This window comes from Taudactylus pleione, unplaced genomic scaffold (genome assembly GCF_031769625.1).
Source record: "Taudactylus pleione unplaced genomic scaffold, aTauple2 ptg000927l, whole genome shotgun sequence".
NCBI lineage: Eukaryota > Metazoa > Chordata > Amphibia > Anura > Myobatrachidae > Taudactylus > Taudactylus pleione.
In genome coordinates this window covers 1663483-1807661 of record NW_028285328.1, presented here as the reverse complement: position 1 = coordinate 1807661, position 144179 = coordinate 1663483, and the positions used below count along the sequence as shown (strand labels likewise).

General features: G+C 47.1%; 2 protein-coding genes across 3 annotated transcripts; one reads left to right on the top strand and one right to left on the bottom strand.

Moving 5' to 3' along the window:
• Positions 1-44787: 44787 nt before the first annotated feature.
• LOC148473373 (beta-1,4-galactosyltransferase galt-1-like) lies at positions 44788-46077 on the top strand. Its single transcript, XM_088459688.1, has one exon. It carries the CDS (start codon positions 44788-44790, stop codon positions 46075-46077), a length of 1290 nt encoding a protein of 429 aa, XP_088315814.1.
• Positions 46078-84769: 38692 nt separating this feature from the next.
• LOC148473372 (uncharacterized) lies at positions 84770-136595 on the bottom strand. Of its 2 annotated transcripts, XM_088459692.1 has the most exons (3): positions 136520-136595; positions 124781-124909; positions 84770-86627 (listed from the first exon to the last, which is right to left on the bottom strand). In XM_088459692.1, exon 3 carries the CDS (start codon positions 86567-86569, stop codon positions 85196-85198), a length of 1374 nt encoding a protein of 457 aa, XP_088315818.1. In that variant the 5' UTR covers positions 86570-86627; positions 124781-124909; positions 136520-136595; the 3' UTR covers positions 84770-85195. The 2 variants fall into 2 exon arrangements, with proteins under 2 accessions (XP_088315818.1, XP_088315819.1); XM_088459693.1 differs by lacking the exon at positions 124781-124909 and having other exon boundaries at positions 136520-136594.
• Positions 136596-144179: the final 7584 nt, after the last annotated feature.

Here is a 144179-nt window from a genome sequence, read left to right as displayed (position 1 = left end):
CCCGGGTCCTGTATATGCTGGAATTATGACACACAATACACTATGTATGACACACAATACACTATGTATGACACATATAATGGTTACTGTTATCACTGGTCCTGTATATGCTGGAATTATGACACACAATACACTATGTATTGCACATATAATGGGTTACTGTGATCGCTGGTCCTGTATATGCTGGAATTATGACACACAATACACTATATATGACACATATAATGGGTTACTGTGATCACTGGTCCTGTATATGCTGGAATTATGATACACAATACACTATGTATGACACATATAATGGGTTACTGTGATCATTGGTCCTGTATATGCTGGAATTATGACACATAATACACTATCTATGACACATATAATGGGTTACTGTGATCACTGGTCCTGTATATGCTGGAATTATGACACACAATACACTATGTATGACACATATAATAGGTTACTGTGATCCCGGGTCCTGTATATGCTGGAATTATGACACACAATACACTATGTATGACACACAATACACTATGTATGACACATATAATGGTTACTGTGATCACTGGTCCTGTATATGCTGGAATTATGACACACAATACACTATGTATGACACATATAATGGGTTACTGTGATCGCTGGTCCTGTATATGCTGGAATTATTACACACAATACACTATGTATGACACATATAATGGGTTACTGTGATCACTGGTCCTGTATATGCTGGAATTATGACACACAATACACTATGTATGACACATATAATGGGTTACTGTGATCACTGGTCCTGTATATGCTGGAATTATGACACACAATACACTATGTATGACACATATAATGGGTTACTGTGATCACTGGTCCTGTATATGCTGGAATTATGACATATAATACACTATGTATGACACATATAATGGTTACTGTGATCACTGGTCCTGTATATGCTGGGATTATGACATATAATACACTTTGTATGATGCTTTCTCCCTGCCCACCCCATTCTGTGTCTCTCCTGTTTGTCTTCCCCTCCCTTAAAGAATGTAAGCTCTTTCGAGCAGGGCCCTCTACCGTCTTGTGCTTCTCCCTACTGTAATTTAATTTATCTCTTATTCCCCACTAGGGCAACTAATACTTGGCTGCTTATGCGGGCGTTAAGGTCGCTAATATAGCAAAGTTTATCCATGTCCTGTATTGTATTGTATTGTAAGTCAATGGTTACTTTTTTGTCTATGTACTTTGTAAGGCGCTGCGGAACACTTGTGGCGCCATATAAATAAATTATAATTATAATAATAATAATAATAATAATAATAATAATGCATATTATAGCTGGATAAGTGCCAATTATGCCCTCTTTATGGACTGACCACACTCACTCTAAAATCCAGCATTTGGAACCCCCCCCCCCCCTAGAAATCCTGCATTTGCCACTGTCAGTTAGAAATATCATTCTTCATCTTCCAAATGAATAGACAGAAATAGATGTTAATCAGAGAAAAGGAGTGTCGCTATTATATTCATTGAGGCCTTTAGGATGTAAACTATCCATCAGGAAGATCATATTTGTTTCTGCTTTGAGAAGCTCTTCATAAAATATTCTCCACATATCCCCATTTGGATGTCTCATTCCAAAAGCCTGCAGAGTATTAGGAATACTATTATGATGTTTGTAAAAATGCCTGGCTACTGATGTGAGGGTTTTTAAATTTGCCAGATCTCTACTTCGGTTTCTTATTGTTCCAACATGTTCTAGAATTCTTGTCTTTAAAGGTCTTGAGGATTTACCTATATATTTCTTGCCACAGGGACCTTCCAGATGATGTACTGTGCCTACTGTGGTGCATGTAATATAATTCTGTATGGTCCATTTTTTGTTGTATTTATCGTAAAACCATTTCTTCGAGACCATATATTTACAAGCCTTGCATTGCCCGCATTGTTCGTCAATCTTCTTCAACTGGTTTGAATTTTGGGAGGTAAGATTATAGCCAGGTCAGTATCTGTTCGCAGGATTGGCCAATGTTTTTGGAGAATGTCATTGATTTTTCTCCAATGTACGTTGAAGGTCCCAATATACCTGATTGTTTCTTCCTCATTATGTTTCAATGTAGGTGTCAGCAATAACTCTCTTGAGTATTCATCAGTCTCCCTAATTGCTTTCTTAATTCGTTGGTGGCTATACCCTCTATCTGAGAGTCTCTCACTTAGTTGTTTTCAAATGATTCAGGAGTGGAACAGTTTCTTTTGGTGCAAAGTAATTCACCTTTTGGTGTAGCTTTAATAGTTGCAGGTTAAGTGGGAACTCTCCGAGTGCAGAATACTATTCGTGGCTGTATTTTTTTTGAACATATCCATTGTGATTTGGCCCTCTTCTCCAATTTTAATTGTCAGATCCAACAAATTTATAGATTTTACATATGACAATTTATAGGTTATGGTCATTGTTGTTCAGAACAGAAATACATTCCTCCAGATCTCTTTTATTGCCTTCCCATAGCATCAGGATATCATCAATGTATCTAAGGTACATTAAGATGTTCTCTCTGTATTTTTCATGACGTTCATTAAAGACCACCTCCTTCTCCCAACACCCCAGGTAGAGGTTGGCATAAGTGGTCGCACTGCTGTCCCCATTGCCGTACCTCTAACCTGGAGGTAGTGGTGCTCATTACATAGGAATCAATTTCTAGTCAATACAAAATGTAGAAGGTTGATCAGAAAGTTGTTGAGGTCATTTGGTATTCCCATATTCAGGCAAAACTTCACCACTTGGACTCCATTGTCATGATTGATACTGGTGTAAAGACTTTCTACATCACATGATATTGACCATACGCCCAGATTCACATTCAGATCTTGAAGTTTGATCAAAACATCCATCGAATCTCTCACATACGATGGTAATGCAAGTACATGTTTCCGTAAGCGTTGATCCATGTAAATACTAGCCTTTTCTGATAGATTGCCTACACCCGATACTATGGGCCTACCAGGGGGTACCTTCTCGTTCTTATGTAATTTGGGTAGAAAGTACAATGTAAATGTTTTAGGGTTATTGGTTATTAAGAATTCCAAATCCCTTTTATCGATAGTCCCATTATGATTTGCTGTGGTAATTAGGTTGTTGTACTGTCTGAGGAAGTTTTGTGTCGGATTAAATATTAGTTGTTTATAACAACTACTGTCACTTAGTTGTTTATTAAGTTCTTCAATGTACATTTGTCTGGGCCACAGGACAATTTTACCCCCCTTATCGGAGGGTTTTATCACAACATCGTTCCATTTGGAAATCTGTTCTAAGGCTCTTCTTTCACCTTTCATGATATTGTCCCTGTATGTTTTTTTATATAGAAACAATTTATCTACAGTAGGTCTTTGGAGACCAAGGAGTAAATTTATCAAAGGTCGATTTGATTGTCGATTTGAAGTTCAATTTAGCTCACCTCAAACCGACTCAAATCGACTTTGGAAAACCCTGTGAATATTCCAGATTTACTATTGTTTGATTTTGAGTTCAATTTGCAATTCAAATTTGATTTGGTTCGGTTTTGAACAGTGATTTGCTGCTTGATTTGACATGTTCATGTACATGTACCACTTCAAACCAAACTGCAAATCCCCAACAGCATAGGACTGCTTCATGCTTTCACTTTCAGCATGATCAGTTCATTTTCACACAGATACATGTAGACATCAGTGAGATGCCTGCATGTATCTGACTGTAAAAACCAAATAAAGAGTTAAATTTAAAAAAAAAATTACGTGAGGTCCCCCTCCCCCCCCCCCCCAAAATACAACCAGCCCTGGACTTTTGAAAACCAGTCCTGGTGGACTAAGTACAGGGAAAAAATTGCGTAGGGTTCCCCTGTACTTAGTACAACCAGCACTGGGCTCTGGGAACCAGTCCTGGTTCTGGAATTACAGGGAAAAAATTGCGTAGGTCTCCCTGTAAGTCACAGAACCAGCACTGGACCCATTCTAGTGGGGGACTGATGCCACAGCCAGGGGAGCCCTATCACCGGGCCCCCCAGCCACAGCATCAGCCCTGACTGCTAGCAGCCCAGGCCAGGGATCCCTGGGGAGTTGGGGACCCCTCCAATAAAGGGGTCCCCCTCTCCAGGGCACCCGTAGCCTAGGCTGATAGCCTGGGGCTATCCCCGCCACATCTGGGCGGTGGGTGGCGGGTTGATTGTGTAAGTGTAGTGTAAAAATGTAATATGTAAAACATTGTCTTTATAGTAGATCTGCAGGTCCAAGCAAGCCTGCCCCGCATGCTGGTACATGGAGAACCACAAGTACCAGCATGTGGGGCATTAAGGGCCCAATTGTACGTGTAGTTCACCTGTAATGAAATGTTGAAAAAAACACACACACACTGTACACAGTATCATTTTAATAAACATACATGCACTCACACATGTACCCACACATACACACACATGTACACATACTCACCTATGTATCCCTGTAGCATCGGTCCCCTTCTCCAGTAGAAATTCCATAGGGTACCTGTGGAAAAAAACATACGCACCATCTCCTATGCGTGTTTCGGTCCTCTTTGGTCCAAAGTATGCATCCATGGTCTTCTTAAAATAATAAAATGAAAAACGCGAACCATGAACTAAGTAATAACCATCCTTAACAAGGATGGTTATTACTTCCCGAACGCGCTCAGACGCGGCTTCCTCCTTTGAAGGTCTGTGTCTGAGCGTTCATTGGCTGAGAGAGGTCAGCCCCCGCCTCTCTCAGCCAATGAATGGCTCCCTCAATGGTGCTGCGTGTCTGTCAAATCAATATGGTCAATACTAACTAAGAAGAATGTGAAGATATCAATGAGCTATGTGGGAAATGGTCCTAGTTACAGGGACAAGTTAGACTATCAAATCTACAAACTGGGATTGAATAGAATGTTACATACTGTTACAATGTTTCCTCTTTGAATACCGACAATGGACCAGATTCACACCCAGTCGCTAAGTTGCGCTCTCTCGCTCTGAGCGATTTTCGCCCATCTGCGCAAGTGTATAATTCGCATTGCGCATGCGCAAGCCAGTCTTTGCGATCTGATTTTGGTTGCTCGTTAGCCACTGTCAGGTCGCTGCTTTGAGTGACAGAATGAGCCGTTTGTGGGTGGTAACAGGGGAAGGTGCTTGTGAACTGGGGAGTGGATGTGCGAACGTAAGCGTGTCAGGCCGCCAAAACGCTGTTTAAAGGGCGTGCATAATTAGCAACGTAGCGTCATTGTATACGTCACCTGCATGTATTTTAGGCCGCACTGATCGCAGTGCTTGCGGCGGGGAAAGGCAACCTCAAGGGCTGCGAGCAGCTCCGATGGCTCTCGATGTTACCGATTAATCCTACAATTCTCGGAGATGACGTGTGTTGCGAGTGGAAAGGGGTCGTCTTTAAACACTAGCGAGCGCTCATTGCCATAGCTCGCTAACACATAGTCCTTTAGCGATGCAGTGCGAGCACTTAATTTAAATATCCGGCCCCTTTTTGCCTGCGAGCGACCGCATCTTGCGAGCGGGTCTGAATGAGCTCCAATAGTTAATGGAGAAAGCACATGCACATTGAGAAACTCTTAAAAACTTTGTAGGGACAATATGAAATAATTTAGTGGATATTAGTTTGCTTAAAGGGACTTTGATACAAATGAGCCCTTTAACAATATCTTCCCAAATTAATAATTTTTGGTAATAGTGCAACAATGTATCTCTTCCGAATGCTTAGATAGTGGTAATGGGGAAAATGAACACAATCTGCAGTGAGATATAACATTAATATACACCAATTTGGAATAATAATTATAAACTGATCTCGGACTGTAAATGTAATATACATATATACCATTAGAGGTAAAGGCAGGATAGGAGATCCTCAACAGAATTTAAAACCCTGAATTGTATATAACAATATTATGTGGTCAGAGGAGGAAGACCAATGAATCCACTGAATTTTAACAAATGCTAAATTCAATAGCAATAACATAATAAATAAGTGGAACATATATCCAGACTGATTACAATAAATATTATATCATACTGGAATAAGTGGAATATATGTTATCAATATATTGATTGGAGGAGTCAGGATATCTGTGTAGAGCCCTATATACTAAGCTTTACTTTACCTGTCAAGATTGGATATTGTATATGTACTAGTTTCCGTATGATCAACTTAAAGAAAATAATATAATTCCCACTTTCTCATTAACTGTGTGACCTAGAGTCTAACCGTAATATCCTTCTATATACCACGTAGCAATAATAATACAGACACACAGCAGGGTCAACTTTATTTTATTGCATATCCTTTATTACATTTCTTATCACTACTTTTTTAACCTTTATTTCGCTGGCTTATGTTCTAAAGATAAAGGACATTTTTACAGTATACCCAATAAATGTTACATTTTTATTATAGAGAATAAGATAATATTTATGTGTACCGCCTAAAGTACAAAACCATTTTCTCTTTTTGTATCTTATTGTTATTATTCTTACTTGTAGCTTCCTCTTCTTTTTTTCCCCAGCATCTCCTGATCTCCCCTATCTCTTCCCTGGCCCTTCCCCATGAGGCCATGGTCCTCTCTCAGCTGCAGTATATTATGTCCCTATTTATCCCCAGCATCTCCTGGCCTCCCCTATCTCTTCCCTGACCCTTCCCCATGAGGCCATGGCCCTCTCTCAGGTGCACTATATTATGTCCCTATTTATCCCCAGCATCTCCTGGCCTCTACTATCTCTTCCCTGGCCCTTCCCCATGAGGCCATGGCCCTCTCTCAGGTGCACTATATTATGTCCCTATTTATCCCCAGCATCTCCTGGCCTCCCCTATCTCTTCCCTGACCCTTCCCCATGAGGCCATGGCCCTCTCTCAGGTGCACTATATTATGTCCCTATTTATCCCCAGCATCTCCTGGCCTCCCCTATCTCTTCCCTGGCTCTTCCCCATGAGGCCATGGCCCTCTCTCAGGTGCACTATATTATGTCCCTATTTATCCCCAGCATCTCCTGGCCTCTCCTATCTCTTCTCTGGCCCTTCCCCATGAGGCCATGGTCCTCTCTCAGGTGCACTATATTATGTCCCTATTTATCCCCAGCATCTCCTGGCCTCCCCTATCTCTTCCCTGGCCCTTCCCCATGAGGCCATAGCCCTCTCTCAGGTGCACTATATTATATCCTTATTTATCCCCAGCATCTCCTGGCCTCCCCTATCTCTTCCCTGGCTCTTCCCCATGAGGCCATGGCCCTCTCTCAGGTGCACTATATTATGTCCCTATTTATCCCCAGCATCTCCTGGCCTCTCCTATCTCTTCCCTGGCCCTTCCCCATGAGGCCATGGTCCTCTCTCAGGTGCACTATATTATGTCCCTATTTATCCCCAGCATCTCTTGGCCTCCCCTATCTCTTCCCTGGCCCTTCCCCATGAGGCCATAGCCCTCTCTCAGGTGCACTATATTATATCCTTATTTATCCCCAGCATCTCCTGGCCGCCACTATCTCTTCCCTGGCCCTTCCACATGAGGCCATGGCCCTCTCTCAGGTGAACTATATTATGTCCCTATTTATCCCCAGCATCTCCTGGCCTCCCCTTTCTCTTCCCTGGCCCTTCCCCATGAGGCCATGGCCCTCTTTCAGGTGCACTATATTATGTCCCTATTTATGCCCAGCATCTCCTGGTCTCTCCTATCTCTTCCCTGGCCCTTCCCCATGAGGCCATGGCCCTCTGTCATGTGCACTATATTATGTCCCTATTTATCCCCAGCATCTCCTGGCCTCCCCTATCTCTTCCCTGACCCTTCCCCATGAGGCCATGGTCCTCTCTCAGGTGCACTATATTATGTCCCTATTTATCCCCAGCATCTCCTGGTCTCCGCTATCTCTTCCCTGGCCCTTCCCCATGAGGCCATGGCCCGCTCTCAGGTGCACTATATTATATCCCTATTTATCCCCAGCATCTCCTGGCCGCCCCTATCTCTTCCCTGGCCCTTCCCCATGAGGCCAAGGCCCTCTTTCAGGTGTACTATATTATGTCCCTATTTATCCCCAGCATCTCCTGGCCTCCCCTATCTCTTCCCAGGCCCTTCCCAATGAGGCCATGGCCCTCTCTCAGGTGCACTATATTATGTCCCTATTTATCCCCAGCATCTCATGGCCTCTACTATCTCTTCCCTGGCCCTTCCCCATGAGGCCATGGCCCTCTCTCAGGTGCACTATATTATGTCCCTATTTATCCGCAGCATCTACTGGCCTCCCCTATCTCTTCCCTGGCCCTTCCCCATGAGGCCATGGCCCTCTCTCAGGTGCACTATATTATGTCCTTATTTATCCCCAGCATCTCCTGGCCTCCCCTATCTCTTCCCTGGCCCTTCCCCATGAGGCCATGGCCCTCTCTCAGGTGCACTATATTATGTCCCTATTTATCACCAGCATCTCCTGTCCTCCCCTATCTCTTCCCAGGCCCTTCCCCATGAGACCATGGCCCTCTCTCAGGTGCACTATATTATGTCCCTATTTATCGCCAGCATCTCCTGGTCTCCCCTATCTCTTCCCAGGCCCTTCCCCATGAGGCCAATGCCCTCTCTCAGGTGCACTATATTATGTCCCTATTTATCCCCAGCATCTCCTGGCCTCTCCTATCTCTTCCCTGACCCTTCCCCATGAGGCCATGGCCCTCTCTCAGGTGCACTATATTATGTCCCTATTTATCCCCAGCATCTCCTGGCCTCCCCTATCTCTTCCCTGGCCCTTCCCCATGAGGCCAATGCCCTCTCTCAGGTGCACTATATTATGTCCCTATTTATCCCCAGCATCTCCTGGCCTCTCCTATCTCTTCCCTGACCCTTCCCCATGAGGCCATGGCCCTCTCTCAGGTGCACTATATTATGTCCCTATTTATCCCCAGCATCTCCTGGCCTCCCCGATCTCTTCCCTGGCTCTTCCCCATGAGGCCATGGCCCTCTCTCAGGTGCACTATATTATGTCCCTATTTATCCCCAGCATCTCCTGGCCTCTCCCATCTCTTCTCTGGCCCTTCCCCATGAGGCCATGGTCCTCTCTCAGGTGCACTATATTATGTCCCTATTTATCCCCAGCATCTCCTGGCCTCCCCTATCTCTTCCCTGGCCCTTCCCCATGAGGCCATAGCCCTCTCTCAGGTGCACTATATTATATCCTTATTTATCCCCAGCATCTCCTGGCCTCCCCTATCTCTTCCCTGGCCCTTCCCCATGAGGCCATGGCCCTCTCTCAGGTGAACTATATTATGTCCCTATTTATCCCCAGCATCTCCTGGCCTCCCCTTTCTCTTCCCTGGCCCTTCCCCATGAGGTCATGGCCCTCTCTCAGGTGCACTATATTATGTCCCTATTTATCCCCAGCATCTCCTGGTCTCCCCTATCTCTTCCCTGGCCCTTCCCCATGAGGCCATGGCCCTCTGTCATGTGCACTATATTATGTCCCTATTTATCCCCAGCATCTCCTGGCCTCCCCTATCTCTTCCCTGGCCCTTCCCAATGAGGCCATGGCCCTCTCTCAGGTGCACTATATTATGTCCCTATTTATCCCCAGCATCTCCTGGCCTCTACTATCTCTTCCCTGGCCCTTCCCCATGAGGCCATGGTCCTCTCTCAGGTGCACTATATTATGTCCCTATTTATCCCCAGCATCTCCTGGTCTCCCCTATCTCTTCCCTGGCCCTTCCCCATGAGGCCATGTCCCGCTCTCAGGTGCACTATATTATGTCCCTATTTATCCCCAGCATCTCCTGGCCTCCCCTATCTCTTCCCTGGCCCTTCCCCATGAGGCCATGGCCCTCTCTCAGGTGCACTATTTTATGTCCTTATTTATCCCCAGCATCTCCTGGCCTCCCCTATCTCTTCCCTGGCCCTTCCCCATGAGGCCATGGCCCTCTCTCAGGTGCACTATATTATGTCCCTATTTATCACCAGCATCTCCTGTCCTCCCCTATCTCTTCCCAGGCCCTTCCCCATGAGGCCATGGCCCTCTCTCAGGTGCACTATATTATGTCCCTATTTATCGCCAGCATCTCCTGGTCTCCCCTATCTCTTCCCAGGCCCTTCCCCATGAGGCCATGGCCCTCTCTCAGGTGCACTATATTATATCCCTATTTATCCCCAGCATCTCCTGGCCGCCCCTATCTCTTCCCTGGCCCTTCCCCATGAGGCCATGGCCCTCTTTCAGGTGTACTATATTATGTCCCTATTTATCCCCAGCATCTACTGGCCTCCCTTATCTCTTCCCTGACCCTTCCCCATGAGGTCATGGCCCTCTCTCAGGTGCACTGTATTATGTCCCTATTTGTCCCCAGCATCTCCTGGCCTCCCCTATCTCTTCCCTGGTCCTTCCCCATGAGGCCATGGCCCTCTCTCAGGTGCGCTATATTATGTCCCTATTTATCCCCAGCATCTCCTGTCCTCCCCTATCTCTTCCCTGACCCTTCCCCATGAGGCCATGGGCCTCTCTAAGGTGTACTGTATTATGTCCCTATTTATCCCCAGCATCTCCTGGCCTCCCCTATCTCTTCCCTGGTCCTTCCCCATGAGGCCATGGCCCTCTCTAAGGTGTACTGTATTATGTCCCTATTTATCCCCAGCATCTCCTGGCCTCCCCTATCTCTTCCCTGGCCCTTCCCCATGAGGCCATGGCCCTCTCTCAGGTGCACTATATTATGTCCTTATTTATCCCCAGCATCTCCTGGCCTCCCCTATCTCTTCCCTGGCCCTTCCCCATGAGGCCATGGCCCTCTCTCAGGTGCACTATATTATGTCCCTATTTATCACCAGCATCTCCTGTCCTCCCCTATCTCTTCCCAGGCCCTTCCCCATGAGGCCATGGCCCTCTCTCAGGTGCACTATATTATGTCCCTATTTATCGCCAGCATCTCCTGGTCTCCCCTATCTCTTCCCAGGCCCTTCCCCATGAGGCCATGGCCCTCTCTCAGGTGCACTATATTATATCCCTATTTATCCCCAGCATCTCCTGGCCGCCCCTATCTCTTCCCTGGCCCTTCCCCATGAGGCCATGGCCCTCTTTCAGGTGTACTATATTATGTCCCTATTTATCCCCAGCATCTACTGGCCTCCCTTATCTCTTCCCTGACCCTTCCCCATGAGGTCATGGCCCTCTCTCAGGTGCACTGTATTATGTCCCTATTTGTCCCCAGCATCTCCTGGCCTCCCCTATCTCTTCCCTGGTCCTTCCCCATGAGGCCATGGCCCTCTCTCAGGTGCGCTATATTATGTCCCTATTTATCCCCAGCATCTCCTGTCCTCCCCTATCTCTTCCCTGACCCTTCCCCATGAGGCCATGGGCCTCTCTAAGGTGTACTGTATTATGTCCCTATTTATCCCCAGCATCTCCTGGCCTCCCCTATCTCTTCCCTGGTCCTTCCCCATGAGGCCATGGCCCTCTCTAAGGTGTACTGTATTATGTCCCTATTTATCCCCAACATCTCCTGGCCTCCCCTATCTCTTCCCTGACCCTTCCCCATGATGCCATAGCCTTCTCTCAGGTGCCCTATATTATGTCCCTATTTATCCCCAGCATCTCCTGGCCTCCCCTATCTCTTGCCTGGTCCTTCCCCATGAGGCCATGGCCCTCTCTCAGGTGCACTATATTATGTCCCTATTTATCCCCTGCATCTCCTGAACCTCCCCTATCTCTTCCCTGGTCCTTCCCCATGAGGCCATGGCCCTCTCTCAGGTGCTCTATATTATGTCCCTATTTATCCCCAGCATCTCCTGGCCTCCCCTATCTCTTCCCTGGCTCTTCCCCATGAGGCCATGGCCCTCTCTCAGGTGCACTATATTATGTCCCTATTTATCCCCAGCATCTCCTGGCCTCTCCTATCTCTTCCCTGGCCCTTCCCCATGAGGCCATGGCCCTCTCTCAGGTGAACTATATTATGTCCCTATTTATCCCCAGCATCTCCTGTCCTCCCCTGTATCTTCCCTGGCCCTTCCCCATGAGGTCATGGCCCTCTCTCAGGTGAACTATATTATGTCCCTATTTATCCCCAGCATCTCCTGTCCTCCCCTATCTCTTCCCTGGCTCTTCCCCATGAGGCCATGGCCCTCTCTAAGGTGTACTGTATTATGTCCCTATTTATCCCCAACATCTCCTGGCCTCCCCTATCTCTTCCCTGACCCTTCCCCATGATGCCATAGCCTTCTCTCAGGTGCCCTATATTATGTCCCTATTTATCCCCAGCATCTCCTGGCCTCCCCTATCTCTTGCCTGGTCCTTCCCCATGAGGCCATGGCCCTCTCTCAGGTGCACTATATTATGTCCCTATTTATCCCCTGCATCTCCTGAACCTCCCCTATCTCTTCCCTGGTCCTTCCCCATGAGGCCATGGCCCTCTCTCAGGTGCTCTATATTATGTCCCTATTTATCCCCAGCATCTCCTGGCCTCCCCTATCTCTTCCCTGGCTCTTCCCCATGAGGCCATGGCCCTCTCTCAGGTGCACTATATTATGTCCCTATTTATCCCCAGCATCTCCTGGCCTCTCCTATCTCTTCCCTGGCCCTTCCCCATGAGGCCATGGCCCTCTCTCAGGTGAACTATATTATGTCCCTATTTATCCCCAGCATCTCCTGTCCTCCCCTGTATCTTCCCTGGCCCTTCCCCATGAGGTCATGGCCCTCTCTCAGGTGAACTATATTATGTCCCTATTTATCCCCAGCATCTCCTGTCCTCCCCTATCTCTTCCCTGGCTCTTCCCCATGAGGCCATGGCCCTCTCTCAGGTGAACTATATTATGTCCCTATTTATCCCCAGCATCTCCTGGCCTCCCCTATCTCTTCCCTGGCCCTTCCCCATGAGGCCATGACCCTCTCTCAGGTGCGCTATATTATGTCTCTATTTATCCCCAGCATCTCCCTATTAAAAAACTGGAGGAGGAGTAGGGGGGCACCAATGCTCTCTCTGGCACAGGGCACCAAAGAGTCTAGTTACGGCTCTGGGTACGGGTATGCCGGCCGGCAGACTCCTCTACACACTGCCATAGTGGCACTCAGCACCCAGCGAATCGCACCAGACTGCCTGCTCATGACAGCGCAGCAGCCGGGAATAAGGAGACCATCTTTACATGGAACCCAGGGCACATCAAGGCATGGGAACCAGTCAGGCTTAGGAGGTGTGACAGAAGTTTTGTCAAGGTACAATCCTTATGCTTAACTTTAAGAAGTGAACTAAATTTGAGCACACATTGGGGTTAGTAAAACGCAGAGGGCGTATCACTACCAAGGTTATTTACATATTTACCACGGACGGTTTTCTATGATTGAGACTTGTATAACCTGCAGCATACAGCCAACGTTTCAAGGTCCTAAGACCTTTTCATCAGGACTCATAAGTGTGAAAATTACTTTTATGAGTCTATGAAAAGGTCTTAGGACCTTGAAACGTTGTGTCAGGACTGCGACTATTTTAGTACATAAAGATAGATTACTTTGTCCAGAGTTCCTTTGTGGTCGTTGGAGGAGCTGTCCTGCTTGCTGGCGTTTTTCATATACAGAGTTAAAGTGATCATCTGTTTCCAAGGTGTTGTCAGGTTGTGGGATTCCTAGATTGCCTCTGAGAGGTGGGTGCGGTGCGGTGCCTGCTGCCGTGCAGGTGTACGTCTGTTACTTACCTTGCGTCGCACCCTCTCACCTTCAGGCCGTGTGTTGAGCAGACGGTCCTGGAACCTCCAAATAGAACATGGACACGATGACCTAGGGGGAAGGAGGCGAGGTGAGTACCGTCCTACCTCACGTCGACCGACGCGCCCTACCGAACCGGGGGATAAATTCAGGTTTTAAGTGAAGATCATCATTGGCACTTTTGGCCTCACATCCCGAATTTTCACCTATCGGTACTCACGCACCAGGTGAAGATCCGTCCTTGCACCGGGTTGCAAGGTTCACCGTCCGCCCAGAAGGAAGGAGAGATAGATAGTGACAAACAGGGAGAGACAGTACACACAGATATTCCTCACCGTGTCCACTCTTGCTGTTCATCCGGTCACTCGCCTACAGGTCCCTGTAAGAAGATACACAACACAGCCGTGCAGGGCCTAAACCTATGTCAAGCAACTACACATACTAAAACGGCATCACCCTCAACCTACAGTGTGTGTAGTGCGACAGATATAACAACAACTAAACTTTTGCCCTGCACGGAACACCAATCACAGACTATAAGTATACAAGAGCAAAACACAGTACTGTCTCTTTAAATGTCTGCTACCTACCTATCCAGAGCTGGCCAGCTCCTCTTCCCAGTGACTGGGGAAACTCTACCTTATTGGTGGGAGCCGTACAGCTCTCCACCACTGCTCACACCTCTGATCATCTATGCGGGGCTACCTAATGGGCTCAGGGCCCTGGGCCTAACGCCCAGGGTCTTACCAGCGGCTCAGGGCTTATGGCCGCCTACTGCAGGGTACTCAAGGGACTTGGGCCTACTGCCCAAAGTCCCGTCTCTATTTTGCAGCTCAGGCCTAGGGGCCTGCCTAACGGTGGGCTCACTTAGCGGTCTGGGCCTAATGCCCAGACCACCTTATATGGTGGGTGGCTCGGGCAGCTGCCCGCCTATTTTATTGAATAGTGACCTGGGCCTAGTACCCAGGCCACTTACACCTACTTAAAGGGAATTCCTTTTATGGGGCCTAATGCCCGCTACTGTGCCCTGGGCCTTGTGCCCGACTAATTACCCACGGGCCTAGTGCCCGACAATGCTCCATGGGCCTAGCGCCCGACAACCCTGGCGGTCTAGGGAGAGGGGTATATGGTGGCCTCACGGAGGGCCTACCTGCTATGTTGGAAGAGGCTGCGGGGGGGAACTTCGTGATGCTCTTTCACTTCCCTCCCCCGCAGTCCTCTCCAGTCCTCAGCCGCATTCTTCGGCCGCTGGCCCGTCTTGGCCAGCGGAGCCGCCTCTTCCTTTCTTCTTCCAGCCAGCGCCGCCTGTCTTCTCTCTTGACAGCAGCGTCTTCTGGCCTCTTCCGCGACCGCCGCCCCTGTTGACACGCCGATCTTCCGCTCTTCGGGAGGTCTTCTCTCCTCCCTCTCCGCCGCCGAACTAACTCTTCCCGCTCGGCGCCGTCTAATACAAGACGGCGCGAGTGGGCGGGGCTATGACGCGGCGAGCCGCAATTGGCTCGTCGTGTCCACCTCCGATTGGCTGCTGGCCCGCGAGCCAGGTTTGGCTCGCGGCCAGAGCCAAACACCCGCCGCACGAAGCGCCGCACCCAACGCCTGACCGCGGTACTCTGTCCCAGCGCCGGCTACCCGACGCTTCTTGGCTGCCGGGCACCAAGCTCCGCTGAGCTTGCGCCCGGAACCAAGCTTCTCCCGGCGCCAAAGTACCACCGGCACTGGTGAAAGGGACCAGGCGGTCCCTTCACCAGGTGTCCGCGGCGTCTGCACCGACGCTAGGGACATCACTGTCCCAGCGCCGGCAACGGATGTGTCCCGCAGAGGACACATCCCCTCTGCCTGCCCCTGCACCTCTGCTGATGCTGGGATCAAACACTTGATCCCAGCACAGCCTTCCACATGCCCATTATTTCAAACCTGATTCCATTTGGGTCACATGTTCTGCACTTCCGATGGATCACAGACCTCTAGTATAAAGCCTGTTACTAACTTTGTCTCAGTGTCTGTGCAACATTTCTTTCAGGTCTTTCTTAGACTCCTGCCAGATCCCTGCTGTGCCTGTGGGTTGCTGTGGACTTTGCTATATCTCCGCTCATGTTCCAGCTAAACTTCTGATGCCAGTTACCAGCCACACTACAGAGCTCAGCATAGCCATTGCCTAAGTATTGCTTTCTGCTCCACTGCTGTGGTTTCACCTTTTGCTGCACTATTTACTTTGCCTGTTGCCTCTCACTCTTGTGGACATCGAACCCATCTTCGTTACAGTTGTCAACTGCACCGTTACAGTTATCATCACCACATCGCGGGGCTCATCCCCGTTCTGGATTCTAGTCATTCCGCAGGGCTCAACCCTGTTCTGGAACTACACCGCTTCACAGGGCTCAACCCTGCTTCAACCTTCATTGCATCACGGGGCTCAACCCCGCTCCGGATTCTAGTTACACCGCAGGGCTCAACCGTGTTCCGGAACCACACCGCTTCACAGGGCTCAACCCAACTTCAACCTCATTGCATACAGGGCTCAACCCTGCTCCGACCTCACCGCATCACAGGGCTCAACCCTGCTTCAACCTCATCGCATCACAGGGCTCAACCCTGCTTCAACCTCACCGCATCACAGGGCTCAACCCTGCTCCGACCTCATCACATCACAGGGCTCAACCCTGCTCCGACCTCACCGCATCACAGGGCTCAACCCTGCTCCGACCTCATCACATCACAGGGCTCAACCCTGCTCCGACCTCATCACATCACAGGGCTCAACCCTGCTCTGACCTCATCACATCACAGGGCTCAACCCTGCTCCGACCTCACAGTATCACAGGGATCAACCCTGCTCCGACCTCATCACATCACAGGGCTCAACCCTGCTCCGACCTCACCGCATCACAGGGCTCAACCCTGCTCCGACCTCATCCCATCACAGGGCTCAACCCTGCTCCAACCTCATCACATCACAGGGCTCAACCCTGCTCCGACGTCATCACATCACAGGGCTCAACCCTGCTCCGACCTCATCACATCACAGGGCTCAACCCTGCTCCGACCTCATCACATCACAGGGCTCAACCCTGCTCCGACCTCATCACATCACAGGGCTCATCCCTGCTCCGACCTCATCACATCACAGGGCTCAACCCTGCTCCGACCTCACCGCATCACAGGGCTCAACCCTGCTCAGACCTCACCGCATCACAGGGCTCAACCCTGCTCCGACCTCATCACATCACAGGGCTCAACCCTGCTCTGACCTCATCACATCACAGGGCTCAACCCTGCTCCGACCTCACAGTATCACAGGGATCAACCCTGCTCCGACCTCACCACATCACAGGGCTCAACCCTGCTCCGACCTCACCGCATCACAGGGCTCAACCCTGCTCCGACCTCATCCCATCACAGGGCTCAACCCTGCTCCAACCTCATCACATCACAGGGTTCAACCCTGCTCCGACCTCATCACATCACAGGGCTCAACCCTGCTCCGACCTCACCGCATCACAGGGCTCAACCCTGCTCCGACCTCATCCCATCACAGGGCTCAACCCTGCTCCCACCTCATCACATCACAGGGCTCAACCCTGCTCCGACGTCATCACATCACAGGGCTCAGCCCTGCTCCGACCTCATCACATCACAGGGCTCAACCCTGCTCCGACCTCATCACATCACAGGGCTCAACCCTGCTCCGACCTCATCACATCACAGGGCTCAACCCTGCTCCGACCTCATCACATCACAGGGCTCAACCCTGCTCCGACCTCATCACATCACAGGGCTCAACCCTGCTCCGACCTCACCACATCACAGGGCTCAACCCTGCTCCGACCTCACCGCATCACAGGGCTCAACCCTGCTCCGACCTCACCACATCACAGGGCTCAACCCTGCTCCGACCTCATCACATCACAGGGCTCAACCCTGCTCCGACCTCACAGTATCACAGGGATCAACCCTGCTCCGTCTTTCACCGCATCACAGGGCTCACTCTGCTCCGGATCTCCATCACTACAGGGTTCCAGCCTGGTGAAGCTCCTCTATACCATCCTAAGGTGTTAGCCTCATACTGGACTCGGGGTTCCCTACCATACTAGCTCTTCTGTATTAAAGACTATATTTGGGAGGTTTTCTACTTTACTCATTATTGCTTATGTGAACCTCTGTGTTGTTGAGACTTTATGTGAGACGTTGCTATTATTATTTTCTCCTGTGAATAAATTCTATTTACTTTTATTCCGTGCTACTGAGATTTCATGAAAAGGTCATTCCTAAAGCCACCCCAGTTCATTGTGCCTAGTAGGCCTGACTCCTCCCAGGAGTCTCAAGTGTCGGCAGCCGTGACACGTTGGCTGTATTTCAAATGACTTAACTAATACACAACATCACGTTTTTGTAAGAAAAAGGAGTACTGCCTGTTACTTACCTCATGAGGTTCCAGTGGAGAAGTCTATCTTTATCTATTCATTCAGGAGGGCACACTTTCATTAACTATTGCTCTCATAGAGTGCCAAGCTACAAAACTGTGTATATATATATATATATATATATATATATATATATACACACATATATATACTGTATATATACAATTTTATGTTTTTATGTGACATTTTATGTTTTTGTCATGTGAAAGTGTATTTGTCCTGTATGTCGGTATTAGGTGTTTTATATAATCCTTTATCTTGATTTAGTATTTTAGTATTTACATAACCCTATTACTATACATATTCATTTATTACAATTTATGTTTAAATAAATTAATTTTACAACTAGAACATAGACTTCTTGGGTCATCCTTTGTACGCTATATGGTATGTGCTGGGAATTTTTATATTTTTTTACATACATGAACCAGGGCCGTTAAGAGCCACACTGGGCCTGGGTGAAGGGGGCGTGGCCGTACAGCCACGCCCCCTCAGAAAAGAATTGTCAAAAATCCTGCAACACACAAAAGGTTGACATGGATGAAGATAGACAGGGTCAAAAGGTCAACATTGGTATGGTCAACACAAAATTGGTCAACACATTTTTTATTTATTATTAGGGTTAGGGTTAGGCACTTACCAGAGGGTTAGGGTTAGTCTCTAGGAGGGATGGTTAGGGTTAGGCACTTACTGGAGGGTTAGGGATAGGCACTAGGAGGGATGGTTAGGGTTAGGCACTTACCGGAGGGTTAGGGTTAGTCTCTAGGTGGGATGGTTAGGGTTAGGCACTTAGCGGAGGGTTAGGGTTAGTCTCTAGAAGGGATGGTTAGGGTTAGGCACTTACTGGAGGGTTAGGGTTAGTCTCTAGGAGGATTATGGTTATGATTAGGCACTTACCAGAGGGTTAGGGTTAGTCTCTAGGAGGGATGGTTAGGGTTAGGCACTTACCGGAGGGTTAGGGTTAGTCTCTAGGAGGTTATGGTTAGGCACTTACCGGAGGGTTAAGGTTAGTCTCTAAGAGGAATGGTTAGGGTTAGGCACTTACCGGAGGGATAGGGTTAGTCTCTAAGAGGGTTATGGTTAGGGTTAGGCACTTAACGGAGGGATAGGGTTAGTCTCTAGGAGGGTTATGGTTAGGCACTTACCAGAGGGATAGGGTTAGTCTCTAGGAGGGATGGTTAGGGTTAGGCACTTACAGGAGGGTTAGGGTTAGTCTCTAGGAGGGTTATGGTTAGGATTAGGAACTTACCAGAGGGTTAGGGTTAGTCTCTAGGAGGGATGGTTAGGATTAGGAATTTACCAGAGGGATAGGATTAGTCTCTAGGAGGGATGGTTAGGGTTAGGCACTTACCAGAGGGTTAGGGTTCATCTCTAGGAGGGATGGTTAGGGTTAGGCACTTATCGGAGGGTTAGGGTTAGGCTCTAGGAGGGATGGCTAGGGTTTGGCACTTACCAGAGGGATAGGGTTAGTCTCTAGGAGGGATGGTTAGGGTTAGGTACTTAACGGAGGGTTAGGGTTAGTCTCTAGGAGGGATGGTTAGGGCTAGGCACCTACCGGTGGGTTAGGTGGTGCTTCGCAGTTTCCATGTCAGTTATTTGCAATGGTGCCATTTGTCCAGTTACGATACTCCTTCACCACGGCAGCAAACAAACAGTTCACAAACTGCGCTGTTTCATAAATACTGACTAACTTGGCCCGAAAGCCAATAATCATCCCTTTTACAACTCGGATAAATCGCCTCTTTTACGCATGACAGCAACAAGTGATATGTGTGCACACATTGTATACCCACCAAACCAGCGCATGGCACGTGACGTACTTCATGGGCTACACGCTGCCAACATCAAATGTACAGTAGGAAGTGGTTGTGATAATGTGACTCGCCTGTATATGAAACTATACAAATACAGAAATATCTCTGGCGGTAACCATCGAGGCGCATGCACAAAGGGAAAACATTTGCTAAACACATCTGTCTGACACAGAATCACTCCCTAAATGTAGAATTAACTGGTGGTAAATTCAAGCGAGGAACAGGTATAAAATACTGTATTCCGGTGTTATTTGCTAATTGCTTGTTGTCCCTAGACTGATGGGATGTGATGGAAAATGAGAGATATGGTAAGAACTTACCTTTGTTATCTCTCTTTTTACAAAGTCCATAGGATCCACAGGAAGACCTTGGGGGGTATAGGTGATGGCAAAGTCACCCGGGCACCACACAGTAAAATTTTTCTCCCAGGATGCACTGGGTCTCCCCCTATACCTCGCCCCTGGGCCAGAGGCACCTCAGTTTCGTAGCAAGCCAAATGCCGGAGGAGGATAATAGAGAGAGAAGAAAGTCTGGAACAATCAAGAATCACATTCTCACATGGAAGGAGATGGAAAACCGGTGACCAGAGAAGCCCAGCTGCAGCACAGGTGTGTCAGTGTGGGTGCTCTGTGGACCCTATGGACTTCGTAGAAAGAGAGATAACAAAGGTAAGTTCTTACCATATCTCTAATTTTCTACTTCAGTGTCCATAGGCTCCACAGGGAGACCTTGGGGATGTCATAAGCAGTCCCTTCAAGGGTGGGGACACTCCTGTGCCGAGAGGGAAATCCACCGCCCAAAGAAAGACTCCTGAGAGGCAAAGGTATAAAATGCATAATACCTCAGAAAGGTCTGGACAGAAGACCACGTGGCCACCTTACAAAGCTGAACAGCTGAAGTGCTACAGCGAGCTGCCCACGAAGGACCCACAGACCGAGTAGAATGAGCAGTAACAGAGGGCAGAACTGGAAGGCCCTCAGAAGTGTAAGCCTCAGAGATTGTCATGCAAATCCACTTAGCCAAAGTCTGTTTATTGGCTGGCCATCCCTTCATGTGGAATCCATAGAGTACAAACAAGGAGTCTGACTTCTGAAGGGAACTGGTATAGTCCACATAAATCCGGAGGGCACGTACGACATGCAATGAGGCCGAGAGGTCTGGAGAATTAAAGGCCGGTACAATACTTTTCTCATTAATGTGGAAACTAGGAACCACCTTAGGAAGGAACCCAGGGCGAATCTGAAGCACTGCCCTGTCCTGGTGAAAAACTAGAAATGAGGAATGACAAGAGAGAGCCCCCAAGTCTGACAGCCTTCTATAGCTATAGCCAGAAGAAAAACAGTCTTTGCTGTAAGCCATTTGAGAGCAACTGAGTCCAGGGGTTCAAATGGAGGGCCCTAAGGACAACAGCCAAATCCCAAGGCCCCACAGGAGGAACAAAGGGAGGCTGAATGCAAAGGACACCCCGTAGGAAAGTGTGGATATCAGGAAGAGGAGCAATCCTTCGCTGGAACCACACTGACCGAGCAGAGACATGCACCTTCAGGGAGGCAAGGCGGAGAGCAAGATCCAAACCCGCCTGCAGGAAAGCCAAAACTCTGCATATCCGAAACACCTGGGGATCGTAACCCCTGGGACGACACCATTGAAAGTAGGTATGCCACACCCTGTGGTAAATCCTGGCAGAGGCTGGTTTACATGCTCTGAGCATGGTGTTAACCACAGAGCCGGAAAAACCCTTGGACCTTGGAGGGATGTCTCAAGAGCCACGCTGTCAAAGACAGACAACCCAGATCCGGGTAAAGGCAAGGATCCTGAGACAACAGGTCCGGACATTGAGGCAACAGCAACGGAGTGTTGATGGAGAGACTCTGAAGATCTGAATACCAGTGACATCTAGGCCACGCTGGAGCCACCAGCAGGACAGTGCCTCCTTCTTGTTTCAACTTCTGTATTGTTCTGAACACGTACACTGGCAGCTTGTGATTGTGTCGAGGAGCCATGATGTCCACTTCCGAAAGGCTCCACTTGTCCACTAGGAGCTGAAACCATTCTTGGTGAAGAGACCATTCCCTGAAATGCACGTCCACTTCCCAATTGAGAACTCTTGGAATGAACACTGCCGATATGGCTGGGAGATAGCCTTCTGCCCATGTCAGAATGCGTGACACCTCTGTCATTGCCGCCAGACTTCGAGTTCCTCCTTGATGGTTGATGGAAGCCACAGTCGTGGCATTGTCTGACTGAACCTGCACGGGCTTTCCGTGAATAATGAGACTGGCTTGTTGCAGGGCTCTGAAGACCACCTGAAGGCCCAATATGTTGATTGGCAGGGCAGACTCCTCTGCTGTCCACCGTCCCTGAAACAAGTGTGGACCCATCACTGCGCCCCAACCTCAGAGACTGGCATCCGTCGTCAGGAGGACCCAGCCCAGGATCCAAAAGGGGCGCCCATTGGTGAGGCGACACATCTGCAGTCACCAAGCAAGAGACAGACACACCTCCGGAGTGAGCACCATCGTTTGTGCCTTTATCCGACGGGGTAATCCGTCCCACCTGGAGAGGATCAATTTCTGCAGAGGTCGGGAATGAAACTGAGCATATTCCACCATGTCGAAAGTCTATACCATGGATCCCAGTAATTGCATTGCTGAGTGGATGGACACTCGGTGTCTGTGGAGGCATCTGCGTACTCGCGTCTGCAAAGTGGAGATCTTTTCTGCTGTCAGAAACATCCTTTGTTGTTGTCAATCCAACAGAGCGCCCAGATGGAGCATCCTCTGGGATGGAGTCAAGGAGGACTTCATCTAATTATCAACCACCCATGAGCAGGGGCATTTCTAGTGAGGAGGGGGCCCGTGTGCAGTCTCCATCACAGGCCCCCTCCTCTCTGTTCAGCAGCCGGCAGCATTCTGAGCTGTGTGCGCCCAGTACCGGAGTTATAGACTCTGGGCACTATAGTGTGCCCAGAGTCTATAGCGCATGCACAGGTCACCGGGAAAATGGCCACGGCAGCCATTTTCCCTGTACTGCACATGCGCAAACGATGGGAAAATGGCTGCTGCGGACATTTTCCAGGCGTTTTTACAGTGCCGGACCCCCACGCCGACGTGGGACTCTGGAGATGTAAGTATATTATGGGTGCAGGGTGTGCGGTGCGGGGCCCCCCTGGACCTAGGGGCCCGTGTGCCCTGCACACCCTGCACCCATTATAGATGCGCCCCTGCCCATGAGCCTGAAGCACCGAAATAATGAGCTGTAGATGGTGGTGAAGTACCTCTGGAGTCCTTGCCAACAGTAAAAGGACATCCAGGTAAGGTAACAGGTTGACCCCCTGCAGCCGCAGATGGGCTGCCACTACCGCCATAATTTTGGTAAACACCTGAGGTGCAGTAGAGAGGCCAAACGGTAGAGCCCGAAACTGGAAATGTTGTTGCAGTACAGCAAACCTGAGGAAACGCTGGTGAGACGAAGCAATCGGAATATGCAGGAATGCATCCTGAATATCCAGCGACACCATAAAATCCCCAGGTTCCATAGCCAGTATAATTGAGCGTAGGGTTCCATACTGAAATGAGGTACCCTGAGGAATTTGTTCAGGGACTTGAGATTGAGGATAGGCCGATAGGATCTGTTTGGTTTCTGAACCAGAGAGAGATTGGAATGATAAACCCGTTCCGCTCTGGGGTAACAGGACCGGTACAATGACCCCTGCTTGAAGCAAGGATTGTACTACCTTCTGTATTTTTAAGGCCTTGTCCTTGTCTGACTGAAGGCCTGTACAGAAATACCGATGGGAGGGTCCTCTATGGAAGGAGATGGCGTACCCGTGAGAGACCACTTCTCTTACCCAGGTGTCTGTGGTAGTCTGACACCAGCACTGGGAAAACTGAAGAAGTCGGCCTCCCACCCTGGGATCCCCCAAGGGGATGCCCGTCCGGTCAGGCTGAGGACTTGTCATCAGGCTTGGCAGCCGGAAGTCTTGCACTCCGAGCTTGTTTCTTGGGCTTGGCAGTGTTTTGGGGGGCTGACGGCCTAAGAAAGGACTGACCTTTAGTCTTACCTTTGGGCCAATAGGGCCGAAAGGATGAGGTCCGGAACACAGAGGGAGCAGGAGCAGAAGGTAGACATGCAGACTTAGCCGCTGCCAATGTATCCACAATCTTATCCAAGTCAGGACCAAACAAGACTTGACCATTATAAGGCAAACACTCTAAACCTTTCTTAGCGTCCGCATCCGCTCTCCAAGAGCATAGCCACAGGGAGCGGTGAGCTGAAATCGCCACAGCCAAAATTCTGGAGGTTAAGAGGCTGACATCCAAAGCAGCCTCATTAATATATGTAGCTAAATCTCGGAGGTTACCCACTAGAGTCAGTTGCTTACTGGTAGCTTCCGAAGAAAAGGACTCCTCAAGAGAGTCCACCCAGAACTCCATAGCTCTGGTTACCCAGCAGATAGCCATTGCCGGCCTGGAAGCTGCCCCTGAAAGAGAATATATGGACTTCAAACAAACCTCCACCTTCCTATCCATAGTATCCTTTAAGGAAGACATGGATGGCATAGGTAGAGCCACACTTTTTACTAAGTGCATCACATGAGAATCCACCACTGGGGAAGTTTCCCATTTGGCAACATAGTCCTCAGCAAAGGAATACGCATAAGCCAGGCATCTTTGAGACTGGTAATGCTGTCTGGGTGATTTCCATGCCACCTCCAGGTGGTCTACCAGCTGATCAGATAAAGGAAATATGGTACCGGTAACCTTTATCTCCTTGAATAGGGCATGTTTGTACTTGTGAGCTGGAGGTTCGTCCTCCTCTATGACCAAGGCTGAACTGGCAGCCCGTATCAGACCTGGAAAACAAATTTTAGACTTAGGCTCCACCTCTAGTGTAGAGGGCTCAGAGTCAGACATATCTGGAACCTCCCTGTCATCAGATGTCATGTCATTGTCATCATATTGTGTAGACTGGGATGACGGCAATGGTCTTTTAGCCAGTCTAAGGGGTGCGTCCCCCTCCAGCATATCCCTCAGGTTCCGCACCGTAGTAGAGATTGTATTCACCCATGGAGGATCAGAAACAACCTGTAAGGGTGCAGCCTGCTAAAGCAGGCTCTGAGAGGACACAACCACCTGCTGTGGGAACCTCAGTGGGGGAAACACAGGGGGCACTGCCAAACGTCCCACAATGGCCGTCAATGCCTGAGCAAAGCACACCCAATGGGGCTCCTGTGAGGTGGCTGAGACAGTAGAGAGGCCTGGAGAAGTATAAGATCTCACACATAGCCCCTCTAGTACTATGTCTCCCTCACCTAACCCTGCTGCACATTTCTTGCATGACAGCAGGTCAGGAGCAGAGTTTAGCACATTATCCTCATTACCAGACATAATGGAGAGGATAGCGCATACTGTATGTGACCCACCACACAGATAGAGCTGTGAGGCTTAATACACACTCTCGACAACACTTGTACCATACTTGCCTACCCTCCCGATTTGGTTGGGAGCCTCCCGAAAATCGGGTGCCGCTCCTGACCTCCCGGGGCAGCAGGCAATTCTCTCGGCTGCCGCCCACCCCTCCTATCCCCCCCACAATAACCCCTGCAACCCCCGCAGCGGGCGGGCCGGTGACGCGATTCGCGTCATTTTGGCCCCACCCCCTGCTTCACAATGCCTATTTTATCGGCATTGTGTAGCGGGGCGGGGCAAAACTGATGTGAAGCGTGACCCTGCCCCCACCACACCCACAAGTGATGTCACCCGCCCATCCACTCCCCCCCCTTCCTGCCGATCTGGCTGCTCCCTCTCTGAAGGAGCAGCCAGAAGTCGGCAGGTATGACTTGTACTGTAAGGGCTCAGTGAGAGAAAGCACAGGTAATGTAATATGGCTGACAGAAGGGAAAAGAAACACAGACAGACAGCGCTAGCATAAGGTCACATACAATGCAGAAGAAAACACCTGCACAATGGCACTACAATTCAACTACACAGACTCAGCGTCTGGTAGGCTATAGTGCTACACATGCTGACCACAATGGAGGAGAGGTATGTAGGGGGACCCCAACTCCGCACCGCCTGCAAGATCTGCGACTAGCCTGGAGAAAATGGCCGCCAGAGACCTCAGAGGGGGCGTAACCGGAAGAGTAGAGCTGCCTCAGCCCGGCCAGACCGCAGTGGAAAGGCGCGCTGAGGAGAGGGGAGCAGCCGCCTGTTAAAGAGGGAAGGCCGCCTCCCCTGGTCGGCAATTAACCCCCAGGACGCTGGATCAGCATGTGTCCCTGGTGGTCTAGTGGCAACGCAGGGAATTAGTGCCTGGCTCCACCTGCCGTCTTCCCCGGGGAGTCCCGAAGACCCGGGGGAAAAAGACTGCATTTCAGCGGGTCACCACATGCAGTGATCCACCGCATACCTGCTCCCCGTGACGTCCGGCTGCAGTTCAGGGATACCCATGGGGTCCCTGCTAGCTGAGACCCCGGAGTTCCGCTGAGAGCCCCGGATCAGTACCGGCATCTCGGTGCCGGCAGGGTGAAGGAGCGGCAGCGCATATGTCCTCTGGACTGTCCGAGCTGTCCGCTCAGACGAAATAAGAACCTTCTTTTAAAAATCTTCAAGGGCTGGAACAGCCACACTGCGTTACCAGTGACCCAACTCCGGCCAGAAACTGAGGTGCCTCTGGCCCGGGGGCAGGGTATAGGGGGAGACCCAGTGCATCCTGCGAGAAAAATTTAACTGCGTGGTGCCCGGATGACTTTGCCATCACCAATCCCCAAGGTCTCCCTATGGAGGCCTCATGTTAGTGTATGCTGCACTACTAATGGTGTAAAACAGGTTCCTGTTATTGTTCCTGATATTTGTTATGCTGGCAGATTATTCCTCTCCACTGATCGCCTTACCCTGATTGTCACGTTCATCCTCGCGTGGTGTCAGACATTGTTACAAGTCTACTGCTTTGACTACACCCCCGCACCCGTCAGCCTCCTGTGATGGGATGAAGAGGAAATGTTTCAGGTACTTCTCTAAGCCCCGCCCCCTCATTACATTTATAGCTATCAGTCCTTCTCAGCGTTATTACCAGTCTCCGGGCTCAGCTCCCTATGACTTCTATCCATTTGGTTCTCTATCACGTTATCGTTACCACCCTGGGATTACTCGCCTGCTGTGCCTGGTGTGTCCTCTGCCGGGACCTGGACTTGAATTCAGGGTGGCCAGTGACTGTAGGTAACCCTCCGGATGATTTAGAGAAATGTACATGATATATCGTACAGTATAATGTTCCTGTTTTCAGGGAATTAGTGTTATAATTTCATTATTTTACCATTTTTGCAGCTGCCCACAGATACCAAATAAGGGGTATTCTCTTGGTGAAATTGCGCTGTGCTCGTGCACACTGCACCTTTATGTGCTGCGCTCGTGCCCACTGCGCTTTTATGTGCTGCGCTCGTGCCCACTGCGCTTTAATGTGCTGTGCTCGTGCCCACTGTGTTTTTATGTGCTGTGCTCGTGCCCACTGTGCTTTTATGTGCTGTGCTCGTGCCCACTGCGCTTTTATGTGCTGCGCTCGTGCCCACTGCGCTTTAATGTGCTGCGCTCGTGCCCACTGCGCTTTAATGTGCATTCCTCATATAATACATCTTGTTACATTTATTCTTGCTTTAATTTCCTATTTATGCCATATTGTACATCAGATATATATATATAGTTTTTGTAGTTAGAGTAGTATCCATTATACAGGGTTAATTAATAATAAATCGATGTGTATCCACATTTATTCGTCTCTTTATCCCCGGTTGAGATTGAGATTACTGATTCCATACATAGTATGGTTCTCTCCAATTTTATAATTTTATAATTGTGAGTCAGTTCCATATGTGTCATTATATTATTTGAACATGTTTATACATGTATTTAATTTCCTTTGATAGATGCAAATCACTGTAGTGATATGTTATTTATTAGATCCTTTATTTTTATTTCTATATTTGTTTTTATTTTTATTCTTTATTTTCATTTTTATTTCATTCTTCTATATTTTTTGCCATTTATCATAAATTTATTTCAATTTATTTTTGTATGTTAACATTATTGCTGATTAGTCATTTTAAATGTATATTGTTATGTGACCATTTATTAATATTTTAGGACCAATTATTAATGCTACATTGTTTCTATTTATTCAATTATATTCTCTTTTTGTTTTATGTTGTAATGTTTAAACAACACTACAGACAGGAGATTTATTGCAGATGAAACCTGGCTGTGTTAGACTCAGTGATCACCAGCAGATCTCACCTGTATGCACATGATTAATGACAGAGAGTATATCTGAGCTTCATAAGAAATAAGGACCATTAGCTCTGAGGAAACGGCCAGACAGACGTGGGCAGAGAAACGCGTTAGTACACGACACCTTATTTCTTCATTTATTTCCATTTATACATGGGACTTGTACCACGCCACACGGTGGCTTATTATTAATCACCGCTGTCATCGGAGCACGCAACCAGCAGAGCAGCTCCGTATCAGCAGTTTTTTTCTACCAGAAAGCTCACATGGTCGGAGTTCTCCCTGTGGTCAGATATAGTAGTGCCCATAAAGTAATGCCCCTATAGTAGTGTGCATATAGTAATGCCCCTATAGTAGTGTGCATATAGTAATGCCCCTGTTGTAGTGCCCACATGGTAATCCCCATGTAGTAGTGCCACCACAGTAATGCACCTGTAGTAGTGATCCCATAGTAATGCCCTCTAGTAGTGCCCATATGGTAATGCCCCTGTAGTAGTGCCCATATGGAAATACCCCTGTAGTATTGCCCCTGTAGTAGTGCCCATATAGTAATGCCCAAGTAGTAGTGCCCCCATAGTAATGCCCCTTTAGAACTGCCCATGTAGTAGTGCCCCCATAGTAATGCACCTGTAGTAGTGCTCCCATAGTAATGCCCCACTAGTATTGCCCATATGGTAATGCCCTTGTAGTAGTGCCCATATGGAAATACTCCTGTAGTATTGCCCCTGTAGCAGTGCCCATATTGTAATACCCCCATAGTAATGCCCTTGCAGTAGTTCCCATATAATAATACCCCATAGTAATGCCCCTATATTAGTGCCCATATAGTAATTCCCCTTTAGTGGTGCCAATATAGTAATGCCCCTGAAGTAGTGCCCATATGGTAAAGCCCCCATAGTAATGCCCCTGTAGTAGCACTCATAAAGGAATGCCCCTGTAGTAGTGCCTATATAGTAATGCCCCTTTTGTAGTGCCCAAATGCTAATGCCCCTGCAGTAGTGCCCATATAGTAATGCCCCCATAGAAATGCCCCTGTAGTAAGGCCTATATAGTAATGCCCCTCTAGTAGTGCCCATATAGTAATGCCCTCATAGTAATGCCCCTGTAGTAGTGCCTATATGGTAATGCCACTGTAGCAGTGCCCATTTGTTAATGCCCCAATAGTAATGGCCCTGTAGTAGTGGCCATATGGTAGTACCCCTGTAGTAGTGCCCGTATAGTAATGCCACTGTAGTAGTGCCCATATTTTAATGCCCCTGTTATAGTGCCCATATGGTAAAGCCCCTGTAGTAGTACCCATATGGTAAAGCCCCTGTAGAAGTGCCCCAGTAGTAGTGCCTATATAGTAATGCCCCTGTAGTAGTGGCCATGTAGTAATGCCCCTATAGTAGTGCCCATTTGGTAATGCCACCATAGTAATGCTCATGTAGTAGTGCCCATATAGTAATTCCCCCACAGTAATTCCCATAGAGTAATGCCCAGATAGTAATGCCCATATAGTAGTGCCCATATAGTAATGCCCCTGTAGTAGAGCCCATATAGTAATGCCCCTGTAGTAATGTCCATATAGTAATGTCCCCATAGTAAAGCCCCTGTAGCAGTGCCCTCATAGTAATGCCCCTGTAGCAGTGCCCACATAGTAATGCCCCTGTAGTAGTACCCATATAGTAATGCCCCAATAGTAATGCCCCTGTAGTAGTGCCCATATGGTAATGCCCCTGTACTAATGTCCATATAGTAATGTCCCCATAGTAATGCCCCTGTAGCAGTGCCCTCATAGTAATGCCCCTGTAGCAGTGCCCTCATAGTAATGCCCCTGTAGTAGTGCCCATATAGTAATGCCCCAATAGTAATGCCCCTGTAGTAGTGCCCATATAGTAATGCCCCTGTAGTAAAGCCCATATGGTAATGCCCCATAGTAATGCACCTGTAGTAGTGCCCATATGGTAATGCCCCCATAGTAATGCCCCTGTAGCAGTGCCCATATGGTAATGCCCCCATAGTAAAACCCCTATAGTAGTGCCCATATAGTAATGCCCCCATGAAAATGCCCCTGTAATGGTGCCTATATGGTAATGCCCCAAAAGTAATGCCCCTATAGTAGTGCCCATATATTAATGCCCCCATAGTAATGCCCCTGTAATGGTGCCCATATGGTAATGCATGAAAAGTAATGCCCCTGTAGTAGTGCCCATATAGTAATGCCCCATTGTAATGCCCTTGTGATAGTGCCCATATAGTAATGCCCCATTGTAATGCCCCTGTAGTAGTGCCCATATAGTAATGCCCCCATAGTAATGCCCCTGTAGTAGTGCCCATAATTTAATGCCCCCATTGCAATGCCCATATGGTAATGCTCCTGTAGTAGTGCCCATATAGTAATGACCACATAGTAATGCCCCTGTAGTAATGCCCATATGGTAATGCCCCTATAGTTGTGCCCATATAGTAATGCCCCTGTAGTAGTGCCCATATTTTAATGCCCCTGTTATAGTGCCCATATGGTAAAGCCCCTGTAGTAGTACCCATATGGTAATGCCCCTGTAGTAGTGCCCATATGGTAATGCCCCCATGGTAAAACCCCTATAGTAGTGCCCATATAGTAATGCCCCCATGAAAATGCCCCTGTAATAGTGCCCATATGGTAATGCCCCAAAAGTAATGCCCCTGTAGTAGTGCCCATATAATAATGCCCCCATGGTAATGACCCTGTAATGGTGCCCATATGGTAATGCGTGAAAAGTAATGCCCCTGTAGTAGTGCCCATATAGTAATGCCCCATTGTAATGCCCTTGTGATAGTGCCCATATAGTAATGCCCCCATTGTAATGCCCCTGAAGTAGTGGTGATATAGTAATGCCCCCATAGTAATGCCCCTATAGTAGTGCCCATATGGTAATGCCCCTGTAGTAGTGCCCATACAGTAATGCCCCCATAGTAATGCCCCTGTAGTAGTGCCCATAATTTAATGCCCCCATTGCAATGCCCATATGGTAATGCCCCTGTAGTAGTGCCCATAATTTAATCCCCCATCATAATGCTCCTGTAGTAGTGCCCATATAGTAATGACCACATAGTAATGCCCCTGTAGTAGTGCCTGTATGGTAATGCCCCTATAGTTGTGCCCATATAGTAATGCCCCTGTAGTAGTGTCCCCATAGTATGCCCCTATAGTCCTGCCTATATGGTGATGCCCCTGTAGTAGTGCCCCCATAGTAATGCCCCTGTATTTGTGCTCCCATAGTAGTGCCCCTGTAGTAGTGCCCATATGGTAATGCCCCTGTTGTAGTGCCCTTATGGTAATAACCCTGTAGTATATCCCCTGTAGTAGTGCCCATATTGTAATGCCCCCATAGCAATGCCCCTATAGTAGTTCCCATAGAGTAATGTCCCCATAGTAATGCCCCTGTAGTAGTGCCCATATATGCTAATACCCCATAGTAATACCCCTGTAGTAGTGCCCATATAGTAATGCCCCTGTAGTAGTGCCCATATAGTAATGCCAAATTGTAATGCCCCTGTAGTAGTGGCGATATAGTAATGCCCCCATAGTGATGCCCCTATAGTAGTGCCCATATGGTAATGCCCCTGTAGTAGTGCCCATATAGTAATGCCCCTGTAGTAGTGCCCATAATTTAATGCCCCATTGCAATGTCCATATGGTAATGCCCCTGTAGTAGTGCCCATAATTTAATCCCCCATCATAATGCCCCTGTAGTAGTGCCCATATAGTAATGACCACATAGTAATGCCCCTGTAGTAGTGCCCATATGATAATGCCCCTATAGTTGTGCCCATATAGTAATGCCCCTGTAGTATTTCCCCTGTAGTAGTGCCCATATTGTTATGCCCCCATAGCAATGCCCCTATATTAGTGCCCATAGAGTAATGTCCCCATAGTAATGCCCCTGTAGTAGTGCCCATATAATAATACCCCATAGTAATGCCCCTGTAGTAGTGCCCATATAGTAATGCCCCTGTAATAATGCCCCTGTAGTTTTTGCCCATGTAGTAATGCCATCTTAGTAATGCCCCTGTAGTAGCGCTCATAAAGGAATGCCCCTATAGTAGTACCTATATAGTAATGCCCCCATAGTATTGCCCCTGTAGTAATGCCTGTATGGTAATCCCCCCATCATAATGCTCCTGTAGTAGTGCCCAAATAGTAATGACCACATAGTAATGCCCCTGTAGTAGTGCCCATATAGTAATGCCCCCTGTAGTAATGCCCCTGTAGTAATGCCCATTCAGTAATGTCCTTGTAGTAGTGCCCATATGGTAATGCTCCTGTAGTAGTGCCCATATAGTAAAGCCCACCTGAGGTAATGCCTCTGTAGTAGTGCCCATATGAGAATGCCACCTTAGTAATGCTCCTGTAGTAGTGCCCATATGGTAATGCTCCCATAGTAATGCCCCTGTAGTAGTGCCCATATAGTATTGCCTCCATAGTAATACCCCTGTAGTAGTGCCCATATGGTAATGCTCCCATAGTAATACCCCTGTAGTAGTGCTCATATAGTAATGCCCCTGTAGTAGTGCCCATATGGTAATGCCCCTTTAGTATTGCCTATATAGTAATGCCCCCCCTGAGGTAATGCTCCTGTAGTAGTGCCCATATAGTAATGCCCCCCTGGAGTAATGCCCCTGTAGTAGTGCCCATATGGTAATGCCCCCCTAGTAATGCCCCTGTAGTAGTGCCCCCATGGTAATGCCCTCATGGTAATGGCCCTGTAGTAGTGCCCATGTGGTAATGCCCCCATAGTAATGCCCCCGTAGTGCCGCATACTCAAAAGAAATAAAAACATTACTTACCTTAAACTGGGCTCCTACGTCCACCGCCGTCCGGTCCGCCCAGCTACTCCTCGGAACTATGGGAGAAACTTCATGACGTCTCTCCCATAGTGCCCATGGGGAGAGCTGGGAGCTGGAGTTCAGCAGAGAACTCCAGCTCCCGTGGTGCTGCAGGGAAGGAGCCGGACGCCCGCTGGTAATAACATCTCAGAGGGCGTCTGGCTTGTAGCCCCCCTGTGGCGCCTGCGAGTACCTCCAGCTCACCCCCTTTAGTTGCAGCCCTGGAGAAGTGATATAAGGGTCTGATCAGCCATAGTTACCACCAGAACGCCACCAGAAGAAGCTAATACCCGCGTTCCATCTGCTTTGCTGGTACTCCTGGATCATTGCATGTTATCTGGTACGGAGGCGATCATTCTCCTTTTTATTGTTATCTGAGACTTTATTAAAGTGTTATTATACTGCACCATGAGGAGTTTTCTGTTCTTATCTCTATGTATATGGAGTTACAGAAACCTTGATGTGCCTGCAAAACGCTTGTTCATGTAAGATGCACTATCAGCAATATGGGCCTCATTCAGACCCACTCGCGAGCGGCTGTCCGCTCGCAAGTGGGTCGATGGTCTGCACTGCGCATGCGCACAACGGAGGGAGCTCCGTCGTGCGCATGCGCGTGACGCGACGAGCGAAGGACTTTCCTTCGCTCGTTGTGTCTGATCAAAGGGGGCGTGCTGTCGATGTTGATTGACAGCACGCCCCCTTTGGTGGGCGTGCCGGGGGCGTGCCTCCCAGACGGGGGCGTTCCCAAGGGAACGCCTACCGTCAGAAGCCGGCCCCACTGACATCACTAGTGATGTCAGTGGGTGTGATTTTGGCTCTGATAGAGCCAAAATCACTCCGGGCCTTGCGGTTGAAAAACTCAACCGCAGGCTTCTGCTCGCAGTGGCGATGGTCGCGATGGTCAAGACCATCGCGACCATCATCCTGCACGCTCGTATAGGCTGTGGGTGGTTACCCACAGCTATACGAGCGTCCAGGAGGACGCTCCATATTTATGGAGGTGGGCCCTGATTCAGAGCGAGCGCTCTGGTCAGAGCGTCCGGCTCTGAATCAGGGCCTATATGTCTTCTCATACACTGAGGTGTTACCACTGACAACGGGGGATTCTAAAGACACTTTTATAAGAAAATACAACACCTGTTCCATGTCAGCACATGTCAGCACATATGTCAGCACACATGTCAGCACACATGTCAACACGTCTGTCTAATCACCTACACGTTATTTGGGGGCTGCACTTCGTTTATTGCTACAGATTTATGATCATCATTCTGCTTATTTATATATATATATATATTTATTTTTTCCCTTTGTATATAACATTTCTCTGAGGACTATGGGCCTGATTCAGACCCGCTCGTAAGGGCCGGCCGGCCGCTCGCAGGTAATTTGGGCGTTTTTTTTTTGTCTCTTGCCGCTCGCAAAGCTGTGGGAGACCACCCACAGCTTGTGCGAGTGGCAAGGAGCCCATCGCGATAATCGCGACCATCGGCCTTGCGACGAGAACCTGTGGTAGGGTCTCGGCTACCGCAAGGCCGAGTGGACTTCCTGCTCTAATAGAGCAGGAAGTCCCCTACTGACATCAGTTGTGATGTCAGTAGGTCCTCCCTCAAATGCCAGGCGTTCCTAAGGGAACGCCTGCATTTGGCCAACCACCCCCCCTACCCACCTACAAAACGGGGCGAGCTGTTACTCACCATCGACAGCCGCCCCGTCTTGTAGCGAGCCCCTTAGCGACTGAACTTCAGTCGCTCGACGGGTCTCACACATGCGCACGCCGGATGCGGAGCATGCGCAGATCACAAACATCGAGCCGCTTGCGAGCGCTGTGCGCTCCCGAGCGGCTCTGAATCAGGCCCTACATGTGGATTGATTTCTCCGCTAAAGAAGGTCCTATGAAACAAGCAAACAGAAAAGTTCACACTTGAAATAGGATTGGCGCAAGACTTTTTGACCTGTCTATTGTATTGTTTGTCCTTTGGGTAACGCCACCTGAAGATGGCGTTACCCAACGGGACAAAGCACTTTTCAGGGGTTTTACCGCATTCTCCCCTTTAGTACATCCCGCCATTATTATGATAGCTACTGCGCTCTTTGTAAGATCATTTTTCATCCTACACAATCACCCTGACCTACAAAGCCGCTTCTTACCCCCTACACCTCCGGCCTCATTTCTACCTACACTCCCTCTGCCCATTCTGCTCTGCCAATGTTCCCGTCTCGCTTCCACGCTCTGCGCACTCCTGTCTCCAGGATTGTGCCTGTGCAGCTCCACTTCTACCTAGTTCAGCCACTACTCTCCCAAGCTTCAAATGTGGCCTCATATCTCCCCTCTTCATTCAGCCCAAATACTCCACCGCCTCTATTCCCACTTAGTGTCACCCCATGTGTGTCTGCCCCTCTAGGGTGTAAGTTCTCACCTGCAGGGCCCTCCGCCAGTGTGTTTCATTCCCCTAACACTGCACCTCTGTCTCCCCATCTCCATTTCTCCAGCCCATACTCCTGGGGACTAGCCAACATCACATGGTAGTGGTCCCCATCGGCGGCTCCACCATCGATGATCAATGGTTTACAGCCATTGGATAGAAACCATATATGTGACTCATTCATGGCTTGTGTTTTCCACATTTGCAGTCGGCACCTGCACATGCGCAAAACGCATTCGTGCTTCTCTATCGGGCTTAGCCATGAATATTATACCACTAGTGGCTGTCCATCGATGGTGAAACGCTTTACATTGGACTCTGGGCCCATTTCAGACCCACTCGCTAGGATGCGTTCGTTTGTAGCTGCCGGTGGTTCGCATCCTACGTGTGCGCGAACTAGTCCATGTGATAGCAAAGCGATCACCCCATTTATAAAGCCAGAATGAGTGACAGGTCGAGCTGTTTGTGGGTGGTGATAGGGGTTGGTCGATGAAACAGGGGGAGTGGAGGTGCGAACGCAGGGGTGTCTGAGCGTCTTAACGCCATTCCAGAGGTGTGCATAATTAAGACAGAGCATCATAGTGCATGCCACCTGGCTGGATTTTACTCTGAAGTGCTCGTAGTTGTTGTGGTAGGGTATGGTCAACCACAAGCGCTGCGTTCGCTTCTAATGGTACCGATGGTTGCATACACTTCCTGAAGATGATGTGCAATAAGACAGGCTGCATACACAGGGTGATAGCATGCCAAGACATTGTGGATGTGCTTATGCCTTGGCGAGCGATCACCTGCCTTGCTGTTAGATAGCCGAATTTGCATACGCATCGAGCGAGCGAACGCATCTAGCAAGCGGGTCTGAATCAGGCTCTCTGATCAATGAGAGTTGCTGAACCATTGATGGGCGATTGCCAACCCTATCACACAGGTGCTAATTACCCCTGATACTCACTGTCTTGTCAGTAGCTGGAATTGGGAGGGAATAATAATATTGTGTATTATTAGTTATTATACAATCACCTAATTAAGGTGAGAAATGAAACCTCTCCTCCATAAACCATCCAAAGTGTGTTTTCTTTTATCTGTGTTTTTCCTTTTTTTGTGACTCAACTTTGTTAGATGCAATAAATCACAATAAATCAGACCTGTGTAACCCGAGATGGACAAGGACAAAAATAAACGCTTCTCTAGGAACATTAGACATCCAATGTACGATATCCAAAGCGCAACAAACATCGCGCTCTCCGGGGGTGGGTTAGAGTTTCCAAAACACATCTGAACATTGTGACACCAACTGGTGCATAGTTGGCAGAGCGAGGCTTATAGGTGGTAAGGCAAGGCTTACAGGTGATAGAACGAGGCTTATAGGTGGTAAGGCAAGGCTTACAGGTGATAGAACGAGGCTTATAGGTAGTAGAACAAGGCTTATAAGTGGTAGAGCGAGGCTTATAGGTTGTAGGGCGAGGCTTAAAGGTGGTAAGGCAAGGCTTATAGGTGGTAGGGCGAGGCTTATAGGTGGCAGAGCGAGGCTAATAGGTGATAGGACGAGGCATATAGGTGGTAGAGTGAGACTTATAGGTGGAAGAGCGAGGCTTATAGGTGGTAGGGTGAGGCAGGTTTATAGGTGGTAGGGCTAGGCTTATAGGTGGTAGAGCGAGGCTTATAGGTGGTAGAGCGAGGATTATAGGTGGTAGGGCCGGGCAGGCTTATAGATGGTAGAGCAAGGCTTATAGTGGTAGGGCGAGGCTTATAGGTGGTAGAGCGAGGCTTATGGGTGGTAGGGTGAGGCAGGCTTATAGGTGGTAGGGCGAGGTTCATAGGTGGTATGACAAGGCAGGCTTATAGGTGGTAGGGCGAGGCTTATAGGTGGTAGAACGAGGCTTATAGGTGGTAGAGCGAGGCTTATAGGTGGTAAGGCAAGGCTTATAGGTTGTAGGGCGAGGCTTATAGGTGGAAGGGCGAGGTTTATAGGAGGTAGAGCAAGGCTTATAGGTGGTAGAGCGAGGCTTATAGGTGGCAGAGCGAGGCATATAGGTGGTTGGGCCAGGCTTATAGGTGGTAGAGCGAGGCTTATAGGTGGCAGAGCAAGGCTTATAGGTGGTAGGGCAAGGCTTATAGGTGGTAGGGCAAGGCTTATAGGTGGTAGAACAAGGCTTATAGATGGTAGAGCGAGGCTTATAGGTGGTAGAGCGAGGCATATAGGTTGTAGGGTGAGGCTTATAGGTGGTAGAGGGAAGCTTATAGGTGGTAGAGAGAAGTTTATAGGTGGTAGGGTGAGGCATATAGGTGGTAGAGTGAGGCTTATAGGTGGAAGAGCGAGGCTTATACTTGTAAGCAGTTGAGCGAGGCTTATAGGTGGTAGGACGAGGCATATAGGTGGTTGGGCCAGGCTTATAGGTGGTAGAGCGAGGCTTATAGGTGGCAGAGCAAGGCTTATAGGTGGTAGGGCAAGGCTTATAGGTGGTAGGGCAAGGCTTATAGGTGGTAGAACAAGGCTTATAGATGGTAGAGCGAGGCTTATAGGTGGTAGAGCGAGGCATATAGGTTGTAGGGTGAGGCTTATAGGTGGTAGAGGGAAGCTTATAGGTGGTAGAGAGAAGTTTATAGGTGGTAGGGTGAGGCATATAGGTGGTAGAGTGAGGCTTATAGGTGGTAGAGAGAAGTTTATAGGTGGTAGGGCGAGGCTTATAGGTGGTAGAGCGAGGCATATAGGTTGTAGGGTGAGGCTTATAGGTGGTAGAGGGAAGCTTATAGGTGGTAGAGAGAAGTTTATAGGTGGTAGGGTGAGGCATATAGGTGGTAGAGTGAGGCTTATAGGTGGTAGAGAGAAGTTTATAGGTGGTAGGGCGAGGCTTATAGGTGGTAGAGCGAGACTTATAGGTGGTAGGGCGAGGCAGGCTTATAGGTGGTAGAGCAAGGCTTATACTTGTAGGGCGAGGCTTATAGGTGGTAGAGCGAGGCTTATAGGTGGTAGAGTGAGGCTTATAGGTGGTAAGGCAAGGCTTATAGTTTGTAGGGCGAGGCTTATAGGTGGTAGGGTGAGGTCTATAGGAGGTAGAGCAAGGCTTATAGGTGGTAGAGCGAGGCTTATAGGTGGCAGAGCGAGACTTATGAGCAGTTGAGCGAGGCTTATAGGTGGTAGGGTGAGGCATATAGGTGGTTGGGCCAGGCTTATAGGTGGTAGAGCAAGGCTTATAGTTGGCAGAGCAAGGCTTATAGGTGGTAGGGCAAGGCTTATAGGTGGTAGAACAAGGCTTATAGGTGGTAGAGCGAGGCTTGTAGGTGGTAGAGTGAGGCATATAGGTTGTAGGGTGAGGCTTATAGGTGGTAGAGGGAAGCTTATAGGTGGTAGAGAAGTTTATAGGTGGTAGGGTGAGGCATATAGGTGGTAGAGTAAGGCTTATAGGTGGAAGAGCGAGGCTTATAGGTGGAAGAGCGAGGCTTATAGGTGGTAGGGCGAGGCTTATAGGTGGTAGAGCGAGGCATATAGGTTGTAGGGCGAGGCTTATAGGTGGTAGAGAGTAGCTTATAGGTGGTAGGGCGAGGCATATAGGTGGTAGAATGAGGCTTATAGGTGGAGGTGCGAACGCAGGGGTGTCTGAGCGTCTTAACGCCATTCCAGAGGTGTGCATAATTAAGACAGAGCATCATAGTGCACGTCACCTGGCTGGATTTTACTCTGAAGTGCTCGTAGTGGTTGTGGTAGGGTATGGTCAACCACAAGCGCTACGTTCGCTTCTAATGGTACCGACGGTTGCATACACTTCCTGGAGGTGACGTGCAATAAGACAGGCTGGTGAGCGTCTGCATACACAGGGCAATCGCATGCCAAGACATTGTGGACGTGCTTATGCCTTGGCGAGCGCTCGCCTGCCTTGCTGTTAGTTAGCAGAATTTGCATACGCATCGAGCGAGCGAACGCATCTAGCGAGCGGGTCTGAATTGGGCCCTCTGACCATTGAGAGTTGCTGAACCATTGATGGGCGATTGCCAACCCTATCACACAGGTGCTAATTACCCCTGATACTCACTGTCTTGTCAGTAGCTGGAATTGGGAGGGAATAATAATATTGTGTATTGTTAGTTATTATACAATCACCTAATTAAGGTGAGAAATGAAACCTCTCCTCCATAAACCATCCAAAGTGTGTTTTCTTTTATCTGTGTTTTTCCTTTTTTTGTGACTCAACTTTGTTAGATGCAATAAATCACAATAAATCAGACCTGTGTAACCCGAGATGGACAAGGACAAAAATAAACGCTTCTCTAGGAACATTAGACATCCAATGTACGATATCCAAAGCGCAACAAACATCGCGCTCTCCGGGGGTGGGTTAGAGTTTCCAAAACACATCTGAACATTGTGACACCAACTGGTTCATAGTTGGCAGAGCAAGGCTTACAGATGGTAAGGCAAGGCTTACAGGTGAAAGAACGAGGCTTATAGGTAGTAGAACAAGGCTTATAAGTGGTAGAGCGAGGCTTATAGGTTGTAGGGCGAGGCTTATAGGTGGTAAGGCAAGGCTTATAGGTTGTAGGGCGAGGCTTATAGGTGGCAGAGCGAGGCTTATAGGTGATAGGACGAGGCATATAGGTGGTAGAGTGAGGCTTATAGGTGGAAGAGCGAGGCTTATAGGTGGTAGGGTGAGGCAGGTTTATAGGTGGTAGGGCTAGGCTTATAGGTGGTAGAGCGAGGCTTATAGGTGGTAGAGCGAGGATTATAGGTGGTAGGGCCGGGCAGGCTTATAGATGGTAGAGCAAGGCTTATAGTGGTAGGGCGAGGCTTATGGGTGGTAGGGTGAGGCAGGCTTATAGGTGGTAGGGCGAGGTTCATAGGTGGTATGACAAGGCAGGCTTATAGGTGGTAGGGCGAGGCTTATAGGTGGTAGAGCGAGGCTTATAGGTGGTAAGGCAAGGCTTATAGGTTGTAGGGCGAGGCTTATAGGTGGAAGGGCGAGGTTTATAGGAGGTAGAGCAAGGCTTATAGGTGGTAGAGCGAGGCTTATAGGTGGCAGAGCGAGACTTATAAGCAGTTGAGTGAGGCTTATAGGTGGTAGGACGAGGCATATAGGTGGTTGGGCCAGGCTTATAGGTGGTAGAGCGAGGCTTATAGGTGGCAGAGCAAGGCTTATAGGTGGTAGGGCAAGGCTTATAGGTGGTAGGGCAAGGCTTATAGGTGGTAGAACAAGGCTTATAGATGGTAGAGCGAGGCTTATGGGTGGCAGAGCGAGGCATATAGGTTGTAGGGCGAGGCAGGCTTATAGGTGGTAGAGCAAGGCTTATAGTGGTAGGGCGAGGCTTATAGGTGGCAGGGCGAGGCATATAGGTGGTAGGGCGAGGCTTATAGGTGGTAGAGCGAGACTTATAGGTGGTAGGGCGAGGCAGGCTTATAGGTGGTAGAGCAAGGCTTATACTTGTAGGGCGAGGCTTATAGGTGGTAGGGTGAGGCAGGCTTATAGGTGTTAGTGCGAGGTTCATAGGTGGTAGGGCAAGGCAGGCTTATAGGTGGTAGAGCGAGGCTTATAGGTGGTAGAGCGAGGCTTATTGGTGGTAGAGTGAGGCTTATAGGTGGTAAGGCAAGGCTTATAGTTTGTAGGGCGAGGCTTATAGGTGGTAGGGTGAGGTCTATAGGAGGTAGAGCAAGGCTTATAGGTGGTAGAGCGAGGCTTATAGGTGGCAGAGCGAGACTTATAAGCAGTTGAGCGAGGCTTATAGGTGGTAGGGCGAGGCATATAGGTGGTTGGGACAGGCTTATAGGTGGTAGAGTGAGGCTTATAGGTGGCAGAGCAAGGCTTATAGGTGGTAGGGCAAGGCTTATACTTGGTAGATCAAGGCTTATAGGTGGTAGAGCGAGGCTTGTAGGTGGTAGAGTGAGGCATATAGGTTGTAGGGTGAGGCTTATAGGTGGTAGAGGGAAGCTTATAGGTGGTAGAGAGAAGTTTATAGGTGGTAGGGTGAGGCATATAGGTGGTAGAGTAAGGCTTATAGGTGGAAGAGCGAGGCTTATAGGTGGTAGGGCGAGGCTTATAGGTGGTAGAGCGAGGCATATAGGTTGTAGGGCGAGGCTTATAGGTGGTAGAGAGAAGCTTATAGGTGGTAGGGCGAGGCATATAGGTGGTAGAATGAGGCTTATAGGTGGAAGAGCGAGGCTTATAGGTGGTTGGGCGAGGCAGGCTTATAGGTGGTTGGGTGAGGCAGGCTTATAAGTGGTAGGACGAGGCTTATAGGTGGTAGAGCAAAGCTTATAGGCGGTAGAGCTAGGTTTATAGGTGGTAGAGCGAGGCTTATAGGTAGTAGTTGTAGAGTGAGGTGAGGTGCAGTTCAGAGGTAGATCTAAGAGAGTGATAGGGAGAGTATTTCAGATGAGATTCGAGATGCTTGCAGGGTATTGTTGCAGTGTTGTTCAGGACTTTGTAGGTGAGTCATTTAAATTGGATTATGGAGGACACTGGGAGCCAGTGTAGGGACTTGCAGAGTGGTGCAGCAGATGTGAAGCAGCGAGAGAGGATCTTGTGGGAATCACAAGTCCGGGATGCGGACAGGAATCTCGGCAGAGGTGGGGAAGTGTCAGAGGAGTGTTATGCAGTTGGACTAGAACCTGTGTCTTATCCATGAGAAGGCATGGGGACATAGGAGCTCATTCAGAGTCGGACTCGACCGACTCGACCGACTCGATTTTGCCCCACAGCGCATGCGCACGACGGAGACGGCTCAATCATGCGCATGCGCGAGACCCTGCTGATGATGGGTGCTCCGTCGTTAGGGGTCTCGTTGCAGACGGGGCGAGCTGTCGATGTTGAGTGACAGCTCACCCAGTTTGCTGGGCGGGCCGGGGGCATGCCTGGCCAAACGGAGGCATTCCAGTAGGAACGCTTGCCGTTTGGGGACAGCCCCACTGACATCATCAGTGATGTCAGTGGGGAGCTTACTGCTCGATCAGAGCAGGAAGCTCCCTGGGGCTTAAGGTTGACGAGACCCTACCTTAGGGTCTCGTCATAAGCCCCGTTGGTCGCGATGGTCTTGACCATCGCGACCATCACCCTTGTTGGTCGTTAGAGCTGTGGGTGTTAACCCACAGCATAACGACCGACATGGAGGCGGCCGTTCAGGATGCAAGCGGCCCCCCTGATTCAGAGCGACCGCTTGCATCTAACGACCGCCTCTGAATGAGGCCCATAGTCCCAAAGAAAAGCAGAGTAGATCCCAATTGGCATTAGTGTTGAGGCAGCAGAAATCAGGGTGAGTCTGCAAGCATTGTGGCTGCTTAGTCTCCGTGATATCACAGAGGTTGGGCATTGCTGATGTTGTGGAACCCAAAGGGCAGAGGAGTTACAATAAATAGTATTTAGTAATCAACAGAGACTAAAGTCCTAGCCCTGTGTGAGGGGTGGCAGAGTACACACTGGCAAAAGGAGGGACCATAAAGTTCAGTTCTAAATGTGGAACCTTCAGTCCCTGGGCTTTGCAGATTTATTAAGGTGCACATTCACACATGCCAGTGTCTACACAACTAGATGAAGTTAAATTGTTGGATTTGCAGGGCCATTTGAAGGGCCATCATGGGTATGTCAACTGAGAGGGGTTGAAAAATGTAGAGAAACCTTGGAAGAGCGTTTATCTTGTCCTACTCACCGGATCAGGAGTGAATTCCATGTGCTGGGGTCCTCAGAGTTACAGAGAGCATTGGGCAATTGTCCTTTATTTTTGTTGTTTATAATGTCTAGTAAGGAAGATCTCAAGGTAATTAGCTTATTCCTACCCAGCCAGCAGAATGCAAAACTTGCTGCAGGCTGACCCCTCAGTTGTTGGGGTAGGACCTCAGTCTTATCTGAATTGATTTTAAAATGTGGAAACCTGACTGAAATGACCGAATCTCCAGAGCAGATTGGTCAGCAATGGGATATTTTAATGTCCGCAGTTATTTTTTGCTGAGTGTGCACTAGGTGTGTGAATGGGCAATTTATACACTGGATAGTTAAGGAGGCACGATGCACTGGATAGTTTAGGAGGCACGATGCACTGGATAGTTATGGAGGCACGATGCACTGGATAGTTTAGGAGGCACGATAGATCGTGTGTCACATTTGGCAGCTTTTTCAGACCAAATTGTGCCCACGACTGCCGGGGAGAGTTCAGGGGGAAATCGTACACATCGTGGGATTGTGAGCACATCGCTATGTGTGTTGGCACCTTGATCTCATTTTTCTGGACACGATTGTTTGAATGAAATTAAGTATTGGGAAAGGATAATTAAGAAGTTTTAGGGGCCCATTTATCATTAAATATTTGAGGTAAAATCCCCGAAAACACACGAATGTATGAAGGAGGGACTGCGGCAGATATCTCCGATACCGGCTGCGATCCCTCCATTGCCGCTGACAACCGCATCCCCCATAGGTTTCTATGGGGGATGCGATGCTGCCAAATTTACCAATATCCGGAATGCGAAGCATCCAGGTATAGGCCCCAGCAGCTAACGCCATCTGAAGATAGCATTAGCCACTGTAGCCTATGGGGACTTACCGCATGTCAGCCAGCGGAGGGATCTCCCAGATCCCTCCGCCGGCAATGGGCGCCGCTCATGTGCAGTCTGCGGGACTGCGCATGTGCAGCAGCCCTGAATACACTCCGGCCACATCGCAGGAACGGGCTCCTTTCGGAGCCCATCACCCTGCATGTACCAGTTAATACATCCAGCCGCTATGATCGCAGTTTGCAATGCGTTCATTGGCGGTACTGCATGCCCTGATCGCATTGCAAAATGCGATCATTAATAAATGGGCCCCTCAAACTGTGAAAGTATGTGAATATTATGGGTCTATGGAGATCAGACCTACAGTATACTGTCAGTGGGACACTTTATGCAGGTTACATACAAGTGCTCTATCAACTGCCAAAATGCACCTACAAATGACGTTTCCAATGTAACAAAAACATTCAGCTAAACAAAAGTGACACATTTAAGTGATACGGGTCTATATTACTCACTCTCACTATTCATTTAGAGAGTGAGCAGCAGAAAAACATGGTCTAGATCCATATGGACAGCACTGACAGGACAGGACACAACAGGCCCTACTATACTGTATGTGTGAGCCAAGTGCACAAAGCTTGGCAGACACGTTATGCCTCCGCTATCTGGTTACCGCCATTAGCATGTACTGCTCTTATATCCCACTAGTAACAGTAGTATGTGGCACCACCTAGTGGCTGAGTATAATATAGGTGTGGTAAGCTGGGGTGTGAATCACTGCATGTTCTATACATTTATCACTTTGCCTTCTCATGTGTTTTCTTATGTTTCTCCCATAGTTGTTCCATTTCCTGATACAATGACAAGAATCTCAAGGAATAAGCTACTATATATATCTGTCTTACTGACTGCCGCCTTTATCCTGGGGATTTTATATACTGACCCTATACCCTGGAGACCTCCGTGCACCTGCTGTGATCATAGACTAACCACTGATACTATTACACCACTGGGAGACAACCGGACATTTATCATAGCTCCATATTTCGAGCACCGAATACACAATGAACGTGTAGTACGTATCCTCAGCATTATACATCATACAGAGGTAAAGGAGCTATACTGCTGGTTCTGTTGTACTGTAAACAAATCTGTGGAGGTTTCCCAGGCTCAGATAGACATACACAGTGATCGTTTTGGCTTTCCCTACGGCACAACGGACCTGGTCTGTAAGGAACCACCAAATTGCCATGCCAAGTACCTATCTGTCCATACGTCTCCTTCAGGGAACATGACACAATTACCCCTGTTCCAAATACAAAATCAGGACATTAAACCGTTTTCTGCCACCTTCACGGTCTGCATTTCCACCATGTTTGGGAATTACAATAACGTCTTACAGTTCATACAGACCATAGAGATGTACCGGATACTGGGGGCCCAACGGGTGATGATCTACCTTAATAACTGCAGCACACAGGTGGAAAAAGTTATTCAGTACTACATTGCAGAAGGTGTTGTAGAGGTGATCCCATGGCCAATTCAGCAGTACCTGAGAACTACTAATGCATGGCACTATTCTATGGACCCCAAGGATATTGGGTATTATGGTCAACTGGCAACACTCAATGACTGCATCTATCGGAACATGTACAGGAGTAGGTTTGTGCTACTTAATGATATTGATGAAATAATTCTGCCAATCAAACACCAGACATGGGACAGCCTGATGGAAAGTCTTCAGCAATTGCACCCAGGAGTGGGGGTCTTTCTCTTTGTAAATCACCTATTCCCTCGAACCATCACCACTAATGGAAACTTCTCCAACAGTTCATCTTGGCAGAGTTTGCCGGGAGTCAATATACTGCAGCATATTCACCATGAGCCAGACAAACCGGGCTCTTCCAATAACTATAAAATGATTGTGGATCCTAGGAAAGTATTTCAAACATCTGCACACTCTGTTCTAAAATCTATTAAGAGTTATAGAAAAGTCTCTAAGAAGACAGCTTTGCTTTACCACTGCAGAGAGTCTCGTTACAAGACTTTCACGAACATATCTTTAACTGAGGATATAACTATTTGGAGATATAATGTTTCATTGAATAGAAATGTTAACAAAGTGCTCAGCTATGTAAATTTACAGTAATAATACAGGTATGCGAAATTTATGGTATTGAAAGCCTTTTTAATAACCCTTTTATATTGTTAATTATACTCCTGTGTACATCAAGAAATAGTATATAAAAAAAAAAAATGACCACATCACATTTACCTATAAGGGGGTTACATAAATTTTTAAGAAAAAACAAGAAGTTTAATTGTTTTTTACATATTCATTGTGAAATATGAAGTATAGACGACATCACTGTGTTTTTGTCTTAATTACATAATAAAATAACAATAAAATCAAACAATAATAGAAACAAAACCATCATTATTGAAAAAATCGTTATCTTGATTTTTTTTGTCTTCAAACTTCGTTTTGTCTCTTTTCGCTTATAAGCTTTTGTGTGACGTCTCTGTGTATCATCCTGCAGTAGCCAGCCATCATGCTGATGTCCCAACGCCCCTGGTATCTTCTTTCTACATCTTTAACGTCTTGGTGGAACCGTTCACCCTGTTCTTCACTGTAGTCTCCGAGATTAATCGGGAAATGCTCAACATGGGAATTCAAAAAATGTACCTTTAAACTTAAACATTTCCCTGACAATTTCTTTGTAGTTTGGATCCTTGATCTACTTGATGAGTAGCATGAATTAGTGTGTATTCTGTACTGTATGAGTGGTGTGTACTGTATATGTACTGTGTGTGTGTAGTGTGTGTATTTGGTGGTAGGCAGGGGTTAAAATGAGCCAGCACAGGGCAAAACTGTGGTGCATCTGTTGTATTTGGTTCCACCTTAGCCAGCTTACCATGTAATTGTAGTTATTGTGTGTATGTGCAATGTTCCTTTAGACAGGATGAGCAATGATTCTATTGACAATAATCTATTGTTGTTAGTACATTACACAGGTCTGCGATGAAAAAGCTTTTTTAGCGAATTTATGTGATACTTATAGATTTTTGGCTTCTGAACACGAAACTGACTCCTGATTTTGCATATCACCTCACGTATTTCTGCAAAACATGTATTTATGAATAAGTCTAGGCCCTTTGTAAATTTCAGCTCCAGGCCCTTGTGGACCTTAATCTGGCACTGGGCGGGAGGAAGTTTTATGACGAGAATTTAATTGCAACGTTCTATACTACCGACTGAATTCTTTTAAAGACAATGGACCTGATTCAGACCCGCTCGCTAAGTTGCACTCGCTCGCTCTGAGCGATTTTCGCCCATCTGCGCATGCATATAATTTGCAGTGCGAGTGCGCAAGCCAGTCTTTGCAATCTGATTTTGGTTGCTCGTAAGCCACTATCAGGTCGCTGCTTTGAGTGACAGATAGTGCCGTTTGTGGGTGGTAACAGGGGAAGGTGCTTGTGAACGGGGGAGTAGCGCTTCGAACGCAAGCGTGTCAGGCCGCCAAAACGCCGTTTAAAGGGCATGCATAATTAGCAAAGTAGCGTCATTGAACTTGTCACCTGCATGTTTTTCAGCCCTCACTGATCGCAGTGCTTACGGCAGGGAAAGGCAACCACAAGGGCTGCGAGCAGCTCCGATGGCTCTCGATGTTCCCGATTAATCCTACAATTCTCGGAGATGACGTGTTGCGAGTGGCCAGGGGGCATGTTTAAACACTAGCGAGCACTCATTGCTGTAGCTCGCTAAGACATACAGGGCGTCCTTACGCGACGCAGTGCAAGCGCTTAATTTAAATATACGGCCCTTTTTTGCCAGCGAGTGATCGCATCTTGCGAGCGGGTCTGAATGAGCTCCCCTGTTTTATAATAAATGTAGGCAGAATACATTTATTACATTAAAGAATATGAAAAATACACGTTTTGCAGAAAAACGTGATGTGATATGCAAAATCGGGAGTAATTTTCGTGTTCTGAAGCCAAAAATCTATAAGTATCACATAAATTAGTTTAAAAAGTTTTTTCATAGCAGACCTGTGTAATCAGTGGCGTAACTAGGGCTTTCAGAGCCCAGGGCAAGTTTAAGATTGGCGCCCCTCCCCCCCCCCCAACCACACAGTAAAATACATTTTGCGCGCCTTTGGCTCGTGCCAAAAATATGGGCCTGGTCACATACCAGAAGGAGCGTGGCTACTGAAGATGGGGTGTGCCAGCATGACACGTCACCTATTTCTTGTCACTCTGGGAACATTAATTTCCATTCCATATGCACCTTACCTATACGTACGGTATATAAGGTGACATCTATATCTCTCACCTCCCTACATGCAGCAGCTGCTCTTATCTATCCTGCACCTTCTTACACTTCACCTTTCCTTATTAGGGTGATGCCCTGGGGCGGCTCAGCTGGGCTGGTTTAGGGGTGTCCTGCGCTCTGGATTTCAACCCCAGTATGTTAGGGACCTACCCTCGGAGGTTACCAGGGCGCGGTGGGTAGGCCCATAACCATGGCCATGATTATGCCAAAACCTCTTTTATTATTTGCAAAATTCTTTTGCAAAATGTATTATTATATTTAATGAGTAATGTTGGAGTTATGATCGTTTGTAATTATTATCTGATGATCTAGTCATTGATGGGCTGATAAAGAGTAAAATCGGATGCTACATACATATTTGAAAATGCAACTTTTAGCCAGTGTATAGGAGACAGGTTCTGTCTATGTCTTTGGCAGATAATTGAAAAACAGACACATACTGTGAGGTGCAGACGAGTGTTTTAAATGCAAAATTAGAAACCATTGTCATAAGTCTGACTATCATTGTATGCCCAAAGGAACTAACGTTTACATTCCAAATAGGCAGAAGAGGCCATTGATCAGCCATCAGACATTGTGACTCCATCAAGTATCTATCTGCTGGCCATCTCTGATCAGAACAACTTCATTGTCTGTCATTTGTTGAACTTAGGGCCTGATTCAGACCCGGTCGCAAGCGCTGAGCATGTGCCGTCGTGCGCATGCGCGAGACCCGGATAGCGACGGGCACTCCGTCGCTCCGGGTCTCGCAAGAAAGGGGGCGAGCTGTCAATGGTGAGTGACAGCTCGCCCCTTTTGGTAGGCGGGCCGGGGTGTGGCCGCCAAACAGAGGAGTTCCCATGAGAACGCCTACCGTTTGGGGGTGGCCCCACTGACATCACAATTTGAGCTTTTGGAGCTTGCGGCCACGAGACCCTACCACAAGGGTCTCGTCGCAAGCCCTATGGTCACGACGGTCTTGCCATCGCGATCATCATCATGGCCGCTCACAATAGCTGTGGGTTGTCACCCACAGCTATGCGAGCGGCCAGGAGGCCGCTCAAAAAAAAAATAGCCCGGCCCTGATTCAGAGCGAGCGCTCTGTCAGAGCGTCCGGCTCTGAATCAGGGCCTTAGTTCAGACAGATATAATATAAATACCAGTTACTGGATAAAGCTATATAGCTTATGCGAGCGTCCATGATGATGGTCGCGATGGTCAAGACCATCGCGACCATCAGGCTTGCGATGAGACCCTGCGGTAGGGTCTCGCTGCCGCAAGCCCTGGAGTGATTTTGGCTCTATCAGAGCCCAAATCACTCCCACTGACATCACTAGTGATGTCAGTGGGGACGAACCCAGACGGTAGTAGTTCCCATGGGAACGCCTCCATCTGGAAGCCACGCCCCTGGCACGCCCACCAAAGGGGGCGTGCTGTCACTCACCATCGACAGCACGCCCCCTTTGGTGCGACACCCCAAGCGACGGCTTCCCCGTCGCTCGCCGGGTCTCGCGCATGCGCACAACGGAGCTCCCTCCGTCGTGTGCATGCGCATTTGGGTACCATCGACCCGCTTGCGAGCGGGTCTGAATGAGACCCTATGTTTATCTGTCTATATTGTTGTTATCATGATCTGTAGGGTATATAACCTGCGCACAGGTCCCAGTCAGTAGCCATTCTCGTGGATGACCACAGACCTCTGGAGAGACGACTGTATACTGGGACCGGTGCGCATGCGTATGTATCAAGCTGTAGCTTTTGTATTTACTGGCTTCTTTGCACTAATTGTTTAGATCAAAGTGCGTATTATCCTTTATGTGGATAATATAACTTTTGTGCTTTGGGCTGGAAAACAATTATTTCTTATGCGACTTGCAGCGCTAAAAGCGATTAGCAATTAAGGGGTATTCATAGTTGGGGGCTCATAGTTTGGAGGCTAAGCTACCGAGAAGTCGCACGATAGCAATCGGATCTCGATTTCGCAACAAAGGGTGGATGGGCGCCATATGCAGGAAACAACGCACTGTGGGCCTGATTCAGACCCGCTCGCGAGCGCTATGCGCTCGCAAGAGGGTCGATGGTGGCCAAGTGCACATGCACGAGACCCGGATAGCGACGGGCAAACCGTCGCTCTGGGTCTTGTACCAAAGGGGGCGTGCTGTCGATGTTGAGTGACAGCACGCCCCCTTTGGTGTGCGGGCCGGGGGAGTGGCTGCCCAAATGGAGGCATTCCCATGTGAACGCCTCCGTTTGGGAGCGGCCCCACTGACATCACGAGTGATGTCAGTGAGAGATATTTTGGCTCTGTGAGAGCCAAAATCTCTCTGGGGCTTACGGCCACAAGACCCTACCACAAGGGTCTCATCGCAAGCCCGATGGTCGCGATGGTCTTGACCATCGTGACCATCTTCCTGGCCGCTTGCTATAGCTGTGGGTGGTCACCCACAGCTATGCGAGCGGCCAGGAGGCCGCTCCTAAAAACCAGAAGGCCGGCCCTGATTCAGAGCGAGCGCTCTGTCAGAGCGTCCGGCTCTGAATCAGGGCCTGTGGGCCTGATTCAGAGCAGCTCATAAGCGGCCGCTCGTTCGCTCTGAGCGATGTTTGCATTGTTGCGTATGGGTCGTAATGTGCATGCGCAAACCAGTCATTGCTGTCGGAAATCGTGCGCTCGTAAAACAGCGAGGGGCTGCTAATTTGAGTGTCAGAATGAGGCGTTTGTGGGTGGTAACAGGGGAAGGTGCTTGAAAACGGGGAGTGGAGATCCGAACGCAGGTGTGCCAAACGGTCAAAACGGGCGTTTTAAGGGTGTGCATAATTAACAAAGCAGCGTCATCGGCCACGTCACTTGGTTGTCTTTTAGCCTGAACTGTTCGCATGATTGCGGTAGGAAAATGCTACCACAAGCACTGCGAGCAGTTCAGATGCTTTTCGATGTACTCGATTAATCTATCTATCTATCTATCTATCTATCTATCTATCTATCTATCTATCTATCTATCCATGCCATATCTATCATTAAATCTATCTATCTCAAATCTATCGATCTATCTATCTATCTATCTATCTATCTATCTATCTATCTATGTGTCTCATTTCTATCTATCTATCTATCTATCTATCTATCTATCTATCCATCCCATATCTATCATTAAATCTATCTATCTATCTATCTATCTTTTTCTGAACGAGCGAGCGCAAATAGCGTCCGGCTCTGAATCAGGCCCAGTGTGTCGTGATCTATAGCATAGCAGGTGTATTGCAGCAAGGACAGGGATTTTGTACCTTGAAGAAAACCAAGGGGTTTTCGAAAAGCAGCTCCCAATAGGAGTCGCAGGGACCATTGATCAGTTAGGTTCTCTGGACACTGCGACTAGACCGCACGGTTGGGCAGACCGTGATTGTAGCTTGGGGGGTAGTGGATGAAATCACTGGAAAGGGTAAGTGTTATTGGAACACTTAAATTCTAACAGGGGAGAGTAGTCAAAGAGGGTGAGCTACCGGATAAGGGCTGAAAGGTGTCCGGAAAGACAGTCTAATCGTATAAGACGTTATTCTGTACCCTGACTGTGCGCGCCGTCCATAACGGTTAGCGGGCCGGCTGTGCACAACGGGATAGGAGTGCGTGAATGTAGCTCTATTGAATCGTTCACCGGTCCACATACTAGCGAAAAGTGCTTAGCGTTTTCCCAGATGGGTGCCAGGCTGACGCTGGGAATGGTGGATGATGTGCTGCTTTTGGAAGGACCAACAGGTTCGGCAAGGCATATAATGTATACAAGATATGGTGCGTATGCAACTGCATACTGTAATGTATGAGTTAAGATGACCAAGGAATGTGTGAAACCTTTTCCTAAAATTGGCAGTTTTGATGTGGAGGTGTTGAATAATGTTAGGGATGGCATCTGTATGGTGAAATCTCAAAAAATCATGTAAAGTATAATGACTGTTTAAAATCGTGGCAGCATGAGGGGAACACGTTGTTAAGTGGAGTGCTCGCACCGCTAAGTAACGTCACGAGCACAACGCAAAAGAGCATGCACGCAATGCAAAACAGCATTGCGCATGCACCACAGGGAGGCGCGCCCACGGCGCTGGTTAGCGTCGGGTGCGCGCCTCAAGGGAACATGCAGGCACCGCAAGGTAGCGGTGCACAAGGTATACGCAACAGCGCAAATTTCTACCCTATCCTGAGTAATCATAATGAAAATGTGTATATAGATGATGAATTTGTTGAAATGTCAGCCATTGCATATGCAGTAACTCTGTTAGAGACAGCACTAAACCTAGAAAGGGAACCAAATGTATCAGCAGTAGTGACCCCACCAAATGTAGCAACAGAAATGATTCCACCAGCTGTATCAGCCGTGGAAACTGATGAAGGTAATATAGTGCACCAAAGCAGCAGATTGAACCCCCCGAGTACCAAGGTAAAGTTCCCATAAGTAACCTTAAAAATAGCAAAGCAGAAGGTATGCATCCTGTCCGGACAATAACAGTTCCCAATGGGAATCCGGATGGACATGGTGTAGTACCCACAAGGGATGTAGCAATGCATTGTCCATGGACCAGAGCAGAGCTACATTCAATAATGAGTTTCCGGACCCTAGAAAATAATTACCTAAGTGCCAAAAATTTGTAAAAGATTTAGGTAATGCTCATGAGCCAACCCACAGAGATTGGTGAGTGGTATTACGTGCATGTCTTCCAGCCAATACCAGAGTGAAAAAGTTTATCACGGATTGTGTATTGGATGGAGATAGCCCTTTAACTGATGAAAATAATCAAAGTAATATCACCCGTATAGTTACCCAGTTGGCCGTATATTTCCCGGTTGTAGTGAACTGGAGTAAAATTTTTACCATTAGACAGAAAGAGAGTGAGTCTGCAGCAGATTATTTCACCCAAGCGCTGCTGACTATCACCCAATATACAGCTATAGAAGATATAAAAGATAATACTCATCATAGGGAAGTAGCTGTCACGGTACTCATGGATGGTCTTAAAGACAATCTAAAGACCAGGGTTCAAACCTCTCAGCCAAACTGTAGATGCCCTCAGGGAATCAGCTATAGAACATGATAAAAACATCCTCAGGAAGAGAGAAACGCAAAGTGAGAAGCTAATGGCTGTTAGCATTCAAGCTTTAGAAGGATTGTACACACAGCCACAACACCCATACCAACCACAACAACAAAACACATATCAACATGCCCAGCCACAAACCCAACACCACCCACAACCACAAACTCTCCACGCACAGCAACCTGCACAGCGACAACTTTCCAATGTAAGATGTTACACATGTAACCAGAAAGGACACATAAGTAGATACTGTCAAGAGAGAAATTGGGGAACAAATAATAAGAAAATGCATAAATTCACACGAAAAGGATACCCACAGAATGCAGGAGATTTTAAGCAGTCACCTGCTCACATAGTGGCCGTGAATGCTTTACTGGAGAATGATAGTCAGCTCTAGGGGTCAGGTCATACCTGTAGTTTACAGCCAGCCAGGTTAACAGAGAGTACTAGGGAAGAGCCTACAGTGACAATAGATGTAGCTGGTACTAAACACACTTTTCTTTTAGACACATGGGCGACCCGATCTATTCTAAATTCTAGATCAAATTTACAGGTGACCGACAAGACAGTACCAGCAATGGGAGTAACGGGTAAAGTGCAGCATTATCCTTTAACCAAATCCGCAGAGGTTACTATCTGGCCACTGCATACCTAGCACTCTTTTCTCCTGGCAGCAGTGGCTCCTACTAACCTACTGGGAAGGGATTTGTTATGTAAGATGGGATGTGTCATTTACTGTACCCCTGATGGTATATTCCTAGATAGCCCAGAGAAGGTTGTGCATGAGGTAAGGGATATATTGGACACTCCCCAAAGGTTAATGCTTCACTCTACCATTTCAGAACAAAGCCCACCCCAAGTTAAAGAAATGTTATCCCAAATACCAGGTTCACTTTGGACCAAGGATGGACAGGACACTGGATTGATGGCAAATGTATATCCTGTAGTTGTAAATTTAAAAAGTAATAGGCAAGCTCCAAAAATCCCTCAGTACCCGTTAAAACCAGAGGCAGATTTAGGGGTAGGTAGATTTAGGGGTTTAGCCCATAATTGAGAGGTTGTTACAACATGGGATTTTAATTCGCACAGCTAGCCCAGCCAATAGTCCCATTTTTCCAGTAAAGAAGGCTGGCGGAGAGCGATACCTGGGTCCATTCCACTCACTGTAAGAAAGTCAACCAACCGGTGGAGAAACAAGGCGGAATCAAGGCAGATAACGTAGACCTGTCAATTGCGAGTCTGTTCCAGGAAGGTTAAAGGTTACAGTGAGATACCTGAGCTAAAGGAATTTGTACATCCTTGTTTTCAGCAATGGATTGGTCTGCCATGGTTATTTTTGTGTTTTCTCCCAGAGTCCTCTTTATCTTGGGTTGTTTCGGGATCTCTGGTTTCTGTGACAGAGGACAGAGGACGGAGGGGGGAGATGATGGTGATATCAATGGAATGGAGTCGGGAGAAGGAGTGCTAAACCAACCGGGGGAGTATCTGACCAAACCCAGTACAGTAATTGCTAAGAGATCTGTTATTCTGGATACTCGGAGACAGTGTGAAGGTCTATCGTCTGAGGATTATTGTATGTGTGAGTTCTGTGGGTCCGTAGTCAATGAGAGATGCATCCAACAGTGCCAACCTAAGTATAACCATTATTGGGGTGGGTATCGTTTAGAGGATTATCATACCATGGTGGGCAAAATGTTAAACCAAACCGACTGTTGGGTGTGCTCTCACGTGCCCCAAGGATAGCATAATGTAGGATTAGTGCCATTTCCATTAAATGTCTCTGAAATTTTAGAATTTCAAAAAGGGAAGACACTGGATGGAAAATTTCTTAACACCAAACCACCCCATTTTAAACTCCACCAGTACCAGGCAGATAAAACACTCTTATGTTTAAACATCACCAACTCTAATGAACCAGGAAGTTGGGAGGTGACTGGGAACAACCAGACGATGACCTTCTCACTAAGAGCTGATCATGAGCCTATGAATTATGAACTGTTACGCACAATTAGGTCGGGTGGAAGACACTTCCGGTATAAATATACACTAATTAACACCAAAGAAATGGTTGGCAGAGTACCAGAAGGGTATTGTGCCAGAGTGATACAACCAGAAACATGTATTAGCCAGATGGGAGAACCTGAGATAGGATCATTTGTTAGGGAAATGTGTCGGATGATCATGATGCATTCTATTCCTTATGTTCTCCCCAATGATGTATATTTTATATGTGGTAGAAAAGCGTATAAGTGGCTCTCTCCAAGTTCTGAAGGTTTGTGTTACCTGGGAAGAGTAGTCCCAGAGGTTATGACCCTTACACATGGTGAAATGCTTGGTATTCATGTATGATGACACATGTATTCATGTATGATGACACAGATTAGTTTTAAATTATTTAACAGCTGTCACTGGAGGGTATTGCGTAACTTTGGCCACCCGATTTGGTGTAAAGTGTTGCACCTACATTACAAATAATACTAGTGACCCCAAGGAGGTGATAGACCAGAAGATGGATGAAATTCTGCAGCTGAAATGGGAATTTCAGAAGAACCAAAATGCTTCAGTGGCTGAAGTTGAGGAGAAGGTAGAGAAATGTGTTTCATGGTTGAACCCAGTGAAATGGTTCTCAGGTCTAGGAGAGTGGGTCCAGGAAATGGTTGCTAGTATAGGTAAACTCCTGATCCTCATATTGGTTGTCATCATGGTAATTGGCTTATGTGTCAGGTGTATTCCTACTGTGTTGAAATGTGGAAAATGTAAAAATAAAGTAAACCGAAAGAATGAAATTTTGATGGTGGTTAGAAGTAACGATATGAATACTGAGGTAAATGTAGGACTGCATTACAATGCTGAACTAGAAGGTACCATCATATGATGTATAAGATTTAGACAAGCATGAAATGTATTATTAAAATGTTATTTTAAAACATCTTAAATAATGTAAGTCCCTATCCCCTTCAAGACTTCCTTTATAGGATTGGTGCATTCCCACATCTTTCCCATGATCTCCCAAGTTCCGCGGTGTGCGTATAAGGGTAGTTTTATGTCCCTCCCTAGAGACACATTATTGATGGTTTAAGAACCATCTTGTGCCATCCCATAATATAACATTAAATAATATGTCCTAGTGTAAGCCTAAATTAGATCAATTGTAAAATCCGAGTGTGATAGCTTGTTGTTTGCTATCAAAGGGTGGACTGTCGGCTAGATAATTGGCTGAGACAGAGGGCCTGATTCAGAGCCGGAAGCTCTGACAGAGCGCTCGCTCTGAATCAGGGCCATCCTTCTTGTTTTTCAGAGGGGCCTCCTGGACACTCGCATAGCTGTGGGTGACCACCCACAGCTTATGTGAGCGGCCATGATGATGGTCGCAATGGTCAAGACCATCGCTACCATCGGGCTTGCGACTTGTGGTAGGGTCTTGTTGCCGCAAGCCCCAGAGTGCTTTCGGCTCTAACTGAGCCGAAAGGATTCCCACTGACATCACTTGTGATGTCAGTGGGGCCGGCCCCAGATGGTAGGCATTCCCATGGGAACGCCTCCATCTGGGCAGCCATGCACCCGGCTCGCCCACCAAAGGGGGCGTGCTCTCACTCAACATCAACAGCACGCCCTCTTTGGTACAAGACCCGGAGCGACGGATTGCCCGTCGCTATCCGAGTCTCGTGCATGCGCACAACGGAGCCGGCTCCGTCGTGCGCATGTGCACTGGGCCACCGTCGACCCGCTTGTGAGCACATAGCGCTCGCAAGCGGGTCTGAATCAGGCCCAGAATCTGTTTGAAATTAAATCTGCACAACGCCATTATGCGAATGGCAACAAAACGCCATTTTGCGACTAGCGCCATTTTAGCGAATCTCACACATTAGAAGTACATACGGCGATGCTATTATTTAGTGTCGCGTGATTCCCACGCAATAGAAAGATGTTAAAAGTCCCCATTATATAAATATTGACAGTTACTAAAACATATAATATGATCAACCCTGCAAAACACGTACCATGGTGTACTCCACAAAACACATAGCCGCACAACGCTAACTAGCGTCTTTTCTCAATACCCCAGTACTTACACACTGCACATTTACATAAAAAGGTTCCCTAGCATAAAGGTTTATATTTAAGGTTTTATTCATTATTAACAAGGTTGTGGAATACATGTTATTTGATATCTGAGGTTTAGTACATAATAAGTAGACAGTGTTTGGTGTCATTCTAAACTACTGTGTCTTTGCAGATTTCCAGTTTCATCGGTGAGGAGATCACAACATTTGTCTGCAAGTTACGGAACTTAAAGAGTTAGGGATTGAAATGTTTCCTGTAATGCAATCAGTCTAATTATTTATGCAGTGGGAAAATGGACACAAAGGGCTGTTGGAGGCTGGAATGTGACCATACGAATTGTCAAAGCCAGATGATTGGCTAAGACTGAATCTGTTTTATCTAATGGTTCAAATGACCAACTGTGTCATACCATAATAACATTAAACGGTATATTCTCATGCATGGCCAAACAGATTCAAAATAGGTTGTGATAGCATTTGATTGGCTATCAAAGGGTGGACTGTCGAAGCTGGATGATTGGCTAAGACAGAATCTGTTAAAATCAAGATCTGCAAGATGCCATTTTGCGGCTGGTTGCAAAATGCCATTTTAGCTACAACTAAAATAATCCTTACATTAAATATTCAGTGATGACAAGACAGGTTTTGTAGATTTGTCTGTAACAAATAATTAATAATACACAAAGGTATGGTGATCGTTTGCTCTGCATACAGAACAGTATGCCGATGAAAATTGAAGAATACACAAAAACACTGATATACTCAGACAGAGTGAATTTGAAAACAATTGTTAGGCATTTAAGCTATCGTTAGCCATTGTAGGCCATCAGTATCTGATGGGGTTAAGCTAAATAAACCATTGTATTTAAGTCTGAGGCTTAAACAAACTAGCCTTACCTGTGTGATCTCATCAAGCCTCTTTTGATCACATGTGTATACACATTGCTTGTCATTGTTGTAGCCCAGTAATATCAAAACCAAGTAATGCATAGAGAGAGATATATATGTATATATATATATATATATATATATATAAATATCTATCTATATATATATATTAATTCATGATAAAGACATGCATGCACATAGACAATCGCATGTGTACCCACAATGTGTGCATATATATATATATATATATATATATATATATATATATATATACAGTTCCTATTTCAGATATAAACATACACACAATTACATTAAAAGGTTCCGCAGTATTGTAGGTTAATATTCAAGGTTTTATTTATATCAGCAATGTTGTGAAGTGCATGTTATATGATATCTATGGTTTACTACATGATAAGCAGACCATATTTGGTGCCATTCTGATCCGCTGTTTATTTGCAGATCTCCGGTTATATCGACAATGGAATTGGATCATGCGTTCGGGAGTTATGGACCATAGTGAATTATTGGTTGAAATATAAAACTCTGTATGCTGAACCTGTGGTTAATTTAAATCAATTAAAGAAAGACAATGCAATCTGGAGAAGATTGGACATACCCCTAGAACTGCCCAATAAGAAGATCACCCACGAGCAAGAACCAATGGAATTGTTTGTCTGTCTACATTGTTATCATGATCTGTAAGGTATATAGCCTGTGTCCCGACCCCAGTTAGTAGCCATTGTTCTTCTTGGATGGCCGCAGGCTTCTGGATTGATGACTGTAATTGAGACCGGTGCGCTGGCGTATATGTATTGACTGTACCTATATTGAATGTAACCTTTGCACGTATTGTCTAGATCCTGTGCATTTAAATACCTTTTTCTTTTATGCTGAATAATAACTTTTTGTGCTTCGGAACCACAACCAAAGTCTGACAGTGTTTATTGCTGTGTGCGACTATTCATAACGCTAATTAGCGTCATATAAGGTTTAGAGGTTATAGACAGGATTCCATAGAGGTTATAGGCAGGATTCCATAGAGGTTATAGGCAGGATTGCATAGAGGTTTTAAATAGGTATCCATAGTTGGGGGCTCAGAGTGAAATCACGCTACCACTTACACGGTAACACACGGTTAGCGATCTCTCATCAAAAGGGTGGAAAGGCGCCATAAGCAGGAAAGAACGCTTTGCCTTCGAAAACCTGCTACCACTTGGTTGCTGAGAGAGCGCTACCGTCACCTTGTAAGATCAAGGAGCGCTGATTAGAACCAGGGACGAAGAAGGAAAAGTGCGTTTTCCTTCGGTGTTAAAACAGTGTGTTAGGGGGTAAGTCGCACATTAGCGTCTGCATGTTTTCTGTATGGCTGCCGCATGTTCAAAAAGGTCATTGTGTTTGTAGTGTGATTACCTGTTCAAACCTCTGAATTGTACTGCTATATTTTGGGAAAAGGTTTTATTGTTCTGCGCAGAATTAGGGTATGTGATTGGAGTGTGCATGTGTGTGGGGGCTCTGGTTAAGCCTGGTGGAGGTTACTGTCTGTTAAACCTCAAGTGAAACTCAGTAGGGGCCTGACGAGGCCGTGCAAACTACTGGGCCAGTGTACAAAGGAGGTACATTGTGGTTTCGGGAAACAAGGACTTCTTCCCGGACCAAACACCCATTAATCGCAAGGTCCATTGATCGGTTAGGTTCCTTGGGCAGCGCGATCGAACCGCATAATTTTGTGTAAATTGTGATTGTGAAGTGGGTCGTCGTGGGAGTGAAACTGCTGGCAAGGTTAGGAGTTATTGGAACTTCTAAATGCTGAGAATACCAAGGAAAAGGGGGATGGGGGAATATAGAAGAGCACAGGATAATATGATAATAACAATGTAAATTATTATTGAAATATAATTTGAAAGATCCACAATCGTCGAAATCAAGACCCTATGGTCAGTAGGAACCTGAAGAAATAACAAGGTGGAGGTGCTCCCCGGAGAGAACACATCATATGGAAACAAAAAAGAAGAAAGAAACTCTCTAGTTGGGGTCACACTTGAATGTAAGTAAATAATGAATTAATAAATAACATTTAATTGATATACATTAAAAATAGCTGCCACAATACGGTAAGTATGTCAGTAGTAATATACAAGACAAAACAAGACATGAAACATGAAAGATTCAAATACGTAGAAAGCAAGGTGAAAGTAATTCTCAGCGGGGTGGTGTCAGAGAAAAAGAGAGATCACAAGTGTAATCTCATAAATAATTCTCTGAGTTTAGCCCACTACGGTATTAGTCCAATGACTGAATTATATCAAATAATTATAATGTGTATTAAAGATAAAATTAGTAGGTTAAATAACCTCAAACAGCATCAACACATCGATAGTAAACAAAACTCCACATGCAAATATCACCAAGAAGCTCCCACTCTATGGATGGAGTAGATACAAAATTGTGATACGTAACAAAGGTAGAAAGCAATGCGCTTCATATAGATTGTTGTAGAGAACTCTCTCTGTACATATTCCTAAGGTAGCACGGTATATCTCTGAATCAAGGAAGAGTATATGGTATACGGAGATCTGTATTCCGAAAAATTGGTATAGATAGATCTCACTGTACTGGTTAATGAGGTAGACACACCTAGAATAATCGGTCTCTTGCCCACATAATATACACTGAAAAATCAACAGGTAAATTAAGTATACATGTGAGCAACAAATATTATGGGGATGTGATCTCTATAGGTACCGCTGAAAGTAGATTTGTGAAGAATATCAAGCGAAGAAATTAAAGGAGTTATTCCCTATCAACGGTGTCAAGGCAGCAGCTGCTGCAAGTCATTATGATACTCAGAGAATGACATGTGAGCGTACTGTCAGGCTCACCCAAGGGTATGAATGAGTGAATTGAGCATCTGCTGTTAGGGCTGGTGTGAAAAAGGAACCTGGTATGTAGAATAGTGCAGGAACCTATTCAAATCAGGCTGTAATGAGAGTGCTCATAGATAGTGGATAATCTGATTAAAAGATGGTAAACAGGACAAAGAATAATACAGGCCACAGTATAATGTCGTCCCCAGTGCTGCTGCTAGTCACATTTCCTAACGGTAGTGGTGAGTAGTGAGAAGCATGGAGTCGTATACTCTGGTATGAAAGAAGTTAGGAAAAAGACTGCACTGCGACTCACACAGGGTAAGTAATGCTCTGTGTGCCCGTCGGGGTAGTGCAGTCAGTCACTTACACATGCAGCCGAGTAGGCATGTGCGTCTAAGAATAAGAGAAGAGCGGTACCTGTATACCCATATGGAGAGCGGCAGACGGTGGACTAGGGGTGCCAAACCGGGAGTCTGTCCGAATGTTGTGCTGTGTGGTCCCGCCTGTACACAGCGGGGAAACACTCAGTCTGACTGAGGAAGCAGCTCGTGAAACGCGCGTCTCAGATCGGTGTTTCCCCGCTGTGTACAGGCGGGACCACACAGGGGGAGGGTTAGGCACTAGGGGGAGGGTTAGGGTTAGGCACTAGGGGGAGGGTTAGGGTTAAGCACTAGGGGGAGGGTAGGCACTAAGGGGGGTTGGGCACTAGGGGAAGGGTTAGGATTAGGCACTAGGGGGAGGGTTAGGCACTAGAGGGAGGGTTAGGGTTAAGCACTAGGGGGAGGGTTAGGGTTAAGCACTAGGGGGAGGGTTAGGGATAAGCTCTAGGGGCAGGGTTAGGGTTAAGCACTAGGGGGAGGGTTAGGCACTAGTGGAAGGGTTAGGATTAGGCACTAGGGGAGGGTTAGGCACTAGGGGGAAGGTTAGGCACTAGAAGGATTGTTAGGCACTAGGGGGAGGGTTAGGGTTAGGCACTAGGGGGAGGGTTAGACACTAGAGAGAGGGTTAGGCACTAGGGGGAGGGTTAGGGTTAGGCACTGGGGGGAGGGTTAGGCACTAGAGGAAGAGTTAGGCACTAGGGGGAGGGTTAGGGCTAGGCACTAGGGGGAGGGTTAAGGTTAAGCACTGGGGAGGGTTAAGCACTAGGGGGAGGGTTAGGCACTAGAGGGAGGGTTAGGCACTAGGGGGAGGGTTAGGGTTAAGCACTAGGGGGAGGGTTAGGCACTAGAGGGAGGGTTAGGCACTAGGGGGAGGGTTAAGCACTAGGGGGAGGGTTAGGGTTAGGCACTAGGAGGAGGGTTAGGCACTAGAGGGAGGGTTATGCACTAGGGGGAGGGTTAGGGTTAGGCACTAGGGGGAGGGTCAGGGTTAAGCACTAGGGGGAGTGTTAGGCACTAAGGGGGGTTAGGCACTAGGGGGTTAGGATTAGGCACTAGGGGGAAGGTTAGGCACTAGAAGGATTGTTAGGCACTAGGGGGAGGGTTAGGCACTAGGGGGAGGGTTAGGCACTAGAGGAAGAGTTAGGCACTAGGGGGAGGGTTAGGGTTAGGCACTAGGGGGAGGGTTAAGGTTAAGCACTGGGGAGGGTTAAGCACTAGGGGGAGGGTTAGGCACTAGAGGGAGGGTTAGGCACTAGGGGGAGGGTTAGGGTTAAGCACTAGGGGGAGGGTTAGGCACTAGAGGGAGGGTTAGGCACTAGGGGGAGGGTTAAGCACTAGGGGGAGGGTTAGGGTTAGGCACTAGGAGGAGGGTTAGGCACTAGAGGGAGGGTTATGCACTAGGGGGAGGGTTAGGGTTAGGCACTAGGGAGAGGGTCAGGGTTAAGCACTAGGGGGAGGGTTAGGCACTAAGGGGGGTTAGGCACTAGGGGGTTAGGATTAGGCACTAGGGGGAAGGTTAGGCACTAGAAGGATTGTTAGGCACTAGGGGGAGGGTTAGGCACTATGGGGAGGGTTAGGCACTAGAGAGGTTTAGGCACTAGGGTGAGGGTTAGGGTTAGGCACTAGGGGGAGGGTTAAGGTTAAGCACTGGGGGAGGGTTAAGCACTAGGGGGAGGGTTAGGCACTAGAGGGTGGGTTAGGCACTAGGAGGAGGGCTAGGGTTAGGCACTAGGGGCAGGGTTAGGGTTAAGCACTAGGGGGAGGGTTAGGCACTAGAGGGAGGGTTATGCACTAGGGGGAGGGTTAAGCACTAGGGGGAGGGTTAGGGTTAGGCACTAGGGGGAGGGTTAGGCACTAGAGGGAGGGTTATGCACTAGGGGGAGGGTTAGGGTTAGGCACTAGGGGGAGGGTTAGGCACTAGGGGGAGGGTTAGGGTTAAGCACTAGGGGGAGGGTTAGGCACTAGAGGGAGGGTTAGGCACTAGGGGGAGGGTTAAGCACTAGGGGGAGGGTTAGGGTTAGGCACTAGGAGGAGGGTTAGGCACTAGAGGGAGGGTTATGCACTAGGGGGAGGGTTAGGGTTAGGCACTAGGGGGAGGGTCAGGGTTAAGCACTAGGGGGAGGGTTAGGCACTAAGGGGGGTTAGGCACTAGGGGGTTAGGATTAGGCACTAGGGGGAAGGTTAGGCACTAGAAGGATTGTTAGGCACTAGGGGGAGGGTTAGGCACTATGGGGAGGGTTAGGCACTAGAGAGAGGGTTAGGCACTAGGGTGAGGGTTAGGGTTAGGCACTAGGGGGAGGGTTAAGGTTAAGCACTGGGGGAGGGTTAAGCACTAGGGGGAGGGTTAGGCACTAGAGGGTGGGTTAGGCACTAGGAGGAGGGCTAGGGTTAGGCACTAGGGGCAGGGTTAGGGTTAAGCACTAGGGGGAGGGTTAGGCACTAGAGGGAGGGTTATGCACTAGGGGGAGGGTTAAGCACTAGGGGGAGGGTTAGGGTTAGGCACTAGGGGGAGGGTTAGGCACTAGAGGGAGGGTTATGCACTAGGGGGAGGGTTAGGCACTAGGGGGAGGGTCAGGGTTAAGCACTAGGGGGAGGGTTAGGCACTAAGGGGGGTTAGGCACTAGGGGAAGGGTTAGGATTAGGCACTAGGGGGAGGGTTAGGCACTAGAGGGAGGGTTAGGGTTAAGCACTAGGGGGAGGGTTAGGCACTAGGCAGAGGGTTAGGGTTAAGCACTAGGGGGAGGGTTAGGGTTAAGCACTGGGGGAGGGTTAGGCACTAGGGGAAGCGTTAGGATTAGGCACTAGGGAGAGGGTTAGGCACTAGAGGGAGGGTTAGGGTTAAGCACTAGGGGGAGGGTTAGGCACTAGTGGAAGGGTTAGGATTAGGCACTAGTGGAGAGTTAGGCAATAGGGGGAGAGCTAGGCACTAGGGGGGAGGTTAGATTTAGAGTGCGGGGAGGGAGGGTTAGGATTAGGGTTTGAGGCACTTACCAGCCATTGTCAGTATTTTAACCCAAACGGAATGCCGCCATCGAGATTCTGATGCCAGGATCCCGTACCCAACCCGTCACTTATAGATTGAAGAAATACTTCACACTTTAGCATGATGAGCCTCATTAGTCCGTGAAGGTGAGAATACGCTGATGCAGGGACCGAAAATCACTTCTGACATAATCATATATTTATTAGGAAATAACTGCACACTGCCGGGCCAGGCACCAAGATACACCGCCATTACTGCCGGGCCAGGCACCAAGATCCACCGCCATCACTGCCGGGCCAAGCACCAAGATCCACCACCGTCACTACCGGGCCAGGCACCAAGATCCGCCGCCATCACTGCCGGGCCAGGCACCAAGATCCACCGCCATCACTGCCAGGCCAGGCACCAAGATCCACCGCCATCACTGCCGGGCCAGGCACCAAGATCCACCACCATCACTGCCGGGCCAGGCACCAATATCCACCTCCATCACTTCCGGGCCAGACACCAAGATCCACCTCCATCACTGCCGGGCCAAGCACCAAGATCCACCGCCATCACTGCCGGGCCAGGCACCAAGATCCACCGCCATCACTGCCGGGCAAGGCACCAAGATCCACCACCATCACTGCCAGGCCAGGCACCAAGATCCACCGCCATCACTGCCAGGCCAGGCACCAAGATCCACCTCCATCATAATACTGCCACATAGTGATCGCAGGATGATACAACAGAGCTCGTCAGGGGAGGGGCGTCAAAGACACAAATAGCTCCTTGGCAACAGTATGATGTGAATTGAGGGTTTGAGGGAGGATCCATAATAGCATATATGTCCTAACTGCCCCATTTCAGCAGGACAGTCCCGATTTCAGGGTTCTGAGCCATCATTGGACACCTTTGTATTAAGGACTGGAAGGCTAAGCCGTATATCCCGCTCACTGCTGCCCTGTGATGAATGGGTATCACACATACCTGCCACCGGTGCATGCAGAACTTAATGGGCAGCCTAGTGCATCGCCTGGCTACATTGCCTGTCCTAATTTAGGGCGCTGCAAAGTTAGGAGGTATGCAATAGGGCGCAGTTCATCTAGACAAAGGTGGGCAGTGCCCAACAAAATTGTTGAATAAAAGGTTGCTTGGCGATGGGCGGTCTTTTCAACACCTTTGTATCAAATTAAAAATCTAAATCATAATGTTTCTAAAGAACTTTACAATACTTCTTAGTAAGAATGTGTACAAAAGGCAACCCATGGGAGCCAATCAGAGCCATTCATTTGTTGCTAGAGCTGAAGCTGATTGGCTGACAGCACTTAACAAACATCAAAGTTTTAATTTATAACTCAAGAGTCTTAGGGGTTATATTTACTAAAGTGCGGGTTTATAGAAGTGGAGATGTTGCCCATAGAAACCAATCAGATTCTAGCTATTATCTTCTAGAAGGTACCAGATAAATGATAAGTAGAATCTGATTGGTTACTATGGGTGACATCTCCACTTCTAAAGACCTTTAGTTACTATACCCGCAAGTTCCTCTGTATTTTCTATCTACTATCATTGTACAGCTATCTACTCCAGTTTCATCACTGCTGCCTTATTTATACCATGATCACCGGGAGACTAAAAAGCCGCACACGAGTCATATAAATGCTATGTACTAAACCTTCAAAACAAGTTACATTTATATTACAATATGTACAAATCTTACTTCGCTTTATGGGCCTTATTCCGTGATGTATGATATTTACGGAATTGATTATAGGTAAACTGCACGAGTCAAAGTATATCACCGTAGTCACTCGTAGCGACTAGTTACCCGAATTGTGAAGGACCGTTTGGGGGAAGTAACGGGGAATGCTAGAAAAAAACGCAGACGTGTTGCGACCATTTTCGGCATCTCACATCCTGTGTCTGTGATACGCAATAATAATGGCTCCGGCATCTCTGCTAACTAGCCCATTCTGTGCCACCATAATCTTACTCAGAAGACCGATAATCTATAGATCTGCGAGCAATGCTGCGTTGTATGCAGATGCTGGATTTGCAAAGCTGCAGGTGAGCGTCTCAATACATTCCTCGCCATCTGCGACATTTGCATATTTCCAGCTGCAATGGCATTAGCGCACATCTCTGAATCGTGTCCTTTAAAGATTGTGACCAAAATGACCCACTGAGATTCCGGTTCTATTCTTCAATGTGGAAGCTGTAGTTCCTGCTGCTGTGTGACAGTCATGATGCAAATGTACAAACGGCAAATTATCTGGTAACATTTCCCATCCGGTTACAACAAATCTGGTCTCTTGCTATATTACTATGTATAGTGTACAGTCACTTATTCTCCTCCCTGTCACACTGCTGTAACCTACTGTAACCTTAGTTTCATTTTGTAGGTTCAGTTTTCTTTTAAGGAAACAGATCTACCAGTCACCAGTCCAAATCCAAAGCACCACTCTGCATATCCCTATGCCAGCCTTGTGTCTTCCAGAACCCAATTTAAAGAACTCATCCTCACCTACAAAGCCTTCACCACTACCCCTCCACACATCTCAGACTGCATCACGCTATACCTTTCACCTGCACATCAATCACTCCAGCCTAGAAGATTTCTAAAATGCCGCTACCCAGGTATAGAATTCCCTGCAACATCCAATCACATTCTCTCCCAGCCTTCCAATCGTAAATATCACCTGAAAACCCATATTTTCATTAGACCTTACCCTGCCTCTACCTATACTACTCACACTGGTACATCCTCACTCCTACCCTACTCCCACCTATACTACTCACACTGGTACACCCTCACACCTACCTATCCTACTCACACTGGTACACCCTCACACCTAATGTACACCCTCACGCCTACCCTACACCCTCACACCCACTGATACACCCTCACGCCTACCCTACTCCCACCTATACTACTCACACTGGTACACCCTCACACCTACCCTACTCCCACCCATACTACTGTTAATATTAAAATTAACCTTTATATACCCCTGCCTGTATCTTCTTATATCCTGCCTACACCTTCTAAGGATGACGCTAATTTGCGTACGCAGTCATACAGTAAATAAAGACTTAGACCTGGAATCTGTGGTTCCAAAGCACAAGTATTATTCAAGTAAAAGTGCAGTCAGTTACACGCTATTGATCCAGACACAATTAGACGCAAAGGAATTATACAGACCCAAGTACAGTATACATACGCAGCGCTCCCGGACCTGGTGATAGGCATCAGCAAGAAACCCCGTCGTCATTCAACATTCAGCAAGAAGACTACAATCCCAGCGTTTGAGCACACATATTTATACCCCCCCAGAATAGACAGGACAATAGAGACGTTTGTTGCTGATATCATTGGTTCCCAGGGGAGAAGCATATGTTACAGTGCATTTAACAGGCTGGTTCAAATAGACTCGCCCAGCCTCTAACAACTGAGGGTCTCCGCCTCCCCGCCCCATGCTACATCCTAACAGTTGTTCCTAAAATATACATTTTGTTGCTTGTAGTCTCTGCGGTCCATAAGTTGGGAATGTCTGATGCGATCTCCACACCGATAGTACCGGAATTCTGTTGAAAGAGTATGCATCAGTACGAACCCAAACACTGCTGTCTTAACATGTACAGAACCTTAGTTATCAAATATCTTTGTTTCACAGCATTTAAACTAACTGAACCAACTTAAATCATATACTTTAAAGCTTATTAAATCTTATGTGTGAATATGTAATGTGTGAGTATTCGGGCTTTGATATAAAGACGTATTAATGTGTGTATGAAGATGGGTGCACTTTAACTCTCATTAAGTGAGCATCTTAGCAGTGTGACATGTTGAGCCAGATAGTTCCACATGCCCTCTGTCAGCAGGCCCCCACCTTTCCTGTGTTCAAAGGAAAAAACTCTTTTGTTCTCCCAGACTCTTGTGTGAAATGCAACTGTGTTACCACCTCAAGCTGTGAAATTGGGGCCATCCTGCCTGGGTGTGAGGCTAAAACCTGTTTAGGATTCAGACAAATCCAATTGTGTAGATCAATGCCTGGATTATATTACAATTGCCACAACTATACTTTGTCTGCATACAGGGATTCCCAATTGATATGTAAAAACACTCATTGTCTATTCTATTTACTTTTACTCAGGAAGCTTGTTCTTCCAGTTACCCTTGGTAGATTATCAAAAACATTGCCATCTGTTCTTAGCTCCTGAGTTGTAACGTAAAGTGACGCTAGTCGCAAAATGGCGTCTTGCAGATTCGTGTTTCTAAAATGGAGTCTAGCTGCCATTTGCAAGATGGCGTCGTGCACGCTTCAATTTTAAACTGATCTTGTCTCAGCCAATAATCCAGTTTTGACACTACTCACACTGGTACACCCTCACACCTCCCCTACTCCTACCTATACTACTCACACTGGTACACCCTCAGTCCTACCCTACTCCCACCTATACTACGCACACTGGTACACCCTCACACCTACCGTACACCTACCTAACCTACTCAAACTGGTACACCCTCACACCTACTCTACTCCTACCTACACTACTCCCACTGGCACACCCTCATGCCTACCCTACTCCCACCTATACTACTCACACTGGTACACCCTCACACCTACCCTAGTCCCACCCATACTACTCACACTGATACACCCTCACACCTCCCCTACTCCTACCTATACTACTCACACTGGTACACCCTCACACCTCCCCTCCTCCCACCTATACTACTCACACTGGTACATCCTCACACCTACACTACTCCTACCTGTACTACTCACACTGGTACACCTTCACACCTACCCTACTCCTACCTATACTACTCACACTGGTACACCCTCACACCTACCCTACTCCCACCTATACTACTCACACTGGTACACCCTCACACCTACCCTACTCCCACCTATACTACTCACACTGGTACACCCTCACACCTACCCTACTCCCACCGGTACACCCTCACACCTACCCTACTCCCATCCATACTAGTCACACTGGTACACCCTCACACCTCAAGCTGTGAAATTGGGGCCATCCTGTCTGGGTGTGAGGCTAAAACCTGTTTAGGTTTCAGACAAATCCAATTGTGTAGATCAATGCCTGGATTATATTACAATTGCCACAACTATACTTTGTCTGCATACAGGGATTCCCAATTTATATGTAAAAACACTCATTGTCTATTCTATTTACTTTTACTCAGGAAGCTTGTTCTTCCAGTTGCCCTTGGTAGATTATCAAAAACACTGCCATCTGTTCTTAGCTCCTGAGTTGTAACTTAAAGTGACGCTGGTCGCAAAATGGCGTCTTGCAGATTCTTGTTTCTAAAATGGAGTCTAGCTGCCATTTGCAAGATGGCGTCGCGCACGCTTCAATTTTAAACTGATCTTGTCTCAGCCAATAATCCAGTTTTGACAGTCCACCCTTTGATAGCGAACAACATGCTATCACAATCTGCTGTTGGAATTTTAATTTAGGCTTACATTTACATATTATTTAGTGTTATTATGGGATGGCACAAGGTGGTTCTTAATCCACAAATAATGTGTATCTGAGTGGGGACATAAAACTACTATTATACGCACACCGCGGATCTTGGAAGATCATGTGAAAGGTGTGGGGATGCACCAGTCTTATAAAAGCAGTCTTGAAGGGGAATTGAGACTTGACATTACCTGAGGTGTTTTAAAAATAACATTTCAATAATATATTCTATGCATGTCTAAATATAATACATTAAATGATGGTACTTCCTAGCTCAGGGTTGTAATGCATTTCTGTATTTACCTCGGTATTCATACTGGCTACCATTATTATTTCATTCTTTCGTTTCACTCTAATTTTACATTTTCCACACTTCAACACAATAGGAACACACCGGATGCATATGTCAATTATTATGATGACAATCAGTATAAGGATCAAGAATTTGCCTATGCTGGCGATCACTTCCTGGACCCATTCCCCTAGACCCGAGAACCATTTCACTGGGTTCAGCCATGACATCCATCCTTCTATCTTTTCCCCTACTTCAGCCACTGAAGCGTTATGGTTCTTACGAAATTCCCACTTTAGCTGCAGAATCTCATCCATCTTCTGGTCTATCACCTCCTTAGGGTCGCTGGTATCATTGGTGACATAGGTGCAACATTTTACTCCAAATTGGGTGGCTAACATTACGCAATACCCTCCAGTAACAGCAGTTAAATAATTCAACACTAGCCTGTGTTGCACCAGTTCTTTCTTGTACGCTTGCAATTCTCTCCCTGTGTACCTGAATGTGTCATCGTTCATCAATATATCTAAAATTTAGTGTTCCCCGAGCTATCCTGGTGGGATCCAGTGCCACTAAAACTTGAAAGCCAGTTGTCTCACTATTTAACTGAGCAGCTTTATGCATATCACCAGGTATCATATTTCTCTTGCCTCTGTGTTCATATTGCGTGTGAAGATATGGTGATGGTGTGTTTTTATGTATACCAAGCATTTCAACATGTGTGAGGGTCATAACTTCTGGGACTATTCTTCCCAAATAACATAACAATTACAATACTAAAATTAGTTAGACACTCCCCTGATTGGTATAGCACTCCTCCTCCTGACTCCACTCCATCAGCTCTGCCATCAGCTCACATTTCCTTTATCGGTCCCCCATCACAGAAACTGGGTATCCCCAAACAGATCATCACAACAAAACTCTGGAAAGAAAAAGAACTAGGATGACCACAGCAGACCACTCCATTGCTGGAAGCACTGATCTACACATTTCTTTAGCTCAGATATCTCACCGTCACATTTTTAATCCTTCCGGCACAAGCTCGCAATCGACAGGTCCACGTTATCGGCCTTGTCTCTGCCTTGTATCTCCACCGGTTGGTTAACCTCCCTATAGTGAGTGGAATGGACCCACGTATCTTCCTCGGCCGCCCTTTGAGGATGTTGTATCGTCAGATAAGGACCTTTCCACCGATCAGTCAAACAACCTGAGCTAAAAAAAATTTGGATCATAACAAATTCTCCAGATTTGACATCATGACAGTTTGCATTAGACATGTTAGTTAATAACACTTTCAATTTCGGTTTGAACAGTATCTCAAAAGGGGGGGCAAATAAAGGAAAAGACAGTCTGGGATAATCTTAGTGTTGTTACCCATCATCTTACACATGTTCTTGGAAACGTCACCTGTAAAATAAGTCCCCCTATCATTTTTAATAATTCTAGGGAAATAGTATCTGCATACAGGTTCCTGCAATTAAATCTTGTTATTAATAGCTACTGCTCTAAATAATGTCTGTGCCACTGGGTTGGATAGTATTCCGAGTAGTCGACCTCAGCCTGGCATGGCTGCCATTTATCCTTAGCAACCTTGTGTCCTATGAGTGGGAGATAAAGCACAACAGTTTAATATCATTTAAACATGACCTAAAATACAACAATAAATCGTCCACATTTTACATTAGAACAGATCCATTGATAGGTTGAAAAGATTGTAAACAGTCATATAAGACCTGGGAGAAGATACTGGGGTTACCTATAAACCCATGGGAAACTCGTGTTCCTGTATGGTGTTCTTCGCTTTGCAGTTCTTACTTACGTGTCCCACTTGGTGACAGTTAAAACATAATTTTGATCGGGGTGGATGAAAAGATTGTTGTGGGATTCGAGCAAGAGGGAAAGATGGTGGGTATGGGTAAGGATAGGGAGGGTAAAGATATTGTGGGGGATATGAGTATGGGACCTGTGGTTGTGTATGATATGTGGGGTAAGGATGTGTTTGCTGTGGTGTGGGATTGGTGAGGACGTGTAATTGTTCAGGTGCAGGTGTGTGTGTGGGTGGGTGCAGGTGTGTCGGTTGGCTGTGATGTTATTGTCATTCCTTCCAGAGCTTGGATACTGACAGCCATTAGTTTTTCGCTCTGGGTCTCTCTCTTCTTTGTGATATTTTTATCATGTTCTATGGCAGACTCTATGAGGTTATCTATTGTAAGTCCCCTGCAGCCAGGCTGTGAGCTCTGAGCCCGAGTCTTTAAGTCGTCTCTCAGACCGTCCATGAGTACCGTGACTATCATTCCCCTGTGGTGAGTGCTATCTTTAATTGTGAAAATTTTGTTCAAGTTAACTACTACTGGAAAATATATACCCAATTGAGTTACAATGCGGGAAATGTTACCTTGGTTTACTTGGTCTGTTAAGGGAACGTCACCATCCAATACACAATCCGTGATAAATTTTGTCACGTCGGTATTGCGTGGCAGACAGGCCCTTAACACCACCCGCCAATCTTTATTAGTGGGCTCATGAGAACTACCCAAATTTCTCAAAAATCTTTGACATTTGGCTAGTTCCTTTTTGGGATCGGGGAAATCATTTATGATGGAATTTAGTTCTGCTCTTGTCCATGGACAATGCATTACTACTTCCCTCGTGGGCACTACACCGTTCGCATCTGCATTTCCATTCGGAACAGTTATCGTCCGAATGGGATGCAGACCGGCAGCGTTGCTACCTCTGACCTGGTTACCTGGCTGGGGGTTTAATCTGCTGCTGCTACGTATGGTATTAACAACTTCCTCTACAGGTGCAGAGTGTGTTAACACTTCCCTTGCTGTTACCAATGGAGATGGCGGCACCACCCGTGATTGTGGTGATGCAGCATCTATCATTTGCACAGCATGGGAAATGGCAGACATTACAATAGGCTCATCATCCGCATCATAAACATTTTCTTTATGGTTGCTTAAGAGAGGGTACAAATTGCTTGTTACATTTTTATGGGTACTTTTGGTAACTGTACTTACACCTCAATCCACATAAGGTGGGGGAGCCATTTTGCGGCTCGCCCGTATTGCAATTCAGCGTCACGGATGTATTTTCTGGCAATGCGCTCGCAACGCTAGTTTGCGTCGCTTGCACATTTTTAAGCCACGCATCCCCTTCATGCTGCCACAATTTTAAGCATTCAAAATATTTGACCTTTTTCTCTCGGGAGCGCATCAGACTGATGTGATCCCGGACATTATCTAATACATCTTTATCAAAACTACCAATTCTGGGAAACGGTCTAACACTCTTCATCGTAATTTCAAACCATACATCATAATACCTTATTGCATAAGTACCGTACTTAGTATGCATAATACGACGGGCCGATCCGATCAGCGCCTCCATTAGCAGCACATCCTTGTCTAACATCTTTACTGTTTGCATGGCTCCCATTCTGAGACAAAATCCTACACTTTTCAATACAGATTTAAACTGGTGAAAGACAATCAAGATACTTTCACTTACCTGTGGACGATTTAAGTCGGCGGCGCCCACACACCTGGATAAGATTTGAAAAAGGCAACTTCCACACCCGGATAACATTTAGTAAGGCAACTTCCACAACTATGGAAGTTTAAGTCGGCTACTTCCACGCACCTCTCTACAACAAAGACAACATGTACACCTGCTACTGTGTATAGAACGGTAAAGCTACTTACCGAGCGGCTAGACTAACTCTTGCACCTAGACCATAAGGATCATACGATACCCTTAACTTTGTCCAACAAATATTCACTGTTACACACTTTTTTTCTGCGCAGAAAAATACACGTTAACCCAGATATTGATAACAATTGAAAAAGGTGAACCCCAACGGCTTTGTTTAAACAAGTGGCAGCAGAACCGGAAGTACGTATACGCTATTGTGCGAACAGCCGCATACACAACACACAACCGTACAATGACTTTTTAACTGCCTACGCAAAAGTGCGTCTTTTACTGTGCGCAAAACTGCGACTCAGCCGCGTACTCAATACAGCAGCACCCTTTTAAACATTAGGTTCTATCAACAAAGGAAAACAAACTTTTTCTTCTCTTGTCCCTGGATTCTAGTCAGCTTCCTTTGCTCACACGAAAACAGATAGCGATTTTTCAGCACAAAGCGGTTACAGGAAAACCCTGTATGTGGCCACTCCACCCTTTGCTGAGATATCGATAGCCGTATGTGCCGTGTGAGTAGGTAAGTGACTTCACTCGATGAGCCCCCATCTGTTAATATTAAAATTAACCTTTATATACCCCTGCCTGTATCTTCTTATATCCTGCCTACACCTTCTAAGGATGACGCTAATTTGCGTACGCAGTCATACAGTAAATAAAGACTTAGACCTGGAATATGTGGTTCCAAAGCACAAGTATTATTCAAGTAAAAGTACAGTCAGTTACACGCTATTGATCCAGACACAATTAGACGCAAAGGAATTATACAGACCCAAGTACAGTATACATACACAGCGGTCCCGGATCCGGTGATAGGCATCAGCAAGAAACCCCGTCGTCATTCAGCATTAAGCAAGAAGACTACAATCCCAGCATTTGAGCACACATATTTATACCCCCCCAGAATAGACAGGACAATAGAGAAGTTTCTTGCTTATGCCATTGGTTCCCAGGGGAGAAGCATATGTTACAGTGCATTTAACAGGCTGGTTCAAATAGGCTCGCCCAGCCTCTAACAACTGAGGGTCTCCGCCTCCCCGCCCCCATGCTGCATCCTAACAGTTGTTCCTAAAATATACATTTTGTTGCATGTAGTCTCTGCGGTCCATAAGTTGGGAATGCCTGATGCGATCTCCACACCGATAGTACCGGAATTCTGTTGAAAGAGTATGCATCAGTACGAACCCAAACACTGCTGTCTTAACATGTACAGAACCTTAGTTATCAAATATCTTTGTTTCACAGCATTTAAACTAACTGAACCAACTTAAATCATATACTTTAAAGCTTATTAAATCTTATGTGTGAATATGTAATGTGTGAGTATTCGGGCTTTGATATAAAGACGTATTAATGTGTGTATGAAGATGGGTGCACTTTAACTCTCATTAAGTGAGCATCTTAGCAGTGTGACATGTTGAGCCAGATAGTTCCACATGCCCTCTGTCAGCAGGCCCCCACCTTTCCTGTGTTCAAAGGAAAAAACTCTTTTGTTCTCCCAGACTCTTGTGTGAAATGCAACTGTGTTACCACCTCAAGCTGTGAAATTGGGGCCATCCTGCCTGGGTGTGAGGCTAAAACCTGTTTAGGATTCAGACAAATCCAATTGTGTAGATCAATGCCTGGATTATATTACAATTGCCACAACTATACTTTGTCTGCATACAGGGATTCCCAATTGATATGTAAAAACACTCATTGTCTATTCTATTTACTTTTACTCAGGAAGCTTGTTCTTCCAGTTACCCTTGGTAGATTATCAAAAACATTGCCATCTGTTCTTAGCTCCTGAGTTGTAACGTAAAGTGACGCTAGTCGCAAAATGGCGTCTTGCAGATTCGTGTTTCTAAAATGGAGTCTAGCTGCCATTTGCAAGATGGCGTCGTGCACGCTTCAATTTTAAACTGATCTTGTCTCAGCCAATAATCCAGTTTTGACACTACTCACACTGGTACACCCTCACACCTCCCCTACTCCTACCTATACTACTCACACTGGTACACCCTCAGTCCTACCCTACTCCCACCTATACTACGCACACTGGTACACCCTCACACCTACCGTACACCTACCTAACCTACTCAAACTGGTACACCCTCACACCTACTCTACTCCTACCTACACTACTCCCACTGGCACACCCTCATGCCTACCCTACTCCCACCTATACTACTCACACTGGTACACCCTCACACCTACCCTAGTCCCACCCATACTACTCACACTGATACACCCTCACACCTCCCCTACTCCTACCTATACTACTCACACTGGTACACCCTCACACCTCCCCTCCTCCCACCTATACTACTCACACTGGTACATCCTCACACCTACACTACTCCTACCTGTACTACTCACACTGGTACACCTTCACACCTACCCTACTCCTACCTATACTACTCACACTGGTACACCCTCACACCTACCCTACTCCCACCTATACTACTCACACTGGTACACCCTCACACCTACCCTACTCCCACCTATACTACTCACACTGGTACACCCTCACACCTACCCTACTCCCACCGGTACACCCTCACACCTACCCTACTCCCATCCATACTAGTCACACTGGTACACCCTCACACCTACCCTACTCCTACCTATACTACTCACACTGGTACACCCTCACACCTACCCTACTCCTACCTATACTACTCACACTGGTACACCCTCACACCTGCCCTACTCACACTGGTACACCCTCACACCTACCCTACTCCCACCATTACTACTCACACTGGTACACCCTCACACCTACCCTACTCCTATCTATCCTACTCACACTGGTACACCCTCACACCTACCCTACTCCTACCTGTACTACTCACACTGGTACACCCTCACACCTGCCCTACTCACACTGGTACACCCTCACACCTACCCTACTCCTATCTATCCTACTCACACTGGTACACCCTCACACCTACCCTACTCCCAGCTATCCTACTCGCACTGGTACACCCTCACACCTACCCTACTCCCACTCATACTACTCACACTGGTACACCCTCACACCTACCCTACTCCCACCATTACTACTCACACTGGTACACCCTCACACCTACCCTACTCCTATCTATCCTACTCACACTGGTACACCCTCACACCTACCCTACTCCCAGCTATCCTACTCACACTGGTACACCCTCACACCTACCCTACTCCCACTCATACTACTCACACTGGTACACTCTCACACCTCCCCTACTCCTACCTGTACTACTCACACTGGTACACCCTCACACCTACCCTACTCCCACTCATACTACTCACACTGGTACACTCTCACACCTCCCCTACTCCCACCTATCCTGGGGGCGGAGACTCTGCAGTGTGTGCTGTCTGAGCTGTGAGGAGGTTGTGTGGAGGAGAGCTCTAGCTGCTGCAGGTGTGTCCCGTGTCTGCAGGGAGACTCCCTGCTGGCTTCCCCAGGGGGGTGGATCCTCCTGGGGGAGAGTGCTCCCGACATTCAGCCCGTGGCTCGGGCTCTAAAGCAAAAGCCAAAGCAAAGACTCCTGGTGTCCGGATAACTAGTGCGGCAGGCCAGTCCGGATCATCAGGAAGCAGCATGAGTGACAGTGGAGGCAATATCATCAGCCCGGCTTCTGTGCAGTTGGAACCACAGCTTGTTCCCCCTATGTCTGAGGGTGCTCCCCTATGTGATGGAACAAAGGGTCGAGCAGTGCTGGAAGCTACCTACCCTGTCGGTGTGGGCCCAGTGAAGAAACTGGAGCCACAGTCGGATTCCCACAAACTTTCCCTGGGTGCTCCCCTGTGTGATGTAACACAGGGTGGAGTGACAGCAGCTACTGTCTGCCCAGGGGGTAGTGAAGTATGTGGGGGGGTGAAGCCCCTTGATGCCTTGGAGAATGTTCCTGGATCCCCTGGTGATACTGGGGATGAAGAGGAAGATGAGGAGGAGGAGGAGGAGGAGGAATCATTTGATAGCTTCTCTATTGAGGAATTACAAAGAGAGGCAAAGCGTATACAGACCAGAATTAATGATAAGAAGAAAAAAAGAAATACCTGCTATAAATGGGAGAAACCAGTGTTAAAAGAAGTGATTGAAACCCTTTCTGTAACTCTGGGAAGGGTTAAAAGTAAATTGCAAGAAAAGCGCTTGGAAAAAAAGGAAAAGCAGATGCAAGCAGCAGTGAAAGGGTTACCAGTTCATGCAAAGGTCCAATCAGGGCCGACACCCATGGAGACAGGTGTTATCAGTGTACCTGGTGATTGCAGCAGCAGCACCCCACAGCCTGTCTGTGCAACTGAAAGTGAAACAAACCTACCAGCTGATGTCCAGGCAGAGTGTATGCAGCTGGAGGCAGCAGCAGTAACGGAGTCTAATACAGCTGAAGATGCAGTAAATATGGAGGATAAAGTTATGTCAGAGGTGTCTGGTGCTGTGATTGCTGATTCCCAGGAGAAGTTCATTGCAGGGGACACAGTGGAGATGTCTTGCGAGGTGGAGGATGTTGCGGAAAAGGGCGCTTTTGGTGAGCCGGCTGTCCTGCAGGTGAGTAACAGTGTGCCGGGTGCTGGGGGTAAGGCAGGTAAGAAGTGGCCGGTGACGGCTGAGCCTGACAGTGCCCGGCATGAACTATTTCCACCTGTAGTGATGGCAGATGGCGGAGCCAGGAACACAGAGGGCGCGGTGTTCCAGGCTCAAATGGAGGTTATGTCTGAATTAAGGCTTGAGGAAGCTTTACAGAAAAGTGGCACTGAGGGGGGATCTCCAGGTGAATCTGCAGTGGCAGGTGAATTACCTGTTGCTGGGGAGGCTCTGGGCATTGTACCCGGAGACGTGCAGGGCGAGAAGGTTATAGGTACAAGGAAGTTGCCGCATGGTACTGGTTTAGGAGGGCGCATAAAGGAAAGACAATTTGCACAAGGAATGCCTGCATTAGAAAAGACTGGGCTTCCGGAGGAGCAGATTAAAGTAATAGAAACTGTTTATGGAGATAAGATGCTTGTACCAGCCAGGGCTGCAGAGGCTGCCAAAATAATTTGTGATGATGTAAGAAGGAGAGAGGGTGGGGGGAGTGTGGTAACAAACGTATCGGACAAACAGACTGTTCCTGGAAGTATATCGTATGCTAAAATGGTGACAAGATCTAATGCTTTCAATATGAATGTGAACAATGCTGGTCCACAAATGCCGGGTGCAGCAGGCCAGGTTGGAAAAAGGAGAAATTTAATCCAGTTCCGATGGGCAGGAGAGGGGGAAGTTCCTACAAAGGAGACTTTCTTAAAGATGATTTTTGGTCTGGGGTTTAAACCCTCAGATTTATATGCTTGCATACACCCAGTCAAATCTGCAGAATTTGATTTGAGTTTTTTATCCTACCAGGGACTACAAGTGTTCTGGACAAAATGGCAGGCATGTAAAATGTCAAAACCATATGATATGTACAGAGTAAATTTGGTTACAAAGCATAATAAAGTGAAGGTGCATATTCTAGTGAGGAATGAGTCCATTCCTGTCCAAGATATTGCGTACTGGTTGTCCAGATATTGTGATATACAGTCTGACCTAAGCAAATCTGGATATACAATGGGGGTATGGGGGGGAGCTTGGGAGGCCCTGGTAAAGCTGCGTCATTCTGACAGAGGATTCATCCATGTACCATCCGCTGCATACATTGGCAGGGATCGAGTACAATGCTTCTACCAGGGTCAACCAAGAACCTGCTTTAAGTGCGGAGATTTCAGGCATCTGAGCAGCGAATGTAATGTGATAAAATGTTCATTGTGTAATAAGATTGGTCATGTATCCAGAGAATGTGGGGTGGTCAAATGTAATTTATGCGGGGAAGAAGGCCACCCGTATAGCAGGTGTCCTCGGGCCAGCCATAATAGTGGGCAGGAGGTTAGGCCAGAACCAAGAAGGGAGGAGGAGGTGGTGAGACAAAAAGAACCACTAGGTGTAGATGAACATGTAAAGCAGGTGCAAGGGAAACAGGTAGAGGAGGCACCTTTTCAGGAGGTAAGGAGAGGAAATAAGAAAAAGAGGAAAGGTGAAGATGTGCAAGTTGTGCTAAGCAACAAATTTGATGTATTTTCCTCTGATGAGGAGGAAGTAATGAGGAGTGGGGGTGAATTGAGTTTGGTAACAGGGAAGGATAAGAAGCAAGCAAGGAAAGTGACAAAGAAAGTTAATAAAATTGAAGGGGGGGAGGAAAGGAATAAAAGGAGGAGAAAGAGATCAGATCAGGAGGAAGGTGATGGGGAGGGATTAGAGTGTGACACTGCTGGAACTCAGCTGGAAGAGGAAAATATGTGCAGTTTAGGGAGTGTGGTGGAGGAAGTGACGGTGATAGAGGAGACCCAGGGTATGGAGGAGGATAGGGTGGCTCAAGGTGTGTCCCAAGGCTCCTGTGTAGGGCCGAGTCAGGTACAGGTACCTGGTACTGAGCATCAGGTTATCAAGTTTGTACCCAAACCTCCTGATCCTGGGCCTTCTCGTACGGGGGAGAAGGTCCCTGTAGATTGTCAGGGAGTAAGGGAGGAACGGGTAGTGACAGTTGTCGCTATGGAAGAGAAGGCTGGCCCGAGTAGGGTTAGCTTGTAGTTTTGTGGTGGATTTGGTGCTGGGAATTGTGCAAGGTAAAAGTAAGCAAGGTCTTGCATTTAATAATCTATACATCATGGATCCCCAACCTATACGATGTGCCACGATTAATGTGGCTTCCGTAGTTTCTGAACGTGCTCGTGTAATGGCCTTTGATTTTTTCAACACGGTTGAGGTTGATTTTTTGTTTTTGCAGGAGACTAGGATTAGTAAGTTGGATCTCCTCCACAAAGCGAAGCGTGAGTGGAGGAGGGGTCCTTCTTACTGGTCTCTTGCGGCCGAGCCGTACGGTGGGGTGGCAGTGCTTTTTACTGACATGGTAACTGTGTACAAGGTTATAGAGTTGCAAGCAGGTAGATGTATGATTTTGGATATCAACATGAAGGGACAGGACCTTAGGTTAATCAATATTTATGGTCCTCAGTCACAGTGGGATAGGAAATGTCTCTTCATGGAGATAAAACCTTTTCTTTTTACGGCCCAGCAAGTTATCTTTGGTGGTGATTTTAATACCATAATTAGGCCAAAAGATAGGGGAGGCTCAAAGAAAACTCTGGGCTATGACTCCAATTTTTTAGTTAGCATGATTAGACAGGCGGGTCTGGTAGATGTGCATATTCGGCATTTCCCAGACCTCACAGGTTTCACCTTTTTTAGTGGTAGTCATAGATCTAGAATAGATAGGTTTTTTGTTAAGGAATCTTCAAAGACCTCATCTTTAGGGGTGAGGTTAGTGGAGTTTTCCGATCACGCTTTTCTCTCAGTGACTTTGAATGCCTCAGAAACCCCTCAGAAAGGGCGGGGCCTGTGGCGATTGAACTCAGAGCTTCTGGAAGAAGAGAGCATTAGACAATCCTTTAGGCTCTTCTTTCAATCTCAGGAGACACTTTTGGAGGCGGGTTGGAGTAGATCTGAGTGGTGGGAGGTGATTAAAAAGAGAATCCGGAAGTTTTTCCGTGGGTCTATTGCCAAAAAAAACTTGTTAAGACGTAACATCTACCATAGCCTGAGAAAGAAATTGGATCTCTTGATCTCTGAGGAGGGAGATAGTGGGGAAATCTCCCGGGTGAAGGCTCGGATGAAGGAGTTTCAGTACAACCGACTGGCATCCTTAGTTCTGGAGAGGGATTATGGAACATACCACTCGCCAGATCCCTACCAGAGCTGTAGGAGGTCAGTTGATGCCAAAGAGATCAGGGGACTGAAGGATGGACAGGGTGTTCTTCATATTGATAAGAAGGGCATTCTGGAAGTGATTGAGTCCTATTATTCAGATCTTTTATCTGAGCATTCACTCATCAGGGAGAGGATGGAGGAATTTCTGAGGAGGACACCAGGTTTGGGTTCTCAGGTTGTTTCTTCTGAATCTTTGGAGAGTGATATAACGGCAGAGGAAGTTAAGATAGCGATAGAGGGAGTCCTCCCTCCTTCCATGAGGTTATCTGCCCTTATACTACTGTCTAAAGGAAAGGATCCGTCCCGTATTGAGAACTGGCGCCCCATAGCCCTTCTTAATACAGACAGGAAGATTTTGGCAAAGGTACTGTTCAATAGGCTATCGGAATTTTCTGAGCTGTTGCTTTCCCCCTCTCAGCACTGTACGGTGAAGGGCCGTAGCACCTTTAGTGCTGTCCTAGGTGTCCGGGAGGTCATTGAGCGGTGCAGGGCTGAGAAGTGTGGAAAGTATTTACTGGCATTGGATCAATCTAAGGCTTTTGATCGGGTAAACCATAAGTACCTTTGGGCCCTACTGAAAAGGTATGGTCTTCCAGAGCGGGTGGTGAATTGGCTGCAGGCTATTTATCGTCAGGCCGAGAGCTTCCCACTTGTAAATGGTTGGGTGGGTCTCACTTTTGCGGTAGGCTCTGGTGTTTGTCAGGGATGCCCCCTGAGCCCCCTCCTATATGTTTTTGCAATTGACCCCTTCGTCAGAAGGGTAGAGAGCGGAACTGTGGGTGGGGTGCAGCTGAGCCCAGAGTTTCCGCTAAAGGTGGTGGCCTACGCAGATGATGTCACGGTGGTTCTCTCCTCACGGATAGAGGCCCGTGATGTGGAACATCTTATCTGTGAATACTCTGAAGCCTCGTGCTCTAGGGTAAACCATGAAAAGTGTGAAGTTTTCTGGATGGGGGAGGAGGGTGATGAATTTTGCCTTCCGGACAGCTTCCCTCGGGCCAGTCAGCAGATTAGAATTCTAGGCATAACATTTGACCATGGTGACTATGCCTCCCTAAATTGGGATAAGAAGCTGGAAGATGCTACCAAGAAGGTAGAGAGCTGGAAGAGATGGAAGTTATCTCTGAGGGAAAGGGTTGACTTGTGTAAGACTTACTTGATTCCGATTTTTTTATATGTCAGTTATGTGTGTTTTTTGCCTCAATCTATGTGGTCCAGATTGAATTCCTTGTTTTTCCTTCTTTTGTGGGGAAACGGGGTCAATATTGTCAGGAGAAACATCACCTACAGACCGAGGAAAGACGGGGGTTTAAATATGGTAAACCCCGTTGTTTTTTTTGTAACAGCCTTTTTAAAATTTAATCTTGGGAGTTTGATTTTAGATGCTCCCCCTCGGTGGGTAGAGGGATTTAGATTCTGGATGTTCCCCTTCCTCAGGTTGTGGCTAGAGGGTGGCCAGGTGAAAAGCTTTCGGATTCGGTGTGGTTACCTCCCGATCTACGTCATCCAGAGTTTGAAAGTGATGAGGCGTTTTGGCATGGTGGTGAGTGAAGTCAAAAACTTCTCTAGAAGGGAGTTGGAGAGAAGAATTTTGCAGACTCACTTCCATGACCAGCTGTCCCTGAGGGACTGTCCGAGTGATGTCGCTTCGGCCGGGTTAGCTCTGTTAAATTCACAGAGGATACCGCAGAAGTTTAGAGACATTGCTTGGCTCTCTTTTCACGGAAGACTTTATGTTGGGGAGAATCTCAGGTGGAAGAGTGTCAATGATCGTGGTTGCCCACGGGAGGAGTGTCCAGGGGTGGTGGAGACGATGGACCACTTTCTGCTTGAGTGTCCCTTTAATGTAAAGGTTTATGAGGAGGTGTCAAAAGCCATTGGTATTCCGTGCCTTTCGGGGCTTAGTTAGCCTGAGTGGGTTTATGGGGTAGTCAGAAGATACGGTGGATTTAATTTAGTCACGATTTATTTAGCTAGTTTAGCAGTTAGATTTCACACGTGGAGTGCACGGTGTCAGGTGTCCATAAGGAAAAAGGTCCTCCCCTATAGGAATGTGGTGGGTTTGATTCTTCAAGAGGTGAGAAGGATGATGGATCTGGATAGGGAGGGGTTGGATGCTGTCGGCTGGTCTCGTCGGTGGGGCCAGTTGAAACCCCCTTGAGTGGGTGGCAAACAGTCTCTCTGAATTCCAGCTTTGGGTTTTCTTTTCTCTTTTTTCACTCCCTTGTAGATGGTTTTTTGAAGTATTTTGTTTTATTTATGGAAAGGTTTGCATACATCTGCCTGTAGGTGTTGGTGATGGGTAATATAGTTTAGGGTTTGATGTATGATTTAGATAGTTTCCTTTTACTTGAAGTGGTTTCTAAATCCTTGCTTAGTTTTCCCTTGCAGGTGGTGGATTGTATATAGGTAGTAGGGTAGATAAGTGTTTGTATTAGTATAGGAAAAGTATAATATGAAGTAATATTATGTATTTTTTTGCCTTTTTTTATTAAGTTTTTGATTTTATGTAATTATTTATTTACATTTTATGTATTTATTATTATTATACTTGTTGCAAGTTTTAATAAAACGAAGCATGACCTATACTACTCACACCTCCCCTACTCCTACCTATACTCCTCACACTGGTACACCCTCACACCTACCCTACTCCCACCTATACTACTCACACTGGTACACCCTCACACCTACCCTACTCCCACCTATACTACTCACACTGGTACACCCTCACACCTCCCCTACTCCCACCTATACTACTCACACTGGTACACCCTCACACCTACCCTACTCCCAACTATACTCCTCACACTGGTACACCCTCACACCTCCCCTACTCCCACCTATACTACTCACACTGGTACACCCTCACACCTACCCTACTCCCAACTATACTCCTCACACTGGTACACCCTCACACCTCCCCTACTCCCACCTATACTACTCACACTGGTACACCCTCACACCTATACTACTCACACTGGTACACCCTCACACCTACCCTACTCCCACCTATAGTACTCACTGGTACACCCTCACACCTACCCTACCCCTACCTATACTACTCACACTGGTACACCCTTTAATATACCTATGCTGTATATTACTGTTGTGTTCATGTACTGTGGTACTTTACAAAACAGCAAACATAATAATAACATGAGCATAAAATAACCAGTCCCAGATGAAGACAATCTGTAGCTGTATATTTTATCCTATTATGGAGAGACGTAAATGAGCTTTAGCAACAGAAGAATTTATAACATGAATATTGTCTGTGATGGGGCAGGAGCCACTTAGCAAATGCATTAAGATATTTTCCCTTGTGACACAGAGGATATTAGGTAATCAATTTCCAGCGATAATCCACGTGGCTACGCAATGTCTGGGATACAGTCCCTACGGTAAGGCAGCACAATTACAAATCTTTTAAGTGCAAAGAAGAAGGTAAAGTCTATTGGTTCCTATTTGTTTTAAACTTTCTGCCAAGATTTAAATCTTTGACCCTATTTAATACCCTGCTAACTCTTATCACCAGCTCGGCTTCATATTTAGACAAGATCCTATCTTCTATCAGAGACTCCCTCTGTAGGTCTTTCTGTTTGGGTTCCCTGTAATGACACAGTTTAGCGATATCGCTGGGAACCTGGTACTGCTCCCCTGTAAATTCGAGTGGAACGTGGACTGATGCCTTCACAATACCCCTGGGATTCACGATCATCTTCGTAGGATTAATTTCATAAGGTTGGTTGGGCTCGCGGTAGACGTGCTGCATTATATTCAGTCCTGGCACCGAGGCCCACCCTTCGGGGGTTAAAGGGCTGCTCTTGTCCTCAAGAGTTGTTGGGAAGACGTGGTTTTCAAAGATAAAGACGTTCGTGGTTGGTTCAATACTTAGTATATAGTCCAACATTTCTGACCAGTCCTTGTGTCTGACGGGTAAAATCAATTCATCAATGTCATTGAGAGCTATATATCTGCTCCTGTACATGTGGCGGTAAATGCAGTCATTTAACGCTGCGGTCTGGCCAAAATAATGGAGGTCTCCGGGATGGTCTGGGTAATGCCAACCCGTTGAAACATTTAAGAAGGAGGTGATGGGCCACGGTATCAGGTCTAGAAATTTTACCTGGGTGTAATAGGACAGGACTTTCTTCATGAGCGGGCTGGAGTCCGTGTGGTATATGACCACCTTCTCTGCCCCCAGCATTTGGTACATCTCCATGGACTGAATGAACTGTAAGACGTTGCTGTACGATCCGAACATTGCGGAAACGCAAATGAGAAACTTGTACTGGAACCTAAGAGGAGCGTTGTCCTGCTGATCACTGTTATGTATTTTTAAGTAGGTTGGCGCAGAACCGTCCACTTGCTGCACAGACATGAACTCCGGGACCTTTTCATCCTGCAAGTTGCATAGAAGATCTGTAGTACCGTAAGGAAAATCAAAATGGTCGGTGTGGACCTGAAACTCCACATCGGCTGTGTTGTTAGTGCCAGATAAACAGAAGTCGCAGAGCAACACGTCCGGTTCATATCGATTGGTTATCGCCAAGATCCGGATGGTCCTGCTAGACCGCATGTCCAGGTAGGCCGCTATCAGGTAGGTTTTGCTGTTCTTGACTCTGACGATGGCGTCCCCCGTCACGTTACGGCTACATATCGACTCTTCCATTTCTGAGGATCTGAGAAGTGGGAATGTGAAGGTTCCATGGGGCAAAGCGATTTTCACTAACACCACAATGTAGATGAAGTAGAGCACTGTAAATGTCGAGAAGACGAGAGAGAACAGTTTGCAAAGTTTCTTGAATGTTGAACATGGATTCATCCCTGACGGGCCACCAAGACCAGACTCTATCTTCTCTGTGCCATTGATGAGCTACGGTCTAATGACAAGAAAAGAAAATGGGTCAGTACGACAATACAATGATTATTTTAATAAAACTTAAAACCCCCTCTAATACGTCAGCTACAACTCTCTGCGTCTCGTTTACAAAAAAATTAAATATGCTAAAATATACCCTCAGAAAACATTAGTCAGTGTGCCAGTCTGCATCTGTTTGCTAATATAAGAACACGTCCTTACTAAACTTGGCATACATCAGCCAGCCCCTGCCGTCACCGACCCTGCCTCTCCTGACGCAAACGGCACATCATGCAAATATATATATATATATATATATATGCGTTACGTCCTGGCACAAAAAACAGTGGTGACAGTCAGACTCTCTTGGGTATACGGTGTCTTTGGCTGATATACTCTTATATTCTGATGTCATAGCTTTATATACAAATTGTATGTGATATTCCGTTGTTTGTTTTGGTAGTTGTTTATCTATATAGGATTATGCTACATCTGTTTTTATGTTTGTATTCTCATGAGCCTTATTAAAGTAGAGCTGTTTTATGGAGGTTCATCTGAGGATTCATTCTGAGATTTCAGATACACTTTGTCATTCTGTTATATTGGTACGGGGCCACTTAATTTGAAGTTCTTGCACTTTGGTGCACTTCATACATTCTTGCACTAGGAGGCGCCCTTGTGTTTTTGATTTTTCTCAGATCTGGATTTGGTGTTGTTCATGATTGGCTGCTATGAATGAGGAATTTACAAGGCAATCACTCTCACCATTTGCTTTGGACTTATTGCTGTGCACATCATATTGCTCGCTAGATGCGATCGCTCGCACGATGTGTATGCAAACTGCGTAGGCAGTGCTATCGCACAGCAAGGCTTTAGCACGCCCAGTATTTCTTAAAGAGTGATCACATAGTGTATGCAGACACCCACCAGCCTGTTTTAAGACGCCCACTTGTGCACGTCATGCCCACGAAGTGTATGCAACCATCGGCACATCGGGTAACATCGGATGCTATCGCAGCGCTTGAGGTTGACTATACCCTATCATAAGCACTGCGAGCACTTCAGTGTAAAAACCAGCCAGGTGACGTGTACTATGACGTTGTCCTATAATTATGCACACCTCTATAACGCCGTTGAGACGCTCAGGCACGCCTGCGTTTGTACCTCCACTCCCCCGTTTTTAATGGCCCGCCCCTGTTACCACCTACAAGCGGCTTCTCCTGTCACTCCCTCTGCTGGGCTGTCTGTGCGCAGCGAGCGAGCAAGTGCATTGTTGTGACCTGTCGCTAAGGTAAGCACATGCGCACAAGGCATACACACTGCGTACCATCGCCAGCAGCGAGAGTACGCATCTTAGCGAGCGGCTCTGAATCAGGCCCAGAGTTTGAGAACCACTGATCTAATATATAAACCCAGAATATGATGTAACTCTACTACACACCCACATGACATCTTACATGTTACACCTGCCCCCGCCTCCAGCGCAGCATGGTATTGCCAAGCGCAAAATTCCTGGCTCTCTTTGCTTTGCTCCCATATTGCCAGCACAGTGACTATTTCCATGTCTGCATGTTACATACAATCTGCATGTTACATACAATCTGCATGTTACATACAATCTGCATGTTACATACAATCTGCAACCTAGATGCAGCCACAACCAGCAACCTGAAAAGTGTGCCCGTCTTACTAAGGAACATAGGGCCTGATTCAGAGCCGTTCGCTATTTGTGGTCGTTCGTTCAAAAACAAGGGGTGGCTATTCAAATGATCCGTTCGCAAATTGCAGTCTGTTCCCACCTCTAAGTCTGAACGAGCGAGCAAAACATACGCTCGTTTTTTTGATAAAAACGCCCCCTGGCCGCACGCACCATACGTCATGTCCGCTATTTATTAGATTAATCGAGTACATCGTACAGCGTATGAACTGCTCGCTATTCTTGTGGTTGGTGTTTTCAACCGCTATTTTGCGAGCAGTTCTGAGTTAAAAAAAACCAAGTGACGTGGTCAATGACGCTGCTGTATTAATTATGCACTCCCTTAAAACGCCCGTTTTGACCTTTAAGCACGCCTGCGTTCGGATCTCCACTCCCCGTTTTCAAGCACCTTCCCCTGTTACCACCCACATACGCCTCATTCTGTCACTCAAAATAGCAGGCCCTCGCTATATTGCGTACCAACGATTCTCGGCCGCACTGACTGGTTCGCGCATGCGTACTAAAAACCGTACGCATGCGCAGATGTGCGAACATCGCTCGGAACGAGCGTACTGCCGCTAGCGAGTGGCTCTGAATGAGGGCCCTAGAGCCTGATTCAGAGCCGCTCGCAAGCGATATGCGCTCGCGAGCGAGTCGATGTTAGGCCACTGCGTATGTGCACGCCGGAGCCGGCTCCGACGTGCGCATACGCAAGACCCGGGTCTCTCCGGGTCTCGCACCAAAAGGGGGCGGCTGTTGGTTTTGATCGACAGCTCGCACCATTTTGGAGACGTGGCGTGGGGGTGGCTTCACAAACGGAGGCGTTCCCATGCGAACGCCTGCCGTTTGTGGGCGGCTCCATTGACATTACCAGTGATGTCAGTGGGAGAGGTTCCGGCTCTATTAGAGCCAGAAGCTCTCTGGGGCTTGCGGCCACGAGACCCTACCACAAGGGTCTCGTCACAAGCCCGATGGTCGCGATGGTCTTGACCAGGATGACTATCATCCTGGCCGCTCGCATAGCTGGCCACCGTCAGCAATGCGAGCCGCCGTTAGGCCGCTCCAAAAAACCCCCCCAAAAAACGCCCCGATTCAGAGCGAGCGCTCCGGCTCTGAATCAGGGCCATACTTCAGTGATATGAGTAATATCACATCAGACTTGTCTACTCTCCCAGAACAGCCAGGAGACCCCCAAATCTCAAGTGGCGATGCCGGTCGCCCAGAAGAGTATTCAAGCTTCCGGCAGCTGCCCACGTCCACACGGTGTCGCCCATGAGAACGCCTGCTGTTTGGGGGCGGCCCCACTGACATCACGAGATGTCAGTGGAGAGATTCCGGCTCTGTTAGAGCCGAAATCTCTCTCGGGCTTGTGGCCACGAGACCCTACCACAAGGGTCTCGTCGCAAGCCCGATGGTCGCGATGGTCTTGACCATCGCGACCATCTTCCTGGCCGCTCGCTATAGCTGTGGGTGGTCACCCACAGCTATGCGAGCGGCCAAGAGGCCGATCCAAAAAAAAAAAAGCCCGGCCCTGAATCAGAGCGAGCGGCTCTGAACCCTATATCCCCTGTAGTGTAGGGTTGTTCAGTAGCCTCTGTGGGCAGTGAACCTCCTGTTTTGTTACTTGTATATAATATTATGCTGGGTGTTTCATATATAACATGTAATACAGTTGTTCTTTCCAGTGTCTCAGTGATTCCGAACCCTTAGAGGTGCCAGGTGTCCTCAGCCAGCATTTGGGCTATCCAGCGGTTCATGATGGCAAAATAGCTAAATATGAGCCTGTTATGCTCCCACCCCCACAGTCCCCTCGCTGGCGCAGGCACCAATTTTCCTAATGTTATATTACTTTTATTGAAGTTTACACCACAACCTTCCCAAGTGCTGTAAATCACACTGTCACTGGCCTGTGACGTACATTTTCCTGGCTGTGCATTACTGCAAGTGTACAGTACAGCTAAATAATTCATGTTTTAGTAATGCAGATGTACACACCACACGCAGCACTGGATATGTCTACTCAGATTCAGATTAACCTTTCTAATGTTGCTGCACAAATCACTACGGACCTCATTCAGAGGCGGTCGGAGGATGCAAGCGGTCGCTCAGAAACTGGGCGGCCACTTGCATCCTGACCGCCCGCCTCTGTTGCGGTCGTTAGGCTGTGGGTTTACAGCCTAACCATCGCGACCATCGGGGCTTACGACGAGACCCTAGGGTAGGGTCTCACTTGTCGTAAGCCCCGGAGAGCTTCTGGTTCTGTCAGAGCCGGAAGCTCTCCACTGACATCACTAGTGATGTCAGTGGGGCCTCCCCCAAACGGTAGGCGTTCCCATGGGAACGCCTCCGTTTGGGCTGCCACCCCCCCGGCCTGCCTTCCAAACGGGGCGAGCTGTCAATCAACATCGACAGCTCGCCCCCTTTGGAAAGAGACCCGCTACGACCAGCGCTGTCGGTCATAGCGGGTCTCACGCATGCGCACGAGGGAGCCGTCTCCCTCGTGCGCATGCGCACTGGCCAAACATCAAGGGGGCCGTGCGGTGGTAGACCGTACGGCCGCCTCTGAGTAAGGTCCAATGTGCTGTCACTTCCCATTGCTGGAATACGCCCAATAAACCGCTGTTATGTGGACGCCGCCCTGGGACATTGGCCGTCGCTGAAACCAGAGGCAACAATGTCCACAACCCACAGACCGCTGTATGATGTATGAGGCTCTCTGATACGTTTCCGAGCAATGCTGCGCCCCAGCTACTGAGTGTCCCGCCTTTACAGCGAGCACCCACAGAGCCTGATCAGAGCTGGACGAAATGAGCCCCACATCGCAACATAAAATCTGTTCACTAAAAAAAAGCTGCACTTGCGGCATCTGTCATGTTGCAAATATCGCTAGATGTGTGCGGGACGAATTTTAACCCTCTAGGGTCTTTCTGATGGTGTGTTAAAAAGTGATTAGAAACACGATGTGTTATGAGACCTCTTTTAATATTATAGATATGCTCCCCTATCCTGGTTTTCAGTTTTCTAATGGTCCGGCCTATGTATTGAAGGCCACATGGGCACTCCAACAAATAAACTACACCCTCCGTGTTACAGTTTAAATGCTGTCTCAAATCAAATCGTCTGTTTCTTGAATTGGAAAGAAAATTGAATAAGGGTTTTGTAGTATTTATTCCAGTCTCTTTGCACCCTTTACAGTCCAGACAGAAGTGAAAGCCCTTCTGTCTCGCCATGCTTTCAGGATTTTCAGGGTTTCACTTCTGTCTGGACAGCATTTAAACTGTAACACGGAGGGTGTAGTTTATTTGTTGGAGTGCCCATGTGGCCTTCAATACATAGGCCGGACCATTAGAAAACTGAAAACCAACTAATCACTTTTTAACACACCATCAGAAAGACCCTAGAGGGTTAAAATTCGTGGGAATAAAGAGGATTGTAAAAGACTGGAGAGGAGGAAATTATTTAGAAAAAATATCCAAATCAGAAGCAGAATGGATATATGATATGGGAACATTGCACCCTAAAGGCTTGAATATTGATTTTGATTTGAGAGCTTTCCTTAAGACATAAATATAGGAGCTTTGATTGTAGTAACTTTGAGGACCTATGATTGACATGACTACACTAAGCAGTCCATTGATTAGAACAGATTTCATTATATATTTAAATACTTATATTTATCTACTATTTATCATTTTAAAGATTTTTAATTTTCTTTATATTAATAAAGTTCATACATTTACACAATTTTTATATATTTATTGGGGTCATTTAGTCTCTAAAACAGAGTTTTATAAAACAACCAATCACAGAGATCCACCAGTAATAAAAGGAGGACTGACCCCAGCATTTGGACACCTTTAAAAAATCTAAGTATGAAACGCGTTGGTGACCAGTTTTGTGGACATTTGGATTATCCCCCTCACCCCTGATGTCATACACCAGCGGGCGCAATTCCAGAGCACGAGCTGCACTCAGCCGGAGAGCGCTCATACAGCAGCGGGATTAGCGCCGGGACACGGCTGAAGCGGGACCCACTGAACGGCTCACTGACTAAAGGTCTGAAGTTAGAGCCAGAAGAGGATCCGGGGCTGAGAATCACGAAGTGCGGCAACATAGGGAAAGGTAGGGTTAGCGTTTGCTAGCTATTCCAGCGTGCTGCTTTATCGGGGATCCCATCCTGTTAACATCATAATTTTTCACAAGAGAGCTTTTTAAACATCAGTGTCTGTCTATACATGTTGATTGTTGGTGTATGTTATTTAACATTGGTCCTCAGTTATTATTTAATCATTCATTAATCATTTAATACTTTATAACAGATCATTTACAAGCGCTTCTATTTCCATACTTTATTGCTTTATGTAGCCAGTTTACTGACTACACTAATAGGAAGCTGCTACATTTGGGAGCGCTAGATATTGTTTTTCTTGTTAATGTGTAATAAGTGTTTGTAAGACTTCTAACATGCAGGCGGTTTCAGCTGTTCGCCGTGTGGCGAGACGCAAGACGCAGAATGCTCTTTCTGTATAAGCGCTGTCACTCACTGAGGGTACGGGCAGCGCCTGGACGTGGGGCCATGCTACAACCAGTCCAAAGACTGCCCGGCTGCGCACACAATGTCACTGATGAACTTTTACCTACATGATTTAATGCGCATTGGCGCTGCGTACCTAAAGGCACCTGGAACCTGCCCAAGAGTCTAATGGCCGTACACACGGTCAGATCAGACAATGATTAGATATCGTTTTCTGATCGACCAGCATGTGCTGGATGATCGTTATCCAACATCCAGCTCATGCAGCATCCCCCAGCGATTTAACGATCGCGGGTCGCTATAGTAAACAGGCTAACCTGGTCAATATCGACCAGGTTGGCCTGCAGGCACGGGCGATGGTCGATATCAATATCGACCATCCATGCCCGTGCATCGACCATCGTTTGGTCGTTGAAAGGGGCTAATATTCCGGTCGATATAAACGATCGAACGATAAACTATATAGTTTATATCGACCAGACTATCTGACCGTGTGTACGCACCATTACAGGAAAGAAAAGGGCCTATAACAAAACAACCTGTATTGTGTTCCTCTGTACGCAGGCGTTAGGGGCACTGGACAATAGCTGCCCATCCGTTTATGTTAATATCCTGTCCTAAATGCATTTCCCTCCACGTAGTGTAATAAAACGCTTCTCACTTGGATGATAGTTCTGGATTTCCTGCCAATGTCTTAAAAGCAAATTGAACGGACAGAAAAACATCTGACTTACTGGTGTTACAGCAGCCAGCGCTGGAAGGGGCTCTTATTAGGTACGACGCCAGGAACGGTCTCAACACTGAGTCACAATTAAAGGGGCTGTGCAGCTGAGACACTATCTGGATTCTCTTAAATGCAACGAGTATAGAAAAAATATATATGTATTAATGTATATATCATCAAAAAATTGTGCATAAAAGATCATATAATCCACTATAGTATAAATCTGACTCCCAGATCGCAGAAATATGTAGTGCAGCACCATCCAAATGACCTTCCCCAGAGGGCGAGGATGTACAAAAGACACAAAAGCAGGGAGCACACGCTCATGAGAAATATAATAGTTATTAATCTTTACTTATAAAAAAAGAACATGTACATCTAGGTAAAAAGGAATCAGCATGAATCCAATGCAAGGAAATTAGAACGTAACATATTAAAGACAGACAGCAGTGACGGGCAGTAATTTGCAGTATGTATTATAGGGGCCTATTCATCATAACTAAAAAAACGATGGAGGTAATTAGGTTTAGAACTAGCATGGAGCTCTACCAAATTACCGGAGGATTCATCATTCCTCCTCTCCATAACTATCTATTCCAAAACGCTGTCATTTTTGTGATGAAAGCGTTTCAGAAAATTTACTTTTCCCTGTCTATACCTACCTTACCGCAGCTGTAATTAGTGCTCTACCTTACCGCAACTGTAATCAGTGCTCTACCTTACCGCAGCTGTAATCAGTGCTCTACCTTACCCCAGCTGTAATCAGTGCTCTACCTTACCGCAACTGTAATCAGTGCTCTACCTTACCCCAGCTGTAATCAGTGCTCTACCTTACCCCAGCTGTAATCAGTGCTCTACCTTACCCCAGCTGTATTCAGTGCTCTACCTTACCCCAGCTGTATTCAGTGCTCTACCTTACCGCAGCTGTAATCAGTACTCTACCTTACCCCAGCTGTAATCAGTGCTCTACCTTACCCCAGCTGTAATCAGTGCTCTACCTTACCCCAGCTGTATTCAGTGCTCTACCTTACCCCAGCTGTATTCAGTGCTCTACCTTACCCCAGCTGTAATCAGTGCTCTACCTTACCCCAGCTGTAATCAGTGCTCTACCTTACCCCAGCTGTATTCAGTGCTCTACCTTACCCCAGCTGTATTCAGTGCTCTACCTTACCCCAGCTGTATTCAGTGCTCTACCTTACCGCAGCTGTAATCAGTACTCTACCTTACCCCAGCTGTAATCAGCGCTCTACCTTACCGCAGCTGTAATCAGCGCTCTACCTTACCCCAGCTGTAATCAGTGCTCTACCTTACCCCAGCTGTAATCAGCGCTCTACCTTACCGCAGCTGTAATCAGTGCTCTACCTTACCGCAGCTGTAATCCCTGTGTTATGTTCTGGGTTGTTTGTGGACCCGGGGTGGTAGCAGGAGTGATCACAGAAGCAGATTTGAAAATAAAACTAGGATCTTTAATAAGTGCTTGAGTAGACATATAATGTGGCAGTAAATAAAAGTCCAGGATTATATAAATGTGCACAAGAGTTCTGTGGTGGGAGCAAAAGGGTTAATGTCCAAATAGAAACAATTAGAGCTGTCCAGGTGTGCAGGTAGTGAACTGAAGCGCAGGATGTCAGCAGGCTCAGGCACTCAGGTATGGGCAAGGGTGATGGAGCTAGGAGCTGACAGGCAGACTGGCAGACCGAATTCACAGGAACAGGAAAGCACAGAGAACTCCCTCTCAGCTAGGCTGAGATACACGTTGCACTGGCAAAGAAGGAAGGCACTGACCCTTCCTAAATACCCCATGCCGTGCTGTTACTGGCCGGAGGGAACATGTGACTCACCAGGATTGGCCAGCCGCATCACATGGCCAGAAGGCAAGATGGCGGCGCCCATTCCAAATGGAACGGAGACGCCGCCAGGCCTTACCAGCGCAGAGTGACAACAGGCCCGCACAACGCGCGCAGCCAAAGCCCCCCGCCAGACACCAGCTCCGCCACCAGACAGCCCGCGCCACAATGACCTCACAGGTAACACTCGCCTAGCGCCATGCTGAAATACCCTGGCCGTGACAGTACCCCCCCCTTTTGGGGTGGCCTCAGGACACTCACCAGGCTTCTCCGGATGGGCAGAGTGGAATCTCCTGAAGGGAGCGTGGGAGCGTGGACATCACGAGCATCGGTCCAGCAACGTTCCTCTGGACCGTAACCTTTCCAGTCCAGCAAATACTGTAGATGACCTCTGCGTAGACGAGAGTCCAAGATCTGGGCGACCTCAAACTCAACTCCTCTCTCCGTCTGGACTCGAGGAGAAGCAGGTAGAGCACTATGGAATTTATTCAGGACCAGGGGCTTCAATAAGGAAATATGGAAGGAATTAGGGATTTTTAGGTATGGGGGTAACTGTAGACGATAGGCCACTGGATTAATGACTTCTGTTATGGTGAAGGGACCGATGAAGCGTGGTGCAAATTTCATAGAAGGAACCCTCAGACGAAGATTCCCGGTGGATAACCAGACCTGGCTTCCAACTTGCATGCGTGGAACTATTCTACGCTTCTTATCGGCCTGGGTCTTATAGCGAGAGGATGCCTTCAACAAATCAGACCGCACTTGAGTCCAGATGGCAGCAAAATTCCGCACCGTGTACTTCACGGCTGGAACATCGAAAACAGGCAGGCTTCGAAATTCCATAGGCCATATACAACCTGAAATGGCGTTTGGTTAGTTGACGAGTGGTAGGAAGCATTATGTGCAAACTCAGCCCACGGCAGCAAGGCAGCCCAATTGTCCTGGGAAGATGACATAAAAATTCTTAAGAAAGTCTCTAGATCTTGATTAACTCTCTCGGTGGAGCCGTTGCTTTGCGGATGGTAGGCCGTGGAAAAGTTTAACTTCACTTGAAGAACAGAACACAAAGCCCTCCAGAATTTTGCAATAAACTGCACACCATGGTCAGAGACAATTTCAGCAGGAAGGCCATGTAGACGAAATATGTGTTGGACAAACAACTGTGCCAGGTCAGGGGCAGAAGGTAACTTCTTCAATGGTATATAGTGGACCATCTTAGAAAATCGGTCTATTACAACCCAGATAGTGTTGAAACCTTGAGAGTGGCAGGTCTGTGACGAAATCCATGGAGAGATGCGTCCATGGACGTGATGGAGTAGGTAATGGAAGCAATTCCCCAGCTGGAGCTTGTCGTGATGATTTATGCTGGGCACAGGAGGAGCAGGAAGAGATGAACTCCATTATATCTGCCTTCATAGAAGGCCACCAATAGTGTCTTTTCAGGAACTCCAAGGTCTTCCGAGTGCCTGAGTGCCCTGCGAAGCGAGAGGAATGTGCCCAAGTGAGAAGCTGCTTCCATAATTCCGGGGCCACAAATGATTTTCCCGTAGGAGGCTGAACGTAAAGAGGCAAAAACTCTTGATTCCAAGACAGGGGTATTGCTTTGATTTTCAGATTGATCATCACAGAGGAGAGATCTCGATAGGGCATCAGCCTTCTGATTAAGTGCTCCAGACCGGAAGGTCAGGGTGAACTGAAATCTGGCAAAGAATATTGCCCAGCGGGCTAAACGAGAACTCACACATTGGAGGTTTTTGAGAAATAGGAGATTTCTATGGTCCGTAAATACAGTAAATGGAAACTTGGCGCCTTCTAGCAAATATCTCCATTCCTTCAACGCCAACTTTACAGCTAGTAGTTCTTGCTCACCTATGGCGTAGTTCCTTTTGGCAGGTGAGAATTTTTTAAAAAAGAACCCACACGGATGGACTCGGTTGTCCTCATAACGTTGAGACAAGACTGCTCCCACAGCTTCAGATGATGCGTCCACTTCCAACAAAAAAGGCCTGTCCAGATCTGGTTGTCGAAGAACTGGTGCTGAGATAAAGGCCTGTTTTAGAAGATGAAAGGCAGACTCTGCCTCAGGTGACCATTGGGCAGGATTAGCACCTTTGCGGGTCAAGGCTGTAATGGGAGCCAGCAGTGTAGAAAATCCCTTAATGAAGCGTCTATAATAATTGGCGAAGCCCAACAATCTCTGGATGGCCTTCAGTGTCTGAGGTCGGGTCCAATCCAGAATTGCTTGTACCTTCTTGGGGTCCATTTCTAAACTGGAGCCAGATATTACATAGCCAAGAAAAGGTACACTGGGCACTCCAAAGAAGCACTTCTCCAGTTTGCAGTAAAGGTGGTTTTTTCTCAAACGGGTCAGAACTTCTTTAACATGTTCTTGATGTTTAGCCACAGAGGGTGAAAAAATCAGTATGTCATCCAGATAGACAACAACCGAAACATATAACAGATCCCGGAAAATCTCATTAACGAAACTTTGAAAGACAGCAGGGGCATTACACAATCCAAAAGGAATTACTAAATACTCGAAATGTCCATCTGTGGTATTAAAAGCGGTCTTCCATTCATCGCCAGCTCGGATACGAATGAGGTTGTAAGCCCCTCTCAGATCTAATTTAGAAAAAATGACAGAGCCCTTGACCCTATCAAACAACTCAGTAATCAGGGGAAGAGGGTATCGATTCTTTACGGTAATGTCATTAAGGCCTCGATAATCGATACATGGTCTTAGACCACCGTCCTTCTTGCCAACAAAGAAAAACCCAGCTCCGGCAGGTGAAGTAGAGGGGCGAATGAACCCCTTTGCCAGGTTGTCCCGTATGTACTCGGTCATGGCTTGAGTCTCAGGCAAGGACAGCGGATAGGTACGACCACGAGGTGGTATCTTATCAGGTATCAATTCAATTGGACAGTCCCATTCCCTATGAGGGGGTAAGATATTTGCTTGTTGCTCAGAGAACACATCGGCGAACATCTGATATTCCTTGGGAATGGCAGAAGAAACTAATGGAACTGTTTCTCACAGGTCGAATTTTTGGAAGACAGGATTTCTGACAGTCCATACCCAATGACAGAATCTGCATAGAACTCCAATCAATCCTGGGATTATGTTGACGTAACCAGGGTAGACCAAGAACTACTTCTTGAGAGGCCTCTGATATCACCAGGAATTTTAAGGACTCAGAATGAAGTGCTCCAATTCGGACCAATACTGGTTGAGTCTCTTTGGTGACTATCCCGTTAGTTAGAGGACGTCCGTCTATAGAAGTCAGAGAGATGGCATGGTTGAGAGACAAACAAGGAATCTGAAATTTATCTATGAAACTAGACGTTATGTTATTTCCGGCTGCTCCCGAGTCAAGTAGAGCAGTAGCAAAGACAGGTTCGGGTTTAAGATCAAAGGCTAGGGTAATCGTGAAATCTTAAATTTTTGGAGACGGGTTCATAACTCCTAACTTGATGTCTCCAGGGTCAGTTAGGATTTGGCATTTTCCGGTTTACAGGGGCAGGAGATCAGCAGGTGACCGGACTCTCCACAGTACAGACAGAGGTTCTTTTGCATTCTTCTCTGACGTTCTTCTTTGGAGAGGTGTGTATGATTCACCTGCATAGGCTCCTCTTCAGTAGGAGAAGGAATGGGTCGGGTAGAAATGGAGGGGGTAAATGACCTTTGCCGGTCAGTTCTGTTTTTTTCAGCCTGACGTTCCCTGAAGCGTAGGTCAACTTTGATACACAACGAAATCATGTCGTTCAGATTAGTAGGAAGCTCTCGAGTGACTAGATCATCCTTTAGTCGGTCTGACAACCCATGCCAGAAGGCCGAGGTGAGGGCTTCCTCATTCCATTTGAGCTCTGATGCTAAAATTTGAAATTGCACGGCATATTGACTGACAGGACGGACCCCTTGTCTCAGTGTCATGATGTTTGATGATGCTGATACAGTACGCCCAGGTTCATCGAAAATCCTCCTGAAGGATGACACAAAGCCTGCGTAATTATCCAGCAGCGGATCTGAGCGCTCCCAGAGTGGGGAAGCCCATTCCAAGGCCTGGCCGGATAACAGAGAGACTATATAAGCCACTTTAGTTCTTGCAGTTGGAAAGTTGTCAGGCTGCAGGGTAAAATGTATGTCACACTGATTTAGGAATCCTCGGCAGAGTTTAGGATTGCCGTCAAATTTACTTGGTAAAGGAAGATGTAAGCGGGGAGATGATCTGCCTCCTGTATTCCCAGACGCTGATGCAGATGTAGATGCTGGTACTTCAGGGGTAGAAAAGGAAGTTTGCAAACTATCCTGTCGCTTGGACATCTCTTGCAGAAATTTAGCCATCTGATGCTGCATGTTTTCCAGATTTTCTAAACGACCAGAAATGCACCTGAACAAATCCACTCCTAACTCCTGATCCATGGCCGGCTCCATGTGGCCAGTGCAAACTGTTATGTTCTGGGTTGTTTGTGGACCCGGGGTGGTAGCAGGAGTGATCACAGAAGCAGATTTGAAAATAAAACTAGGATCTTTAATAAGTGCTTGAGTAGACATATAATGTGGCAGTAAATAAAAGTCCGGGATTATATAAATGTGCACAAGAGTTCTGTGGTGGGAGCAAAAGGGTTAATGTCCAAATAGAAACAATTAGAGCTGTCCAGGTGTGCAGGTAGTGAAACTGAAAATAATCAAGCCAGGTTTGCAGGTAGTGAACTGAAAATAATCAAGCCAGGTTTGCAGGTAGTGAACTGAAGCGCAGGATGTCAGCAGGCTCAGGCACTCAGGTATGGGCAAGGGTGATGGAGGAAGCGGGGTAGTCCAGTGGGAGCTAGGAGCTGACAGGCAGACTGGCAGACAGCGAATTCACAGGAACAGGAAAGCACAGAGAACTCCCTCTCAGCTAGGCTGAGATACACGTTGCACTGGCAAAGAAGGAAGGCACTGACCCTTCCTAAATACCCCATGCCGTGCTGTTACTGGCCGGAGGGAACATGTGACTCACCAGGATTGGCCAGCCGCATCACATGGCCAGAAGGCAAGATGGCGGCGCCCATGCCAAATGGAACGGAGACGCCGCCAGGCCTTACCAGCGCAGAGTGACAACAGGCCCGCACAACAACGCGCGCAGCCAAAGCCCCCCGCCAGACACCAGCTCCGCCACCAGACAGCCAGCACCACAATGACCTCATAGGTAACACTCGCCTAGCGCCATGTTGAAATACTCTGGCCGTGACACCCTGCCTATACCTTCCTTACCCCAGCTGTAATCAGCGCTCTACCTTACCTCAGCTTACCGCAACTGTAATCAGTGCTCTACCTTACCCCAGCTGTATTCAGTGCTCTACCTTACCCCAGCTATAATCAGTGCTCTACCTTACCGCAGCTGTAATCAGTGCTCTACCTTACCCCAGCTGTAATCAGTGCTCTACCTTACCCCAGCTGTAATCAGTGCTCTACCTTACCCCAGCTGTAATCAGTGCCCTACCTTACCGCAGCTGTAATCAGTGCCCTACCTTATCCCAGCTGTAATCAGTGCTCTACCTTACCCCAGCTGTAATCAGTGCTCTACCTTACCCCAGCTGTAATCAGTACTCTACCTTACCGCAGCTGTAATCTGTGCTCTACCTTACCGCAGCTGTAATCTGTGCTCTACCTTACCGCAGCTGTAATCAGTGCTCTACCTTACCGCAGCTGTAATCAGTGTTCTACCTTACCCCAGCTGTAATCAGTGTTCTACCTTACCCCAGCTGTAATCAGTGTTCTACCTTACCCCAGCTGTAATCAGCGCTCTACCTTACCCCAGCTGTAATCAGCGCCCTACCTTACCGCAGCTGTAATCAGCGTTCTACCTTACCCCAGCTGTAATCAGCGCTCTACCTTACCCCAGCTGTAATCAGCGCTCTACCTTACCGCAGCTGTAATCAGCGCTCTACCTTACCCCAGCTGTAATCAGCGCTCCACCTTACCCCAGCTGTAATCAGCGCTCCACCTTACCGCAGCTGTAATCAGCGCTCCACCTTACCCCAGCTGTAATCAGCGCTCCACCTTACCCCAGCTGTACTCAGCGCTCCACCTTACCCCAGCTGTAATCAGCGCTCCACCTTACCGCAGCTGTAATCAGCGCTCTACCTTACCCCAGCTGTAATCAGCGCTCCACCTTACCCCAGCTGTAATCAGCGCTCCACCTTACCCCAGCTGTACTCAGTGCTCTACCTTACCCCAGCTGTAATCAGTGCTCTACCTTACCCCAGCTGTAATCAGTGCTCTACCTTACCTCAGCTGTAATCAGTGCTCTACCTTACCGCAGCTGTAATCAGTGTTCTACCTTACCCCAGCTGTAATCAGTGCTCTACCTTACCCCAGCTGTAATCCGTGCTCTACCTTACCGCAGCTGTAATCCGTGCTCTACCTTACCCCAGCTGTAATCCGTGCTCTATCTTACCTCAGCTGTACTCAGTGCTCTACCTTACCCCAGCTGTAATCCGTGCTCTATCTTACCTCAGCTGTACTCAGTGCTCTACCTTACCCCAGCTGTAATCCGTGCTCTACCTTGCCCCAGCTGTACTCAGTGCTCTATCTTACCCCAGCTGTACTCAGTGCTCTACCTTACCCCAGCTGTAATCAGTGCCCTACCTTACCCCAGCTGTAATCAGTGCTCTACCTTACCCCAGCTGTAATCAGTGCTCTACCTTACCCCAGCTGTAATCAGTGCCCTACCTTACCCCAGCTGTAATCAGTGCTCTACCTTACCCCAGCTGTAATCAGTGCTCTACCTTACCCCAGCTGCGCATGCGCTGTTACATTCACTAAATCGGCACATGTGCAGCACTGATTACAGTTGCGGTAATTGTGTCCCCCCGTCCCCAAACACTCCCCCTCCGCTCTCCTCCCTCATCAATCTGGCCGCCTGTCACAGGACCCCAAACTCCGCTGAATTGCAATGGTGATTACCTACAGGTGAGTAGAGAGTTTGTCACACAGAACGCACGCTTTTGCCCCTTAAATATGTGTACATTGTATGTTATTGGTTAATTGTGCTTTGCCCCGTGATGAAGGTGCCAGTGCGCTTTCTATGTACAATGATTAATTGTTGCTGTACCGGCTCCAGGCAGATGAAGTCTGGTAAGTATAACCTGCTGCTACTTTTGCACGTTGCACTTTGATTTGTGACTGAAGAAATCATACTGGCTGCTAACTTTGAGAATACACAATTTCTACACAACTTTCTTTGCAATTGTTGATATTTGGAGAGCTGTTTTTTTCAGTTTACAATGGACTATGCTATGTATGTGCGTGTATATATATATATATATATATATATATACATAAAGACGTTTGGTTATTTATTTGTTGGCGAATATGTTCCACAGCTCAAATCTTACATGGTTATTTAGTATAAAAAGAGTTATTAGACCACATAGTGACAATGCGACGGAGCAACAAATCTTATATATAAAATTCATTGGTCTGTCCGGATATGCATTCGGACACCCAATTGGTATGAAACGAACATGAGGTGGTCCAGTTGGATCCTGGCCAGGTTTTAAGGGGTTAGGGTCCTGGTCAGACCTAACCTTGGTGGACGCTGGGCAGAACTGTGACCCTGGGAGCCTGTTCTGGGCCTTCCACTGGATGGATTTGGATGAAAGCTTCACAGAGTTGCAGTTGGTCTGGGATGCCTAATGGAGTGGATGGGGTCCTGGCCGGACCACATGGCGGAGTGTGGGGGGCAGAACTTTGACCCAGGGAGACTGTTCTGGGCCTTCCACTGGATGGATTAGATGACAGATGCCTGACTCCTGAATGGTATACTGATACAGCTGCCTGACTCCTGAATGGTATACTGATACAGCTGCCTGACTCCTGAATGGTATACTGATACAGCCGTCTTACTCCTGAATGGTATACTGATACAGCCGTCTTACTCCTGAATGGTATACTGATACAGCCGTCTTACTCCTGAATGGTATACTGATACAGCCGTCTTACTCCTGAATGGTATACTGATACAGCCGCCTGACTCCTGAATGGTATACTGATACAGCCGTCTTACTCCTGAATGGTATACTGATACAGCCGTCTTACTCCTGAATGGTATACTGATACAGCTGCGTGACTCCTGAATGGTATACTGATACAGCCGTCTTACTCCTGAATGGTATACTGATACAGCCGTCTTACTCCTGAATGGTATACTGATACAGCCGTCTTACTCCTGAATGGTATACTGATACAGCCGCCTGACTCCTGAATGGTATACTGATACAGCCGCCTGACTCCTGAATGGTATACTGATACAGCTGCCTGACTCCTGAATGGTATACTGATACAGCCGTCTTACTCCTGAATGGTATACTGATACAGCCGTCTTACTCCTGAATGGTATACTGATACAGCTGCGTGACTCCTGAATGGTATACTGATACAGCCGTATTACTCCTGAATGGTATACTGATACAGCCGTCTTACTCCTGAATGGTATACTGATACAGCCGCCTGACTCCTGAATGGTATACTGATACAGCTGCCTGACTCCTGAATGGTATACTGATACAGCTGCCTGACTCCTGAATGGTATACTGATACAGCCGTCTTACTCCTGAATGGTATACTGATACAGCCGTCTTACTCCTGAATGGTATACTGATACAGCCGTCTTACTCCTGAATGGTATACTGATACAGCTGCCTCAGTCCTGAATGGTATACTGATACAGCCGTCTTACTCCTGAATGGTATACTGATACAGCTGCCTGACTCCTGAATGGTATACTGATACAGCTGCCTGACTCCTGAATGATATACTGATACAGCCGTCTTAGAATGATATACTGATACAGCCGTCTTACTCCTGAATGATATACCGATACAGCCGTCTTACTCCTGAATGGTATACTGATACAGCTGCCTGACTCCTGAATGATATACTGATACAGCTGCCTGACTCCTGAATGGTATACTGATACAGCCGTCTTACTCCTGAATGGTATACTGATACAGCCGCCTGACTCCTGAATGGTATACTGATACAGCCGTCTTACTCCTGAATGGTATACTGATACAGCCGTCTTACTCCTGAATGGTATACTGATACAGCCGTCTTACTCCTGAATGGTATACTGATACAGCCGTCTTACTCCTGAATGGTATACCGATACAGCCGTCTTACTCTTGAATGGTATACCGATACAGCCGCCTGACTCCTGAATGGTATACTGATACAGCCGTCTTACTCCTGAATGGTATACTGATACAGCCGTCTTACTCCTGAATGGTATACTGATACAGCCGTCTTACTCCTGAATGGTATACTGATACAGCCGTCTTACTCCTGAATGGTATACTGATACAGCCGTCTTACTCTTGAATGGTATACTGATACAGCTGCCTGACTCCTGAATGGTATACTGATACAGCTGCCTGACTCCTGAATGGTATACTGATACAGCTGTTTGCACGAAAACGTAAAAAAAGGAATTGATGTGGGACTGTGTATGTGGGATGTAAGATAGACTGAACTGATGTAGAGACTGATAATTATAGGGTTCCACTAATTACATCAGGAGTTGTTACTATTGCGTTGCAAGTGAGAAGATTTTGAGGTCGTTGTATACGAGAGAAGGACTAGAGGGAAACACTTTTGATGATGGGTTTGTGATGCGCGAATAATTACGGGAAGGTGAGATGACACATGGGAGAATCTGAGATTTATAACCTAATACACAAATTTGGAAGTAAACGAATGAAATACAGGTAGAGGTCCTTTCGCTCTGCAGACTGAAAACAGCCACCACTTTAGTTCAAAATCTGTCTCTGCGCCAGTAAGAATATTAAGGCGATCATTAGCTAAATAGCACAGCGGTGACAATAATGTAACTGAAATAAGTATTTAGTATTCCTATGAAAAATAAGACTTAAAAAGAAATTACCTTTTTGTGCAGTTTTACATTTATCCTGCAGACAATAAAAATACGGACGCCCTTTTGCGGATCACCCCATGAAACCAGCGTAGACAGTGCCCGTGACAAAAATATTATCAGCAGAAAATTAATCCTCTGAGATTTATTATTTAAAGGCTTTTGAAACAGAAACAGGGTGGTGAAAAGGACGCTCACTTATCCACCCTGTTTTTTTCTGGATGGCTCAGTGCTTTTATTCACTAGAAGCCAATCAATCTGGGCTATAATGGGGAAATGCACAGCAAGGCAGATAAACGGGATGACAATAGCACAGGAGCCGCTCCTGGCCAGCGTTCCTCAGTCCTTTATAACTGCTCCCCAGTCCTGAAACAAGTCCAAACTAGCTGAATTCCAGCACAGCAGCGCGGAGGGCGATTCGCTGTCTGTGAAGTTCTTACACTGGAATCTTCCCAGTTGCCAGAGCAGCATTGCTTATACATGAAGTCACTGATTGCTGGGGACATATTAGTAACATTGGTGCTAGTCAGATGGAGTTAGATGGAGCTACAATTGGCGTTATTATCTGCCGGTGGCTATGGGAGGCTACCTGATGGCTGAGAAACAGAAATACCTTTGCCACAAAGTTTAAGAAACTCTACCGGATGTCCCAGGGTCATGGAGAAGGCTACATAAAAATGGAGGCTGAGGAACCTATTGCCTCAGCTGCTTAAAGGTCATCTGAGCTCTCCTAGTGAGAATCCCCTCTCCCACGCTTAGAAAGCTACATAAAGGGATATGGTCAGGAAGGGAACCTAGAGTATTAGTGAAAACATTGATAGAAGGTGGCTTTGAACCAGTGGCGTGCGGTGAGGTCAATGGCTGGGGAGGTACACATGGAGATGGGAGCCTGTCTCACCCCCTACTCACTGTAACTCTCCCCTCACCACACTAAGCTTCAGTGTCCATTGATTCTCCTGCCTGCATCAATGTGTCTTCTCTTGCTGCTGCTGACTGAGGGCCTGATTCAGACCCTCTCGCGAGCGCTGAGCGCTCGCAAGTGGGTCGATGTTGCCCAAGTGCGCATGCGCACGATGGAGGCGGCTCCGTCGTGCGTATGCGTGAGACCCGAGTAACGACGGCCAAGCCATCGTTATGGGTCTCGCACCAAAGGGGGACTGCTGTCGACGGTGACTGACAGCACGCCCCCTTTGGTGGGCGTGCTAGGGGCGTGGCTGCCCAGACGGAGGCGTTCCCATGGGAATGCCTACCGTCTGGGGCCGGCTCCACTGACATCACTAGTGATGTCAGTGGGAGTGCTTTTGGCTCTGATAGAGCCAAAGCACTCCAGGGCTTGCGGCAGACGAGACCCTACCGCAAGGGTCTCGTCGCAAGCCCGATGGTCACGATGGTCTTGACCATCGCCACCATCATTTTGGCCGCTCGCATAGCTGTGGGTGACCACCCACAGCTATAGCGAGCGGCCAGAATGGCCGCTCCAAATAGGAGGAGGGACGGCCCCGATTCAGAGCGAGCGCTCTGTCAGAGCGTCCGGCTCTGAATCAGGGCCTGAGTTGTGATCTCTATGCACTGCAGTCTACTTCCTGGTCACATGACACATCCAAGGCATACTCCCATACTCAGAGGCATGCCTCTTTTAGCTCTCTTTCTGAGCAGCTTACTGCCCATGATGTGGCCCCGCCCCCAGCTCTGCAAGCAATGTCTGACTATACAGAAGCGAGGCTGAGCTGTTGCTGCCTCATCTCTCGTCTCCCTGCAGTCCCAGGGAGCTCCACAAATCTGGTGAGTGTTAACTATAAAAAGTATTACAATAAACAAATATGTTTATAAGTTATAAATATCTTCTTTGTATAAATTCTAATCATTTTTATATGAAATCTCAGGAGTGTGACAGTTTGGGGCTGCCCTCTATCCCCACACCCTCATACCCTCGCTAGCACGGCTAACACTTACTCTTCGCTCTCTGCTTCAATATGGAGATATTGCAAACATATGGGGCAATCCACACAGAATGGTCCCTTTGTGGTGTGACCCATCCTTATCCCCTGCGGGCGTGGTCTCAGCTTAGTCACATGTGTAACTCCTTCCCGCGGGTCCTTCCCATAGGGTATATCTATTACATCTGACATCGCCAGTGCATGCAGCTCACGAGCAGGACCCTCACTCCTCCAACCAAGAGCCAGAGAGATGATGCCTCAGATGACACAGGATATACTCCTGGGAAACTCGGCCCAGCCTGATTGGTTGCTATGGGCAACTTCTCCAATCAGGAGCTGATTCTGGATTGCACATAAAAGCATAAGGGCAACACAGATGGTGTAGTGGTTAGTGTTACTGCCTCACAGCAATAAGGTCATGGGTTCAATTCCCACCATGGCTCTAACCGTGTGGAGTTTGCATATTCTCCCTGTGCTTGCGTGGGTGTGCTCCGGTTTCCTCCCACAACCCAAAAACGTACTGGTAGGTTAATTGGCAGCCAAAAACATAGATTGTAAGCTCCCCTGATGTGAATAACCAAATATTCTCTCTGTAAAGCGCTACAGAATATGTGTGCGCTATATAAATGGTAATAAATAAATAAAGTGCACTCAGCAGCGTTAATTGGCTGTTGTCTGTCTTAGGGTTCACGCCCATTTTTAGCGCCCGTGCATGCTATTGGTGCATTCTTAGACGCCACCCTTGGCTGCACTAGCGAAACTTGCACCAATCGTACGGCAGGTGCAGTATCTCCGCCTGACCACGGCCTCCTATGCCTGCGGCTGTGCGGACTGTTTTTGCGTGCACTACTGGCCACCTCCCAGTCCCCGCCCAGGAACGCCCATTGCTTTTCCGTCTGACCCGATCGCAGTAGCACCTTTCTGTGTGAAGCGTGCGCCGTAGGGGCTTTCAGAAATTTTCATGCATGCGCAGTTGCAAATAATCGATCAACTATGTTATCATCGGCATCGCGTGCGGATTGCCTTCATTCATCTCCCCTTAATAACCTTTTTATTTAAAAAGAAAAACAAATATATAGAAAGAGCCATTACAGATACATAAACATCAATGTAACAAACATCTTCCAATGTACAGATGTGACGCCATCCTGTCCTGTTACTCTCATTCATTGTTTCAGACAATACGCCCGTCATCATTGTCAGCAGCGCACTTTGGCAATGGAGTCATAGGTCAGTAATTAGCCAGATCTTCCTGTCTGGCAGCCGTAAAAGACAGTTCCTGAGCCTCCCTCCAGGACGAGCAGCGTAGCCGGGAAGCAGTGATTACTGGACGCCGGGCGAATGCACACTGCGCTCACAGCTGCCATTTCAGTCTACTTCATTCTAACGCTGCACATTTGCTGCCTATTTACTGGCAGCAGGACTTGCTGTGACTTGTGGTTCCACAATTACCAGAAACTTTCCAGATCCTAGGATTTCCTGTCAGCCAAATGTCTGACAGGGAATGCTGAGGTTTGTAGTTCCTTAACAACGCACCTTTATTTGCAACAATCCACAAAACTCAGCTGCTTCGGAGAGAGATAATGACAGATCATACAGAATACAAATCGTCGTATGTAGAAAAAAGACAAGTGAGGAAGGAGGATGACGATGGAGACGCAGACATCAGACAAAGATTAGCGCAAAGGTTCCCAAACGCAGATCTCAAGGCACACCAATACCCCTTTTACACCAGAGCTAAAACCCGGGTAATTGCAAGTTAACCCGGGTAGCTCCTTGGTGTAAAAGCCCGGGTCGAGTGACCCGACAATCCAACCCAGGTAACTTGCAGGGTTTAACAAGGGAATGGCCCGTGAAACACTGCGGTGTAAATGGCATAATCCGGGTCACGATGACCTGAAGAACGCCGCATGCCGGCCGATTGGTCGGCTTTAGTGGCACTTGGAGATGACGTCCACTTGCACGCCAGCAGAGGTGGATCACTGCAAACCCGGCTCCGGTGTGAACGGCGCCGACTCTGGAATATCTTGGGTCAGACCCAGAATTTAGATATAAAAGCGGTATAACAGAGCAGGTTTTAGAGAAATCCATGATTGAGTACATGTGGTTAAATCAAATTGAATGAGGTACTAATTAAGTCACTGTGGTCATTTAGGGATATCCTTATAACCGGATATGAGAGCCTTGAGGACCACGTTTTGGGAACCTCTGGACTAGAGAGAGCCCTCTCCATGAGGGCTTGCACTCTACAGCAAAGGTTCCCAAACGCGGTCCTCAAGGCTCCCCAACAGTGCAGGTTTTACAGAGATCCATGGTTAAGCACAGATGACTTAATTAGTACCCCAGTCAATTTGATATAACCACCTGTGCCTCAATCTCTTAAACCTGAAAGGGGCACCTCGAGGACCACCTTTGAGAACCTCTGCTCTAAAGGTGGAAGGCAATAGGAGCTGCTAGGACACCCAGAGGGAGGAGTACCAGGGGGGTAAGATAGGCTGTAGTGCAGAGGTCAGTTTTGAGGGAGCTCTTAAATAAAATTAAGGTTAGGACAGAGACAGGCAGCTCCCAGGTGGCTCTTCGGTACAATTCCAGGCACCCTGCTAGCCAACGACAGGAGCAACCAGGGCAATTATGCTGCTGCCTACTCAGCCTTACACCCTGGGGAGCGGCACTGGAGGAATCCCTGGAGTTACATAAATGCGCAGTATAGGAGCAGTATGGCGGAGATTGAGGGAAAAGATGGAGATCATGAGAGCTTTGCAGATTAGAGTAAGAACTATGGTATGAATTCCATTTTGGAGGGAATAGGGATCCAGTGTAGGGATTTGCGGCATGGAGCAGCAGATGTAGAGCTGCTAGAGATGAAAGTCAGTCTCGCTGCTGTATTTAGGATGGGTTGTAGAATGCAAAGAAAGCTGAGGAGGAGGTCAGACAGCAGAAAGCTGCAGGCGCCAAGGTGAGGCATAGTGACAGATTAGGGTGAGGAGGAGGAGGAGGGCTGTGGCAATGTTCCCAAAAAGTAGTCGGCAACACAGCACAAGGAACTGAATGCATGGAGCAAAGTTGAGTTGAGGGTGACCTCAAAGCGACTGGCTTGGAACCGTGTGATACTGGTAGGGGGGAGATGATGAGGTCTTGTTTGGACAGGTTCTGAGCTTGGGTAGTGCCCAGAGATCCGAGTGGTGGAGAGGCTGTTGGATACACAATATAAAAGAGGAGAGAAGTCAGCGGAGGTGGATTTGTGCGCCGTCTGCATAGCGGTGGTGGCAATCATCTTATAGTTCTGTGGAGAATAGGTATAAGGATAGAAAAACAGTGGTCCAAGAGCAGAGTTCTGAAGGACCACATGAGATGGAAGGAGTGGATGGGGGCATGAGCCAAACGTACAGGCACTGAAAGATCATTTAGAGGGGTAGGAGGTGATCCAGGAGACAACAGTGCCAAAAGGGCCTAGAGAGTGGAGGGTGCCCAGGAGAAAAGGGTGACAGACTGTGAGGTCAAGGGGAAAAAATAGGCGAAACAGCCTTCACCTTAGCCTCATTATAGATAATATTAGCAGACGTGTGCAGAATGGAAGACTTCAGTACATATAAACCATTCACGTAAAGGTCAGGACTGTAGCTGAGCCCCCAGTGTGGATGTCTGTATTGTCGCCTACAGAACTAGGGTCAGTAAGGAGGGCCGTTATGTCTACTAGCCACCAGAAAGGGGAACGGCATTGTGAATAAGCCATAAGCACTGGGGTCTACTCTATATACTAGCCACCAGAATTGGGGTTATCACTGTACACTAAGCATAAATGAGAGCTGCCTTCTATTACAATCAGCAGAATTGGGGTCTGTTTTGTTGCCTAGCCACCAGAATGAGTCCAGTTTGTATTCAGGCCATCAGATTTGGAATTAGTATTATATAATCTTTTTCTGATAACCTAGGATGGCCATAACACATAACACATGAAATTAATTTTTAAAGGCTTCATTCTTACATTTTTATTTTTTAAGGATTAAAGTATGTTTTTTTCATTATTATTATTTTTCTTAACTTTTTCTTTCGTTTAGTGGAACCAGTGCCAGATTAACGTCCACATGGGCCTGGAGCTGAAATTCATGAGGGGCCTATTGTGTGTGCCGCTGTTGGGGGTGTGACAAGTGGTGTAGGTGTGGTAAACATATGGGTGTAGCCTGTGATGTGGGTGTGTTTAGTTCCATGGAAGGTATTGCTGGCGCCTACCTTAAACTAAGCGGCCACTGTTGGAAATCCACCACTCTCTCTCCTTCCCTCCAAACACCACTCTCAATTTTTATATATTCATTACATATATATATATATATATCTATACATTGGGCTCAATTCTATTAAACGCGAAGTGAATAGCGCAGGGAATCAGGTCCCGAAGCTATTCAATTCATCATGCTGCTAAGTCCGACTAAGGATCTCTTCTCGCTTCCCTTCTGGGATGCGAGCAGAAATCCGACAAAAGTCCAGACGCGATGCTGTTTTCTGCCCTTAGCGCCGGGAAAACAGCATCGCGCCCGGAAATCTAGTCGGAGAATGCCCGTTCTCACGACCAAACACCCTTTTTAAGGTGCGAGAAGGGCCATTCCCCGACCTAGCAGTGCGCTGAATTGAATAGCGCCGGGAGCTCATTCCCGATGCTATTCACTTCGCATTTAATTGAATCAAGCCCATTGAGCGCAGTGCCGCACTGATAAGACTTTGGGCACTAGAGTGTGTCCAGAGTCTATAGTGCATGCACAGGTCACCAGGAAAATGGCTGTGGCGCCCATTTCCCCTGTACTGAGCATGCGCAAAACAACGGGAAAATGGCCACGGCGGCCTTTTTCCAGGAATTTTTTACAGTGCTGACACCGGTGCCGACGTGGTACTCCTGAGTGGTAAGTATAATATGGGTGCAGGGTGTGCGGTGCGGGTCCCCCTGGACCCAGGGGCCCGTGTGCACCGCACACCCTGTACCCATTATAAATATGCCCCAGTATATATAAATATATATAATAAACACACACACTATATATATGTATACATACACACTCACATATATATATACACACATATATACACACACACAAATATATATTATATATATATACACACACACACATACTCTGAGGCCAGACATTACACTGACCTGTAGCAGGAAGTTAATATGGACCTGCTGGGCTGCCTTCCTTCCTGATTCCTGAACTAGGTGACAGGATGGTGGGAGCAGGAGGGTCAGTGGGCGGAGCTTCGGAAGAGTCAGGGGGCAGAGCTTTGGCGGTCAGAGGTGGGCGGGGCTACGGCCGGCCGGTCCGTCCACCGGCCGAGGGGAAGGGATGAGAGCTGAGCAAGGGGTTGTGGAAAGCGATAAACTTAGCTGCAGGCGGCCGGGGGAAGAGTTAGCTGGGCTGGTGGTGACAGGAAAAAAAAGTCTTTTTTTTTCCTGTCTCCACCACAGCCAGTGTATGTGGGCCTATTTTCAATGGGAGGCCTGGAGCTGTAGCTCCACCCGCCCCATTGTTAATCCGGCCCTGAGTGGAACTGAAGTCTCAAATCTAAGTTTTCAGTTTCACTATGCGCCCGTAGACCTGTGGAGCCCTTACCATTCCAGGCCACTGCGGCCAGGTCACCCGAGTATTGCGCACTCTGGTGCCCCAGCGATAATGGCTTATTTTGTTGTGAATGGCGACAGAAAGGGATATTTTGAGGCGGCAATAGAAACATCATCCTTTGCCCCAATCTCATCTCCCGGAGTCCTTATAAACGTTATTACTTGCTCAGTTCCACAGCAGGGCCGAAACTAGGATTTTTGTCACCAGGGGCAAGACAGTAATTTGGCGCCCCCCATGTAATTCCCCCTGCAGTAGTGCCCATATTGTAATGCCCCCATAGTAATGCCCATATGTTAATACCCCCATAGTAATGCCCCTGTAGTGCCCACCATACAGTAATGCCCCTGTAGTGCCCATGCTCCCATATTAATGCCCCTGTAGTGCCCATGCTTTCATAGTAATGCCCCTGTAGTGCCCATGCTCTCATAGTAATGCCCCTGTATTGCCCATGCCCCATAGTAATATCCCTGTAGTGCCCTTACAGTAATGCCCCTGTAGTGCTCATGCCCCCACAGTAATGCCCCTGTGGTAATGCCCCTGTAGTGCCCATGCCCCAATAGTAATGCCCCTGTAGTGCTCATGCCCCATTAGTAATGCCCCTTATTGCCTATGCCCCCATAGTAATGCCCCTGTGGTAATGCCCCTGCCCCCATAATAATGCCCCTGTAGTGCAGCTTATTAAAAAAAAAAATACTTACCTTGAACCCCGCTCCTGCATCCAGCGTCGCGTCCGGTCCGCCGGCTGCTCCTTGGAACTATGGGGGAGATGTCATGACGTCTCCCCCATAGTGCCCGTGGGGAGAGCCGGAAGCTGGAGTTCGGGAGAGAACTCCAGCCTCCGGCTACACCGCGTCGCTGCAGAGAAGGAGCCGGGCGCCCGCTGGTAATAAATATTACCAGCGGACGTCCGGCTTGGAGCCTCTCTGCAGCGCCGGGCTGGAGGTCACTGGCACCAGGTACAGCGGCTCACCCGGTGCACGTGCACCTCCAGCCCCCCCCTAGTTGCGGCCCTGCCCACAGATATCACCTGCTCGGTGCACGAGGTCCTATAATGTCCCATTCAGGACACCTGAAGTCACCTTTCATACAAAGTGTTTTCCCTAAAGCTTCTAGAGCAGGAAACACGTTCTCTTTACTGGCGAACCGACTGCGAAAACGACAGCAATAGAGTCCGAGTGACCCAGTGTGGTGCCCCCCACATACACACTTCCCCCAGTGTGCTACCCCCCACATACACACTTCCCCCAGTGTGCTACCCCCCACATACACACTTCCCCCAGTGTGCTACCCCCCACATACACACTTCCCCCAGTGTGGATCCTCCCACATACACAGTTCCCCCAGTGTGCTACCCCCCACATACACACTTCCCTCAGTGTGGTGCCCCCCACATACACACTTCTCCCAGTGTGGACCCCCCACATACACACTTGACCCAGTGTTGTGCCCCCACATACACACTTCACCCAGTGTTGTGCCCCCACATACACACTTCACCCAGTGTTGTGCCCCTACATACACATATCCCCCAGTGTGGTGCCGCCCCACATATACACTTCTCCCAGTGTGGTGCCCCCAAAACATACACACTTCCCCCCAGTGTGCTGACCCCCACATATACACTTCCCCCAGTGTGGTGCCCCGCACATACACACTTCCCCCAGTGTGGTGCCCCCACATATACACTTCCCCCAGTGTGGTGCCCCCACATATACACTTCCCCCAGTGTGGTGCCCCAAAACATACACACTTCCCCCAGTGTGGTGCCCTCCACATACACACTTCCCCCAGTGTGGTGCCCCCACATACACACTTCCCCCAGTGTGGTGCCCCCACATACACACTTCCCCCAGTGTGGTGCCCCCACATACACACTTAACCCAGTGTGGTGCCCCCCACATACACACTTAACCCAGTGTGGTGCCCTCCACATACACACTTCCCCCAGTGTGGTACCCCCCACATACACACTTCCCCCAGTGTGGTACCCCCCCACATACACACTTCCCCCAGTGTGGTGCCCCCCACATACACACTTCCCCCAGTGTGGTGCCCCCCACATACACACTTCCCCCAGTGTGGTACCCCCCACATACACACTTCCCCCAGTGTGGTGCCCCCCACATACACACTTCCCCCAGTGTGGTGCCCCCCACATACACACTTCCCCCAGTGTGCTGCCCTCCACATACACACTTCCCCTTCCAAACTATCACACATCCCAGACAATGACTACTGGAAATGCAGGGGAGGGGGCTTAACCTCTCAGGTGACAGAAGAAGCGTTCACATAGAACCACATACGTGGCAGAATGGTACACAGAACCTGTAACTTGCAATATCCATAGGGAAGACAACTGACATAAATATTAATGCAGGTACCCCTATGCTAGGAGTCCTTGTACTCCAAGACTGCACATGTAATAAGGCACAGTGAGGGTAAGACCTACTATACAGGGGCGTATCTATAATGGGTGCAGGCCATTGGGTCCAGGGGGGCCCCGCACCGCACACCCCGCACCCATAGCATACTTACCTCTCCGGAGTACCACGTCAAAGCAGGGGTCCTGCGCTCTAAAAACAACTGGAAAATGGCCACCGCTGCCATTTTCCCGGTGAACTGTGCATACTCTATAGACTCTGGGCGCACTCTAGTGCCCAGAGTCTATAACTCCGGCGCTGGCCGCGCACAGCTCATTGCGCTGCCTCCTCTCTAGAAACGCCTCTGCTACTATTATATACAATCAGGTGCATAAATATTGGGACATTGGCAGAATTCTCATATTTTGGCCTCTAGTCACCACCACAATGGTTTTGAAATGAAACAAACAAGATGTGATTTACCTGCAGACTCTCAGATTTAATTTGAGGGTAATAACATCCAAATCAGGTGAACGGTGTAGGAATTACAACGGTTTCTATATGTGCCTCCCACTTTTTAAGAGGCCAAAAGTAATGGGACTATCAACTCAAAAGCTATTGCATGGACAGGTGTGGGCTATTCCCTCGTTATTTCATTATCAATTAAGCAGGTAAAAGGTCTGGAGTTGATTCTAGGTGTGACATTTGCATTTGGAATCAGTTGCTGTCAACTCTCAATATGAGATCAAAGAGCTGTCACCATCAGTGAAGCCATCATTAGGCTGAAACATCAAAACAAACCCATCAGAGAGATAGCAAAAACATTAGGTGTGGCCAAATCAACTGTATGGAACATTCTTAAAAAGAAAGAACGCACCGGAGAGCTCAGCAACACCAAAAGACCCGGAAGACAACGGAAAACAATTGTGGTGGATGACAGAAGAATTATTTCCTTGGTGAAGAAGAACCCCTTCACAACAGTTGGCCAAATCAAGAATACTCTCCAGGAGGTAGGTGTATATGTGTCAAAGTCAACAATCAAGAGAAGACTTCACAAGAGTGAATATAGAGGGTTCACCACAAGATGTAAACCATTGGTGAGCCACAAAAACAGGAAGACCAGATTAGAGTTTGCCAAACAACATCTAAAAAAGCCATTACAGTTCTGGAACAACATCCTATGGACAGATGAGGCAAAGATCAACTTGTACCAGAGTGATGAGAAGAGTATGGAGAAGGAAAGGAACTGCTCATGATCCAAAACATACCACCTCATCAGTGAAGCATGGTGGTGGTAGTGTCATGGCGTGGGCATGTATGGCTGCCAATGGAACTGGTTCCCTTATATTTATTGATGATGTGACTGCTGACAAAAGCAGCAGAATGAATTCTGAAGTGTTTCGGGCAATATTATTATATGTTCATATTCAGTCAAATGCTTCAGAACTCATTGGACATTGCTTCACAGTGCAGATGGACAATGACCCAAAGCATCCTGCAAAGCAACCAAAGAGTTTTATAAGGCTAAAAAGTGGAATGTTATGCAATGACCAAGTCAATCCCCTGACCTGAATCTGATTGAGCATGCATTTCACTTGATGAAGACAAAACTGAAGGGAAAATGCCCCAAGAACAAGCAGGAACTGAAGACATTTGCAGTAGAGGCCTGGCAGAGCATCACCAGGGATGAAACCCAGCGTCTGGTGATGTCTATGCGTTCCAGACTTCAGGCTGTGATTGCCTGCAAAGGATTTGCAACAAAGTATTAAAACGTGAAAGTTAGATTTAGGATTGTTTAGTTTGTCCCATTACTTTCGGCCCCTTAAAAAGTGGGAGGCACATATAGAAAGCGTTGTAATTCCTACACCGTTCACCTGATTTGGATGTAATTACCCTCAAATTAAATCTGAAAGTCTGCAGTTAAATCACATCTTGTTTGTTTCATTTCAAAGCCATTGTGGTGGTGACTAGAGGCCAAAATATGAAAATTCTGTCAATGTCCCAATATTTATGCACCTGACTGTATATGCTGTGTGTCAGTTTTGGGACTGGTATTGGGGTGGGGGGCACTCTGGGCTGGTGTGGCTGGGCTGTTTCATGGCACCATAATACACACTTTATCACTTCTTTAGTTTGTTTTTTTGTATATGTAGCACTTTATACACTTTTTATTATAATCTCTTACTTATGTAGGACCTAACACACAGGCTTTCTTCTTTATTATTCTTTAACCCTCATGTTAAATCTCACACTAGTGTGGTGCCATGGGGCGGTTCTGCTGGGTTGGCCTGGGGGGTCCCGTGCCCTGTATTTGTTCCATAGGAGTGTTAGGGACCTGTCTGATAGAGGTCACCTGGACGCCGTGGGCAGGCCCATAATTATGGCCATTATTATGCTAAGAACCTCTTAGATGCAATATATTATTATTAGGTTTAGCTTGGTTAGAGTCTGCACCTGCATTTTTTCTCTTTTTCTGCTTGTAGCACTACTAGTCTCAGCAGGTAGCACCTCACTTTGTGCTTAGTGTGTGCAATCTAGGGCCCCTCCCCTTATGCACCCCTGTACAATATAACTTATATTTGGTGAGAAGTGATGTCACAGGTTTGACGGAACTGTCAAATCACTTAGGGGTCTAGTTACTAAGCAGTGTTAGGAGACAGAGTGAAAAGTGATAAGGTACCAGCCAATCAGCTCCCAACTGTCATCTCACAGGCTGTGTTTGAAAAATGACAGTTAGGAGCTGATTGGCTGGTACCTTATCACTTTTCACTCTGTCTCCTAAAATTGCTTAGTAACTAGACCCCTAATTTCTTGTTTCTGATTATAATGTATGGCAGGGAGCACACTGTAAATAATGTACAGAATATACTATATATAACGAACAGTAAGGGGAGAGCAGTGCTAGCTCCACATCCTGTGTGTGATTATAATGTATAGCAGGGAGCACACTGTATATAATGTACAGAATATACTATATATAACGAACAGTAAGGGGAGAGCAGTGCTAGCTCCACATCCTGTGTGTGATTATAATGTATAGCAGGGAGCACACTGTAAATAATGTACAGAATATACTATATATAACGAACAGTAAGGGGAGAGCAGTGCTAGCTCCACATCCTGTGTGTGATTATAATGTATAGCAGGGAGCACACTGTATATAATGTACAGAATATAACGTATATAACTTACAGTAAGGGGAGAGCAGTGCTAGCTCCACATCCTGTGTGTGATTATAATGTATAGCAGGGAGCACACTGTATATAATGTACAGAATATAACGTATATAACTTACAGTAAGGGGAGAGCAGTGCTAGCTGTACATCCTGTGTGTGATTATAATGTATAGCAGGGAGCACACTGTATATAATGTACAGAATATAACGTATATAACTTACAGTAAGGGGAGAGCAGTGCTAGCTGTACATCCTGTGTGTGATTATAATGTATAGCAGGGAGCACACTGTATATAATGTACAGTATATAACTTACAGTAAGGGGAGAGCAGTGCTAGCTGTACATCCTGTGTGTGATTATAATGTATAGCAGGGAGCACACTGTATATAATGTACAGAATATAACGTATATAACTTACAGTAAGGGGAGAGCAGTGCTAGCTGTACATCCTGTGTGTGATTATAATGTATAGCAGGGAGCACACTGTATATAATGTACAGAATATAACGTATATAACTTACAGTAAGGGGAGAGCAGTGCTGGCTGTACATCCTGTGTGTGATTATAATGTATAGCAGGGAGCACACTGTATATAATGTACAGTATATAACTTACAGTAAGGGGAGAGCAGTGCCAGCTGTACATCCTGTGTGTGATTATAATGTATAGCAGGGAGCACACTGTATATAATGTACAGTATATAACTTACAGTAAGGGGAGAGCAGTGCTAGCTGTACATCTTGTGTGTGATTATAATGTATAGCAGGGAGCACACTGTATATAATGTACAGTATATAACTTACAGTAAGGGGAGAGCAGTGCTAGCTGTACATCCTGTGTGTGATTATAATGTATAGCAGGGAGCACACTGTATATCATGTACAGTATATAACTTACAGTAAGGGGAGAGCAGTGCTAGCTGTACATCCTGTGTGTGATTATAATGTATAGCAGGGAGCATACTGTATATAATGTACAGTATATAACTTACAGTAAGGGGAGAGCAGTGCTAGCTCCACATCCTGTGTGTGATTATAATGTATAGCAGGGAGCACACTGTATATAATGTACAGTATATAACTTACAGTAAGGGGAGAGCAGTGCTAGCTGTACATCCTGTGTGATTATAATGTATAGCAGGGAGCACACTGTATATAATGTACAGTATATAACTTACAGTAAGGGGAGAGCAGTGCTAGCTGTACATCCTGTGTGATTATAATGTATAGCAGGGAGCACACTGTATATAATGTACAGAATATAACTTACAGTAAGGGGAGAGCAGTGCTAGCTGTACATCCTGTGTGTGATTATAATGTATAGCAGGGAGCACACTGTATATAATGTACAGTATATAACTTACAGTAAGGGGAGAGCAGTGCCAGCTGTACATCCTGTGTGTGATTATAATGTATAGCAGGGACCACACTGTATATAATGTACAGAATATAACTTACAGTAAGGGGAGAGCAGTGCCAGCTGTACATCCTGTGTGTGATTATAATGTATAGCAGGGAGCACACTGTATATAATGTACAGTATATAACTTACAGTAAGGGGAGAGCAGTGCTAGCTGTACATCCTGTGTGATTATAATGTATAGCAGGGAGCACACTGTATATAATGTACAGTATATAACTTACAGTAAGGGGAGAGCAGTGCCAGCTGTACATCCTGTGTGTGATTATAATGTATAGCAGGGACCACACTGTATATAATGTACAGTATATAACTTACAGTAAGGGGAGAGCAGTGCTAGCTGTACATCCTGTGTGTGATTATAATGTATAGCAGGGAGCACACTGTATATAATGTACAGTATATAACTTACAGTAAGGGGAGAGCAGTGCCAGCTGTACATCCTGTGTGTGATTATAATGTATAGCAGGGAGCACACTGTATATAATGTACAGAATATAACTTACAGTAAGGGGAGAGCAGTGCTAGCTGTACATCCTGTGTGTGATTATAATGTATAGCAGGGAGCACACTGTATATAATGTACAGAATATAACGTATATAACTTACAGTAAGGGGAGAGCAGTGCTAGCTGTACATCCTGTGTGTGATTATAATGTATAGCATGGAGCATACTGTATATAACGTATATAACTTACAGTAAGGGGAGAGCAGTGCTAGCTGTACATCCTGTGTGTGATTATAATGTATAGCAGGGAGCACACTGTATATAATGTACAGTATATAACTTACAGTAAGGGGAGAGCAGTGCTAGCTGTACATCCTGTGTGTGATTATAATGTATAGCAGGGAGCACACTGTATATAATGTACAGTATATAACTTACAGTAAGGGGAGAGCAGTGCTATCTGTACATCCTGTGTGTGATTATAATGTATAGCAGGGAGCACACTGTATATAACGTATATAACTTACAATAAGAGAGTAGTGCTAGCTGTACATCCTGTGTGTGATTATAATGTATAGCAGGGAGCACACTGTATATAATGTACAGAATATAACGTATATAACTTACAGTAAGGGGAGAGCAGTGCTAGCTGTACATCCTGTGTGTGATTATAATGTATAGCAGGGAGCACACTGTATATAATGTACAGAATATAACGTATATAACTTACAGTAAGGGGAGAGCAGTGCTAGCTGTACATCCTGTGTGATTATAATGTATAGCAGGGACCACACTGTATATAATGTACAGTATATAACTTACAGTAAGGGGAGAGCAGTGCTAGCTGTACATCCTGTGTGTGATTATAATGTATAGCAGGGACCACACTGTATATAATGTACAGAATATAACGTATATAACTTACAGTAAGGGGAGAGCAGTGCTAGCTGTACATCCTGTGTGATTATAATGTATAGCAGGGAGCACACTGTATATAACTTACAGTAAGGGGAGAGCAGTGCTAGCTGTACATCCTGTGTGATTATAATGTATAGCAGGGAGCACACTGTAAATAATGTACAGAATATAACGTATATAACTTACAGTAAGGGGAGAGCAGTGCTAGCTGTACATCCTGTGTGTGATTATAATGTATAGCAGGGAGCACACTGTATATAACTTACAGTAAGGGGAGAGCAGTGCTAGCTGTACATCCTGTGTGATTATAATGTATAGCAGGGAGCACACTGTAAATAATGTACAGAATATACTATATATAACGAACAGTAAGGGGAGAGCAGTGCTAGCTCCACATCCTGTGTGTGATTATAATGTATAGCAGGGAGCACACTGTATATAATGTACAGAATATAACGTATATAACTTACAGTAAGGGGAGAGCAGTGCTAGCTCCACATCCTGTGTGTGATTATAATGTATAGCAGGGAGCACACTGTATATAATGTACAGAATATAACGTATATAACTTACAGTAAGGGGAGAGCAGTGCTGGCTGTACATCCTGTGTGTGATTATAATGTATAGCAGGGAGCACACTGTATATAATGTACAGTATATAACTTACAGTAAGGGGAGAGCAGTGCTAGCTGTACATCCTGTGTGATTATAATGTATAGCAGGGACCACACTGTATATAACGTATGTAATGTACAATAAGAGAGCAGTGCTAGTTGCTGATCTTGTTGTGAATAGTAACACACAGATGACAGCATAAACAAGAACAACTTATGAATTAATTGGGGCCATGGCTAACGCAGGACTGAGCTAATGACAGGCCGCAGGGTAACCCAGTAATCGTTACAGTGAGAGACGTGGATGAAGCCGGCCCAAGGTCACCGTCACCCAGCACACAAGGGTCACTGGCTATCGGTGCATACATTTTATTCTTATCTTTCCCCATACATTCATTATGTAGTTCTAGAAGTGAAAATAACATGTAGAGGAAGCTAGAGGCATAGAGTGGGGGTCTCACACCCACCCTCAGACCCAGGATAACTGGCTGGGAGAATGTTATGCACTATATAGCATGGTCAAAGGTTTTTATGTTTTTTTTATGATTTCTTTGTTTAAAACAAAGAGGGCTAAATTTACCATGGGGCGCTGTTACAAGCCACCGATTCTTGTCTGGTTTCAGATGCAAATTTAAATGAGCACTCACATTATGTGTGATGCCCGGCCAGGTTTACAGGGGCATATTTCTCAATATTATTTAAAAAAAAAAAAAAATTCTCCAAGCCCTTAAATCCGCAATCTTTAGTAAGTAGATCACATTTCCCATACATGTAATGGGAATTGCGGTCTGATCCAGATTTACTAAAAAAATTGTGAAAAAATACCAGGAGGGAGCCCTGCGATATAACGCCATCTGGAGGTGTACCCCCCACCCCAACCCCCAACCCCCGCATCTCACCTACTCCAGCTCAGCCTTCCCCCTAGCAGAGCCCAGAGCAGGCTCCTGTAATCAGCCTGTGTGTCCGATAGACCACAGGCTGATTACAAAGGAAAAAAAAAATAGAATCATTTAAAAAAAATATTAACACCAGCACCAGGGCACGTGGGGGTAGCAGACGGTGCATGCTTGGTCACACTCATTTTTGCCAAAACTACCCAAAGAAGTGCGGGGAGAAACAGTGGCGTCAGTTCATCCTAGACACCCGGAGGCAAGTTAGAATTTTATGCCCCCCCCCCCGTCACAGCCGCTGACACTGTAATGTAGCAATCCGCCTGCAGGCAGGTTATAGATAGACGAAGGCAGCAGCTGATGGTATGACACGGAGCTCTCCATTAGTGTATTGTGGCTTCTCAGGTGCCGGGAAGGGGTGCCATGTATTGGGCAGCCGTGACGGTACACTCTGGGTGCATAGTTACAGCCCTAAGTGGGGTGAATATGTTGTGGACAATGGAGCAGGTGCCCCTTCAGAGCTGGCGCCCGGCGGCAGATGTCTCCATTGTCTCCCATAGTTCTGCCCCTGGGGAGAAGATTCGCAGGAACAGAAATTTCTCGCAAGCTCTGTCCCTGCACGCGATATCTGATACACCCTTGCGATGTATTCAAATATTACATTGTGAATATGGGCGATATTATCACATCCCATCTGCATCTGAGATGAGGATTGTGGTAAAAATGCCCCTTAATGTGAGCGTCGCTTTATACTTTCACCTGACATCTAACATTCGGTAATCACTGTAGCAAATATTTTCTTTGAGGCTGTAAAAACAGACACGTGTTCCAGCTGGTCATCGGGTGCAGCAGCGGGCCACAGAAAAGGGATGTGGTCACTTCACGCTGGAGGCGTGGTAAGGACTGGTTTGGCGCCTGTCCCCTCTCAGTTTGCCTTACAAAAACAAAAAAAATATATATAAAAATGGGTTCCAGTATTCCAGGCACGTTAGTGCCCACTGAGCCCTAGACGGAAGCCTGGCTTACCTCATTGTAGGTCCAGCTATGGCCATTAGCATTTCTGATTTTCACATCACATTCACTGGGACTGGCAAGGGATCAGCAAATATGGACGTAAGACAGATTGTAGTCAAACACCCACCAGAGAGGTCCATATTCGACACTATCGGTACCTCCCTCAGTACCTCAGTACTCCCTCCCCTCGGTACCTCCCTCAGTACCTCAGTACTCCCTCGGTACCTCCCTCAGTATCTCAGTACTCCCTCGGTATCTCCCTCAGTACCTCAGTACTCCCTCGGTACCTCCCTCAGTACCTCAGTATTCTCTCGGTACCTCCCTCAGTATAGGCAGATATATAGTGGTATCTGTCTTCTGGAATGTCTGTGACTGTCAGGGGGTCCCTGAATCCCTTTCAGGCTGCACGCAGACATTGTACTCAGGGCCTGATTCAGCATGGATCGCACGGCTGCGTTCGCACAGACCCGCTAGCTGCGAAAATATGATAATGAATGCAAACCCACGGCAACAGCAGCACTATACCAAGACGCGCATCACTGTATAAAGCCGCCCACTTTCCATCCGCAAGTCAGCTAAAACATCGGTAACATCGGAACCAGTCGCACAGATGGGGATGACCAGACCCTACCGCAGAAACTGCTAAACTTCCTGTCGCCATCTAGACCTCTGCCAGCGTATACAATCGCAGGGGCTTAGTTATGCACGCCCCTGTAACGGCGTTCAAACGCACAGGCACGCCTGCGTTCTGCCGACCACACCCCCTCTCCACCCCCCAAACGGTCACTTCATGTCAATCACTATGCATCTGGACTGCGTGCTCTCAGCGATCGCTTCCCGATCGCAGCGGCCAGTTCGCACACGCACACTGCGATGCATACACATGCGCAGAGCACAAACATCGACCGGCTGCGCGCGAAAGCAGCCGTGCGATCCAAGCTGAATCCGGCCCTCAGACCACTGACATCTATGTAATATATAGGTCTGAAGGGGACAGAATTATACAGCGACACAGAAGCCTCTCCTGTCCTCCATCTTTCTGTAACGTCTCATATTAATCCACCGTGGTTTTACCAGTTACTCCTCGCCCACTGGTCTCCGCTAGGTCCAGCTTCACCACCCTGGAGGCTTTCTCTGAGCTACGTTCCATTCCTGGCGTATTTCGCGCCGCTTACCGTGTCACGCAAAGGGTCGTGCGAGCTTCTAAAATACAAACAAAATTTGTCATGTAAAAAAAAAAATTAAAGTAGTTTAAAAAAAAAGTTTAATAAGTTAAATAGAACATTAGGTTTAAAGGTTACCCCTCCCTGCCGTATCCTATGGAGACATTAGCTCATCGCCCCTTCACCTAACCGGATAAAAATATCAATCATTTACTAAACAAATCAGAGAACAGAGCAACACCACAAACAGCGCCTGATTCACTAAGGATCGCTATTCTGCTTATACACACGCAGCGCACTTGCTAATATCAGCGGTGATATGTAAATGTGTGTATTCACATTGCGATCGCAGCCTGACATAAGGACGCCCACTTCCCCTTACTCACATCCGTATACTTGGTCAATACAGAGATACAATCGGTAACATCGGACCCATACGCACAGTTAATGAAGCCCAGACCTTACTCAGGAATTGCTTACTTCAGCGCACGCTATGAGGCCTCAGGCGGTGTCTAGTATCGCAGTGGCTAATTTATGCACGCCCATGTAACGGCGTTGAAACGCTCTGACACGCCTGCCACCCCCGTCACTACCCACAAACGGCACTTCCTGTCAATCACTCTGCCATGGTTCTGCGTAGTTACTGCAATTGCTGCGTTTTGCTCGCGCACGTGCACTGCGATGTATACGCATGCGCAGTGTGAATTAATCGACCGATTGCGTGCATATAAGCAATTGCGTTCCTTGCTGAATCAGGCCCACAGTCTTAGAGGGGCCTTGCTTGCAAAGCACCTAGGGCAGGCTTGCCTACCCTCCTGATTTTGCCGGGAGCCTCCCGATTTTCGGGAGCCGCTCCCGGCCCCCCGGAAAGGCAGGCAAGCCTCCCAGAAGCCTCCGACCCTCCTGTCCTCCCCCCTGAAAAGATTAGAAACCCCCGCAGCGGGGGAGCCGGTGACGCAATTCGCGCTGAATCGCGTCATCGCGGCCCCGCCCCCTGCTTCCCACTGCCAAAAATAACGGCATTGTGAAGAGGGGCGGAGCCACGATTACGCGATCGTGCGGCACTGCCCCCGGCTCCACCCCCAATGCACCACCAACTGGCTGGCCCGCCCCCGGCTCCGCCCCCAATGACCGCCTGCGCCCCCCCGCTGTTAGCCGACAATCAGCTCCCTCCCGGAAGGCTGGAGCTGATTGTCGGCAAGTATGACCTAGGGCAGCGGGTCCCATACTGGGCGTAGGGGTGCCACGGTTTGGAGGTCCAAGACCAAATCAAATTATTTATGGTCTATGTGACAGGCAAAACCAGTGCTGGTGGCTCCCAGTCATAGATATGTGCACACACAGAAGTGCAGCCCTGACCAGCACTTAACTGACAGAGGAGCAACATGTACTTAATATAATAATCTTTACTGACTTACTCAATAAGAAACATTTGGCCTCTGGGTTCCGTGTAATAAAATGCTGGTAGTGGTGGGCGCCATGATTCAGGAAAGTTTGGGAACCACTGAACGATAGGGATTAATTACGCTCAGCCAGACCCCTGACTTGTGCTTCAGTTATCAAACATGACTCTGGGGCTAAAGTGTCCAAAATTGTACTATCAAAATAATAACAACATAAATACTAACATTAAAATGGTTTAAATTGTTTTGCTTTTTCTTTTTTGCAGAATATTGTTCAGAAAATGATTTGGAGAAGTCCCAAATTCTCATTTTTCCCCCTGTATGACTGAACCTATAATTATAGCTTCCTGTCACTGGTACCAGGTGCTTGGTTAATGGGTTTGCGGATTTTTAGAATTGCCGGTACCCACCAAATACAGCACAATCCCTCCCTATTTAGTGAACCTCATTGTTTCGGAGACGGAATAAGGAGAGAGGGTATAAAAATAACACATTGGTGAGAGCTTTGGTGACGGTCGGCGATAGATACGCGCGTGCTCACGCACCTAAGCTTTTTGTGCCATATAGTGCGACTTTTTACTTTTTTCTGAATTTAGCATCTTATTCGCCTCGTAGCTGTATCCAAAGTCACTTATAGGGCCGTATTCAATTAGGAGTGAAAAGTCTGGTTTTGCGAAAAAGTATCGCCGATGACGTCATTTTCACCGGTTTTCACTTATCCCCGTATTCAATTCCAGACACTTTTCGCACGTGCGGAAAGTCAATGCATAGAAACCACCTATGAATAGGTGTTGAAAAAAAGTGCAAAATTGGGGTTTGGGGGAACAAGTGAAAAAAAACCACGTAGCGCCCATGGGACAGCCCCCCTAAGGATAACTGCGTCAAAAAATTCTTAAAAAAGACTTCTGGACACCCCGTTTTGGGGGCGAAAAAAAACAAAGTTGGGATACAAAGTTGAAAACTATTGAAATAGACTCCAGGGGGGTCTCCAAGTACGCCCCAGGTGTTTTTTTTATTGCAGGTGGATTTTTCACGTTTTTTAAAACTTCACATTATCAACTTCAAAATATATTACTACCCATTTTCATGTACCCCAAATTTGCTGGGACTAGTTATTTTCTCAAGAAAAACCTCCAAAATGTTATTCTTCACCACTTTTTAAAAGATGCAAAATAGCGCCGATTGAGACCATTTAAAGTGGCCATATACCTTCAGCAGGGCTATTCAGGGGTACCCATCGTGATCCCCCATGTCAGAGCATCTTTTGGGGTGTGACAGGCTGATTGCCCCAAAACTGACAGAATTTTTTGTCCGATTTCAGTTTCGCCGGGTCCCGTTTTCGCCGATTTGGAATTGAATACAGGGATAAGCGGGGACAAGCGCAGTACTTTTTCGCACCTGAAACCTCCAATGACGGCGAAAAGTCCAGCAAAGGACTTTTCACAGCTAATTGAATACGGGCCCTAGTGTCCTAGTATTTTTGTTTTAGAGGATTTGGTATAAAGTAGCGCGATGCAAGACACAGCCCACTTGTATGGGTCCCCCGTCTTTTACCTTTGTCCAGGGAGCCTGCGCATTGTACTTTTGCTGAACTAGTGACGTGAATAGGACAAATATTTTGGACAAAACTGTGTGGCTGGAGGATTAGTCGCAAAGTCCGTGTTGCGCCAAACGGGACTACTTGGCGCAATTTGAGGATAGGTGTATGAGTACGCATCTGCATTAAGAATGGAAAAAAACTTAAAAAAAAAAAAGTGTCAGAACATATAAAATGTGCCTCTCGTTATAGGGTGGAATTAGAAATGATATAACGATGTATAGGGAGTCGTTGGAATATTCTGGGAGTCGACTTAATTGTGGAAAAATTACATTTGCTGATGTGGTTATTGGTGTAAGAAATTCGCCGTTCAGCAAGTGAATAACAAAAAGTGACAAATGTGGAAAGCGGTGAAGTGCGGAGAAGTCTCCGTTCCCCGCTGCTCGTGGGGGACTAGCAGACGCACAAGTACTAAAACATTTTCCTAGCTCCAGAAAGTGTTTTGACTTAAAACAACGTATAACGTGCGTGGCCAAAAATGTTGTTTATTCCTTGCAGCGGGTGTGCGGCCAGCGATCCGTACGGTCGTGATGGAAAATAAACCAAACAGAAATATATTATACTGTTATGGAGCAGACAGCGCTAAATGCAGTAACACAATTATTCCAGAGGTTTTGGGTAAACACCTCCGAAATGTCCCAATATGCAAACCACGGAAGTGGCAGAGCTTGGCGTGGCGGAAATTCGCCAATATTGGGGGGCGTCTGGCAGGTCAGCGGCAGAGCTCTGCGCATCAGGCAAAGGCCTATTCTGTCCACCATTATGTAGTGATCTATATCTAATGGCAGGAGAGCTAGCACTCTAAGGGGCCCATTTATCATGAAATAATTGCGTTTATTTCCCGAAAACACCTCTTTATTTAGTATCACCCCCATGTATGAAGGGGGGGGCACAGTACATATCTCCGGTACCAGCTGCAATCCCTCCATTACCGCCAGCAGCCGCAGCCCCTATCGTTTCTATGGTGGATGCGATGATGACAGTCTTAACTACTTCTGAAGATGGCATTAGCCTGTTGCAGCCTATGGGCTACACTTTGCATAATTCACCGGCAGAGGGTTCCTCAGAACCTTCCCCGGCAATGGCGGCCGCGCAAATGCAGTCAGCGGGTCTGCGAATGCGCAGTAGCCCCAGCAGCTGTCCTGGCACTTCGCATTGTGCCGGATGATACATTTCTGCGCTATAATCACATCTTGCAGTACAATCATAATGTCATGCCCAGATCGCATTGCAAATCATTAATAAATGGGCCCCTAATCCAGCTACCAGCTGTCCTGAAGCCCAGCACTCTGAGTCACTCCCCAAAGTAAGGAATCGGCCTGCGGTGTCAGCAAAGAGGTTCTGCAGCAGCTCTACTACTACAACACCAGAAGTGTTACTAGTTTCAGGTGCCGGATACGGGAAGCAATCGGGAAGCCGACTGCCTAAATACCGGCAGCCGGCTTCCCGACTGTCTTATCCCGGCATGGGTGAAATGCCGGGCGTCTAGATGTAGACACCCGCATTTCCCCGACGCCAGGAGACCGGCGCCCGGCATCACGATCGTAGTGATGCCGGGCGCCGCGAGCGGACAGCTGTGGGGGGGGAGTGTTAGGGCTCCCGGAGGGGACTTAGGGATAGGCACCCCCCCGGGAGGGTTAGGGTTAGGCTTGGGGGAGGGAGGGTTAGGCACCCCCCCGGGGGATTTAGGTTTAGGCAGCGGGGAAGGGGGTGGTTAGGTTTAGGCACTTAGAGGGGGGATTAGGGTTAGGCACTTGGGGGGGAAGTTAGGGTTAGGCACCCCTAAGGAGGGTTAGGGTTAGGGGGGTTAGGTTAGGTTAGTAGTACATACTTACCTATCCACGATCGGGATTTCCAGCGCTGTCGGGCTTCCGCTGCTTCGCACTCTGGGGGTCATTCAGACCCGCTCGCGAGCAAAGGACGCTCGCAAGCGGGTCAATGTTGTGCAAATGCGCATGCACACGACGGAGGGAGCTCCGTCGTGCGCATGCGCGGGACCCAGCGAGCGACGAGGAATACGTCGCTCGGGGACTCACACCAAAGGGGGCGTGCTGTCGATGGTGAGTGACAGCACGCCCCCTTTGGTGGGCGTGCCGGGGGCGTGGCTGCCAGACGGAGGCGTTCCCATGGGAACGCCTACCATCTGAAGCCGGCCCCACTGACATCACTAGTGATGTCAGTGGGAGTGATTTTGGCTCTGATAGATACCGCAGGGTCTCGTCGCAAGCCTGATGGTCCATATGGTCTTGACCATCGTGACCATCTTTTTGGCCGCTCACATATGCTGTGGGTGGTCACCCACAGCTATGCGAGTGGCCAGGAGGGCGCTCCATTTTCAGGCAGGAGGGCACTGATTCAGAGCGAGCGCCCTGGTCAGAGCGTTCGGCTCTGAATCAGGCCCTCTGCTCCTGTCGGGCTGCCGCTGACGGGAATCGAACCGCCAGCCACGCGGCCGGCGGTATATCATACCCATTCCGCCGGAGACGGAGCCTAGTGGTGGCAGTGATACCCTACTACTGCTGAGGGCACTGAGGCGATGCACAGTGGGGGAAAGGCTGGTAAGGCCAAGCAGTGCCGGCAGGTGTGGCCAAAGGCGGCAAATTACCAAAAGCACCTAGTTACTGGTATCGCGTCAGGGCGACGGATCACGCCAGTCACACTACTGACAATGGCGTTTACTGCATATAACCCACCCTAGTCCCCCAGTTCTCTGATTTGCAGTCTATAATACGGATGGGCTCTGTCACCGCTGAGGGTAAGTGACAGCTCTGCGGCTGAGAACCAGCCTTTCCTCTGTGTCACTGAGATCCTAAATGGCTGCTTGTTACCCTTTCTGTGGAGGAAGGGGTTCTGCTGTCTGCTAAAAATAAAACACCCCGCACAAGGCATGTTCAGCTGACGTGTACCCGGGCGGAGAGGAATATTCCGTGTGCACGTTTCACTGGCATTTCTTATAGGATTAATCTTCATTTTAGTTACATTTTATTGAAGGAATGTCCTATACAGAAGCTCTGTACATACAGTACATACAGTACATACACATACAGTACATACAGTACATACACATACAGTACATACACATACAGTACATACAGTACATACACATACAGTACATACAGTACATACACATACAGTACATACAGTACATACACATACAGTACATACACATACAGTACATACAGTACATACACATACAGTACATACAGTACATACACATACAGTACATACACATACAGTACATACAGTACATACACATACAGTACATACACATACAGTACATACAGTACATACACATACAGTACATACACATACAGTACATGTACATACAGTACATACAGTACATACACATACAGTACATATACATACAGTACATACACATACAGTACATACACATACAGTACATACCGTACATACACATACAGTACATACACATACAGTACATACAGTACATACACATACAGTACATACACATACAGTACATACAGTACATACACATACAGTACATACAACACATGAGACGTCTTCTGTCAGCACCAAGTACATGAAGGAAAAGTCTCCTGTCAGGTAACACAATTCAGAAAATCATTTTGTTAATGTGATAAATTCATAAATTACAGGATTAGAGACATTTATGGCTGCACATCCCTGTGACTCCTATCCTGAGTAGGTGCCAGGGATGGCCATCGACCATCGGTGTTTCAAAACATCGATGGTTAACAGCCGATGTCAGATATGCCATCGATGACAGAGAACCAATGGTTCTTCGCAGTAGCGCTCCAGGCACAGGCAAGCCGGTCTGTCGCCCGGAGCGCTACTGTTTCCGGAGGGCGCAGGAAACGCCCACTTTCCCTCCCGGCGCTATAGCACATATGTAAGCTCAGGGGGAGGGAGCAGAGGAGGGAAGGGGCGGCAACACGGGACGGCGCTGGGCGCAGCACAGCCTAGCGCCGGCCCTGGTTCTTCGCCATCGCTGGCAGAGAGCCCCCCAATGTTTTTTTTAACCTAATGCCAGGACACTGAGCTTGGCATCCACCTGTGAAGCCCCGCCCCTCGGTTCTCATTGGCCAGCAGCCCAGTATGTCGTAGAACAAGGATGACCATCGATGGTTGAAACCGTTGATGGTTTCCCTTTAAATGGTTTTATAGTTATACCATCAATGATCACCACCGATGGCCATCCCTAGTAGGTGCAGGATATACTGTGCACAGCCCACAGTTTCGTCAATGCGTCCATGCGAGAACGCCCCGTTACAGCCCAGTTATGCCCTTCCAACATAAGTGTAGATGTGCTCTAAACCAGATGCGTAAGACTGCGCAACGCCTGTTCTTGCGTATAGTTCCGAAGCATGTGCAGGGCGAAAACACGACAAAATACGCTCCTTACACATGCGTATGCTCAAATGGGCATCAGATCCATAATGTTCTATTTACTGGGCCCTGCTCCGATCCTACTGAATTGTTACAGAGCCGCACCCCAGTTACGTAGACCTATATAGATTTAGGTTCCACCCCATATGTATGTATTATCAGCATTTACAAGTGCTCATGAGCCAGGGGGACTGTTATCCTTATTGACAGGCCAAGGGAGCCTCTGTCCTGATTGGGCATTGCAGGGGAACCTACCTCCTGATAGGGCAGAGCAGGGGAACCTCTCTTTTAATTTAACAGTCCTGGGGTACCTCTCTCCTGATTGGACAGGCCAAGGGAACCTGTCTCCTGATAGGGCAGAGCAGAGGAACCTCTCTCCTGATTGGGCAGGCCAGGGGAACCTCTCTCCTGATTGGGTTCCACTGACTCCGAGGTTGTCAAGTCTCTCCTACTCAAACTCCCCATTCATGCGAATAAGAAGTCAATGTAGGAGGGGCTTTGACAACTGTGAACATGCCCCTCCTCTCCTCCCCCAGGCTGGAGAATGGTGATAACATCAAAAGTCACTGTAGCATCAGCTCACTCTTTATATTGCTTATAGTATCGTTAATGGGAAAAAAATGAAAATGTACTTTTATAACAGCATTTTCTATCAGCTCATTTTACACTACAAGAATTCCTGCTGGATCTGCCTCTCCGGCTCCTGCACTTCCTGCAAGAAATTGTTTGCAGGAATTCCAGATGTTCAGGAAATCAGGGGGCACAAATGAACGCAGGCTTAATACCACACTCGGGTTACCAGGAGGCGAATATAGCAAAATAACGTCCCACCACCTGCGTGCATGTATTGTCACGTGTAACAGCTATAACATAAGATACAGGTGATACGTTAGTGCGAGCAATGTGCACCTGGCGAAAGCGATGGCTAGTGCGTCATTTGCGCCACTTAGTAACAGATTACAGACTAGTCCTAGATGGGGACTGACGCTATACGGCCACCGCACAGTCAGGGATCTAAGCGTATATCAGACCGTCCTGTGACATGGACTGGGGAGGGAGACATAAGATTTACCCCACAAGGAGGGAATATTACTGGGCTATGTGTAGGGTAATGAGGGCACCATCGATGTCAGAGGCTAATCCCAGTATAAACCAGTATAAACCCGTTCTCAGATGGGTCGTGGGGCAACAAAGATCTCTGGGTCTCTATTATCAGTATGTCAGTATTCCAATCCTATTGCTGGTCCTTTGCAGTGTCCTGGGGACATCATGGGATAATGTCAGCATTATAGGAACGTAGTGAGGACGTCACCATATCTGTCATGTGATAACTTACCGCCGCCACCGCGTTACAGCCCAGTTACGCCCCAACAGTCGCAAGTGCAAATGCAACTGAAGTTCGTATGATTTAGCATGTGCGCAAGTTACGCCCCGCAAATGGATTTACGTTCAACTCTGCATGAGGCCCTGAGTAAGGACAGCGCCACAATTATCACTGATATCACTATTATCATCAATTTCACTATTATAACTATCACTATTATCACTGATATCACTAATATGACCATTATCACTATTATACCTAATATCACTATTATCACATATATCACTATTATAACTATCACCATTATCACTATTATACCTAATATCACTATTATAGCTATCACTATTATCACTAATATGACCATTATAACTAATATCACTATTATAACTATCACTAATATGACCATTATCACTATTATAACTATTATCACATATATCACTATTATAACTATCACTATTATCACTAATATGACCGTTATCACTATTATAACTAATATCACTATTCTCACCAATATCACTATTTCATCAGACAGGAACATCAGAGGGAGCAGAAGAGGTCGCACATGTTAATAGACATCTGGTACATTGCTTACCTCTGACACCTGAATGGGATATTCGGTATAATGCCTATGGGTACCAGAATGGCACAGGGGGTTCGAAAATTACTGATAATTATATCTGCTGTGGCGAAAACATTTATTTTACAAGTATGGCTCCAACCGATGGCTCCTACACGCTCCTTATTTTTGGGAAAACTTTTTCATATTTTCCGAATGGAATGGCTGGAGGCCTCGCTACAGAAAGAAAGGTTCACAGAGACATTTTTGAGACTTGGGAAAGCGACATAGACACATTGTCCCAGAAACTTAAAGAACAGATATGGAAATGCTTCAGAAATACACTTTGGTATGAGACACGTGTTTGTGAGCAAGACCCCCGATTACTCATATCGCTATCTAGTTTATGGTTGGCAGCTGATGGTTGCGGACCCGGGTTCACAATACAGGTTGAGTCTCCCATATCCAAAATGCTTGGGACCAGGGGTATTTTGGATAACGGAATATTCCGTAGTTTGGAATAATTGCATATAATAATGAGATATCTTGGGAATAGGACCCTAATATACACACAGAATGCATTTATGTGTTATATACACCTTATACACACAGCCTGGAGGTCATTTTATACAATATGTGTAATAATTTGTGCCTTAGACAAAGTTTGTGTAATTAAACCATCAAAAATCAAAGGTTTCATTATCTCAGTCATGGCAAAATAATTCTGTATTACGGAATATTTGGACATGGGAGACTCGACCTGTATTTCATTTTTATTTAAATGTTATTTATATTCTTTCCATGAATATGCCATTGTGTATTGTGCTGATACTTTACTATGTTTGAATAATGGACAATGGTTATTATTCTGTAATGTGTTATACCCACAAGGGAATGAGCCGGTATCACATTGTATGTTGTATGTTGTATGTTGTATGTTTGTCATGCTTCTATAAAGGAAAACATTTTGAAAAAAAAAAAAGCAGAGGTCACATAATACTCACATTATATATATATATAATGTAACGTCATTTGCATTTACTCCTGTAACTTTAGTCGGTTGTTGCCAACATTTTGGCATCTTGTCTTCTAATTGTAATAGGCAAAAGAAAACTGTGTCCCTCCAATTGCTGTGGAACTATAAGTGCCAGCCTGCCCTTCCAGCTCACTGAGAGGACCAGGTTTGTCATATCTGTACTATTCATGTACCAATAAATCCCCCCACAGACTGCAGATTGTTCCTGGGGATCCACCTGCTGCGCCCCCTATACCCCTGACTGCAGCCCCCCACCACACCCTGCTGGGGGTCCGGACTATAGATAGACAGTAAAAAGGTCGACAATGTCTAGATAGACGCCGGATGTTAGACAGTCAATAAGTCGACTGGGACAAAAGGTCGACAGGGACAAAATGTCGACACACTAAAGGTAGACATGTAAGAAGGTCGACAATTACAAATGGTTGACAGAGTCAAATGGTCGACATGAAAATGGTCGACACAAAAATGGTAGACACTTTTTTTTAGGGTTAGGCACTAGAAGGGACGGTTAGGGTGAAGATTAGGGCTAAAAAAAAAAAAAAAAAAAACCTTGTGTCAACCATTTTAATGTCGACCATTTCTACATGTCGACCTTCTTACATGTATACCTTTAGTGTGTCAACATTTTGTCCCAGTTGACCTATTGACTGTTTAATTTAACTGTTTACCCTGTTGATCACCCCCAGACCCCTGAGTCAAGCCCCCCACCACCTATTATATACCCCCAGACCCCTGAGTGCAGCCCCCCCACCCTGCTGATCACCCCCAGACCCGAGTCAAGCCCCCCACCACCTATTATATACCCCCAGACCCCTGAGTGCAGCCCCCCACCCCCTGTTGAGCACCCCCAGACCCCTGATTGCAACCCCCCACCACCACCTGCTGCGCCCACACCCAGACCCGAGTACAGCCCCCAGACCCCTGAATGCAAGCCCCCCACCACCTGTTGTACACCCCCTGACCACTGAGTACAGCCCCTTTTGAGCACCCCCAGACCCCTGAGTGCAGCCCCCACCACCTGTTGTACACCCCCAGACCCCTGAGTGCAGCCCCCCCACCCCTTGTTGAGCACCCCCAGACCCCTAAGTGCAGCCCCCCACTACTGTTGTGAGTGAAGCCCTTACACATACACTTGCTGTACCCCCCCAGACCCGAGTGCAGCCCCCCCTCATCTGTACCAGACAGTGCAAGCCCCCCAATTGTTGCGTCCCCCTTCAGAATCACGAGTCCAGCCCCTCACCTGCTTCAACCCACCAGATCCCCGAGTGCAGCCCTTCCCACACACACTGCTGACAGTAGCCTCCCCCCTACAGACCCCCGAGTACAGCCCCCACTGGGCTCCTAATATAACAAAGTGACCGACCTGGGTGCAGCGGGGACAGGAGCCGGGAACCAGCGATCCTCAGTGACCAGCGCACATCTCTCCCCGGCCCCAGCCCCCCACCCCGGCCCGGACTGAGCTGACTCCGCCCGGGGAGGGTCCACAGGGCGGACGGGAGACACTGCAGGGAGGAGGGGGCATGAGAGACCCTGACACCGGCAGCTGCTGCAGAACATCTCACACTGACAGCTCAGACTTAGTACATACTGTATATAAGGGTGATGTGTAGGGGCTGCAGAACATCGCACACTGACAGCTCAGACTTAGTACATACTGTATATAAGGGTGATGTGTAGGGGCTGCAGAACATCTCACACTGACAGCTCAGACTTAGTACATACTGTATATAAGGGTGATGTGTAGGGGATGCAGAACATCTCACACTGACAGCTCAGACTTAGTACATGCTGTATATAAGGGTGATGTGTAGGGGCTGCAGAACATCTCACACTGACTGACATCTCAGGCTTAGTACATACTGTATATAAGGGTGATGTGTAGGGGCTGCAGAACATCTCACACTGACAGCTCAGACTTAGTACATACTGTATATAAGGGTGATGTGTAGGGGCTGCAGAACATCTCACACTGACAGCTCAGACTTAGTACATACTGTATATAAGGGTGATGTGTAGGGGCTGCAGAACATCTCACACTGACAGCCCAGACTTAGTACATACTGTATATAAGGGTGAGGTGTAGGGGCTGCAGAACATCTCACACTGACAGCCCAGACTTAGTACATACTGTATATAAGGGTGATGTGTAGGGGCTGCAGAACATCTCACACTGACTGACATCTCAGGCTTAGTACATACTGTATATAAGGGTGATGTGTAGGGGCTGCAGAACATCGCACACTGACAGCTCAGACTTAGTACATACTGTATATAAGGGTGATGTGTAGGGGCTGCAGAACATCTCACACTGACAGCTCAGACTTAGTACATACTGTATATAAGGGTGATGTGTAGGGGCTGCAGAACATCTCACACTGACAGCCCAGACTTAGTACATACTGTATATAAGGGTGATGTGTAGGGGCTGCAGAACATCTCACACTGACTGACATCTCAGGCTTAGTACATACTGTATATAAGGGTGATGTGTAGGGGCTGCAGAACATCTCACACTGACAGCTCAGACTTAGTACATACTGTATATAAGGGTGATGTGTAGGGGATGCAGAACATCTCACACTGACAGCTCAGACTTAGTACATACTGTATATAAGGGTGATGTGTTGGGGCTGCAGAACATCTCACACTGACATCTCAGGCTTAGTACATACTGTATATAAGGGTGATGTGTAGGGGCTGCAGAACATCTCACACTGACAGCTCAGACTTAGTACATGCTGTATATAAGGGTGATGTGTAGGGGCTGCAGAACATCTCACACTGACAGCTCAGACTTAGTACATACTGTATATAAGGGTGATGTGTAGGGGCTGCAGAACATTTCACACTGACAGCTCAGACTTAGTACATACTGTATATAAGGGTGATGTGTAGGGGCTGCAGAACATCTCACACTGACAGCCCAGACTTAGTACATACTGTATATAAGGGTGATGTGTAGGGGCTGCAGAACATCTCACACTGACTGACATCTCAGGCTTAGTACATACTGTATATAAGGGTGATGTGTAGGGGCTGCAGAACATCTCACACTGACAGCTCAGACTTAGTACATACTGTATATAAGGGTGATGTGTAGGGGCTGCAGAACATCGCACACTGACAGCTCAGACTTAGTACATACTGTATATAAGGGTGATGTGTAGGGGATGCAGAACATCTCACACTGACAGCTCAGACTTAGTACATACTGTATATAAGGGTGATGTGTAGGGGCTGCAGAACATCTCACACTGACTGACATCTCAGGCTTAGTACATACTGTATATAAGGGTGATGTGTAGGGGCTGCAGAACATCTCACACTGACAGCTCAGACTTAGTACATACTGTATATAAGGGTGATGTGTAGGGGCTGCAGAACATCTCACACTGACAGCTCAGACTTAGTACATACTGTATATAAGGGTGATGTGTAGGGGCTGCAGAACATCTCACACTGACAGCTCAGACTTAGTACATACTGTATATAAGGGTGATGTGTAAGGGCTGCAGAACATCTCACACTGACAGCTCAGACTTAGTACATACTGTATATAAGGGTGATGTGTAGGGGCTGCAGAACATCTCACACTGACAGCCCAGACTTATTACATACTGTATATAAGGGTGATGTGTAGGGGCTGCAGAACATCTCACACTGACTGACAGCTCAGGCTTAGTACATACTGTATATAAGGGTGATGTGTAGGGGCTGCAGAACATCTCACACTGACAGCTCAGACTTAGTACATGCTGTATATAAGGGTGATGTGTAGGGGCTGCAGAACATTTCACACTGACAGCTCAGACTTAGTACATACTGTATATAAGGGTGATGTGTAGGGGCTGCAGAACATCTCACACTGACAGCCCAGACTTAGTACATACTGTATATAAGGGTGATGTGTAGGGGCTGCAGAACATCTCACACTGACTGACATCTCAGGCTTAGTACATACTGTATATAAGGGTGATGTGTAGGGGCTGCAGAACATCTCACACTGACAGCTCAGACTTAGTACATACTGTATATAAGGGTGATGTGTAGGGGCTGCAGAACATCGCACACTGACAGCTCAGACTTAGTACATACTGTATATAAGGGTGATGTGTAGGGGATGCAGAACATCTCACACTGACAGCTCAGACTTAGTACATACTGTATATAAGGGTGATGTGTAGGGGCTGCAGAACATCTCACACTGACTGACATCTCAGGCTTAGTACATACTGTATATAAGGGTGATGTGTAGGGGCTGCAGAACATCTCACACTGACAGCTCAGACTTAGTACATACTGTATATAAGGGTGATGTGTAGGGGCTGCAGAACATCTCACACTGACAGCTCAGACTTAGTACATACTGTATATAAGGGTGATGTGTAGGGGCTGCAGAACATCTCACACTGACAGCCCAGACTTAGTACATACTGTATATAAGGGTGAGGTGTAGGGGCTGCAGAACATCTCACACTGACAGCCCAGACTTAGTACATACTGTATATAAGGGTGATGTGTAGGGGCTGCAGAACATCTCACACTGACTGACATCTCAGGCTTAGTACATACTGTATATAAGGGTGATGTGTAGGGGCTGCAGAACATCGCACACTGACAGCTCAGACTTAGTACATACTGTATATAAGGGTGATGTGTAGGGGCTGCAGAACATCTCACACTGACAGCTCAGACTTAGTACATACTGTATATAAGGGTGATGTGTAGGGGCTGCAGAACATCTCACACTGACAGCCCAGACTTAGTACATACTGTATATAAGGGTGATGTGTAGGGGCTGCAGAACATCTCACACTGACTGACATCTCAGGCTTAGTACATACTGTATATAAGGGTGATGTGTAGGGGCTGCAGAACATCTCACACTGACAGCTCAGACTTAGTACATACTGTATATAAGGGTGATGTGTAGGGGATGCAGAACTTCTCACACTGACAGCTCAGACTTAGTACATACTGTATATAAGGGTGATGTGTTGGGGCTGCAGAACATCTCACACTGACATCTCAGGCTTAGTACATACTGTATATAAGGGTGATGTGTAGGGGCTGCAGAACATCTCACACTGACAGCTCAGACTTAGTACATGCTGTATATAAGGGTGATGTGTAGGGGCTGCAGAACATCTCACACTGACAGCTCAGACTTAGTACATACTGTATATAAGGGTGATGTGTAGGGGCTGCAGAACATTTCACACTGACAGCTCAGACTTAGTACATACTGTATATAAGGGTGATGTGTAGGGGCTGCAGAACATCTCACACTGACAGCCCAGACTTAGTACATACTGTATATAAGGGTGATGTGTAGGGGCTGCAGAACATCTCACACTGACTGACATCTCAGGCTTAGTACATACTGTATATAAGGGTGATGTGTAGGGGCTGCAGAACATCTCACACTGACAGCTCAGACTTAGTACATACTGTATATAAGGGTGATGTGTAGGGGCTGCAGAACATCGCACACTGACAGCTCAGACTTAGTACATACTGTATATAAGGGTGATGTGTAGGGGATGCAGAACATCTCACACTGACAGCTCAGACTTAGTACATACTGTATATAAGGGTGATGTGTAGGGGCTGCAGAACATCTCACACTGACTGACATCTCAGGCTTAGTACATACTGTATATAAGGGTGATGTGTAGGGGCTGCAGAACATCTCACACTGACAGCTCAGACTTAGTACATACTGTATATAAGGGTGATGTGTAGGGGCTGCAGAACATCTCACACTGACAGCTCAGATTTAGTACATACTGTATATAAGGGTGATGTGTAGGGGCTGCAGAACATCTCACACTGACAGCTCAGACTTAGTACATACTGTATATAAGGGTGATGTGTAAGGGCTGCAGAACATCTCACACTGACAGCTCAGACTTAGTACATACTGTATATAAGGGTGAGGTGTAGGGGCTGCAGAACATCTCACACTGACATCTCAGGCTTAGTACATACTGTATATAAGGGTGATGTGTAGGGGCTGCAGAACATCTCACACTGACAGCTCAGACTTAGTACATGCTGTATATAAGGGTGATGTGTAGGGGCTGCAGAACATCTCACACTGACAGCTCAGACTTAGTACATACTGTATATAAGGGTGATGTGTAGGGGCTGCAGAACATTTCACACTGACAGCTCAGACTTAGTACATACTGTATATAAGGGTGATGTGTAGGGGCTGCAGAACATCTCACACTGACAGCCCAGACTTAGTACATACTGTATATAAGGGTGATGTGTAGGGGCTGCAGAACATCTCACACTGACTGACATCTCAGGCTTAGTACATACTGTATATAAGGGTGATGTGTAGGGGCTGCAGAACATCTCACACTGACAGCTCAGACTTAGTACATACTGTATATAAGGGTGATGTGTAGGGGCTGCAGAACATCGCACACTGACAGCTCAGACTTAGTACATACTGTATATAAGGGTGATGTGTAGGGGATGCAGAACATCTCACACTGACAGCTCAGACTTAGTACATACTGTATATAAGGGTGATGTGTAGGGGCTGCAGAACATCTCACACTGACTGACATCTCAGGCTTAGTACATACTGTATATAAGGGTGATGTGTAGGGGCTGCAGAACATCTCACACTGACAGCTCAGACTTAGTACATACTGTATATAAGGGTGATGTGTAGGGGCTGCAGAACATCTCACACTGACAGCTCAGATTTAGTACATACTGTATATAAGGGTGATGTGTAGGGGCTGCAGAACATCTCACACTGACAGCTCAGACTTAGTACATACTGTATATAAGGGTGATGTGTAAGGGCTGCAGAACATCTCACACTGACAGCTCAGACTTAGTACATACTGTATATAAGGGTGATGTGTAGGGGCTGCAGAACATCTCACACTGACAGCCCAGACTTATTACATACTGTATATAAGGGTGATGTGTAGGGGCTGCAGAACATCTCACACTGACTGACAGCTCAGGCTTAGTACATACTGTATATAAGGGTGATGTGTAGGGGCTGCAGAACATCTCACACTGACTGACAGCTCAGACTTAGTACATGCTGTATATAAGGGTGATGTGTAGGGGCTGCAGAACATCTCACACTGACAGCTCAGACTTAGTACATACTGTATATAAGGGTGATGTGTAGGGGCTGCAGAACATCTCACACTGACAGCCCAGACTTATTACATACTGTATATAAGGGTGATGTGTAGGGGCTGCAGAACATCTCACACTGACAGCTCAGACTTAGTACATACTGTATATAAGGGTGATGTGTAGGGGCTGCAGAACATCTCACACTGACTGACAGCTCAGACTTAGTACATACTGTATATAAGGGTGATGTGTAGGGGCTGCAGAACATCTCACACTGACTGACAGCTCAGACTTAGTACATACTGTATATAAGGGTGATGTGTAGGGGCTGCAGAACATCGCACACTGACAGCTCAGACTTAGTACATACTGTATATAAGGGTGATGTGTAGGGGCTGCAGAACATCGCACACTGACAGCTCAGACTTCGTACATACTGTATATAAGGGTGATGTGTAGGGGCTGCAGAACATCTCACACTGACAGCTCAGACTTAGTACATACTGTATATAAGGGTGATGTGTAGGGGCTGCAGAACATCTCACACTGACATCTCAGACTTAGTACATACTGTATATAAGGGTGATGTGTAGGGGCTGCAGAACATCTCACACTGACTGACATCTCAGACTTATTACATGCTGTATATAAGGGTGATGTGTAGGGGCTGCAGAACATTTCACACTGACAGCTCAGACTTAGTACATACTGTATATAAGGGTGATGTGTAGGGGCTGCAGAACATCTCACACTGACAGCCCAGACTTAGTACATACTGTATATAAGGGTGATGTGTAGGGGCTGCAGAACATCTCACACTGACTGACATCTCAGGCTTAGTACATACTGTATATAAGGGTGATGTGTAGGGGCTGCAGAACATCTCACACTGACAGCTCAGACTTAGTACATACTGTATATAAGGGTGATGTGTAGGGGCTGCAGAACATCGCACACTGACAGCTCAGACTTAGTACATACTGTATATAAGGGTGATGTGTAGGGGATGCAGAACATCTCACACTGACAGCTCAGACTTAGTACATACTGTATATAAGGGTGATGTGTAGGGGCTGCAGAACATCTCACACTGACTGACATCTCAGGCTTAGTACATACTGTATATAAGGGTGATGTGTAGGGGCTGCAGAACATCTCACACTGACAGCTCAGACTTAGTACATACTGTATATAAGGGTGATGTGTAGGGGCTGCAGAACATCTCACACTGACAGCTCAGACTTAGTACATACTGTATATAAGGGTGATGTGTAGGGGCTGCAGAACATCTCACACTGACAGCTCAGACTTAGTACATACTGTATATAAGGGTGATGTGTAGGGGCTGCAGAACATCTCACACTGACAGCCCAGACTTAGTACATACTGTATATAAGGGTGAGGTGTAGGGGCTGCAGAACATCTCACACTGACAGCCCAGACTTAGTACATACTGTATATAAGGGTGATGTGTAGGGGCTGCAGAACATCTCACACTGACTGACATCTCAGGCTTAGTACATACTGTATATAAGGGTGATGTGTAGGGGCTGCAGAACATCGCACACTGACAGCTCAGACTTAGTACATACTGTATATAAGGGTGATGTGTAGGGGCTGCAGAACATCTCACACTGACAGCTCAGACTTAGTACATACTGTATATAAGGGTGATGTGTAGGGGCTGCAGAACATCTCACACTGACAGCCCAGACTTAGTACATACTGTATATAAGGGTGATGTGTAGGGGCTGCAGAACATCTCACACTGACTGACATCTCAGGCTTAGTACATACTGTATATAAGGGTGATGTGTAGGGGCTGCAGAACATCTCACACTGACAGCTCAGACTTAGTACATACTGTATATAAGGGTGATGTGTAGGGGATGCAGAACATCTCA

Coding starts and splice junctions, on each gene's coding strand:
- LOC148473373 (XM_088459688.1), top strand. CDS start 44,788: ATGACAAGAATCTCAAGGAATAAGCTACTATATATATCTGTCTTACTG.
- LOC148473372 (XM_088459692.1), bottom strand. CDS start 86,569: ATGAATCCATGTTCAACATTCAAGAAACTTTGCAAACTGTTCTCTCTC.